Source organism: Lampris incognitus, chromosome 8 (genome assembly GCF_029633865.1).
Source record: "Lampris incognitus isolate fLamInc1 chromosome 8, fLamInc1.hap2, whole genome shotgun sequence".
Classification (NCBI taxonomy): Eukaryota; Metazoa; Chordata; class Actinopteri; order Lampriformes; family Lampridae; genus Lampris; species Lampris incognitus.
This window is the reverse complement of record NC_079218.1, coordinates 23,973,585-24,116,945: the sequence shown is the minus strand read 5'-3', so window position 1 is coordinate 24,116,945 and position 143,361 is coordinate 23,973,585. Positions and strand designations below refer to the sequence as shown.

General features: G+C 42.0%; 3 protein-coding genes across 6 annotated transcripts; 2 read left to right on the top strand and 1 right to left on the bottom strand.

The window, feature by feature from the left end:
* Positions 1 to 268: 268 nt before the first annotated feature.
* On the top strand, positions 269 to 67,308 carry arhgef12b (Rho guanine nucleotide exchange factor (GEF) 12b). Of its 2 annotated transcripts, none has more exons than XM_056285004.1 (36): positions 269 to 1,064; positions 16,903 to 16,997; positions 21,231 to 21,329; positions 22,252 to 22,301; positions 23,962 to 24,019; positions 24,302 to 24,522; positions 24,799 to 24,912; positions 26,881 to 27,006; positions 27,977 to 28,060; positions 30,672 to 30,782; positions 31,176 to 31,274; positions 31,853 to 31,895; positions 45,573 to 45,678; positions 45,856 to 45,993; positions 46,126 to 46,158; positions 48,292 to 48,406; positions 48,670 to 48,778; positions 49,444 to 49,668; positions 51,139 to 51,289; positions 51,836 to 52,002; positions 52,385 to 52,531; positions 55,431 to 55,516; positions 55,922 to 56,047; positions 57,014 to 57,128; positions 57,252 to 57,352; positions 57,452 to 57,529; positions 58,542 to 58,617; positions 60,387 to 60,554; positions 60,913 to 61,000; positions 61,085 to 61,159; positions 61,338 to 61,432; positions 61,582 to 61,860; positions 62,507 to 62,776; positions 62,982 to 63,175; positions 64,769 to 64,841; positions 64,995 to 67,308. In XM_056285004.1, exons 1-36 carry the CDS (start codon positions 1,021 to 1,023, stop codon positions 65,006 to 65,008), a joined length of 4,173 nt encoding a protein of 1,390 aa, XP_056140979.1. In that variant the 5' UTR covers positions 269 to 1,020; the 3' UTR covers positions 65,009 to 67,308. The 2 variants fall into 2 exon arrangements, with proteins under 2 accessions (XP_056140979.1, XP_056140978.1); XM_056285003.1 differs by having other exon boundaries at positions 27,962 to 28,060.
* Positions 67,309 to 72,381: 5,073 nt separating this feature from the next.
* On the top strand, positions 72,382 to 106,549 carry emsy (EMSY transcriptional repressor, BRCA2 interacting). Its single transcript, XM_056285005.1, has 20 exons — positions 72,382 to 72,580; positions 73,866 to 73,974; positions 74,595 to 74,694; positions 75,055 to 75,129; positions 75,665 to 75,840; positions 75,943 to 76,098; positions 77,731 to 77,990; positions 87,762 to 88,002; positions 88,539 to 88,757; positions 89,077 to 89,226; positions 93,800 to 93,973; positions 94,734 to 94,870; positions 95,027 to 95,200; positions 95,891 to 96,101; positions 96,756 to 96,923; positions 97,528 to 97,683; positions 100,500 to 100,660; positions 101,441 to 102,019; positions 102,215 to 102,631; positions 104,679 to 106,549. The coding sequence occupies exons 2-20, from the start codon at positions 73,869 to 73,871 to the stop codon at positions 104,871 to 104,873; spliced, it is 3,855 nt and encodes a 1,284-aa protein (XP_056140980.1). The 5' UTR covers positions 72,382 to 72,580; positions 73,866 to 73,868; the 3' UTR covers positions 104,874 to 106,549.
* A 19,156-nt stretch (positions 106,550 to 125,705) lies between these two features.
* lrrc32 (leucine rich repeat containing 32) lies at positions 125,706 to 136,236 on the bottom strand. Of its 3 annotated transcripts, none has more exons than XM_056285008.1 (3): positions 136,032 to 136,170; positions 134,599 to 134,692; positions 125,707 to 129,046 (listed from the first exon to the last, which is right to left on the bottom strand). In XM_056285008.1, exons 2-3 carry the CDS (start codon positions 134,686 to 134,688, stop codon positions 127,121 to 127,123), a joined length of 2,016 nt encoding a protein of 671 aa, XP_056140983.1. In that variant the 5' UTR covers positions 134,689 to 134,692; positions 136,032 to 136,170; the 3' UTR covers positions 125,707 to 127,120. The 3 variants fall into 3 exon arrangements, with proteins under 3 accessions (XP_056140981.1, XP_056140983.1, XP_056140982.1); XM_056285007.1 differs by having other exon boundaries at positions 125,723 to 129,046; positions 134,599 to 134,695; positions 136,032 to 136,168; XM_056285006.1 differs by lacking the exon at positions 134,599 to 134,692 and having other exon boundaries at positions 125,706 to 129,046; positions 136,032 to 136,236.
* Between the last annotated feature and the right edge of the window lie 7,125 nt (positions 136,237 to 143,361).

Genomic DNA, 143,361 nt, shown 5'->3' with positions numbered 1-143,361 from the left:
GTGTCAGGATGATTCATGTCAGCCTAAAAAAGCAAGATTAAATCTATTCAAGAAATGAAGAAATTGGTTCTGTGCAATAAGTACAGTAAGTTCCCTATCTAAAGTAGAAATGGAAGCAAGCTCTCAAGTTTGGTAATAACAGATGAACGAGAGCCCCAGTGCGTCAATAAGAGGGGATGGGGGGGGGGTCTTTTTTCGACCTTTCTGGGGTGGGGGGGGGGTAAAGCATTTCCTCTTTCCACTGGCTGGCATCACATTGTGGGGAGAAACGGGCCAGGCCAGTGTAAAGCAGCCTATCTGGGGGAGTGAGCGGACGAGGTGCAGCAGCGGCGATGTTTCGAAATCACATTTGGAACTTGTGAGATTCGGAAAAAGTTCGACGCGCGAAGTGGCCGCGGATGACGTCATCCTTCCGGACAACAAGGATAGGCGACAGCAGGCAGCGCTGCGGTCGAGATACTTGCAGAGAACGTTGAACGTTCCGCGTCGACGTCTATATCAAGTTGTGAAAACTTGGAGAAACCCCGAAGAAAGCGTGATCGGTCGCTGGCGAGGCTAAAAACTCCACCAACGCGACTTCTTTCGGCAGGATATATTATTTGGGGGTGAAAAAAAACAACAACGATAAGTGGTCTGGTATGCTAATTGTTTGCCATTTGTCCACTGACTGATGCTGACAGCGGTTGGCGAAGTCCCGATTTTGGGATGTGATGTTTGCCCTTGAAACATTCGGATTACCTCGTTTTATTATCTGTTTACGTGATATACCGTGTTTTTATCCTACCACAGTGGTCTGTGGAGTGTTTACGTTCACAGCTGGCCCCTCTCACAAGGCATTTCCCTCACCCAACTGCATTAAGGTTCTTTAACTGAATTCTGAACCGTGTTGTCTCGGATATACATCGCAGTTTGGTAGTTGCGGGTCGTCTTTGATGGACTTGACTCTGGGCCGAGTCATTTTAAACGGGAGAACTGTTGCGTGGTGTTAAGATGTTATTCGGATAAAGTCCGTGGAAACATATGAGAAGCCCAATGAGTGGCACGCAGTCAACACTCGCTGACAGGTAAAATCTCCTTCTTTTTTTTACCCCAAGTTCGTCTCTTCAAAACATGCATCCTTGAGATCCTTCTGTGTACCTGAAAATGCATTGAGTCTGCCCTTAGTTTCCCCCACATTTGTTTGCGAAAAGTGTAACTGTTAAACTGTAGTCCACAACACTGTTTTTTAATCATAAAGTTGATTTTAACACTATTAAGATTTCCTGACACATTGTATCATTTTGTTTTAATGTACCTTCAGCCAGAAACAGTAGGGGGACAAGTCCACCCCCCCCCGACCCCCTGACCCCCTGAGCCAGTAATAGGGATGTCTGTTAAACATTAACTGTTGGTATGGAAGTACTATATCATACACTATATTCAAATGAAAATGCAATCCCAGGTGCTACATTTGAGTTTTCAATTTAAAATAGTCTTGCAGGCAGGACTACTACTCGTCATAATATTGTCAGCAAATGTAAATTCTATACATGGAAACTGAGATGAAATTGGGGTCATTGCCATTGAATTGACATTTTGCGACAGAGAATGCATGTGTAAATTAAAAATTACAATGTAATAATGTTACCATTTTAATATTGTCTCCCAAATACTCCCTCTACAATAATCCATATATATGCCTTGACAGTAGTACCCCAGAAGTCACTTTTGTGTGTGTGTGTGTGTGTGTGTGTGTGTGTGTGTGTGTGTGTGTGTGTGTGTGTGTTCCTATGTCTGTATGTGAACTTAGACTAGATTCAAAGAGGTAGGAAAATAAGAAAAAAATGGTTTAAATATGCATATATACTGAAATTGATCTGTGGATTGCACAATGGCTATGGAAGAGGACACTAACAGGTGCAGTGAAAGGAACCTGACATTTCGCCATGGTGATATTTAATCTAAGTGGATTCAGTGTCATGTAGTCAAGTTTACAGAGAGAACTGTATGCATTATGGAGCACAAGATGATCTAGTGGCTGAATGGATGGTCATGAGAAAGGAAAGATTTGACTTACTACAAATGGCATCAAAATGATTGTGAATTTCCTCCTCTGGGTCAAACTGAAATGCACAACAAAAAAACAAAACAAACAGAAACCTAGGCCAGCATCTTAGTGAAAATGTTTGCTTTTCAACTGTTCATAGCAGAACACAATCCATAATGACTTGAAATTGATATCTTGCACCGTTTGTAGTTTGTCCAAGTTGCCCGTTGGTGCCAACATCAAAAGCTTCCTTTCATTTAAACAAAAGGCCTTCCTCCATTTATGCAAGACTACAATTTTGCCAAATATTGAAGAAATGGTAAAAGGTTTAATGCCTTCGACTATTCAGATTCCTGTGCATGCAAGTCAACTATGGATTTTTAAGCTCAGCATTTAGTGGGTCTTCTGAGAAAACGCCAAAATAAAGACGCACGCAGCTGCCTCATAAAGTCATTTGATTCTGTGACCTTCAGTATGTAGTAAGATAACAGTACAATGCCATTATTTTTCAGTACAGTTGTATGACAAGCCATTTCGAATCTTAGTTTTTAACTGGAATCCTGTGTTTTCACTTAATATTTTTGTGGGCTGCTCATTTAGTCGTATGTTTTCAGCACTATAGCAGACTACAAACTACATAGCTATTAAAATAAGTTGCTGTAAAAATGCAATAAACTTCACATTAAACATCAGAACACTTGATGATGAGTTTGGAATAATAAAAACACATTGTAAACCAAAGACAAATAAATACTGTACAAGAGTAATGTGTGATTGGTTTCTTCAATTAAGCCCCACAGCACTTAAAGCTCCCTGAACTTCCAGCGCTGCATTACTACATGATAGTAAAAGATAGTAGAGCAATAAACAGGCAGACAGCAGCCTACTATGTTCCTGCCTACTCTGTTCTTGTCTTATTTATGGAAACTCCACATTCAGTGGCCATTGCCACTCTGTGTCAAAAATAATTTGTCTCAGTGAAAATACAGGAGGCTATCCAGATTTGCCCAGATTCATATTGGAATTAATGCAAGAAGAAGAAGAAGAAGAAAAAAAGAAAAAGAATCGATGTTGGCTGCCCTGCCTAGTCTGAAACTTGAATTTATGGAGAGAGACTGACTCCTTAACCCCTGCCACACTACATGATAAGCTACAATTGCAGTTAATGCCAATTGATATAGACTGCTCAATCTTGAGGTCTATTTGGGATGTAGAAATTGGGCAAAAAGTAGTGTAGTGAGATCCCCACATTAAGCACTGCCGCTATGTACTGTGGATTTTATTACTGCTTTCTTGGTGAGATCTTGTTAAATCAATGCTCAAGTAATACTCATACTTTGTTAATACCTCTATAACCTTAGGTTTGACCTCACAGAAATGCTTTTATGTGCACCCCAGGTATTCACTGATCAACTTTTACTGTGAAAATCACCTCTATTTATAACAATAAGCTATAATCTAACAATAGTAACAACATAGTAATATAATATACTAAGAGATACCCATTACCTGCAGTGGTTGATGGCCAGTGGGGACCAGATTTTTGCCTAGCCTAAAACTTGTGTCAAATCTTTTGTTGTTTGTCTCCATTTGAGTAAATTCAACACCCATGGTCAGTGACATGTCATTTTATAGCATTTTATGGCATATTTATATTATCACATGTTAAAATGTTGACATTTCAGAATCAGAATCATGTTTTTTGGCCATGTAGGTTTACACTACATGGACTTTGACTCCGATTTTGTGGCTCTGTCAGTGTACTTACAATGTTACAATGTTACAATTTCATTTAGCGGACACTTTTATCCAAAGCAACGTACATCTGAGAGTTAATACAACACAAGGATCTAGTCAGGAGGCAACAACGCCAAAAAACTAGGTTCAAGTCTGATAGGACATAGGTGTCAACAGGCAGTGCACAAAGGCAAAGCATAGGGTGCATAGAAGCATTTTTTTATTTATTTTTTATTGATACCATCAGGTGTGGAGGTGTTTGTGAAAGAGCCGGGTCTTTAGCTTCTTCTTAAAGATGGAGAGGGACTCAGCAGATTGAATGGTGTTTGGTAACTCGTTCCACCACCAGGGAACTACAGAGAAGAGTCTAGCTCGTGACTTAGGTCCGCGTTGTGGTGGAGGTGCCAGGTGCCTTTCATTGGCAGAGCGTAGTGAGCAGGACCGAGTGTAGACCTGAATGAGGGAGTTCAGGTAGGCAGGAGCCGTTTTAGTTGCTGTTTTGTAAGTGAGCATCAAGGTTTTGAATTTGATGTGGGCAGCAACTTGGAGCCAGTGGAAGGATATGAACAGTGGCGTAACGAGCTGGTTGAAGACCAGATGCGCCACTGCATTCTGGATCATTTGCAGTAGTCAATGTGTGATACTACAAGAGACTGTACCAGGAGTTGTGCTGCATGCTCAGACAGGTAGGGTCTAACTTTCCTGATGTTGTACAGGGCAAATCAGCATGACTGAGCAACCGAGGCCATATGAACCCTAAAGGTTAGCTGGTCATCAGTCATGACACCCAGGTTTCTGGGAGACTTTGTGGGCATGAGTTGGGTTGATCCGAGCTGGATATTTATCTGTTGTTGTAAGGATGGACTGGCTGGGATGACAGGGAGCTCAGTCTTAGATACGTAGGTTAAGTCGAAGGTGGCATTCTTTCATCCATGAGAGATATCAGCAAGGCATGGTGATATCTGTGCCGAGACTGTGTGGTCATCTGGTGGGAATGATAGGAAGAGCTGGGTATCATCAGCATAGCAATGGTATGAGAAACCATGCACCAAGTGAGGTGGTGTATATTGAGAAGAGAAGGGGACCGAGCACTGACCCTTGAGGCACCCCTGTGGATAAGCCGTGTGGTTTGGATACTTTTCCCCTCCAAGATACTCTAAAAGATCTCCCAGAGAGGTAGGACATGAACCAGCAGAGGGCAGATCCTGAGATACCAAGCTTAGTGAGTGTGAAGAGGTGAATTTGGTGGTTAACCATGTCAAAGGCAGCTGACAGATCTAGCAGCAATAAAGCTGAGGACTGACCAGCAGCTCTTGCCAAATGCAGTGGTTCTATTACTTTATACATTTATTTCTGATTTTTCCCTTTTTTCTCCCAATTTAGTGGCCAATCGATCCCTATTGTAATTCAAACACCCACCCTCGTACTGCATGCATTCGCCAACTGCATCTCTCTGGCCGGCAGTCTCGAAGGAGACCGCCTCCCCTCTTTCGTGACAAGGCGACTCCAGGCCGAACCACTGTTTTTTCCGACACACACAGAGACGCATTCACATGACAAACACAAGCCGACTCCGCCCCCCTCCCAAAGACAGCGTTGCCAGATATTGCTGCTTCATCGAGTTCGGCCATAGTCGGATCTGACGAGACTGGGGCGCGAACCCCAGTCCCCAGTGGGCAACTGCATCGACACAAAGCCGATGCTTAGACCGCTACACCACCGTGGACCCCAGTGGTTCTATTACTGACAGGAGTGCAGCCAGACTGATTCGGATCATGCAGATTCTTCTCAGGAAGGAGTTCAGAGACATGGTTAAATACCATGTGCTCAAGTATTTTTGATAGAAAGGGTAGGAGTGAAACCGGTCTGTAGTTTTCAACTTGGCCTGGGTTAAGCGTAAGTTTTTTTGAACAGCTTGCTTAAATATAGTGGGGAACACACCCATTGTAAGTGAGGAGTTGATGATGTGTGTGACTACAGGGTTAAGTTCGGGAGAAATTGTCTGTAAGAGGTTGGATGGTATTGGGTCCAGTCGACAGGTAGTGAGATGAGAGTCCAGCAGAAGCTTAGAGACTTCCTCCTCAGTCGGGAGAATGAGGTGAGTGAGGCACTGTTAGCTGGCAGCAGCAGACAGGGTTGGTCAAGCTCAAAGAACTGGTTACTGATGGCAGGAATCTTATCAGTAAAGTATGAGGCGAACATGTCAGGAGTGAGCAAAGTGGATGTTGGAGGAGGAGGTGGATTGAGGAGTGAGTTAAAAGCAAAAAACATTTTTCAAGCATCAGTGGTGGCACAGATCTTGTTCTGATAGTAAGTGATCTTAGCTGTTTTTAAGCTGGAGGAGAATGATGCTAGGAGACACTGATAGTCACTGAGGTTAGTGGACTTTCTGGTTTTACGCCATTTTCTCTGCCACTCTGAGCCCCACCCTTTGCTCTCTGATGACCTCAGTGAGCCATGGACGGGGGGGGGGGGGGTTGTTATGAGCAGGTTTGGATGCTAGAGGGCAGAGATTGTTAAGAGAGGAGGCTAGTGAGGAACAAAATTTGTCTGTAGCCTCATTGACAGGAAGTGAAGAGAATTCATTATGAGGAGGCATGGAAACCAAGACCTCATTGGAAAGCTGGGTCAGTGTAAGGGACCAGAACATACTTAACATAGAATAACAACACTACAGCACAATAATCTTCAGCTATATACACAAGGATTGACTATATACAGGCGAAATAAGAGATGATAAAGTACAATGGTGCAGAGAATATATCGGAATATATTTGCCTGGGCGGCATGGTGGCGCAGTGGTTAGCATGGTCACCTCACAGCAAGAAGGTCCTGGGTTCGTGCCCCGGGGTAGTCCAACCTCAGGGAGGTTGTCCTCTGTGTGGAGTTTGCATGTTCTCCCTGTGTCTGCGTGGGTTTCCTCCGGGGGCTCCGGTTTCCTCCCACAGTCCAAAGACATGTAAGTCAAGTGAATTGGCCATACTAAATTGTCCCTAGGTGTGTGTGTGTGTCCGGGCAGCCTGTCCAGGGTGTCTCCCCGCCTGCCGCCCAATGACTGCTGGAATAGGCTCCAGCATCCCCGCGACCCTGAGTGCAGGATAAGCAGTTCACATAATGGATGGATATATTTGCCTCTTACAGAGAGATTTTTGAAATAGTGATATAGTGTCATAGGCGAGGAGGGGGTACATTTTGCAAAAAAATTGATTTCAAATGTCTATGGTAAGAACAACAAATGGAAAAATGAGAGGATACAGAAGAAGGCTGGAGGTTTGTGTTATTCCTGTACTTAAAGAAAATGTGTTATGAAAACTAACCATTTGAAAATGATCTTGGCCATGGTACAGATCAAATTCCTTGCTCCAAATGTATCTTGCACTCTAGTTTGACCTATGGCCAATATAAGAAACACACTAATACGGATTTTAAATGGATTCCCTGCATTACAATTTACACCAGTTTACAAATAAAGGTAAGAAGGTATATTTGAGGGACCTTGTGTGATGCAGTGGGTGTATTGGACTAACACAATAGTGTCTCAATGCTGTTGTTACCTGTGGCACAGTTGGGTGTTGTAGGTAATATTATTGGCAATGCTCCATGGTGGGGAGCCAGTAGGAGTAATGTGTCCCACCATTGCAATTAGTACAACTGCCAGGTGGATCTGGGGTGAAATAGCATGAGTCTCTGCATGCATTATGTTTGCCTGGAGAAAACCTGGCAGATGAAAAGAAGTGGTTTGCTGGGTGGGGTCTTGGGAGAGCAGGAAGTTGGAGATGCCAAATTGCTCGATGGTGTTTTAAGCCCCCAACGTACTCTTCCAGGCAGCGCTGCATGGAAGGCACTCTCCGCCCCCAACTTTTTCATCCAATCAAAATGTTGTTTAAAAAAATGACATATGCTTTGAAATATAGCCAACACTAGCTGCTAGGGATTTTCTTTGCTGAACGGACACCTCAGCTAGCTAGCTAACTGTAAACAGATTGCAATGGTAGATTTTAGCTAACTATTTTAAGCCAAGGTTAGCTCAAATGCAGTCAATCTGTTCAAATAGCTGGCAGTGGTGAGCATTCAGTTTATGTTGGCATGTACTACTTTTAAACTTATCCGTGCAGGACAGAGTTTACTTAGTAATGGGCTAGCAGTTAGCGCTAGCTAAGTTCCAGGCGGCCAATTCATTTTTTGGGTGGTTATGAGAGCGACTGAGTAGTGCTATTGCTATGTAGTTAGGCATTAGCCTATGTCTCCCAGTCTGCTTATTTAAACAACTACGACAACCTAGTTTTAAGTGAGCTGCACAAAGGCATGGTTGAGTGGGTGTCTTTCCAAAACTCCTTTAGGCATCCAGTTGTTGCTAGATAAGTTGTACGACATCTGGACATAGCAGCTAAGTAAGTTAAAGCAAAACTGTCGCCAAAATGCAATCTAGGGTCTTTTTGTGAATGTACATGAGTCAAACTTTCATTTAAAAGGATATTTACGTCAAACGCTGCTCTTTTAAGATTGACATTTGTTTGAGTCGAACTCCTTCACTGCAGAAGGAGGGAAAAAGTTGAAATCTAGCGCCAGTGCTGTGATTGGCTGAAACTGCAGGGGGCGGGCAGTGCCTTCCATGCAGCGCTGCCTTGAAGAGTACATTGGGGGCTTAAAACACCATCGAGCTGCCAAATTGGGATGTCCACCCTTGAGTAATGCATAAACCCTGGCCTGGGTCTATCTATCACTTGGTGTTAGAACGTCACCAATGTGGTGCGCTGTGGGTCATCTACTTAGCCAAATACAGCTCCACAGCAGTCAGATAAAGTAGACATCAAGCTCACTGTGCTTTGGCTTATCAGAGAAGCGGGGCATACGTGTATGCTTACTTCTGAACACCCATACCAAGTGCCCAAGTATTCAAGTGTGGCTCAAGTGTGATGGGCCCATACTCCCTGTTTTACCACCAAGAACTATTCCGTGGCCTCACAAACCACGTTCTCTCTATAAGGAGGAAAGTGATAGAGTCGTCCTCTGGTGGTAGGGTTCCTACCTCAGAATGAAATGGCTTGAATTCGTGACAGGTCGTTTTTAAAGAGATTTTCAACTACTTGGCAATGTTAAGGCAGCGATGCCACTTGGATATGATTTGAGTCAGCCTTGATCCAGATTATCTTTGTGCAGTTAGAGACAAAAAAACAACAACCCCAAAACAACACTTTTTATAATGATGTTTGATGTGTATTTTCTGATATCTCGTAGTTCATACCCCCAAACATATCCCCAAAGCCTGCGATTTAACTATGCTGGTATGGTTTTGCAATCATTTTTCAAAAAAATTGGGTCAATGGAAAAATGAATGGAGACTCCGCGTCAGTAGGAACGTAACCACTAGTGGGCGTAGATCTTCATTTTTTTTCTGTTCTTTTTCTCTAACACAATAAATACAATCCCATAAATGCCAACTATTGGCATTACTTTGTTCTTCTCTCCACGTGTTGCTCTTTTCAAAGTCTCCGCCCCTATTAACAGCAACAACAAGCACTTGAGATAGCTAAATTATTATAATGGAAAATTTTTAGCAAAGATTTAGATTGCACAATAAGGCAGGTCTGCTTGGTTCATTCAGTAGATTCTCTTAAAGATATTAAAAAAATATGGTTTAGAAAATATATTATCTAAAAGGGAACCACGTGCTTGTTTGCTGACCAGTAATGGCTAATGAATTGTTTGTTCTTTTAACCAGTCAAGTGAGTTTCTGCAGAGCTAATGTGCTATCAGGCTTTATCTTACCTCTTGGATAACAATTTTCAATTATTTTTATATATTTTTATATGTAGAACTCTTAAAGCATAATCAACTTCACACCATCAATTATTTTGGATGGAGTTCTCTCATGTCACATTGATCCATATGCAAGGGCTCGCCTCCCATATTAAAAATTTCCCTTGGTATTATTTTGTTAGGCCCATGATCAACGATTCTTATTGGTTAAAGAAATTCAAACAACCCAGAATGTTTTTTTTTCCACCTAATCCAAAATGATAATGGGTTCTGCTATACTTCTCTGCTGCACTGGCACAGTGATGCTACAATGGAATGTGGAGATAGGTCTGGCTATGAGATTACCTCCACAGAGCCATAAGGATGCTTGTTAAGAAAGTACTACTCGTCTGTGCATTTGCAGTACACAGGCTGGGCATTATTATTTGCATTAGCGTACCTACATAGAGTTTGTTTTGGGCCTAATTCGGAGATGTTTGATAATTGTGGGCCCAGATCAGAATTGTTTTGTACTATCATTCACATTCATCTTTGGAGAGGGTTGTAACCCTAAATGGTAGTTTGTGAGGGAGTGAGTTTGAAGCCAGATTCATGTGGTGCTTCACATCTAGAAGGAGGGAGGGGAAGATTAGTAGCAATTCCAGGCCCCTCCGTAGTCCCCTAATGAGCTCTAATAAATTCACAAGACTGAGACTGAGCGCTTGTAGGTGGTAAAAAGACTCAACTACATGGTGAATTTGGGAAAGTTTTCATAGCAGCATTGTACAAAGCTAATGTATATCACTCATACATTCTGGGGCATGTTTGGCTCAGGCCATTGCTGGTTCTCATCTTGGGTTGCTGTTATTCTGGACTTCCCACAACAGAAGCGCATGTTGTGCGCCATGCAGTTTGCTTCTGGTTTAGAGAGACAGGTGAAAGATGTGACTTATGGGGTGCCTCTGTAGCTGAATGGATTCAGTGCATACCACATGGTCGCAACCGTTGCTGGTTCCATTCCAGCCGGTGGCCTTTGTTGCATGTCATTCCCCTCTCTCGCCCCCATTTCCTGTCTGCCTCTTCACTGTCGCTGTCTAATAAAGGTAAAAATGGCAACAACAAAAAAAGGTGACAAGCAACTGAATGTCTTAAAATGAAATGTTTTTTTTTCTTCTTTTAGCTCTGGAGATCTTCCTAAATGATTTGACTGAACAATTCCTGAAGACTAACAATTTGATAACTATAGCGAAAGGGCACTGTAAATGTGATTTGACGCATTTTTATGTAGACCACAAGCAAGACTAAAGTGAACTTTTGGCTGTAATCAGTTTTACAGATAGGCTTAATCGACAGTAAAACCACCCAAGAGTGAAATCTATGCCCAGAGCCAGAAAATGGGATTAAGATGAATGACTAGAGAACATGGGGTGGCTCTTTTGCTCTTTGTCCCACCGTTTCGCTGATCTGGGTGTTTTTTTTCTCCACCCCTTAACCCCCTCCCCGAGGCCCTCATGGGAAGCGGTGACATCACTGATTAACAATGTCTGTCAGGCCCACCAGGCCACTGGCCTTTCCTGACGGAGCTGCTGACCATAGACATGCACGATGGGTACAAACCACAGCTTATTGTCATTCTACTCCCAGCACAAATGCAGCAATTAGGGCCATACAAACTACATTTTCTAGGAAGGATTTGGATTTAACACTGTCTTTTTTTTTTAGTATTATTTTTATATTTTGCTACAAGCTCTTGTGCAGAGACAATGTAGATAGTATGTAAAAATGTCAACACAAACTCCCTGCCAAATTTTGGCAATAACAGAGCTTCCCCTGATAGCAATAACCCTCTTTGATGACACACCCCGGTAATGTAGGGCAAAATCTGTTCAGTTTTTATGATTATTCTTGTTGAATTCCTTGTATCTTTTTTTGTCAGGGAGTGCATTCATTGTCCAGATTTTGATATGAAGTGCTAAAAATGACATATCAGCCACTTGAACAATGTACTGGTCAGACCTTGACCTTTGAAAACAAAATTTTTTTTTTGATTAATTCATCTTCAAATGTGGCCCTGGTAAGCACAAGGGGATAGGTTTAATTTGGATTTGTCAGAGGACTTTACATAATGTGATTTCAATACTGGGGGACAGGTTTAAAACCCCCATCCCCTTCTTATCTGTTTTAATAATAACCCCCTGCCCTCCAAAAGAAAAAAAAACAAAAACCAATTTCATACAACTTGCCCAATGAACTGGTCATTGATTATGGATTGTTATATGATTAAATTATCAACATTTATTGTTGAAAATCCTATGCATGCTAAAGTCGCCTTTCCTCTCAATTGTAGTTTTTTACTATGCCACCTCTTCTCTGTATAACGTCAGTTATCCTCTTAGTTTAAAATGAGCACAAATAAAAATTTCAACCTTATATTTTACTACTTTGAGTGTATTGAATGATACGTTGGTTATATATTTGCACCAGGACTCACAGAAAACGTATAGGTGGTCCTTAGCCAGTGAAGCCTCAAGATGTTACTGCATCTTGAGTCTGACTGTGGACAACGCCAAACTTTTTGACCACTTACCATGCAGGAAGAAGCTGCAGCTCAGAAATGGCATAACAAAATAAAGTCAAAAAGTTTGATTTCATTGTGAAAATCAACTTACGATATCAGGAACGGGCCATTCCTGTACTGGATCTCAGGAATGTTGTACTGCCTCTGAGTAGAGAATAAACCTTGTCAGAAAGCCAAACAAGCAATGAAATGCTGTTCAGGCACAGTGTTCAGGCCTAAATCCGTCTAAAACGCAATATAACCTGCAGCTTTAAGTAATCCCACTCCAAAGTAAGTGAAACAAAGACTAAAGTTTTAGCTTTATCTGAGTGTGTCTTATCAGGCCTCTAGTGCTGATTTCTTTGCTGTGAACATCCCCAGGGAATTGTCTGGTATTTTTTGGCTTCTAAGTGGACTGTTGCTCAGGTTTTTTTTTTTTCACGTCTTGTTAACTTTGTTACAAGAAACTGGAGAAGTCTTGTAAAAGCTATCTAACTCGCACACAACCCAACAGACACATTTTAGCTGTCACGTTAATCACTTAAATAATGATGTCCTCTTGTGGCACCGTCATTCTTTTCTAATAGTCGGTGATTTTTCATTTGTAATCATGAGTTCATGACTTTTGAAAACTTCAAAACTGCTGCTTCAAATGTAACTGAATATCACAATGGAGAGTTGGCTATACAGTAAATGCAATGTTTTTACTATTACACAAGATTTTACCCGTATTGTACGTTATACATGTGATATAGATTGGTACACTGAAGAGCCAAAACATTATGACCACTCACAGGTGAACCAAATAACATGGATCATCTCCAAACAAGGGCACGCGTCAAGGTCTGGGTAGATTAGATGCCAAGTGAACAATCAGTTCTCATAGTCAACATGTTGGATGCAGGAGAACTGGGCAGGAGTAAAGACCTGAGTGACTTTGACAATGGCCAAATTGTTATGGCCAGACGACGGTCAGAGCATCTCTGAAATGGCAAGGCTTGTGGGCTGCTGCCGGTCAGCAGTGGTGATTACCTACTGACAGTGGTCTGAGGAGGGACAAACCATAAACTGGTGACAGGGTGTTGGGCACCCAAGACTATCCCATCTGGTCTGAACCAACAGGTAGGTCTATTGTGGCACAAGTCACAGAAAATTTCAACGATGATTGCTGGAGGAATGTGTTGCAACACACAGTGCATTGCATCCTGCTGCATATTGGGCTGTGTAGTTGCAGACCGGTCAGCATATCCATGATAACCCCTGTCCACCGTTGAAAACGCCTACAATGGGCACGCGAGCGTTGGACCTGGACCATGGAGCAGTGGAAGAAGGTTGCTTGGTCTGGTGAGTCCTATTTTCTTTTAGATCACGTGGATGGCTGGGTAGTACTTTTGAGCCATTTACCTGGGGAAGTGATGGCACCAGGATGCAGTGGGAAGATGACAAGCCGGTGGAGGGAGTGTGATGCTTTGGCCAGTGTTCTCCCGAGAAACCCTTGGGTCCATTCATGTAGACATCAATTTGACACGTGCCACCTACCTAAAAATCGTTGCAGACCAGGTACACCCCTTCAACTGGATAATGCACCCTGCCACACTGCACACATTGTTCAGCAATGGTTTGAGGAAAATAATGGAAGTGTTCAAGGTGTTGCCCTGGCCTCTAAATTCTCCAGGTCTCAATCCAATTGCGGGTCTGTGGGATGTACTGGACCAACAAGATCCATGGTGGCTCCACCTCGCAACTTACAGGACTTGAAGGATCTGCTGCTTATGTTTTGGTGCCAGATACCACAGGACACCTTCAGGGGTCTTGTAGAGTCCATGCCTCGGCGGGTTGGCGCTGTTTTGGCAGCACACAGAGAACCAACAGCATATTAGCCAGGCGGTCATAATGTTTTGGCTCATCAGTGTAGGCATTGCCTGATAACATGGCTCTGTACTTAATACCTTTCATGTTGATTTACAACGTGTTCAAAGTGAAAACTGCCAGATTTAATTTGAGGGTATTTTAAAGTTAATTTCAGGGAAGTGTAATGCAGTCCAGGACTACGAACCAGGAGACAGTCTGTATCGGTGAACAACCACCAGTAGTAGTTGATATGGTGGACAGTGAAGAAACTGACTGGCGACACTACTAAGACATTAGAATTGATAAGGTTGATGTTGTGATTACAAAGACTGGCAAGTGATTTTTATTATCTATTTGTGTTCCACTGCAGCTGTAATTTGACTAAAACACATTCCTTTTATTTTCTAATTTATTTGCTATCAGCAAACTATCAACCCAGTAATTCCTCATGATTTTACTCATTACTCATTAGGTCTGTAAATTCAAGTCACATTTATGCCTCAGCTACTTAGCCAAATCCAGCTGTGTAGAATATGTCTGCCCTCAGTCAAAGCAGTCTGGCCTTTCCATATCACTTCCTAATCTGGTCACACCATAGCACTACAGAGGCCTTTATTTTAGACTGCCCCTCCCAGTTAAATTGTCACCATGATCACCAAATCCTTCCTCTCGCTGTTAGCATCACCCCCATTCCTAATCATAACATTATTGTTTTGTCTGGGGGAATAAAGCTTGTTCCAGCTGCTATGACTTGTTCAGGGAAATAGCTTTTGCATCATATAGGAGCTCAACGCAGTGTTATTTTAAAAGGAAAATAGTCACATCTCTTGTCTTTTATTTGCTTTAAATTAGATGGTTTTTGTTTTCTTTGTTGTTGTTTTTTTAGTTTGTACTATTTGGACATTTAAAATTGCAATCCCCCAAATTTTCCCAAATCCTGTCACCCCTGCCTTCTCTGTAAGACATGTATGCCTCCCTACCAGTCTCCCTCCTACTTGTTCCCAGCCTTCTACCACAGTCAGGAAATGGGAGGGAAGCCAGAAGCCCTCTCTGTTTCCGGGAATCTGTCCCACTGAGCCACAGTGTAGTAAGTTGCCTGTGACGTGAACACCATTGTTCAAAAGTGCAGGATCCCTGTTGTCCAGGGAAGGAACAGCAATGCAAAAACACCCCCTCCTTCCTTGCACGGAAGGAGGAGAGGGGTTTAAAAGGGGAAAGAAGAGAAGGAGATGTAATCTGTACTATTTTTACATCAAGTCGGCCTCCCACTTGAGATTTGGGGCGAATGCTTGTTTGATCTGTCAGAGAGTGACACAAACACTGAGCATGGCTAAAGTGTGCTGGAGCCATTATCCAGCAGGCCCCTTTTTGTCATGAAATAAATTGACACCGTCAGTGTGTGGTTTGCGCTAACCCATTTGGAAGTGTTAATCCTAAACAGATTGGCACTGATGTTCCTTTGATCGTGTTTTTAGTAAATTGTGGGACTGAAAGTGTGTGTGTTTGGGGGGGGGGGTAAGCTGATGTCACAGTGCTGCAGAAAATAAAATGTTTTATGATCTTTGTGACCACCTTGTAAGGTGGTCATCACATCTCCAGCCGTTTTCCACTTCAGTGCTGTTTAAGGAAAATGGTTGTTCTTGTGGCCAAATGGAAATAGAAGATATTTTGGCTCTTTGTTTGTGTTTGCATATTTTTCTAAAGATGATTATGCTGTTAATAGAATTGTACATTAAAAGTTAATTAGGCAAAATGTGTTTGTGCTTAGAGGAATAAGCACGCAAAAAATAACTCCGCTAATGCATTTTTTGCCATTTGTCAATTTAAATGCTGCTCCTGCCCAGGGTGGATTGCACAACTTTTCTAATCATATCAAACTCTGAAAAGAAAAGGCACCACATCTTTAATAATTGAAATTTGCAGATTGCCTGTCTTTTCAATCTAGAGACGTACAATGTTTTTTTTTGTGCTCACACTACACGAGCATGTCCAATCATAACAGTCAAACATATTTGATAAAATTGTGACATCTGGACTGGTTGAAGGCTTGATTAGGAGGTGAGAGATTTGAACTTTTTTTAGGGGGGGGGGGATTCCCCCCCCTTTCCCCCCCAATTGTACCGGTCCAATTACTCCACTCTTCTGAGCCGCCCCAGTCTCTGCTCCACCCCCTCTGCCAATCCAGGGAGGGCTGCAGGCTACCACATGCCTCCTCTGATACATGTGGAGTTGCCAGCTGCTTCTTTTCACCTGACAGTGAGGAATTTCACCAGAGTGACATAGTGCGTGGGAGGATCACGCTATTCCCCCAGTTCCCCCTCCCCCCGAACAGGCACCCCAACTGACCAGAGGAGATGCTAGTGCAGCAACTAGATCTGGCTTCCTACCTGCAGTGATGGCCAATTGTGTCTTTAGAAACACCTGACCAAGCCGGAGGTAACACAGGGATTCGAACCGGTGATCCCTGTGTTGGTAGGCAACGGATTAGACCGCTACGCTACCCGGACGCCTTCGAGAGATTTGAATCTTAACATGTGCTGACTGTCCATGGTGACCTCCCCTCTTTTGTGCAGACCAGTGCAGACTCTTCAGGATCTTAAAAATCTGTCAAATCAGGGTTATAATCGTCCTTTAGACTACATCATCTCATGTTTTCCCAGCATTACCTGGGCTAGGATGGTTTCAACAGAGCTAGCAGAGCAGCCTAAGATACCCGCTTCATTAACCAACTTCCTTCACCTCCTACTGGGGCACCCACAGCTGTTTCCAGCTGGAAGATAGAATCCCTCCATTTCTAATGCAGATTGTTAAAGAATCCTGACTCTTAACTTGGATACTATGTATTGATAACATTGTTATTTACAGTAATGCCGAGTTTTTATATAGGACATTGTGTTTACTCGATGAAAAAATTCTCTTACTGAGATACTAAATTAAGCCAGAATGAGGTTTGTTTTTGTGTGTTTTTTGACTGTGCTAACTTTGTCCATAGGACCCCAAACATTCTCAACAAGGACCACCCGCTAGACAAGAAACATAAGAATGACAAGTCCCACGTTTCCCTCAAACATGAGTTTGACCCAACAGGTAAGAAATGCATACTGTATTCTCATCATTTCCTGGAATCTATAAATTGTGAGTGAATATTAACTAGTACATTACCATTCAGTGTGCTTGATAGAGCCCATTGTCAAACATGGTGTTCTGTTTTGTGAAGCTGCCTGCCATCAATACATTTGTGGAAAATCAGTGCCTTCCTTCTTATGTTGCTACTCAAATGTTTTGATTCAATAAAATGTTTTATTATGATGAATTTAGAACATTTATTTCCTGTAGAACACATTTGAAATTGAAAGGGTGTCCAGGTAGTGTAGTGGTTTATTCCATTGCCTACCAACACGGGGATTGCCGGTTCGAATCCCTGTGTTACTTCCAGCTTGGTCGGGAGTCCCTACAGACACAATTGACCTTTTGCAAAGTACCACCCCAGGATGGTGCTTGTCCAATCCATTAGCAACGGTCCGTCAAGCTTTCAAACACACAACAAAATGCTGAAACGGTGTGCCTATGGGATCTGCAAATCGGATAGTAGATATCTGAAAAGTTTCCCAAAACCCAGAACGCAAGAAGCGCAATGTCGGCAATAGATTTCGCAGTATAGCAGACCCCATGGCCAGCTTAATCCATCCAGAATCAACAAAAATACCTGTCTGTTCCAAGCTAAGCTTGCTACTAGCTATTATTGATAGCTAATACAGCTAACGTATTATTAGTTACTTTTACCCACACAACGCGCTGATTTCTTCCTTCATGTTTTGGTGTTTTCCGGCTACTTCCTGGATAGTTCTGAAATGCTTGACGGGCATATCAACAGTAACTAAGGGGGGCGGGACTTTGCGAAAGGTCAATTGGCCGTGTGCGCGGGTGGGAAGCCAGATGTGGATATGCGTTCTGGTCGCTGCACTAGTGCCTCCTCTGGTCGGTCAGGGTGCCTGAACTGGGGGGAATAGCGTGATCCTCCCATGCGCTACGTCCCCCTGGTAAAACTCCTCACTGTCAGGTGAAAAGAAGCAGCTGGTGATGCCACATGTATCGGAGGAGGCATGTGGTAGTCTGCAGCCCTCCCTGGATCAACAGAGGGGGTGGAGCAGCGACGGGGGCGGCTCGGAAAATAGGGTAATTGGCCAAGCACAATTGGGAGAGAAAGGGGGGGAAAAATCTAAAAAATATATATATTTTTAAAAGAAATTGTTTCACCATCATCATATAGTGTAACTAATCCATAAAACATTGTGGCCAATTGTAGACTATTAGTTTGTCCCCTTGTGTGTCATGCACTAAATTGTTACAGCTTTTAGCTTTCTCATAAAATCTTATCAACAACGAGCTTCAAATTTGAAGCCTGCTGCCATGTTTGTCATCTCTGGCTACAGTAAATTGACTGTAATTTGTTTTGATAACAGAGGTTGGGTTATAGGTGCATGCTGACATCTTGCGTAATGACATAAGTATATTCTGACACGGTGAGACATCAAATCACAAGACGGACATCACATTCAGTGCATGAAAATGGTGTAAAACATATTACAAACCATAGGTTATAAATAATTATATCTACTTAATATATATTCAGCATCCTATCACTATTTGCATTAAGGCAGAATTATTTAAATTTGCTAAGATTTATGGAGAGAGATGGTGAGAGACCAGTACATCATGAATTATATGTGCTTAGTTGGAAGGAAATACATGGCATACGTTATGGATGGACTTTGTATACTGTCTTGTGCAGAAATTACAAGAAATGCAGATTTGTTCAAATATCTCTTGGTTGTGATAAGAATCACCAAGTAACAGTGGTGGCATTAGAATTATTTCCATATTCGGTGATGAGGGGGAGAACAAAGATACTGTGGATGTGTGAGGGTTGTGTCCTAGAAAGGCAGGTTGCGTAGTGCAAGAGCTATTAAAAGACATTTTTGAGGTGATGAGTGGTCCTGTTTGCAATGGGCAGCTACCCAGAATAAGGTATTTGGAATGTATTTTTTTCTTTTTTTGTGTTTGGTCGTTTGTTTCCCGGTTGATGTTATTCAACTGTTTTCTGGAAGGCAACTGGATGCCTGTCATCTACCATCAGTGCTGACAATATTCTCATTTAATAATCTTCCAGCAGAAGTGAGACCAGGATTGTTTGTCATCCACTGACCTTTTCTTATTGTCCACCAGGAAAACATCCTTTTCTCTGGATTGGCCAGAGGTTTTATGGATTTTATTGGTGGTGGACACCTTTTGTGCTCCTGTTTTTTTTTCCTGCATGATATTTAGTCATAGATATTCATACTGAATTCATAATTTTTGTGCGACAGGGTCTCTAACACATGGTGGATGAATGAATGAATGGATGAATGAATGAATGATTTATTTCAGTCATACATTTGTGTTCATATGCGACAGACAGGGGAAAAAAAGAAAACATCATCGTATACATTTACCTCAGTCCATTTCACACAACAAAACTCAATCAATCAAAGACCAAAAAAGGAATAGGCTGAAGCCCAAGGCTTATTGTTGCCTATCCTATACAGTCCTTAAGTTAACCTAGGATATCAGAGTTACAAAAGGAAGAAAAAAAGAAAAATGTATACTAATTGGTAATCCTTCATTATTTTACATTTTAAAGATTTTCTGAAACTCAACAGCGAGCTACACAATTTCAACTCATTAAGACCATTCCATAGCTTGACTCCCAAAAATGAAACACATCTGTATTTTACATTGGTTCTCACTTTACATATATCAAAAATACACAACCCTCTTAAATTATAGTTTCCTTCTCTTAATTTAAAAAGTTGTTTGATACAAACAGGAAGGCATTTACTTCCAGCTCGAAAAAGTATTTACAATGTTTTTAATAATATCTAAGAATTTTAAGTTGCAGGACCGTATAAATAATGGATTAGTAGATTCATGGTAATAAGCTTTATTTATTATTCTAATAGCTCTTTTCTGATGTTTAATTATAGGATCTATATTTGTTTTATAAACATTTCCCCAAACCTCAGCACAGTATGACAGATATGGCATTATCAGTGAACAATACAATATACACAAACATTTCCTATTCAGTAGATCCCTTGTTTTGTAAAGAATAGCAATAGATTTAGATCATTTCCGTTTAATATATTCTATATGTGGTTTCCAAAAGAGTTTATGATCTATAATCAATCCCAAGAATTTTGTTTCAAATACTCTTTCAATTTCAACTCTATTTAACTTCAGTTTTATTTCACAATTAACCCTAAAACCACCGAACACCATACATTTTGTTTTATTTTCATTTGGTGATAACTTATTGAAATCAAGCCATTTTTTAACATTCTTAATTCCCTTTCAACTGTTTTCAACAATTCTTTCATATCTTCCCCAGATCAAAATAAATTTGTATCATCAGCAAACTTAACAAATTTCAGCATATTAGATACCATAGAAATATTATTTAAATAAAGTATAAACAACTTAGGTCCCAATACTGAACCTTGTGGAACACCACAAGTTACTCTTCTTAGATGTGATTCAGTGTTTTCAATATTCACATATTGAAACCTATTATTTAAATAACTTCTTAACCAGCATTGTGTGACACCTCTTATACCATAGCGGTTCAATTTCTGCAAGAGTAAGGAATGATCGATTGTGTCAAATGCTTTACGTAAATCAATAAAAACACCTTATCTACTGCTTATCCTCTTATCTACTTCTGTTGCTATATTTTCTGTGTATTTGTGTCAAAAGTGAGCCTTTTGACAGAGTCTCTCAAAAGTGTGACAAGGTTACTGACATTACAAACTAGGCGGCACCATGAGATTGAGGTTTGTTTTGAAGGGGCATAATAGTGAGCTAGTTCAACCTCCTAGCAAATGGACATGGATGAGTTTTTTCCTATGATGGCAAATGAAGATGCATACAAACACACATGCAACCACCATTACCCTGTAGTGCCACCAAACTGCATCACTTTGGGCCGATACATAACCCCCTGATATATTCTCTGCACCATTGCACTTAATCACCTATTATTTCACCTGTATAAGTCAATCCTTGTGTATATATCTGAAGATTGTTGTGTTTCAGTGTTGTTATTCTATGTTAAGTACACTGAGAGAACCATGAAACCGGAGTCAAATTCCATGTATGTGCAAACCTACATGGCCAATAAACATGATTCTGATTCTTTTTACATTTTCTTTTGAAGGGAATTAGTATAAGATGACAATAAATGTTGTGTGTGTTTGCATGTGCGTATGATTGTGTGCACTGCAGGTCTTGTTCAGCGTTGTGTGATTATCCAGAGAGATGAGAATGGCTTTGGGCTGACAGTAAGTGGAGACAATCCTGTATTTGTGCAGCTGGTCAAAGAAGGTAAGGGTCCACACACGAGCATATTGCAAAGTAGGCTTAGAAACAGGCTTGGCTTACTAAGCTATAATTAAAATATAACTATAATATAATTACTTATAAACTAGTAAACACATTTGAACATGTAAATGTTTTGTACAATTTTTGTAATTTGTACAATTTTATACACTTATATAATTATATATATGTAATTTGTAAATTTGTAAATTTTATGAATATAAATATATATTTATATATATAATTTTATAAAATTATATATATATAATTATATATAATATAATTTTATATATTTTTATGAGTTCTTAGTAAAATGTATGGCAGAAAAGCAAATTCACAGTAGGAATGTGTTTATGTGTTGCTGTAAAGCCCACTGAGGCAAATTTGTAATTTGTGATATTGGGCTATACAAATAAAATTGACTTGACTTGACTTGAATGTTACTTATTTAATGCTCATTAAGGGTAGACCCTACCCACTCCTGTGCTAGTTTTTTAAGTCTAATGGATGACAGGTAGGAGAGAGAGGAAAAAGCCTTGTTGGGAGTACGCTTGCATTCAGCGCCAGAAGACTTCACTGTACAGATTTTTAAGAAATTAATGAATAAATATAGAGATAAAAGTCAGTGTATTTTCTCCCATTGTATTTTTTTGTTTTGTTGTCATTTATTGTCAGAGAATTAGCGTAGATACAATTATTCTTGTCATGATAAAGAATTTATATTCTGTTGATTCATTGTCAGCAGACATGCACTACATAGTAGTGTGAATAATTTCAGTGCTCAAGGAACATGTAAAGCAACTACATCCATATCTGTACTACATCTGTACATCTGTACTACAGAGCTGTCCTTAACACGTATGCACACCTCAAACCTGCAGAAACAGCATCTCTAACTCTCATGTGTCGAATGTCTTTGGTATTGCAGATGGAGCTGCAATGCGAGCTGGTGTACAGACGGGTGATAGGATCATTAAAGTAAGCATTGGGCATCTTCTATATCCTATCATACATCTATGATTAGAATAAGTTATTTTGGTCTGAAACTGTCTGATCTGAGGTGGCACGGTGGCGTAGTGGTTAGCGTGGTCGCCTCACAGCAAGAAGGTCCTGGGTTCAAGCGTCGGGGTAGTCCAACCTTGGGTGTCGTCCTCTGTGTGGAGTTAACATGTTCTCCCCGTGTCTGCGTGAGTTTCCTCCGGGTGCTCCAGTTTCCTCCCACAGTCCAAAAACATGTAGGTCAGGTGAATCGGCCGTACTAAATTGTCCCTAGGTGTGAATGTGTGTGTGTCAGCCCTGTGATGGCCTGGTGGCCTGTCCAGGGTGTCTCCCTGCCTGCTGCCCAATGACTGCTGGGATAGGCTCCAGCATCCCCGCAATCCTGAGAGCAGGATAAGTGGTTTGGATAATGGAATGGACAATCTGAGCTAAAACTTTCCGAAAATGAACTTCAATAAAACATGAAGTAGGCTGGTAAACAACATCTCTGAATTCAACCCTGCCCCGCTTTTTTTTTATATACCAGAATTGGTAAAAAAAAAAAAAAACTTTTAAAATTGGATATTTTTCAGAGTTTTGGTAAAACAAGTTGGTTGTGCATACGAGGGAATGAAAGATAGGGAGCGCTAGCCAGGCCGATCACAATAGAACAAATGCAGAGTGTATGCGTCTGCTTTTTATGGTTTTAGAAGGGGAAAGCCCAGAGAGAAGTGACAGTTGTGAAAGTACTTTCTTATCTGTACTGAGTCTGGTGGTAATATGGAAGTTCCTTTTTATTGGACCTTGCAGACAAGGTGTGTCTGAAAGGGGTTTTTGATGAGTAGATCATCTTGTTTGTCATTCTCAAAACCTACTCATGATACAGACTTGATCCTATCGAAGCAGCAGACCATAATTTACTACTGCTCTTCAATTTTTTTTTGCCAGGCCGGGTGAGTCCCTATTTACTGGCATGATAATAGAGTTCGTCTGGCTGATGGCGTTGACAATAAGCTTTATACCAGTAGTGCAACAAGTGGCTACATACCATGCTGTGGTCACCATAGGCTACTACAGCCACAGTCTGTAGCTGCAAGAACACTGAAGTATAGGGATAATTATTAGCTTCAAGTTATTCTCGAGGAACAAACAAATATTTAAACATTCAAACCATGTGTTTTAGGATTATTAAAGCACCAGTTCTAAAATATAGCATATGCACAGCTACCTTAAGAAGGAGGCACTGACTGTACCCTGATCCATCAGATCTAATTAGTTATGCCTTAAATGTATAGAGCATGAGTTTCCTCCATAGGGTGTCTGGGCTCAGTCTTAGAGATAGGGTGAGGAACTCAGACATCCGGAGGGAGCTCGGAGTAGAGCCACTGCTCCTTCACCTCAAAAGGAGCCAGTTGAGGTGGTTCGGGCATCTGATTAGGATGCCTCCTGGGTGCCTTCCTTGGGAGGTTTTCCGGGCATGTCCAACTGGGAGGAGACCCCGGGGTAGACCCAGAACTCGCTGGAGGGACTACATGTCCAATATGGACTGGGAACGCCTTGGGATCCCCCAGGAGGTGTTGGAGGGCATTGCTGGGGAGAGGGACGTCTGATGTAAGTTTTAGAGCTGAATGTAATTTGAATGCTCTTTGTTCCCCGGCAGGTTAATGGGACCTTAGTTACACATTCAAACCACATAGAAGTTGTCAAGCTGATAAAATGTAAGTAAATATTTGTAGGTAAGTGAATGGCTAAGTAAATATCAAAAGGACATTTGCAATTGTCAGACATTCCGGGAAGTCATTACATTTTCTAGCAAATTGGACTTTGAACATCAATCTAGTTTGCAAAAAGTGCCCGAGTTGTTTAAGCATTACACCATCATCTGTAACTGCAAATGAATGCTGTTCAATTTGTTTTACAAGCCCAATGTATGTGCAACATCCCTTCTCCCTGTCTGCACCCCTTCAGCCCTAAATTCTCTTCTATTTTACCTCCACTAGCGGGTTCCTATGTTGCCCTGACAGTACTAGGGAGGCCACCAGGGCTTCCCCAAATACCCCTGGAAGTTGAGGAAGCGGAGGTGGAAGGGGGAGAGGTTGGCTTGTCATCCTCTCTCTCTGCTCCCCAATCCCCTGCACTTCTAAGCAGGGAGCAGTGCAGCCCCTTCAGCGCCAGCACCTCAAGTCCCCAAGACCACATGACCTACCCTCTGCCTCCTGGGGTAAGAAAGGAGAGGGGGTGGGGCTTGGAATGGCTGGTGTGTGTGTGTGTGTGTGTGTGTGTGTGTGTGTGTGTGTGTGTGTATGCATGTGTGTGTGTGCACTTGTGTTAAGGTCTTCATAAATTCAGGTCGTTTGTAAAGAACACACTTGAAGGGGTCTGTGAAATAATTTGTTTTTCCTGACAACAAATTTTTTTCTAAACTTGGAAAGTTTTAAAATTAATTTTTAGAAAAGTCTTTACGTTTCACTGTATACCTCATGGGGGTGTGTTTTAGGATGGTGCATCATGGCCCAGGGACGGCAAAATGGATGAGCGGGAAGGCGAACTGTCTCAAAGCGAACAACCTCGCTCCTCACAGTCCGATGGGCCGTGTGCCAACAACAACTCTGTGAGTATAATAGTTATAATTGTAAACCACCACACATAATAAACACCCAGAACCATGACTTAACCATCCATCCCATGTCGTGCCAATTATTTGGGCTAGGGTTGTGGAGGGAACAGGGCAAGCAGGGCAGCCCAGACATTAAGAACACCCTTTCTCATACACTTGTTCCAGCCCACAGAGCATCCATTGCGTTAGTAAACACTGTTCATAAACTCAGAACAACCATCGAATCTAGTATTTCAAGTAGTAGGAATACAGATCTAATCAACAGAAAATTCGTTTTATGCATAATTTGTGTTAATCTGAGTTTCTTCTACATTCTGCAGTTCTGTAGAAAATTCTCTTTAATTTGTGTAAATCTGTGTTTCTTTTCTGCAGAACTTCAGAATGTAGTTCTGAATTCAACAGTAATGAATACCGATATTCAGCAATTAGTTTCAAACTGCAATATGTTTTGACAAATACATGTAACGATTGTGTTAAAAACCATGTCTTAGCTGTGAGTAGCTGGGCTTCATAGGTTGCTATTCTAAATCCTGTAGAAAGTAGGGAGGTAGCTGGCAATTTTTCTTGCTATCTTTTTTTTTTCTTCTTTCTAATTCTTGTGTATACTACTTTGAAGAAAACACCAGACTGTACATGTTTCATAATAGTCCAAATTCCCGTCAAAATCATATTTACTGTTACAGGCTCTGCCTCATGGTTAGCAGTATTCCCAATAGGGTCCATAATTTTAGTAAAGAATGCCCTCTCATATGCAATTGCTGTGAGGACAGAGACACTTTATCAAAATGATCCGCCATTGCTACCTTAACAATTCATGACTAAATGAAGACCCTTGACCATGCTGAATTGAAAAATTTGAATTTAGAAAATGTTACTTTTTTCAGGATAGTCATGAAAAGGCAGCAGATAATAGTACTGTACAATGATCAACTCTGCAGGTTCACACAACCGAGCACCAAGACCTGATGTTTGCAGCACGTTCAAGTCAAGTCAAGTCAAGTCAAGTCAATTTTATTCGTATAGCTCAATTAAATTGCCACTGATAAGCATTCAGGAAGTGAAAAGTTGTTTGTGTGTGTGTGTGTGTGGGCGGGTGGTGGGGGTATGGGTGTGTGTGCAGATCTGGTTCTAGTTGGTTTTGGTAGCACACTAACTTGCAAGCTCTTATTCTAAAAGCAGGAAAAAAGGCGAGACAGCGCTGCATGCTAGATTTGATGATACCAGATTTGATGGTACCAGAAAAGTAAGGATGTGGATTAGCTTCTTGCTAACCTTGAATGGATATACTTTATGTATCTAGTATCTAGGATTATTTATACTCCTTATTTGTTGAGCACTTTCCCTACCACTGAGTGCTTCTTTTAAGAAAGTTTTATATATGTGTGTGTGTGTGTGTGTGTCACACAAACTTTTTTTTGGTCATATATTTTGTTGTTATATAAATATGTTTTTTTCTTTTCCTTTTGTAATGTATAGTAGCCGAATTAACTCAAGAGTAGGTGAGAAAGGGTAGGAAAAAATAAGTGTGTGCTTCCTCCTACTGCTTGTCCAACATGTAACAAATAATCTGATGTATGTGGAGATTTGTTTGCTGAGTTTGATGTGTGGATTTGTTTATCACTTCAGATTATTGGCAATGGATTATCTGTACGTTATATCCTGCTTATTTACATGTTCGAAATAAATCATCATTCATTCTGGTGGTAATCAACGAAGTCCATCTTCTGACGTTAATGAATCTCTACCGACACTTAGAGTGTGAGGCTGAATGCTACAAAAGTCAGGCTCATGTGGAATCCACTGTAATAATGAGAGTCCATTTTATCAGCATTTCTATAAATAGGGTTGATAAGGTCCAAGGCATAGACCTCTGGGGATTTCCAGTATTCAGCACCAGACTAAACAGTTCATTAGGCCTAAGTGTTTTGCATGTGTGTTTGTTTGTGTATGTGTGTCTGTCAGGTGCCTGGTTGCCCTGTTCCAGAGAGTCCAAGCCAGAGAGAGACTCCGTGCCATAGCACAAATATCAACCCCCAAGACGCCGTCAAGTTTTGCCCCTCGACAGACACAGAGGACACGCCCGACATGGTGAGATTAGGCAAAGGCGGTTGCACACAGACAAACACAGCTTGTAGCATTAGGATGATTTTGAGTTTTGTTCTTTCAGCCATGAGCTCATTTTTATTGCAGTGTTTAACAGATTAATGTGCAATCTACAATATTTGTCTCAAAAAGCTCTCATTTGGGTATCTGGGTAGCGTAGCGGTCTATTCCGTTGCCTACCAATACGGGGGTCGCCGGTTCGAATCCCGGTGTTGCCTCCGGCTTGGTCGGATGTCCTGACAGACACAATTGGCCGTGTCTGTGGGTGGGAAGCTGGATGTGGGTATGTTCCTTGTTGCTGCACTAGTGCCTCCTCTGGTAGGTCAGCGCACCTGTTCGGGGGTAGGGGGAACTGGGGGGAATAGTGTGATCCTCCCATGTGCTACGTCCCCCTGGCGAAACTCCTCGCTGTCAGGTGAAAATAAGCGGCTGGCGACTCCACATGTATCGGTAGAGGCATGTGATAGTCGCCAGCCCTCCCTGGATTGGCAGAGGGGGTGGAGCAGCGACCGGGACAGCTCAGAAGAGTGGGGTAAATGGACAGGTACAGTTGGGGAGAAAAAGAGGGGAAAAAAAAAAAGAAAGCTCTCATTATTTCCTTTTTCCACCACACAACGCCAGTGAACGGTTGCTGATATTTTCTTTGCATTAAAGGGGAAAATCTGCAAAATCTTTTGCAATAATATTCTTGAACAATCATGGTCACATTGCCAGCTAAAATTGATTTTTTTTTTGCCTGTCAACATGTGTGTACTATTAAATAAAATAGAATTTGATAAATGTCAAAACCTGTTTCTTTAGATTTGTTCACTTTTGTTGTAAATCCAGGAATCCAGTGGTCTCTGTTTTCATCTGATCGTGGTATTTTCTTTAATCTACCCCCTTATCCCCCCCATTCCACACACACACACACACACACACACACACACACTGTATGAAGGACTCCATCACTCAGAGTGGGATTGGTAATTCGCCCGCCTACCTTAAACCTCAGATTATTGGAGCAGAGGATGACTACTTTGACACTCAACAAGTGCAGGTACGGAATAAATGACTGAGCTACTGAACAACCGTTGTGAGTATCACATCTGTTTAACTTCAGCATGTGTGTAGAGATGTTTTTAGAGTTTATTCAGATGGATTAGGAAAGAAACTGACCTCGTCGGCTTTTATAAGAAAGGAATGGTTTAGCCATTCTTGCTGTTAATTCTTGGTTGATTACAGAGATGTATTTTCCAACTGAATAACTTCTGCCAGGCAGCATGGTGGCGCAGTGGTTAGCGCGGTCACTTCACAGCAAGAAGGTCCTGGGTTCGAGCCCCGGGACATCCTCTGTGTGGAGTTTGCATGTTCTCCCCATGTCTACGTGGCTTTCCTCCGGGGGCTCCGGTTTCCTCCCACAGTCCAAAAACATGTAGGTTAGGTAAATTGGCTGTACTAAATTGTCCCTAGGTGTGTGTGTGTGTGTGTGTGTGTGTGTGTGTGTGTGTGTGTGTGTGTGTGTGTGTGTGTGTGTGTGTGTGTGTGTGTGTATGTGTGTGTGTGTGTGTGTGGGCCCAGCAGCATGTCCAGGTTGTCTCCCCACCTGCCACCCAATGAATCCTGGGATAGGCTCCAGCATCCCAGTGACCCTGAGAGTAGGATAAGCGGTTCGGATAATGGATGGATGGATAACTTCTGCCATGTTTAAGCCTTTGTGCAATTTGCTTAATTGCTGTTGATGATTGCCATCTTGGCAGCATGGTGGCGCAGTGATTAGCATGGTCACCTCACAGCAAGAAAGTCCTGGGTTCGAGCCCCGGGGTGGTCCAACCTTGGGGGTCCTCCCAGGTCGTCCTCTGTGTGGAGTTTGCATGTTCTCCATGTGTCTGCGTGGGTTTCCTCTGTGTGCTCCGGTTTCCTCCCACAGTCCAAAGACATGTAAGTCAGGTGAATTGACTGTACTAAATTGTCCCTAGGTGTGAATGTGTGTATGTGTGTGTTTCGGCCCTGTGATGGACTGGTGGCCTGTCCAGTGTGTCTCCCCGCCTGCTGCCCAATGACTGCTGGGATAGGCTCCAGCATCCCCGTGACCCTGAGAGCAGGATAAGTGGTTTGGATAATGAATGGATTGCCATCTTCTGTCAATGGAAAGTTGCTCTGCTTATTGTTAATACATCATGATTTACTAGAGAAATTGCTGCACAAATGCTCGAATTCAAGATATACAAGGCTCCATACTGGGTCATATGGGGGATTTTGTAGTGGAGATCTTATTTGTTGATAAGGATACAGGGAACCAACATGAGGACACAGCTTTTAGCTTTGATAGATGCTAAATCAAAGAAAGTTGAACCAGTTCATCTGGATACAGTGTTTATTGACAGATCCAATTCAATTCAATTCAAAACTTTATTGTAGACTCAGGGTCCGTAACAGACAAAGACAAATAGGTAAAAGACAAACCCCAGACAATACAAAGAGTAAACACAATAAATAACATAAATGGAACAAATCGTTGTCTTATAAGAAGGCAGCTATACCAGTGGTCCCACTGCCGGGATCCGTAGTGTGTGGCACTGAATCTTATATTAGTTAAACTCTTGATGATTGCATTATCAGAGTCATTGAGCCGGCAAATAAATGTATACATGAGATTTCTTAGAAGAGCCTGAAAGGTACTGACTCCTGCAGCCACAAACATTTCACTTGCGCTATACCATCTAGGTCTTTTTAGTAATATTCTCATAGCATCATTATAAGCTACTTGAAGCCTCTGTAAGCTTGCTTTTTTTATAGTTTGACCATCTAAGTGACCTCTTCAGTCTGAGACTGAAGAGTCTTCAGACTGAAGAGGTCACTTAGATGAGTGAAGAAACGTATCTGTCAATAAACATATCCAGATGAAGTGATTCAATCTTTTTGTTGATTTTCTTACCTGGATTATTAAGCATGGGCGGCACGGTGGCATAGTGGTTAGCACGGTTGCCTCACAGCAGGAAGGTCCTGGGTTCGAGCCCTGGGGTAATATAACCTTGGGGGTCATCCTGGGTCGTCATCTGTGTGGAATTTGCATGTTCTCCCTGTGTCTGCGTGGGTTTCCTCCAGGTGCTGCGGTTTCCTCCCACAGTCCAAAGAAATGTAGGTCAGGTGAATCGGCCGTACTAAATTGTCCCTGTGTGTGTGCGTGTGTGTGTGGTGTGTGTGTGTGTGGTGTGTGTATGTATGTATGTCGGCCCTGTGATGCCCTGGTGGCCTGTCCAAGGTGTCTCCCTGCCTGCCGCCCAATGACTGCTGGGATAGGCTCCAGCATCCCCGCGACCCTGAGAGCAGGATAAGGAGTTTGGATAATGGATGGATGGATGGCTTATTGAGCATGCATAAAAATGATAGAGGCTAATTAAACAAAACTACAGCAAATTAATTTGCCTTCTTCTAGTACTTTATGTTAAATACATAGCTCGTGCACTTTCATTGCTTTTCTAATGTCATCTTTAAAATTTTATTAATGTTCACATTGTTATATGATGTTCAAGTCTTTGTAAACTATTAGCTTGATGATTCGAGATAGGCTGTACTTAAAGGGAAATTAATATTTCCATGATGTCTCACATATCTAAATGTCCACATTTGTATGTCTCTCTCCCTTTCTCTCACTTCCTCTTGCACAGCTCAATGGTCAGTGTAGTTCTTTCCAGAATATAGAGTTGATGAAAACTCGACCGGCGCACCTGGCTGCCTTCCTCCATCATGTAGTGTCACAGTTTGACCCTTCACCTCTGGTAAACACACACACACACATAAATGTTCACTTGTACACTATACACCTCAACCACGATAATAGTTGTTAGCAAAATGTTTTTTCATCTTTTAATATTGGCCAAGGCTGTTTATTTGTTCCGACCTTACCTTAGTCAGTGCACTAGTATCGTGTTGCTCATGGGCTAACCAAACTTGTTTCGCAACCTCCAATTAAACTGAAAGTATTTCCATTTTTAAATCTCCTTAAAGATTGTTGTGTTCAACAAAAAAAAAAAGTGTTGGATTTCTTTGATGCCTCCTTTGACAGCATTTAGCCACTCTGGTCTAAATTTAGGACAAGCTAAAAATTATTTCAGATATCACTCATGTCAGCAGTATGATCTTTTAAGCTGCTTTTTGGTCCCTTGTGTTAGCTTTGCTACCTCTATGCTGACCTGCACAAGCAGGCCAACTCCAAAGAGAGCCGACGCCTGTTCATGGACTTCTACTCACTCTTCATTGATCGAGGAGCAGTAAGTTATTCTGGCCCCTCTTCCTCTTTGTCATTTCTACTCCCTTCTTCCCCTTTTGTGGACCATTTCCTACTTGAAACTGCATTAAATAGATCCTACACATGGTAACCACAGATATTTTAAAAAAAAAATATTTTTTTTAGATTGCCCTCATTGTCTTTGTCTATCAAAGAATGTTGAATCATTTCATCAGTTTAGACTCACTTAGATGAGTGCTGAAATGCTTATGTCAATAAACGTTGTGTCCAGGTGAACTAATTCAGCTTTCTTTGATTTTTTTTTAATCTGGATTATTGAGCATGCATAAAAACATGTCTTTGTCTATGTACACTTGTTACATGAGCCCACATAGTTTTAGTGTTGCATTTGCCCTAGCCAATGTTACAATAAAAAACAAAAACAGCTTTTTGCTATTAGTTGTGATGACAAGCATGCCAAATGCTCCTTAAGGGTTCTACGTAGCTAAAATAATCTGTTCAACAAATTTAAAAATGTTTTCCTCACAAATTTGTTTGTATATTTATTTATATGACTCCCACCGCCTGTATTTCACATTTATTTTTTGTTTTTTTCCCCAGAATCTTAAAGTGCCTGTGCCAGAACTCATTTCCACTGAATTGGGTAAGGGTGGAGAGATGCTACAATATTTCTTTAATATTTCTTGGATCAATAAACCATATTAAAGCTAGAGTGTGGGACTCGTACCTATAAATGATTGTCCGTGACATTCAAGCCCTTGCCAAACTGAACTATCACAATTGGAACTTATCTATAGAGCTTCCGCCAGCCCTTCCACTTTACAAAATATTCTTAAACACACCATCCTATCTGGTCAGGTGTGTGACCAACTGTTTAAGTTCAGACAGAAACATTTTGAAATTATTGGCCCAACAGCTAAGAGGTTTACAAGCTAGTAGAGCCATACACATAATCAGATCAAAATCTGGGGAAATGGATATTGATCCTAAAGGTATAAATGGTCACTTTAAGGAATATTATGAACAGTTATACATGTCAAAAGCTAAAAGAGACATTTCTGATTGGCTGGGGCATCTGAATCTCCCCAAGCTGAGCGATGCTGCTTGAGAGGCTTTAAATTCTAATATCACCACTCAAGAGATTTTGGGTGCTATAAAATCTTTCCCCTGTGGCAAGGCCGCTGGCCGAGATGGTTTTGGCATGGAACTGTATAAAAAATATTCTGGGAAGGTGGCTCCCCTTCTTTTGAGGATGTTCATCCCTTCATTTGAAATTTGGAAATTCCCCTGCACACTATATGAAGCCAATATTTCCTTATCACTAAAAGAGGGTAAGGATGAGACCGAGCCTTCGTCTTTTCGTCCTATTGCATTACTGAACTCAGTCATGAACATTTTTACAAAGTTATTAGCAAACAGGTTAAATAAATATATTCCATCCATTATCCATGCTGGTCAAACTGGCTTTGTCCCCAATAGATTTTCATTTTTTAATATCAGAAGACTAATGAACATAATGTACCATAGGTATAGGAAGGGTTCTTAGGTGGCTGTCCTTTGCCTAGATGTGGAGAAGGCATTTGATCAGGTGAAATGGACCTATATGGTAAAGGTATTGGAGGAATTTGGGTTTGGTAACCAATTTGGCTTTTGTATTACAACATTGTATGCTCACCTATCTTCCTCCATCCTCACAAACCAAGAAAGATCAGCGCTGCTCTTATTACATCGTAGGACCTGCCAGGGCTGTCCCATCAACGCGTTGCTCTTTGCAGTCACTATTGAGCCCCTCACCATTAGTATTAGGAATCACCCTTCTATTGGACCCATCCGGTTGGGGAATGTGGATCATCACATTTTCCTATACGTGGATGATGTTGTCCTCTTCCTATCACAACCTGAGAAATCTGTTCCCATTTTGCTAGATCTTGTAAAGTCATTTAGTGAAGTTTCAGGATATACAATTAATTGGCAGAAGAGTGACTTTATGTTACTGGGTGCTGATCTTAACACTGAATTTCTGCATAATCTCCCTTTCAGAATTACAGATAAACTGAAGTATCTTGGAGTAGTTCTGCCAAAAGACCCTAAACTAATTTTTAAGATGAATTTTCTTGAGAAAGTGGAAAAACTGAGGGGGGACATTGAAAAATGGAGGACCCTTCCTCTTTCAATGGTGGGCTGTATAAATGCCATCAAAATGGTCTCTGCCAAGATTCTTGTATCTCTTTAAAAATCTACCCATTTTTTTGACAAGATCCGTTTTCAAACCATTAGCCTCAATAGTTATGCCCTTTGTCCAGGACTTTAAAGCTCACAGAATGTAAAAAACTTGTTTACATAAACCAAGAGAGATGGGTGAACTAGGACTACCATACTTCCTGCATTATTACTGGGCAGTGAATGCGAGGGCCCTTGTCTAATGCCAGGATGGTTACAGAATGAAAGTATCCACCGAGACTCCCTCTTGGGTTGCCATTGAAAAGAGTGATGTCAAAAACAGCTCTCTTCAAGCATTCCTTTTCTCAGTACCCAGATCCCCTGCAAATACTAAGCTGAATAACTTAGTCATTTTGAATTGCTTGAACATATGGCAACAAATTAAGAGTGGCTGCAAATTACCAGACACTTCTATTCATACCCAAGTATATCACAATCATGCATTCCCCCCATCCCTCTCAGATGCATCTTTTGACAGTTGGAGGCTAAAAGGTATAGTCGCTTTGAAAGATTTGTATATTAACAAGCAATTTGCCTCATTTACTCAACTAAAAAAAAAAGTTCTCTCTTCCCATAACACATTTGTTCCAATACTTACAGATTAGGAATTAGGTTCATCAGTGTGTGACCAACTTTGAGTCTCTCCCTGAAGGAAGAATGATTTAAAAGCTTTTGTTGGGCCCACCTGAGTCCAAAAAATTGGTCTCAGACTTTGTAAATATATTTTCTGAACGAGTGAATTATGCTACACACTCTCTGAAAAATGCCCTGGAGAAGGAACAGGGTATACAGATTGGGGATGATGTTTGGGAAGAGGGCCTTAACAGGACCTGATCTTGTTCTATTGATGCTAGGCATCAATTAATCCAATTCAAGGTGATATACAGGCTTCATTATTCAAAAACTAAATTGCATATTCCTACCATTTCCTCTCTATGTGATTGATTGTAAACCTGCAGAAGGCTCTCTGACCCACCTGATCCAGATATTGTACTATTTGGGTTTTTTCTTTCCCTACTAAACCACAGTGTCTTTGTGAAAAACACTACCATGTATGGAATGGTAAACGTAAAGAAAGTTTTTTTTTGTGGCTTTTTTTCCCCCTTTTTCTCCCCAGTTGTTCTTGGCCAATTACCCTATTTTTCGAGCCGCCCTGGTCACTGCTTCACCCCCTATGTTGATCCAGGGGGGGCTGCAGACTACCACATGCTTCCTCCGATACATGTGGAGTCACCAGCTGCTTCTTTTCATCTGACAGTAAGGAGTGACCTGGTTACATACCCACATCCGGCTCCCTACCCACAGACATGGCCAATTGTGTCTGTAGGGACACCTGACCAAGCTGGAGGTAACACTGGGATTCGAACCGGTGATCCCAGTGTCGGTAGGTAACGAAATAGACCGCTACACTACCCAGATGCCCAAAGAAAATAATTTTAAGGCTCTGGAAGTCAGATACTGTGCCTCAGTTTAAGACCTGGTTAACTGAGCTCACTGGTATATTACATAGGGAGAAAGTTTGATATGGCATGATGGCCAGTCTTAATAAATTTTCTGATAAATGGCAGCCATTTCTGGATCACCTTGCTCAGTATGATGCGGAACCTGACCAGCAACAAAATATTATAGTGTGCTGTCCACCTCTCTCACTGAGTGCTAAAATGTGTTGTGCTAGTGATGAAGCAGTGCAATTCATTATTTTCCTTAAGTATGCCCTGTTTCTTTTTTGTTCTTTGTTACTATGGAAAAGAAAAGGAAAACGTTTAAAAAAAATTCTATTTTTGGCTAAAAAGTGTATCTTGCTGTGGTGGTCCGCACTGCAAGTTCCTGCAGTCAACATGTGGCTATCACAGATATCGGCCCTTCTCCCTCTGGAGAAACTGACTCATGACCTCAGCCATGAATCAGACAAATTCTAGAGACGCCGGAGGCCTTTGCACTCCTTCCTGCAGGGACTCTGACCTACTTGTCTGTCCTTGGACGGTGGTGGCTGATTGCTCTACCTGTTTTGTGGTCTTTGCTTGCTCCCTGTCGTGTTCTTGTGAAGTCTATTAATACTCTTTATCGTGGCTATTTTTCATTTATTAATTTTTTATTTTACTTGTTTTTCCTTTCAATATAAGTTTTACATTTTGCAGCGTCTGTTGTTGATTTTAGAGTGGTATTTGTCTGTTTTGTGCGTTTTTCTGTTGCTGTTTGTGAGATGTTTGTGTTTATTAATTTTGAAAATCATAAAAAAAAGCAAAAAAGAAAGCGATCGGCAGCGATGACAAACACGGATATCCATTAGCTTTTCCTCGTTGGAGAGCGCTGAAAGAAGAGAAGTTACTCTCACTGCCAGAAGGGGGAGACAAAACTTCAGCACTGCAAGTTTAAAATCTAAAATATCATATTTGATACCAGTATTGCCAAATCATATTGCGGATTGACAAGACCGCCATTGGGGCTGTGCCCTCACAGGGTACCGAGGGAAACTATCAAATCCATTGTGGCGACCCCTGGGAAACAGGGAACAAGCCGAAAGAAGAATATACCAGTATCGTCTACACAACACTAAAACAACTTATTTTCACTGATTACAAATGTACTTGGACACATCCAAGTCAGAGACATCGACCCTGGTGCTTATCATGACATTTTAGCACGATCTATATGCAAAGCAGTGAATTTCAGTAACTTTCTGCTTCTGTGGTTATAACTGCGTTATTACAACCATGGATTGTCATAGGGTTGGCTATATGATGTGATACGAGTCACAACCTCCCAGCTATGCCCTTCCACCTTCTACTGTAAATAAAAAATATTCAAATTGTAATGATCATGAGTGAGTTGACTCGTTTTTGCCGGTTGGCTAACGGGTCGGACCCTTTAGCTGACTGGTTAGCGCAGGTGCAGGCGACCTGAGTTCGCGTTCCGGCTGCAGCGGTTCGCGGCTGCCACCTAAATTTGCTACACTGGTGTCAGAAGTGGGATGGTGAGACCGTGAGGCCATCGCAAGCGCGTGCGCCCAGAGGCATGAGGGAGCTGATAGGCTGAAGTGCGGGGACGCGCTTCTCGAATTAGGGGGGTAGTGTAATGACCACGGATGACTAGACTCTCTAGCCCTTGGCTAACGGGTTGGACCTTTTAGTTTACTTTTTTTTTTAAGCAATATATTTATTGAATTTTGTTTGCAAATTACATCAAAACAAGTAATAGCACAGTGCAGCAAACATTTTCATCCCCCCCCCCCCAATAACCCTGTCCCTATAACAAGTAATACAATTCAAAGCAGGGTTAAAGAAGATAATAAAGATAAAAAATCAATTAATAAAAATAATAAAATAAAATAATAATAACAATAATTTCTTTCACAGACTGATTAGAGGGTGTGTTTTTTTTTCAGTTGCTTTTACGCATATAAACAGTCAGATAGAGTTGTTCTACTCCCCCAGAGCTTGTTCTTGATTAAGCAAGTTACCAACATTAGTATTACGTCTTAGGAAGTACAGAAACAATCCCCAGATTTTATCAAAAACACTTTGTTTACGTCTAACAATATACATTATCTTTTCCATTGACATGTTTGAGGCCATTTCTTTAACCCACATACCAATTCTTGGTCCATCAACACTTTTCCAATTAAGAGCAATTACACGTTTTGCTTGTAATATACACATATCTATAAATCTGAACTCATTGCTATGTAAATGTGGGGTGGTAGGATATAAACCAAGAATAAAAAGCTTTGGACTCAATGGTAATTTCTTTGACAAAATTTGATCAATCATATCAACAACATCTTGCCAGAAGGTTTTCACTTCCACACATTCCCATATACAGTGAAACAGCGTCCCCCTTGCCTCACTACACTTAATACAGGTATCAGGAATATTGTCATTAAACTTGTGCAATTTAACAGGAGTTATATATGTACGCATCAGCCATTTATACTGTAGAAGCTTTAGGTTGCTGCTAACTGTCTGTCTCTGGGCCTCTTTACATGCCTCACTCCATTCTTCTAAAGATATTTCCTCCTCTATATCTCCCTCCCATAATCTCAGTTTTGTCTCTGATGATTCATCAGATCCAGATACAAATAAGTCATACATAGTTGAAATTAAACCTTTATCATAACAGTGTTTTGTTACTGCAACTTCTAATATAGAAATAGTAGGAATGTCTAATGAATGGCTTTGACAGGATGATATAAAACTCCTTAGCTGAAGATATTTGAAAAAATGATTCCTTGGAATGTCATACTTGGTAGATATTTCCTCAAAGGACATGAATACTTCATCCTCCTCCCTGTACATGTCTTGCACTTTCCTTAACCCCTTTTCAGCCCATAATTTAAATCCCCTATCATTTTGCCCTGGTTTGAAATTAGCATTACCCCAAATAGGACTGAAGCGTGACCGGGACATATTTATATTCAAATACTTACAAGCATCGAACCAAACATCAATCATATTCAATATTATAGGGTTGTCTGTATTTTTCTTCAGATATTTACGGTCTGCTGAATACAAATACAGGTGCAATGGTAAGCCTGGTTTAACAGAGCAGGCTTCCAGATCAATCCAAGCTGGGGGACTTCCAGATGAGAAGTAAAACATAATCAACCTTAATTGTGCTGCCCAGTAATACCATTGGATATTTGGACATTTCAGGCCTCCTCGATCATATGGTAGATAAAGTAAAGATAGACGTAATCTAGGACGTTTATTTTGCCAAATAAAGTTGGTAAACAGTTTCTTGATTTTCGTGAACAAAGATGAAGGAGGGGGTAGGGGGATATTCTGGAACAAATAAAGAAATTTGGGAAGTATATTCATCTTTAGGATATTAATCCTGCCGATCATTGAAATAGGTAAGGATGTCCAACGCTCTATCGAAGCAATACTAGCGTCCAGGATGGGCTCATAATTTGACTGAGCAATCTTATTCACCTCAGGGACAATTTTTATTCCCAGATATGTAAATGTGTCTGTTGGGTTGAAGGTAGAAGCATAAACAAGACCATTCTTCCTCTCTGTTTCATTCAGTAACATTATAGATGATTTGGAGTAATTAACTTTATAACCAGATATTTTCCCAAATGATTCAATAAGGCTTAGGAGCGCTGGGATAGATCTATGCAGATTTTTAAGCATTAATATCACATCATCGGCAAAGAGTGCTACCCTGTGCTCCAGATGTCCCTCTCGAATTCCATAGCAAATGGTTCTATCGCTAGGATAAAAAGTAAAGGCGATAAAGGGCTCCCTTGAGGGCAACTTCTACAAATGTTAAAAGGTTTAGAAACCTTACTATTCGTCAAAACTTCTGCAGTAAGCCCTGTACAAAGCAATCTTACCCATTTGATAAATGTATCCCCAAGGCCAAATCGTGTTAACACTTCAAACAGATAAGGCCATTCAACACGGTCGAAGGCCTTCTCTGCATCAAGTGAAAGTAAGGCCGTGTCAGGCGCCTCCCTCTGACTGTATAAAATATTGAGCACTCGTCTAACGTTATGAAAACCCTGTCTCCCTTGAATGAATCCGTTCTGGTCTTCTCCCACTACTCTAGGTAGAAGATCCTCCAATCTTCTTGCAAGAATTTTACAGAGTATTTTTGTATCAGAATTTAGGAGACTAATTGGACGCATATTTTCACATTTTGTATTTGGTTTCCCCGGTTTTGGGAGTAAAGTGATTAGGGCGCCCCTCATAGATGTAGGGAGAAGACCATTCTCAAAGGATTCCTGAAACATCTCCAAGAGGGGTGGTATTAATTTGGTTTGAAATTTTTTATAAATGTCTATAGGGATGCCATCTGGACCCGCTGATTTTCCAGCCTGCATACACCCAATTGCTTCTGCAATTTCCAATGCAGTTACATCTTGATCTAATACTCTACTTTCCTCTTCCGAAATTTTAGGAATATTAAGATTGTCTAGGAATTGTGTTTGCGTGTCCAGATTAGGAGAGCACTCAGAGCTGTATAATTTCCTGTAGAAGTCTCTAAAGGCTTCATTAATCTCTGTCGGGTCCACTATAGTTCTACCACTTGGGACTTCAATACAATTAATAGACCTTTCTGTTTGTTGTTGTTTAATGCGCCATGCTAGAAGTTTTCCGGGCTTTTCCCCCTGATCATAGTAGGACTGTTTGAGTCTCATTAAATCAGCAGCCGCTTTATTAGCTGCCAGTTCATTGTACTGTGCTCTAAGCAGTAGCAGTCTTGTATGAACATCTGTAGGTATATTTCTATTATTATATATTTCTGTTTCCAGTTTTTTAATTTCCTCATCTAATGTCTTCATTTCAAGTCGTGTAGCCTTTTTCTTGGAACTAGTGAAGGAAATGATTTGGCCCCTGATAAAGGCTTTGAAAGCCTCCCACCTTGTGCTAGCAGAAGTCTGGGACTTGTTACATTCAAAATACAGGTCAATCTGCTTATCTAAGAAATCTATGAATGTAGGATCCGCAAGCCACCCGGGTTGAAAACGCCATCTCGGGGGGTCGCACACTAAGTTATTATCTTCATAGGTCAAGGATACTGCAGCGTGGTCAGACAGACCTATACTACTATAATGACATTCATCTATTTTGGAGACAAGTAGCGCTGAAACCAAAAATTAGTCTATGCGTGAGTGAGTTCTATGAGTACCGGAATAGCAGGAATATTCTACTGCGTTCGGTTTACCATGCCTCCAAACATCAAACAAATTTAATTCCTTCATAAACTGGTGTATCGTCTTTCTGGACTTACTGTGGGTATCATCTAAACCAGTTGACCTGTCTTTTGAAGGATCTAACGTACAGTTAAAGTCGCCAGCTATTATGTATTTCCCAGGATGATTTGAAGCAGTCAAAAACAGACTATTATAGAATTTAGAGTCATCTTCATTGGGGCCGTAAACATTTATCAAAGTTAAGGTTTCAGATAATAACCTACCCTGGACTATAATATACCTCCCTGCAGGGTCCTTAACTACATGCTGTACCCGTAATGGAACCGATTTATGAATTAGTATCATAACCCCTCTAGCATGAGTGGTGTAAGGAGCAGACAACACTTGACCCTGCCATCGTCTTGCTATTTTGGGAACGTCCTCATCCACCATGTGTGTTCCTTGTAAAAAAACGATTTTTGATTTCAAGGATTTTATCCTGCTCATTACCTGCTTCACTTTTGTGAGTTTGATCAAACCCCTACAATTCCACGAAGTAAATTTTACCTTGCAACTCTCTGACATTGATTCCGGTATGTTATATTAGGAACCGTAGTGAAGAAGTACTTTGACAAACCACACCCACTGATGAAAGAATAAATAATAAAATGAAACCACAACAACCCACCCTCAACCCCATACGAACCTAAAGTCCATGAACTCTGGACATCCCCTCCCATCCCACGTTTAACTACCGCTAAAACGAGTTTCTCTAACTTTTCTTTTCTTCTCGCTCTAGCTCGCTATCTTACTTTTTCTAAATACTAATCACACATAACATCATTAATGAACTGTTCAACGCCAACAGCATGTAGGCATATATAAAATTAACCATCCGAGCACATACACAAACCTGGAACCCGTGCATGCAGACTGGAAGACGAGGAGAGGGAAAAGTCTGTAACCTGGTCACAAGAGTCCGCGATGCATTGGGCCTTCCTTCCTCCGACAGGCGCATAAACCGATGATGACTCTCTCTGTCCCTTAGGCCTAGGCCTACTGGGATGTGCCCATGTCATTTCGGCTGGTGCTTGGACATTGTCTCTCATTCAGGGTTAAGTGCATTCCACAAAAGCTGAATAGTCTAGCTATAAACCAGACTCCGTCCTGTCCAGGTAGAAAAATAAAGCCTAAACAAAAACAAAATGGCAACACGTAGCTACATCTTTCGTGTAAATGGAAATAAAATAAAATAAAGTGAGCTTAATAGCCTACTGCATCAGTCCTTATCCGAGGGATTGAATAAACCGCTCCACTTCTGCCGGGGTTTGAAAGGTGTGGGGTCTCTCGTCGTGTGTTACCAGGAGCCGGGCTGGAAAGATGATTCTGTGCTTGTGGATCCCCTGGTCTCTCAGCTTCTTCCGGACCTGGTCATAGTCGCGCTGCATCTTGTGCACCCCAGCAGAGAGGTCGATGTGAAAACGGACCGGCGTGTTCTTGTAAAGGACCTGTCCCTTGGTTTTGGCTGCCTTTAGGACTCGCTCCCTGTCCTTAAAGTTCAGGAACCTCATGATCAATGTCCTTGGACGACCCGTGCGAGAGTCTACCGGAGCGCCGATTCTATGAGCCCGCTCCACCACCAAGCCCTCCCGCGGATCCATGTTCAGAGCCTCCGGCAACCACTTCTCCAGAAATGCAGGTGCATCCTGGCCCTCTTCTTTCTCCGGTAGGCCCACCAACCTTACGTTATTTCGCCGACTCCTGCATTCCAAGTCCTCCACTTTGTCAGTAAGGCTTTTGACGGTGTTTTCCAGCGTGCTAACTCGGGGTGTTAGCTTCTTAACGTCGTCCTCCACGTCAGAAATCCGTTGCTCGGCCTGTTCCATGCGGCCCGTGCATTCCTGTATTTGTTTCTTTACATCCGCAATTGTCGCTTGCACTCCATCAATTTTCTTGTAAAGTCCACTTTTCAAAGACTGTATGGCTTTCATGATATCTAGGTTGCTATTCTTATCTGTGTCTAACATTTCGTCATCTTCCTCGTGGTCGTCTTCTTCGTTAGCCATATTTTCAACCTGCATGGCGTCGCTAACCTTCTCGGCCTCTTCCTCGTGTCGCGATTTCCTTTTCTCCTTCTCTTTTTCTCTCTTTGCCTTTTCTTTCGGGTTTTTCCCTGACATTTTAGTTCTGGGTACTCTTATACACGTATTGCGTGACTTTAGACAAGATTCGGATTAGTATTGTAGGATTAATTTACACGGTAGCTGCAAAGCTTGAGATGTGCGACCCCCTAATCCCTCGCCATAACCGGAAGTCCCCTTTTAGTTTACTTGTTAGTGTAGTAGGCGCCCGTAGTGCAGTTGATCTGGGTTCGCTTCCAGGCTTCAGCAGCGGTTCTCCGCTGCCCCCCAAATTCGCTACATTGGTGTCAGAAGTCGGATAGTGACACCGTGAGGCCATCGGAAGCACATGCGCCCAGAGGCGTGTGGAAGCTGATATGCTGAAGTGTAGGGACGTGCTTCCCGAAGGTGGGGGGGTAGTGCGGGCGACCCGGGTTCGTGTCCCGGCTGCAGCAGTTCCTGGCTACCCCCCGAATTCGCTACATTGGTGTCAGAAGTGGGATGTGAGACCGTGAGGCCAATGGAAGCGTATGCGCCCAGAGGCGTGACGGAGCTGATATGCTGAAGCGCGGGGACGCGCTTCCCGAAGGAGGGGGTAGTGTAACGACCATGGATGACTAGACTCGCTAGCCATTGGCTAACGGGTCGGACCCTTTAGTCGGCTGGTTAACTTAGTCACCCGTGGTGCGGGAGGCCTGGGTTCGCGTCCCGGCTGCGGCGCTTCGCGGCTGCCCCTGAACTCACTACATTGGTGTCAGAAGTGGGATGGTGAGACCACGAGGCCATGGGAAGTGCGTGCGCCCAGAGGCGTGAGGGAGTTAGTTATGCTGAAGTGCAGGGACGCGCTTCCGGAAGGAAGGGGCTAGTGTATCATGAATGAGTAGACTCACTATTCGATTGGCTAACGGGTCAGACCCTTTAGTTGACTAATTAGCGCAGTCGCCCATGGTGACCCAGGTTTGCGTCCCGGCTGCGGCGGTTCCCGGCTGCCCCCTGAATTTGCTACAATATTCTTCCATTGAGGAGAGGAGTATTTGAGCGAGTGACTTATCGAAAGAGAGAGAAAGAGCGAGAGCGACAGAGAGTGAATACCGTTATTGAGAGAGACAGACCACAGTTACATATTTTCATATTTTTCAGTAGTTCTAATTTGACTGTGGTATTTACAGTTTTTGATTGATTTTCTATAGTTTTATTTATATACACTACCGTTCAAAAGTTTGGGATCACCCAAACAATTTTGTGTTTTCCATGAAAAGTCACACTTATTCACCACCATATGTTGTGAAATGAATAGAAAATAGAGTCAAGACATTGACAAGGTTAGAAATAATGATTTGTATTTGAAATAAGATTTTTTTTACATCAAACTTTGCTTTCGTCAAAGAATCCTCCATTTGCAGCAATTACAGCATTGCAGACCTTTGGCATTCTAGCTGTTAATTTGTTGAGGTAATCTGGAGAAATTGCACCCCACGCTTCCAGAAGCAGCTCCCACAAGTTGGATTGGTTGGATGGGCACTTCTTGCGTACCATACGGTCAAGCTGCTCCCACAACAGCTCAATGGGGTTCAGATCTGGTGACTGCGCTGGCCACTCCATTACCGATAGAATACCAGCTGCCTGCTTCTGCTCTAAATAGTTCTTGCACAATTTGGAGGTGTGTTTAGGGTCATTGTCCTGTTGTAGGATGAAATTGGCTCCAATCAAGCGCTGTCCACTGGGTATGGCATGGCGTTGCAAAATGGAGTGATAGCCTTCCTTATTCAGAATCCCTTTTACCCTGTACAAATCTCCCACCTTACCAGCACCAAAGCAACCCCAGACCATCACATTACCTCCACCATGCTTAACAGATGGCGTCAGGCATTCTTCCAGCATCTTTTCATTTGTTCTGCGTCTCACAAACGTTCTTCTTTGTGATCCAAACACCTCAAACTTGGATTCATCCGTCCACAACACTTTTTTCCAGTCTTCCTCTGTCCAATGTCTGTGTTCTTTTGCCCATCTTAATCTTTTTCTTTTATTGGTCAGTCTCAGATATGGCTTTTTCTTTGCCACTCTGCCCTGAAGCCCAGAATCCCGCAGCCGCCTCTTCACTGTAGATGTTGACACTGGTGTTTTGCGGGTACTATTTAATGAAGATGCCAGTTGGGGACCTGTGAGGCGTCTGTTTCTCAAACTAGAGACTCTAATGTACTTATCTTCTTGCTCAGTTGTGCAACGCGGCCTCCCACTTCTTTTTCTACTCTGGTTAGAGCCTGTTTGTGCTGTCCTCTGAAGGGAGTAGTACACACCGGTGTAGGAAATCTTCAATTTCTTAGCAATTTCTCGCATGGAATAGCCTTCATTTCTAAGAACAAGAATAGACTGTCGAGTTTCAGATGAAAGTTCTCTTCTTCTGGCCATTTTGAGCGTTTAATTGACCCCACAAATGTGATGCTCCAGAAACTCAATCTGCTCAAAGGAAGGTCAGTTTTGTAGCTTCTGTAACGAGCTAAACTGTTTTCAGATGTGTGAACATGATTGCACAAGGGTTTTCTAATCATCAATTAGCCTTCTGAGCCAATGAGCAAACACATTGTACCATTAGAACACTGGAGTGATAGTTGCTTGAAATGGGCCTCTATACACCTATGTAGATATTGCACCAAAAACCAGACATTTGCAGCTAGAATAGTCATTTACCACATTAGCAATGTATAGAGTGTATTTCTTTAAAGTTAAGACTAGTTTAAAGTTATCTTCAGTGAACAGTACAGTGCTTTTCCTTCAAAAATATGGACATTTCAATGTGATCCCAAACTTTTGAACGGTAGTGTATATATATATATATATATATATATATATATATAGTTACCCTGAGAGCAGGATAAGCGGTTTGGATAATGGATAGCTGGATGGATAATTCATATAGTTTTATAGTTAGTTTATAGAATTAGTGCTCTTGCTCCCCTCCGTGGTTGCTGTTGATGCGAGTGTTATCCAGAGTAGACTGAGCAATTCCAAAAGTAAAACAAAAAACAAAAACAAAACAAAACTGCGGGGTGTGGTTTGATACCTGTAACCCATCCCAACAGATGCTGACATTTGTTAAATCTCAGATGGAGCCATGGTCTAGCTAAACTGTTTTTTTTTTACCTTTAACATTCAAACAGAATGTTTTTATGTAGACTTTTATTCCAGGATTTGATTATTAATCCCGTAGCATACAGTATGTCTGCAACGAGCTTGCAAGAAGATTTGAATTAAAAATGCTCTCGCATCATCTGTCTTACATCTGTGTTACTCATATCTGTGTGTGTGTGTGTGTGTGTGTGTGTGCGTGTATTGCATGTAGAGCGGCGGAGGCTGGAATTAATCCCAGAGGAACTCTGTAAACAGTATACACAACTGTTACAGGATACACTCCTACCAGAGCTCAACAAAAACCTGGAGGACTTCAGGTAATACACACCCGTAGACACTCATACCCGCAAGGACACACACACACGCACACATACACATACCAGACCCTGTACTTTCTCACATCATATGCTTTGGGTTTATAGACAGAAAGTAATGTCTTTGTTAGTTGCGTCATTAGTGATGTGAATACCGTGTGTGTGTGTGTGTGTTTGTAGACAGAAGCGCAGCATGGGTCTGACTCTAGCAGATGATGAGCTGTCCAAGCTTGACTCAGAGAGGGGAAATGACCACCTGGCACTTGAGAAGGAATGCTCCTGTGCTGAACACATTGTTTCTAAGATCGAGGATATTCTGTGAGTATCTAGGCCCCCCACCCCAGCCCCCCCATGCACATATTCTTTCTGTCCCTCCCGCCATATTCTGCCCCTCTCTCTGTGACATGATGTTATTATGTGTGTGTGATTCCTGTTTCTTTTTCTTTGCAGGTTAACATCACAGCCTACAGAAGAGGAAAAAAGGTGAGGAGGGATTAATTTCTTTAACATTTCTGCTGTTGGTAGCCTGCAATTCAGATAAACTGCTCTCAGCTTTTAGAATTTTTCAAGTGATTGTACACCGTACACACGCATGCACGCACAAAACAAAAAACACACACGCACACATGCGCGCGCGCACACACACACAAACATTTTTTATTAATGTTGCTATCTTGAATTGATACCTCAAATTTATTATTTGAAATGGATGTTTTTAAATTGGTAGGTCAGTGTCAATAAAAAATGTTCATTTAATTTGCTGCAAGCTTCAAGCCGTACTTAGGGCAGTAACTGAATGGTAAGTGTCTGACGTTGGTCAGTGAGATATATGGAAGGAGGAGTGAATGGGCAAGCATGAAGCACAAATACTTTGAATTTAATGCAAATATTTCTGAACGGGACCTTTGACGTCCATTAAAACATGGATCGATGTATGCACATCCACCAAGAGTCCATTAAAGTTTATCAAATTCAAATCCACCAAGAGTGCCAAGCACATAGATGAGTATCCAAAGGAGTTGAATCAAGTGCAACTGGACTTGGTATATATCCGTGAAGACGTTTCGCCTCTCATCCAAGAGGCTTCCTCAGTTCGTGCCTTTCTGACTAGACCAAGCTAGTCTAACTGGTTGGTGATGAGACTCAGAATTTATCCTCTTGGAGTCGTTGTCAGAGTTATTGATATGCGTGGCTCTTTGTTATCTGATGTTTACCAACGCCCGTCGCTAACAGAGCCATAGATATGAGTGGCTCTTTTTGTGTACCAATGTTTGGCCGCGCCCGTCATTATCGGAGCTATTAATTTGCAGTTGTTTAGCAGCGACAGTCGTTGGGGGTGTTAGTTTCGACTTCATTGTTCAGTGGTCATGAGAGTCATTGGAGCTGTTAGTGACCGACTGTTGTTTTTGGAGGCCAGGCTTCTTGAGTCTCCTGGGTAGAGATGAAAGGACGGCATTGTAAGTGGGAGATAGGTGGTGTCGCAGACCTCCTCCTCTGTTGAGGGATGGTTTTTCCAGTTTTGCATAGATGGCTTCCTTCACCCCTCTTTCAAACCATCTATCTTCTCTGTCCAAAATGTGTTCGTTGCTGTCCTCGAAGGACAGCGAGGACAGCACCTATCTCCCACCTATCACTAACGGCTCCAATGACTCTCATGACCACTGAACAATGAAGTCGAAACTAACACCCCCAACGACCGTCGCTGCTAAACAACTGCAAATTAATAGCTCCGATAATGACGGGCGCGGCCAAACATCGGTACACAAAAAGAGCCACTCATATCTATGGCTCTGTTAGCGACGGGCGTTGGTAAACATCGGATCACAAAGAGCCATGGACATCTGACAACGACTCCTAGAGGATAAATTCTGAGTCTCATCACCAGCCAGTCAGACTAGCTTGGTCTAGTCAGAAAGGCACGAACTGAGGAAGCCTCTTGGATGAGAGGCGAAACATCTTCATGGATATATACCAAGTCCAGTTGCACTTGATTCAACTCCTTTGGATAACCATGACCTGGATGAATGAGACCATTCACAGACACATAGATGAGTGTAATACAAACAAATAATTATGCGCCATAGCTGTCCTAGTGTTATTGAATGTGTGTTATAATTTTGTTCAGAAATGTGCAATACACATATATTTGGCATTATAAGTGGGTGGCACGGTGGCCCAGTGGTTAGTGTTGTCGCCTCACAGCAAGGAGGTCTTGGGTTCAAACCCCCTGGTCGTCCAACCTTGGGGGTCATCCCAGGTTGTCCCCTGAGTGGAGTTTGCATGTTCTGCCCGTGTCAGTGGTGGGTTTTCTCTGGGTGCTCCAGTTCCCCCCCCCCCCATCAAAAGAAACATGCATGTTAGGGTTAATACTCCTGTCTGTGCCCCTGACGAAGGCAGTGGGAAAAGAACTGGAGTTGGTCCCCGGGCGCAGCATGAAGGCAGCAGCCCACTGCTTCTAACTCCACAGATCACAGCTAGGATGGGTTAATTTGCAGTAAATGAATTTCCCCAAGGGGGTTAATAAAGTAAACTTAATATTAGTGGAAAGTTGAAAAATTGAGACCTGAGCATTTGTTTATAATTGTAGAAAAACCACTGTGTCCTTTTGTATCGCAGCTCAACGATACAGTATGTGATCCTTACCTATATGAAGCACCTCGGAGTAAAAGTGAAGGAGCCACGCAGCCTTGAACCGAAACGACTGCGAATCAACTTTCTGCCAAAAATCAAGGTCTGATTCTTCTTTAGAATAACACACACACACACACACACACACAAGCTACAGTAGCTAGCCTAACGACATCCATTAATAAACAGACGTACTAAGAGATGAACAAACATATGGAACTATAACATATGGTATATACTATATGTGAGAAAAATGACACCATCGTTTTCATTCCCTGAGAAACTTCTATATTTTGAAGTTGGCTTGTAGCTTTTTAACAAGAGTGACATCATCCTATGAAATGAAACATGTTTCTCGTCAACAAGGTGAAGAGCATCAAGCCTGAGAAGGAGGGAGAAGAAAAGGTGAGGAAGCCTCGCTTTCCCAACATCCTTGGGCAGCCGAGGCGACCTAGTAGAGTGGATTCAACTTCAGGTGGGTCAAAAACTACTGAACCCTGTTCTGGTTTGCAATTCGACAATGAGTTTCCCATAGGAGCTAGTAGTGTTTTAGCATGAGTAGCGCAGTGACTTAGTGTTTAGCACTGTTGCATCACATCAAGAGAGTTCTGGGTTCTAGGGCATCCGGGTAGCGTAGCGGTCTATTCCGTTGCCTACCAACATGGGGATCGCCGGTTCAAATCCCCGTGTTACCTCCGGCTGAGTCAGGTGTCCCTACAGACACAATTGGCCGTGTCTGTGGGTGGGAAGCCAGATGTGGGTATGTGTCCTGGTCGCTGCAGTAGCGCCTCCTCTGGTCAGTCAGGGTGCCTGTTCAGGGGGGAGGGGGAACTGAGGGGAATAGCGTGATCCTTTCATGTGCTACGTCCCCCTAGCGAAACTCCTCACTGTCAGGTGAAAAGAAGCAGCTGGTGGCTCCACATGTATCAGAGGAGGCGTATGATATTCTGCAGCCCTCCCCGGATTGGCAGAGAGGGTGGAGTAGTGACTGGGATGGCTCGGAAGAGTGGGGTAATTGGACGGATACAATTGGGGAGAAAAAGGAGGGAAAAAAGAGAGAGAGAGAGTTTTGGGTTTTGATCCCAGGCCTTTTATGTTTATCTAATTTACATAAAGTTTGTTTTTGTTTTTTTATCACAGTTGGCAGGGCCATAGAGCTGAACAAGCAGCGCTCCCCAAAGCAACTCTCCCAGCCGGCCAACAGCATCCCTGAACACCCAGACTCTTTATCTGGCGGCGTCCGAGGAAGCCAGTCAAGTGATTGTTCAGATGCAAGCACCCACACCTTACCCTACGCCACCTCAACTCCACACAGCTCCCCGACCAGCCAGGCTACAGATAACAGTGGTCAAGAGTCAGACTCCGGTAAACTGCCCCGTTCAACCACTTTCATTCACAGGTGTCTTTTTAAAGATTTTTTGCAGTTCGTTCTATTTTAAAGCTTCTATGAAGACATTTTCACTGATTTATTTATCAGTCTCTTCAATTTTGATTCAATATCATCAATATAATCAAATGAGAGTATTAGTGAGAAGATTAGATATTAATATATAATGATTCTGAAGTGGCGGCACGGTGGCGCAGTGGTTAGTGCGGTCACCTCACAGCAAGAAGGTCCTGGGTTCAAGCCCTGGGGTAGTCCAACCTTGGTGGGTCATCCCAGGTTGTCCTCTGTGTGGAGTTTGCATGTTCTCCCCGTGTCTGCATGGGTTTCCTGCGGGGGCTCCGATTTCCTCCCACAGTCCAAAGACATGTAAGTCAGATGAATTGGCCATACTAAATTGTCCCTAGGAATGTGTGTGTGTGTGTGTGTGTGTGTGTGTGTGTGTGTGTGTGTGTGTGTGTGTGTGTGTGTGTGTGTGTGTGTGTGTGTGTGTGTGTGTGTGTGTGTGTGTGTGTGTGTGTGTGTGTGTGTGTGTGTGTGTGTCTGTGTGTGCGCCCTGTGATAGCCTGGCAGCCTGTCCAGGGTGTCTCCCTGCCTGCCGCCCAATGACTGCTGGAATAGGCTCCAGCATCCCTGCGACCCTGAGAGCAGGATAAGCGGTTAAGATAATGGATGGATGGATGATTCTGAATGCCAGTCTCTGGGTCGAACGCCACGGAAAATCTGATGAAACGATTTATGGCTCACAGATGGGACACATATCACCAATTAGGGATACATTACCTCATCGCTGTATATCTTGCAAACACCACTACTACATTTCTCACTCTTCTATCCAAAACAAGTGCACAAGCTACCAGAGGATTAACATAGATTTTTTTCACCAGGGAAGTCACTCTTCTGCAAAACACTACCACTTTTGTCCACTGGGTTGCATAAAGGCAACAAAAACTGATCCTAAACTCATCGTTGCAGCTTTAAATAATCTACTCATGTAATTGAACACTTGATAAAAATCATAGGTTAGCATATGCTAATTCTGTTCTTTTTTAATCAGTTTGGTATGAAATGTATTTTAAACATCAGTGCTGATATCTGAGATATGAGGGTTTATATAGGGCTTTGACAAGTCTAGTTGACTGAATGCACTTGTAAGATTTACATGCAGGCTAAAACTACTCAAACCAACTGAGCAGTTAGACTGTTTTGACTGTTTATATTCACAAGAAAATACCCTCCACTTTGAACACTCAGGTTAATCCTAGTGTTGTGATTATTGTTCAGGTAAGGTTAGGGATATAGGACTGTCAGGCTGTTGAAAAATAGAGAAATCATCAAACAAGATAAAAAAGCTTGTTGAATTAGGGCTCTACACTTGAAATATTATCAGTTTGGTCTGTATTCTATTTTCTACAACTTATCCATTAACTATCCTCCTCTCTCATCTACAGGTTTCACTCCAACTTCCTTTCCACCCAGACAGAGTGACAGTCTGCACTCTGGAGACAGCCAGGATGCTGATGCCAACTCACCAAGCACCCACTTTGACTTCAGTCCCTGCACCTTGGACCAATTGCAAGAGGAGGAACAGGACACTTGCAGGTTCACGAACAAAAGTTTCTCTCATTTTTGTTGTCTGCTATGCTCATGCATTAAATATTGGAAAATATAAATATGGATTAGTTCAGATTGAGAAGATGTTGTTACATTTTGAAACCCTCAAGAAGCCGTAAAAGTGTTTGTGGTTGACCAAAATTGACCTGTGGACCCTTACATGTCAAATTTGAATCTCTGCTTAGCAGGAATTACTTAGCATTGAATGCCAAATTGTCACTGAGACAAACAGCCTTTCATGGTTTCATAGGTATTGTTTAGTGGGTCTTCAGAGTGGCGAGGACTAGATCATGTGGAAAAACCTTTGTTTTAAAAATAAACATCCTCATTCTGGAGATGCATTGTAAATTTATCTATAATCAAGCTGTATTTCTGCATTACTTTGTCTATCCACCCACCCACCTACCCATGCTCATGTACACAGATCGTGAAATAGTGCAGAATTCTCAGTCTCCTTTCTGTCACATCTCACTCCTTCCTCTCATTCATTGTCATTGTTTTTTATTTTGCCTCTTTTTCATTTGCTGGTTCTAGGGTGGAGGGGTTGAGTGTGGTGGGCTCACCAGAGGTCCAGAGTGAGGATGACCAGGGAACAGAGGTTGAGAGCAAAGAGGACCCACTGAACTGGCAGCGGCTGGTTAGTCGAGAGGTCCTGGCAAATCTAACGCCACAAGAAATCAAGAGGCAGGAAGTCATCAATGGTGAGACCACAGATGCCTGTTGCCCCATTAATGGTTTCTTTTTCTTTTTTTTTCTACAATCATCAGGAAGTTTTAAGTACAAAATGGAAAGCATGAAGGATGAGTATGAATATCCACAATAATCCCTCTTGATGCAAATGCCATTTTACTGTCGAGATTTGTTAAAGCATTGACAAAAATCTCCATTTATTCCAATCAGTTATAGCATTAAGATTCTTTAAAACAGAATATTTACTAAATTCATTTGAGAATTTGGACAAAGAGGATTTTATGACATTGACCAGAACATGCCAGTTGACATTGTATATGTTTGTGTATTTGTTTTTGTCTGTGTGTTTGCATACATCTACATGTTTACTTGTGATTTTGTATCTATTCTTAGAGCTGCTCTACACTGAGCGAGCCCACCTAAGGATGCTGAAGGTGCTAGACTCTGTGTTTTATCAGAGGCTAAACAGAGACAGCATCCTGCCCCCAGAAGATATCAAACACATCTTCACCAACCTAGACGAGATCATTCAGCTCCATGGTAATCTCCATGACACATACAAGTACTATGATATTCAACAGTGCTAAGATAACCCACAGGAATTTAGACTGAACAAAATAACTCTTTACTTACTTATTGGGTATTTAGATAGGTTCATAGATACCTTTTTTAAACAATGCTGGATGTTCTTAATTTGTTTCTCCTTTAAAACATTGTGTTCATGACTGTGTATTTATGTCAAGGATCTCACCCAAACAATTTGCTAGTATGAATAAACTTCTGTCACCAGATGCAGTGAACAGGATGTTGTTTCAACAACAGCAACATGGCAAAAAGTCATGTTTTTGGGGAGATTTTAAACAAGAAGCAATTTACCAATTTAGTCCATGTACCATAGCAAACTGAACATACAGTATCCATCCATCCATCCATCCATCCATCCATCCATCCATCCATCCATCCATCCATCCATTATTCAAGCCGCTTATCCTCATCAGGGTCGCGGCGATGCTAGAGCCTATCCCAGCAGTCACTGAGCGTACATACAGTACATCATAATCAATTGCATACAGAACTTATTTTTTTAAATGTTATCAAATAAAGAATAGAAAAAAACATGACTGGATACATGACATGACTCCCTTGACAGTTTTTATAGAAAGCTGATAAACTTGAAAAATGCAAGGGAGTCTTGCCAAGTCTTTTTATCAACTATTAACTAGAGGTTTCACAGAATAGCCAACTAGTCCCCTATCAAAACCACTTGCCGACACTGTGCATAGTTGTAGAGTAATCGTTCATCTGTGGTTTTAGCACTGTGTATACTTGGCACTGTGCAGTAATAAAGCAGCGGCAATGCATCTACTGCAGATATGCAGCTGGGGGGCGCTGTGGGTAGGTGGACATAACTGGTTGTTGTTCAACATAGATTTGTTTGACAATCATTTTCTACGTTATGCCATGCTAAATAAACAGAATTTAAGGTATTTAGAGAAGGAAAGACTCCTGCCATCCCTGTTTTTCGGTTTAATGAGTGGCCATGTTAACTGGTGACTTTAGTGATGGCAGCAGTTGAAAACACGAACAGAACACATAGTCTTCTTCTTCTGCTTTTGGCTGCTGCCATTAGGGGTTGCCATAGTGGATCATCCATCTCCATTTCTTCCTGTCCTCTGCATCTTTCTCTGTCATGCCAGCCACCTGCATGTCTTCCCTCACCACATCTGTAAACTTCCTCTTTGGCCTTCCTCTTTTCCTCTTCCCTGGTAGCTCCATATTCAGCATCCTCCTCCCAATATACCCAGCATCTCTCCTCCACACATGTCCAAACCATCTCAATCTTGCCTCTCTTGCTTTGTCTCCAAACCGTACAACCTGAACTGTCCCTCTATACTTGTTCCTAATCTTGTCGTTCTTCGTCACTCCCAACGGAAATCTAAGCATCTTCAACTCTGCCATCTCCAGCTCTGCCTCCTGTCTTTTCGTCAGTGCCGCTGTCTCCAAACCATACAACATAGCTGGTCTCAAAACCATCTTGTAAACCTTCCCTTTAACTCTTGCTGGTACCCTTCTGTCACAAATGACTCCTGACACTCTTCTCAACCCACTCCACCCTGCCTGCACTCTCTTCCGCACTCCCCGTTACTTTGGACAGTTGACCCCAATTATTTAGACTCATCCGCCTTCGCCACCTTTACTCCTTGCATCCTCACCATTCCACTGTCTTCTCTCTCATTCAAGCATATGTATTCTGACTTGCTTGTACTGACTTTCATTCCTCTTCTCTCTAGTGCATACCTCCACCTCTCCAGGCTCTCCTCAACCTCTCACTACAGATCACAATGTCATCCGCAAACATCATAGTCCACGGAGACTCCTGCCTGATCTTGTCCGTCAACCTCTACATTACCATTGCAAACAAGAAACAGCTTAGAGGCGATCCTTGTTGTAATCCCACCTCCACTTTGAACCCATCTGTCATTCCAACCGCACACCTCACCATTGTCACACTTCCCTCATACATATCCTGCACCACTCCTACATTCTTCTCTGCAACTTTGGTTTCAACCTAAATGTAAACATACTCACTGGTGCATTTGCACACCTTGCATACAGACTTTAAACTTATGTAATCGGGGCATCCAGGTAGCATAGCGGTCTATTCCGTTGTTTACCAACACAGCGATCGCCAGTTCGAATCCACGTGTTACCTCCGGCTTGGTCGAGTGTCTCTACAGGCACAATTGGCCCTGTCTGCAGGTGTGAAGCTGGATGTGGACATGTGTCCTAGTCGCTGCACTAGCTCCTCCTCTGGTCGAATGGGACGCCAGTTCAGGGAGGAAGGGGAACTGGGGGGAATAGCATGATCCTCCCACATGCTATGTCCCCCTGGCAAAACTCCTCACTGTCAGGTGAAAAGAAGCGGCAGGCAACTCCACATGTATCGGAGGAGGCATTTGGTAGTCTGCAGCGTGAATCAACAACTGGGACAACTCGGAAGAGTAGGGTAATTGGCTGGATACAATTGGGGAGAAAATGGGGGGGAATCCCCTCAAAAAAAACCCCCAAAAAAACCCCAAAAAACTCATGTAATCTCCTAATTTTCATGTGTTTACGTGTAAACTTCAGATTCACATCACATGTAGAAAATGCTCCAGTTTCTTACAAGCAGGCGCGCTATAAACATCATAGTTTTCAACCAGTTTAACTGTCATTTTGTACAGTATGTGTTAATCCCAATAGTTAGTGTTTATTACATTTTCTACATTGATGGATAGATGGTTGAATGAATGAGTTCTTTACCAATTCAGCGATTCAGTGAAATTTTACTGCATATGCACAATAAAAAACAAAAGGCAAAAGAATTGGCATTGAGAATAACAGCAATGAGATGTAAAAAGGATTTGTATTTCAGAGTTTTCCTTCCTTTGCCCTATAGTCTCAGTAACAGAGCACATGACAGCCATCAGGAAGAGAACAGAGACGTCCGTGATCGGCCATATTGGAGATGATCTCCTGGCATGGGTGAGAGAGGCCACAGTTGACAGCACATTAAACAGAGTAAAATGTCCTTTTACAAATAATGACAAATTGTTTAACAAAATCTAATTAACGTAAATCTTGAGAGATTACAACCTTTTGTGTTGCCAATGTTATTGTAATATAATTCTCTCAAAAATCAAACTACACAATAAGGTCTTCAACAAAAACTTCAAATCTCCTTCTCTCTCATGAAACTGCATTCTCTGTATCTTCATCTTCTATTTCTTATAATATTTGTATTATGAGTATGAAATAAAAAAAAAGTTTGCCTGCTCTGGCTGTTACCTTTACATTCCCTGCTGGTAATGTGATCTACAAATTGAACATTATTGAGGCACAAGCTAAATGCTTTTTCTTTTTTCTCCCTCCTATGTGTTTGTCTTCCAGTTCAGTGGTGAGGAAGAGGGGAAAATCAAGAAGGCAGTAGGAACCTTTTGTAGTAACCAACCCTCTGCTCTGGAACTTATCAAGTCCAAGCAGAAGAAAGACCAGCGGTTTACCTCCTTTATGCAGGTCAATCTATTTTCACCATGGTCTTTAGATTAAAGATTGTGAAATATACTGGACAAATTAGATAAAAAAATGAGGCCCTGGGGCATCTGGATAGCATAGTGGTCTATTCCATGCCTACCAACACGGGGATCACTGGTTCGAATCCCCGTGTTACCTCCGGCTTGGTTGGGTGTCCCTACAGACACAATTGGCCATGTCTGCAGGTGGGAAGCCGGATGTGGGTATGTGTCCTGGCTGCTGCACTAAGCGCCTCCTCTGGTCGGTTTGGGCGCCTGTTTGGGGGGGAGGGGGAACTGGGGGGAATAGCGTGATCCTCCCACACGCTACATCCCCCTGGCGAAACTCCTTACTGTCAGGTTAAAAGAAGCAGCTGGTGACTCCACATGTATCGGAGGAGGCATGTGGTAGTCTGCAGCCCTCCCCGGATCGGCAGAGGGGGTGCAGCAGCAACCAGAACAGCTCAGGAGAGTGGGGTAATTGGCCAAGTACAATTGGGGGGGGGGGGTGAGGCCCCATTCACCTTCATAGCCTCATGGAGAGTGTAAGAGTTGGAGCCAACATCAGTAATGCATCCAAATTTAAAAAAGCACACCTTTATGTTTTCATGTCTATACTTATCTTTCCAGGTGTGAATAAGATAAATTAAAAAGTAATGCTATTTTTTACCATCCTCAATAATGCCACAAGGTTTTTACGTTCTCATAAACTGGATAAGTTGATGTGTTGATATAGAGGTTGTGTGTTCCAAGTGTTGCAGAAGCTGATTTTTTGTATTTTTCCATCAACAAGTAATTCTTATTCTCATAATAATTTTCCATTGTCATCCTGCAATTTAGTGATTGATGATAGTCTTTTTGCACCTTACACCGAGTGAGATTGTTGCTTGGCTTAAATCCATTTCATGAACTGAACCTAATTTGGTTTGATGATATTGATGGCCCTCTCTGTCTTTATCTCTTCCCATAGGAAGCTGAGAGTAACCGTCTGTGTCGCCGGCTGCAGCTTAAAGACATCATTCCCATAGAAATGCAGAGACTGACTAAATATCCACTTCTGCTGGGAAGTATAGCCAAGTACACAGGTAGAGTTAGTTAAGTCTGCTGGATGTGGCTTTATGACTTTTGGATCATTCACTGGTGAGAACAAAAGATTGTTGGTTGATTTATATGGGGTTTATGTGTGTCTGTTTTTGATATCTCCACAGAGGACCCTGAAGAGACGGACAAGGTGAAAAGGGCAGGAGAATGTTGTAGGAAGATCCTTAACCATGTCAATCAGGCTGTCAAGGAGGCTGAGAATAAACAGGTAGGATACTTATGCCAGAGTATGCACTTGCCTGCCGTGAAGTCACACTGTCATGTCGCAAAAGCAAGTGACATCTTGGCGCACTGCTTTCTCAAACAGAGGCTGGAGGAATATCAGAGAAGGTTGGACCTTTCTTCTCTAAAGCAGAGTGAGAACCCCATGATCTTAGAGTTCAAGGTAAGGAAAACACCAGCATTTGACCCATTCTGACCTCTGACTCTTTCTGAGGGTCATATGCCTAACATAAGCATCCTCTTTGATGCATTCAATACTATGAAAAACCGAAAGCCATCTTCTTGATTTTTCTCAATTTATTTTGGATACAAGGTGGCACAGTGGTTAGCACGGTCACCTCACAGCAAGAAGGTCCTGGGTTCGAGCCCCGGGGTAGTCCAACCTTGGGGATCATCTCAAGTCATGCTCAGTGTGGCGTTTGCATGTTCTCCCCATGTCTGCGTGGGTTTCCTCCAGGTGCTCCAGTTTCCTTCCACAATCAAAACACATGTCGGTCAGGTGAATTAGCCATACTAAATTGTCCCTAGGTGTGAAAGGGTGTGTGTGTCAGCCCTGTGATGGACTGGCAGCCTGTACAGGGTGTCTCCCTGCCTGCCGCCCAGTGACTACTGGGATAGGCTCCAGCATCCCGCAACCCCGGTTAGGATAAGCAGCTTGGATAATGGATGGATGGATGGATGGATATTTGGGTTACAATACACATTAATCACTGGGCTGTGGTGGCCCAGTGGTTAGCACTGTTGCCTCACAGCAAGAAGGTCCCGGGTTAAAACCTCAGGCCGTCCCAGGTCATTTCTGTGTGGAGTTTGCATGTTCTCCCTGTGTCTGCATGGGCTTCCTCTGGGTGCTCTGGTTTCCTCCCACCATCAAAAAGACATGCATGTTAGGGTTAATACTCTTGTCTGTGCCCTGACCAAGGCAATGGAAAGAAGAACTGGAGTTGGTCCCCGGGCACTGCAGCTGCCCACTGCTCCTATAGAATAGGATGGGTTAAATACAGAAGACAAATTCATTGTAAGAATACAATGTCAAACAAAGTGACTTTTTCGTCTTTCTATCATACATTACAGGTCAAGCTTCAATCCTGAATAAGAGAGAGAGTTTTCACTGGTATTAGTAGAGACTGTCTTTACAGTATATTGACATACTCCAAGTAAAATTTGGTGTTTTACAGAATCTGGATCTGACCAAGAGGAAGATGGTACATGAAGGACCTCTCTCCTGGAAGGTCAATAAAGACAAAACCATTGGTATGTGTGAACAAAAGTAGTGTTTACATAGAAACACAGACAATATAAAACATTAATTCTTTATATAAAATAGGCATTCACTAAATAGACTTGACTAGGACTGATCAGTAAAGTGAATTTGAAAAGAACATTTAATTGCCCATTTTACAGCAATTTTGATTACTTTGAATTACTATTCCCTCCAAAATATGAAGTTAGATGCACACTGCACTTGGGTTTACTGGTTATTATGAACAATCTTATTTCTAATTTGATCCACAAATAAAAGAACAGCCAGATAATTACAGATACTACCCACAGCAAATAAATACCCATGAAAAATCCGAGGTAGTAATTTTGTCTTTATGAAATTTACAAACTATTGTATTTGAACATTCACAAATATCTTGCACCAAGGTCGAAATTTGGAGAAGAAAATGCAAAATGCGACTCCCTTAAGTGGCACGGTCAAAGCACATTCAAAACCTATTTCCCATAACCTTAAATATGATCAATCAAATATGATCTGATCTGATCTGTATGTATGTATGTATGTATGTATGTATGTATGTATGTATGTATGTATGTATGTATGTATGTATGTATGTATGTATGTATGTATGTATGTATGTATCTGTCTATCTATGTATGTATCTATTAGGGGTGGGACGATACTGGATCGAGTTCCGAATTGTACGATATGGTCTTCACGGTTCGAGATGCTCCCCATTTCGCGAGATCGTGTGTTATTAGGACTGGGATTTCACTCCTACCTAAAACGACCATGGGCAGTCAAAATTACCACCTATGGTTTTTAAACTCTATATTGTGTCAAGGTAAATACCCAGTTGATATATTAATGCATTTCATATGTTAGTATATCCGTTAGGAAACGACTGACACCAAAATTAACATTTTAACAACTTTAGTACTGTAGCGAATTCAGGAGGCAGCTGGGAATCCGCTGCAGCCGGGATGCAAACCTGGGTCTGCACTAACCAGTTGACTAAAAGGTCCGACCCGTTTGCCAGAGATTTAAAGTAAAGCAACTGTTACACAACAAGAAAAGATGGCACAAAATTTAGTTAGAACTTTTGCACTTGCATTACATTTGAATACGTGCCTTGATAATGCCAAAATGTTGGGGCTAATTCTAATTCTTAAAATAAATGAAAAATAGAGAACTGCAATGGTGTTTTGTCTCTCGCTTATCAAGGCATCCACTATTGTATTGAATCGAAATCATGAGCCCTGAATCGTGAGACGTATTGAACCATGAGATTTGTGAATCGTCCCACCCCTAGTATCTATCTGTCTGCCGTATTTCCCAGACTACAAGTCGCATGGGAGTATAAATCGCACTCAACAAAAAACGTGTTGCTGTGAGGAAACAAACATGTATAAGTTGCTTCAGTGTATAAGTCGCTTTTACATGGCGGCACTGTCTTTTCAATCGAGTCACAAGATTAAACATTGCCATTTAGTGGCCTTAGTTGAAATGCAGTGTATTCGTCTGGCAAAATTACATCGTATATGTCACTTTGGAATATAAGTCGCAGGACCAGCCAGACAAATCAAAACAGCAACTTACAGTCTGGGAAATACGGTATCTTTGTATGTATCTCTCTATTTATGTATGTATCTATCTGTCTATGTATGTACGTATGTATGTATGTACATTATGGTAGAATTAAAACATGAATGTGTGTGTGTGTGTGTGTGTTACTGCACTGTACCACAATATTGATGTCTTGCAATGACGTGCCAGTTTCATCTCCATTTTGTTTCAGAGCTATACACAATCCTATTGGAGGATATTCTAGTTCTCCTTCAGAAACAAGATGAGCGTCTAGTGCTTAAGTGCCACAGCAAGAATCTGGCAGGCACCGCTGACACCAAGCACATCTTCAGTCCCATCATCAAACTCAATACTGTCATGGTGCGCCCTGTGGCCACTGGTAAGAACTAGTCACTCAAAAATATATTAATTTCTCATCTAGTCTTGACAACTTGCAGATTTCTTAGTGCTTCTTTGCATGGGGTGTGATGTGTAGATTTACTTGTGTTTTTTAAAGCTGTCTGCAAACCATATTCCATTTATGGGAAAATTGAGAATTGATTTGAAGTTACATGCAAATTAAAGTGAATTAAAATTACATTGAAATTCAGGTATTTTCTAGGTAAAAGACTTGATTCTGTTTGGCCTGGTGAATTAATTATAGGACAGAGAAAGGTAATCTGATGTTGATTTGCACTCAGTGTAGTGGAATACTCAATGACTGAAAGGAATTTTTTTTTTAATTTTTTCATCCTCAGACAACAAGTCCTTCTTCGTGCTGTCTATGTCTGACAACGGGGCTCAGATCTATGAGCTGATGGCACAGAGTGTTTCAGAGCAGAGGACGTAAGTCTTGCATCTCAAACAGTTGATTCATCGGGTCACATTGTTCTGCTTTCTGATCCTGTTGTGTGACTTTCCTCCATCCAGGTGGCAGTGTCTGATCACGCAGTGTGCCGATGCCATGAAGTCCAAACACAACAGGATACCTCTAGATCAGTCTGAGTGAGTTCATTGATGCAGGCACTTTGGCTGTTGCTCTATCACCTTGTCCTTTTTTTGTTTTAAGTGTTCTAAATGTGAACTTTGTGTGTGTGTGTGTGTATGTGTGTGTGTGTGTGTGTGTGTGTGTGTGTGTGTGTGTGTGTGTGTGTGTGTGTGTGTGTGTGTGTGTGTGTGTCAGTGCTGAACGGGATACCATTGAGATCATCAATGCTGACATGCCGAAACCTAGCAAAGATTATAGCAGCACAGAGTCCACAATTATCCATTCTCCAGGTAACCCTGATTCGCAGATGATTTTGAGTTGAACATAATGTGGCAATTTGCTGCCACAATAAAACATCACCTTCTTGCTCAAGAAGAAATATTCTGAAGAATAAAGATATGGATTTTTGTCATGAAAATAAATCTCCTCTCTGTCCCAGATAAGGACACCAGTTCCTCTCCCGGTCTTCAAGCTCAGCCATCAGACATCAATCCTTTCGAGGACATAAAATCAGAAGACGAGCAAGAGGGGTCAGCCATGGCAGACAGAGAGGATGAAGAGGTTTACGGGGAGGAATTTGCGGCCTTCCTAGAAGACGAGCTGGCAGACAAACTACCCTTTCTCCAGGAGAGGTCACGCCAAGGCATTGCCATTGAAAACCATGAGCAAAACCTCTTTGGCATACCATCCTCCGTAGCCGAAGAAGCTCTAAATACATGTAGGTCCCATAGTTAATAGAAGTGGTCCTGCCGGTTCGAATCCCCGTGTTACCTCCGGCTTGGTCGGGCATCCCTACAGATACAATTGGCCGTGTCTGCGGGTGGGAAGCCAGATGTGGGTATGTGCCCTGGTCGCTGTACTAGCACCTCCTCTGATCAGTTGGGGCACCTGTTCGAGGGGGAGGGGGAACGGGGGGAATAGCTTGATCCTCCCACGCGCTATGTTCCCCTGCTGAAACTCCTCACCATCAGGTGAAAAGAAGTGGCTGGCGACACCGCATGTATCGGAGGAGACATGTGGTAGTCTGCAGCCCTCCCTGGATTGGCAGAGGTGGTGGAGCAGCAACCAGGATGGCTCGGAAGAATGGGGTAATTGGCCGGATACAATTGGGGTGAAAAAGGGGGGAAAAATCCACAAAATTTTTTTAAAAAAAAAGAATTAGTCCAATGTTGCCACCAGTTGTTTAGAATAACAATACATGTTAAAGGGATATTTGCTTGATATTTCAGTGACCTCTTTCCTCACTGCTAATATTAGTGCATTACCGTTACATACTCAAGGCTGAATCATGCTTGGAGGTAACAAGAAATATGTTAAAATGATGTATTAATGGGGATTTTTTTTTTTAATTCTGTGAATCCTAGTGGCAGTGCTGAAGCAGGTCCTTCTCAACCACATTGCAAGCAAGGGGGAGGAAGAAGAAGAGAGAGAGGAAACAGAGGATAGTAAGGAAAGAAGGGTGAGGACCCCTGGATGTCTACAGAGGACCGTGTCGCTTGGGAGCCCTGAGAATAGCAGCAGATCAGTAGGGCCATCTACTGTAGTTGGTGAGAGTGCTGAGAAGAATCCAGAGAAAGAGGACTCAGAGCTCCCAGCTGGACATAAAGGGCTGTATGATACAGCTGAAAGCAATGGTGAGGATTTTCTTTTTCCAAGTTAATGAAAAACAGTGATTAAATATTGTGAACTTTCTTTTTATTGAGATTTTCCTCTGCCCACTATACCAATTGGCTTCATATTTTTAAAAAAAAACTATTGATAATGCCAAGCTATAATTTACTTTTTTTTTTAATTTTTTTATGAGAAACTCATTCCATTCCATTTTGCGTGCGCCTTCAGGTAGCTACATTGTGTTTGAATGGTGTGGGGGGTCCGAGGAGAGCAACACTGATAACGGCAGAATGGCAGGAGATGTGGCGATTGACCTGAAGAAGCTACTGTCCTCCTCACAAACAGGGGGCAGCGGTCCTAACCTCAACCGGCAGCTTATGACTCACCTGCGCCTCCTACAGGCCAACTTGCAGCATCTAAAGGTATTATGGCTGGTGACTGTTGATTAAGTCGCTTGGCCTCTTTAACAAATCATCTGTACAAATGGATCTTAAAGCTGAAATCAGCTGATTTGAAATAAAAGAAAATCAAAATCGTTTTGTTCTCCATTAACAAGTTGTTGTTTTAATCATTTGAAATGAGATGATGTGGCGATTCTGTTGGACAGGCAGTCACTATTACAGTAGAACAGTGTTCTGATACAGTTCGATGTAGGGTGCACTGCATAAAAGATCTTTTGCACACTGATTTTGTCGTACTACAAACAAGGTGTAGCAGCCATTGTTGCTTGTTTGCCATCAGCTCAGTTGTACCTTTCCTACCCTTGTAAAAATGTGATCCTCGGACCAAAGCTAACACAGGCAGTCTAATGAATTAAAAACTTCATCAAACTATATTTCAGCACTGTTCTACAGCCCTATTGTCTGTCCAATGGAAGCATTGCCACATCAGCATCAGATTGAAAACTTTTTTTTCTTGCTGGAGTTGTTTCCAACACCTATTTTCTGCTGTACCAGTTCTCTTGTGAACCAGTCAAAAAATTTCAGCAGCGGTAAATGGAGACTGGATAGCATCTCCAGCCTTGACAAAGATGCCAGTTAGTAGTTTGTAACCTGATTCCATGGTCCAGATGCATGAAATAATGATTTGTTAATGGATAAAAATCATGGATTTCAGCTTAAATTATACTTTAAGAAGATTGTCATTTTAAGAACTTTTAAGAACAAATTTAAAAATATGTTTTATCAGTCATCTGTCTTGATCAATCAAAGTCTCAGTTTGTTATGGTGTGAACAAAATTGATAGTTTGAAATATTATGGTTTCTGATGCTCAAAGCAAAATGGAAAACAACAGCTATAGTTAAAGATATATAAAAGTTGCAGATGTCATCCATATAGCATGGATATTAACATCTGTCTAGGTCCAGTTAACTACGTAATAGTATGTAGAGCCCTATGTCAATGGTGTATGTAATTTAACAACATTAATCAGGAGTCTGGAAATTTACATTTTGTGCATGTCACATTTGTTGCTGCTTTTGGATTTCTTTCTTACAAAAATTGTAAGTACTTGGTTGGGCGTCCCTACAATTGGCTGTGTTTGCGGGTGGGAAGCTAGATGTGGGTGGGTGTCCTGGTCGCTGCACTAGTGCCTCCTCTGGTCGGTCAGGGTGCCTGTTCGAGGGGGAGGGGGAACTGGAGGGAATAGTGTGATCCTCCCACGCACTACGTCCCCCTGGCGAAACTCCTCACTGTCAGGTGAAAAGAAGCGGCTGGCGAGTCCACGTGTATCGGAGGAGGCATGCAGTAGTCTGTAGCCCTCCCCGGCTTGGCAGAGGGGATGGAGCAGTTACCGGGATGGCTTGAAGAGTGGGGTAATTGGCCAGATACAGTTGGGGCGAAAGGAGGGAAAATCCTAAACAAAACAAAAAACAAAAAAACAGTGTATTTCGTATTTGTGACAGAAGCTGTGTATCTTTGAAAAAAATAAGAGTATTGCCTTAACAGCACATAAAACATACATTTCCATTTACTTTATCTGTCGAACTAAGTTTTTCATAATTATCTGATTTCAGGAAGTAGAGGTTAAGTATAACCAATTGTGCCAAATACCAGGTGAAATGGCTGTTGATTCAGAAGAGACCAATGGTATGCTTCTTTCTCTGTTTCTTTAATTGCTTTGTGATTTGTTAATAGTATAGCAGTAACAGATAGACATTTTGTCAACTCTCAGAGATCCATTATTTTATTTGGTTGACACTAATTTTCTTGACTTTTTTTTCTCTCACTCTCTCTCTACAGATAGGACTCAGTAATGACAAGGGGTACCTTCTCTCTAGGACCTAGCCCATGCAAGCCAAGTGTCGGGGGAATGGGAATACATAGTTGCTCCTTGCTAACCTTTTCCCAGAGGCCTTCTTGTATTGCTGTAGCCCATCCACTTGTATTGCTGTAGCCCAACAATGGAGGCTCAAAGTGGCAGAAAGAAGTGCAGTGCCACCCCTGGCATGCTTCGCCATCAGTGGAATACCTTATCAACTTTATCAGGACCATGCCACTGTAACACATAACTACTCCAATCAACAAATGGGACAAAAAGCAAACAAATTATGTTGTTTTCTTGAAAGGAGAACCCTACAAAGTTTCATCTTTTGTATACTTGTACATACTGTGGCTCATACTTGTCCAAGGATGGATCAGCTAATATTAGTGACATGTCAACATTGATAACAATGGAAATAACATCATAAACTTGGATCAACTGTATAAAAAACTAAAACAAAACGTAATGAAACAGAAAATGGATAGACAAGTAAATCAAGTCATCTAGAGCCAGGAAAAAGAGAGGTATCCCTTCTCCCTCATAGTTTGTCATACACAAGAGAATGAATCCAATATGAGAAAGAAAAGGGAGCAACTATTGCAGTACCCAGAATGACTAGGGATCAGGGTACAGCTTCCCTTTTAGGACTCAGAGTACTGGTGTATTATAGGCTCATGTGCAAGTAAAAGTTTCTAATAAGAAATCTTTAGCAATTGAATATTCAGCCCAAAATATTATACTCAACAAAGACTGCACGAGCTCAAATAGTGAGTGTATAGCAGGATGGAAGTAAAACATTTTCTGCCCTTAAGGGTCAGCGCATACAAGATGATGAAGGAAACTCCTCACAATCTTACCATCCTCAAAGCTTCATAAGGCCGAGTCTACACAGCACATGGAATGGCTGTTAAACAGCCACAATTCCATGCAGAGTAAAGTACAGTTTTGGTGTCTAGTCTATTTTCTCTGTGCACCACATGCAGCATTCACAAAAATATATTGGGGAAATACACTTTATAAGCATACATGAATCATATCTTACAACCATGTATACCAGGCTTCATACTCTAACATCTAGCAGCCTGTACTTGTGTCTTTGTATGGTTATTGTCTGTTTACCTATATGAACATCACTGTATATCAGTACTTACCATAGAGATGATAAATGTCCAATCTCCTATAAAATAACCCTTTTCAAATAAAAATAGCTTTATCACTGAATTATCTAAATGAAAATAGATGTTAAATCACTTCAAGTTGTTACACTTAGAGGGCCATGCCTAGATCCCTGCGCCTGCTCAGCATGTGGTATAAACAATAAGCTGCAAGTCTCCACGTAAAATCTGTTCCACGGCTGTTCTGTGTGCTGTGTAAACCCGGTGTAGCCCTCAAAGGTCATCTCACGGTTGTCTTAATCTTCTTTAAATGAACTAGATCTATAGTACAGGCTCTCCATTTAGTCGGGAAAAAAAGCTCAACCTTTAATTTTATTGAACACTTTTAAATGAAAAATAATTTCAAAAGGGAAACATTGGACGTCATCTAACCAAAAAAGCTAAATATGTTGAGGAAGCTGTTACTGTCGTAATCACTGAAGAAGTGAGGGTGCTATTTTTAGGACCCATCTACCCCAGCATCTTCACTGATTAAATGGTTGAGATGATAAAGATAATAACACAGGCACAGTACTGTAAAATGAACATTGCAGTGTGTTTTTCCAGTTCTGAGAAAATAGCCCTTTAAGGTAATTTCCCCTCACACACGATATCAGACAGATTCTAAACATACTATATGCTTGCACTTATTAAAAATCTAAAATTTAAGCAGTTTTTTCAACCAGTGAAATATTTTATTACCTTCTGCCTTAATTTGCTACTCATATTAAACTTAGATTTAAGACTTAAGCACTTATGTAAACAATTTTGCCACTTGGCATAATGGACTGATGTCTAGACACTGCAAAATGAAAGACTACTTGCAGCAAAACACACAGAAACATTCCACTTCAGTAAATTTATACAATGCCTTAAGCACCCAGCTTTAGGGAAAGCCCTCATAAGCACCAAAACTCACATCATATGCAATGTGCTCTACAATAAATGACAGTTAGTGGGATCTAGCACACCATCTTCTATATAAATGGTTGGAGCTGTATGCTAAAACTGCTGGGCACACAATGTAATACAATGGAGGACTGATTTTTGAGTGATTGTAAGATTCTCCAATTACTTACTTCTCTAGCATATCAAGCGAAGCCTGGCTTCCCTTATTTTTCTAATAAATAATTATTGGCCCATCAATTTTGTGGATTTTACTTTGACATGTTCTCACATTCCAAGACTGTTCTAAGCATTCTCACACCATGTAGAAAAAGTGTAATTAAACCCTAAACACAATTTTTTGAGCTGTAGACATGTCTACATGCCTTTTACCTGATGAACTGTCAACATAATTTCAACATTAACAAAAATAACTTCACCCAACTTGCATTGGAAAACTAAATCTAGCTGTAGTGCCCGCTTTCAGTTGAAATTTTCCCCACTGCTGCACTAGTGGTCCTTCCAAGACTGACAGTGTTGTACCTTGAAGATTACGATGTAGTCTGACATCAGTGGGACCCCAAAATATATCACAAATTGTGAGTGTTTGAAGTACATGTTCAAACCCCAAGGATGACCTTGTCTGGCTGCATACTCAACACAGAAACATGAAGATAACCCTGTACTGATGAACTCCAACAGTGGAGGTCTGCAAAAAATCCAGCCAAGGTAAAAAAGCTTGTATTGCGGGAACACTATAATGACCAAGTTTTTCAGAGGACTCACTGCAGCTGCCATAATACACCTTTACATCAAGCACGATGCCAGGATAGTTTCTTGTAGAAGGCATTTACTTCATGAGAATGATCACAGAAACAAAGTCTGCCTTACAAGTTTCACCCCACATGAACACCATTATCCCCTCAGCGCTACTTAAGAAGGAACTGTCTGTTCCAGCACCCACTTTTATTCTAAAAAATCTTAAGATAATAAGCGAAGGACTCACAACCAGACTTGGACTCATCATGCAACAATTAATTAATCTGGATCAGTCTGGTTTCATTAAAGACCAGCAATAATTCATCAACACATGCCACCTTTTAAACAATTCATTAACAAAATATGGAACATCATTCTGTCTCTTGATGCCAATTAAGCTTTTGACAAAGTCAGCTCATCTTTCCTGTTCTCAGCAATACAAAACTTTTGGTTTTGGAAAGCTGTTAATTCAGTGGATAAAGGCTCTTTACAATTCACCATGGGCTGCAGTCATCTCTAATGGCAAAACAGCAGTTTCGTTCTACAATGAGGAAATAGGAAAGGATGTACACTGTCCTCTTCCAATTTTTACACTTTTCATGAACTGTTAGCAGTTACTATTTGATAAAACCAACCAACTGGAATCTAAACCTCTAAACTCACTCAAAAAATCGACCAATATGAAAGAAAGAAAGCTACTTTATTTTGTCATTGCATTCTTACAACGAATTGTATTGTTAGAACGAATTTGTTCTCTGCATTTAACCCATCCTATTATATAACAGCAGTGGGCAGTTGCAGCGCCCCGGGACCAACTCCAGTTCTTCTTTCCATTCATTGCCTTGGTTGGGGGCATAGGCAGGAGTATTAACCCTAACATGCATGTCTTTTTGATATGCAGATGATTTATAGCTCTACCCCACTACTGAAAACTATTGGTGATTTACATTACACCGTTGGTCAAACTTTACACTCACACTTACATGACTTATTACCACCATAACAATTAATAGTCTTCCCAAACCCAATTCATTATTTTCAATGATTCCAATCAAACCAACTCTTCACTGCTTTCCAACACTAGCCACACCAGTCAATAAATTTTAATGGATATGCTAATAAAGCCAAACAAATTGTCCACTTCCCAAAAAAATAAATCTTGCCATCTTGCAAATCAATACCAATATATCGCCAGCAATAGCCCTAAGAAGAACCCATAGCTAAAATTAGAACAATCTAACTCAATAGTCAATTGTTAATTTTATTTGTATAGCCCAATATCACAAATTACACATTTGCCTCAGGGGGCTTTATAACAACACAACATCCTAGACCCTTGTATTGGATAGGGAACAACCCCCCCCCCCCCAAAAAAAAAAACTGTAACGGGGAAAAAATAGGAGGAAACATCAGGGAGAGCAACAGAGGAGGGATATCTCTCCCAAGATGGACAACATACAATAAATGTTGTGTGCACCATATAAAACACAATTTACAGAATACAACATTGAAAGAGGATAACAGAATTATAATGGAATTATAAAATATATGAAGAATATGATGAGGAGGATGTCAAGCAGTGTCCAGACACCACCGGAAAGCCTAGGACCTGAACCACATGACCACCATCACCTTGTAGACAGAAACATACAAACAAATAAACAAACAAACAAAAAACACACATTAGTCACACATCTGAGTGAGAGAAGGATATAGGATGGGGCGAAGTTCACCACTTTGTGAACAGCTGCGTGAGCAAATAGTCCAACAGTTTAAGAACGTCTCTCAACGTACAATTGCAAGGAATTTAGGGATTTCATCATCTACAGTCCATAATATCAAAACATTCAGAGAATCCTGAGAAATCTCTGCACGTAAGCGGCAAGGTCGAAAACCAACATTGAATGCCCCTGACCTTCGATCCCTCAGGCGGCACTGCATTAAAAACCGACATCACTCTGTAAAGGATATGAACACGTGGGCTCAGGAACACTTGGGAAAACCCCTGTCAGTTAACACAGTTCGTCGCTACATCTAAGGTGCAAGTTAAAACTCTACCATGCAAAGTGAAAGCCATATATCAACAACACCCAGAAATGCTGCCGGCTTCTCTGGCCCGAGCTCATCTGAGATAGACTGACGCAAAGTGGAAAAGTGTGCTGTGGTCTGACGAGTCCAGATTTCAAATTCTTTTTGGAAATCATGGACCTCGTGTCCTCCGGGCTAAAGAGGAAAAGGACCATCCAGATTGTTATCAGCGCAAAATTCAAAAGCCAGCATCTGTGATGGTATGGGGGTGTGTTAGTGCCCATGGCACGGGTAGCTTGCACATCTGTGAAGGCACCATTAATGCTGAAAGGTACTTACAGGTTTTGGAGCAACATATGCTGCCATCCATGGCAAGTGATAGGCACAGACTTATTCACATGGAACTCACAGGACAACGTTATTATAGGGGTGTATTATAGCAGCGATTGTTCTTAGCAGACATAGCACCTTATGGAGAAGTCAAGTGTGTCCGTTCAGATAACAGCACCGAGTTTACAAGCTGAGACTTCCAGGCACTGTTAACCAAGAATAGGATTAGACACGAGACGTCTGCACCCTATTCACCCCACCAAAATGGCACAGCAGAGAGAGGTTGGCGAACTCTCTATGATATAAGCAGATGCTTACTGATAGAAAGCGAGTTACAAGATAAGCTATGGAACTACGCTATGCAGACAGCAGCTTATGTGAGGAACAGGTGCTAGAGCAGGCGCACAATGAAAACGCCATACGAGCTGTTCACAGGCAAGAAACCAAACTGCAGAAATGTGGATCAATCTGTTTTGCTTACAAGCAAGAGAAAGGGAAGCTAGACTCTAGGTGCGAGCAAGGTGTTTTCATTGGCTACGATAAAAACAGCCCAGCTTATCTAGTGTACTATCCAGACACAGAGAGGGTTCAAAAGCACAGGTTGGTGAAGTTTACAACCAAGACAGCCAAAGAAAAGGAAATACAAACACCTGAATCATACATAGAATATGGTGATAGGAATGTACATCCCAGGGTCAATGACAGTGAATAAAATGTTGTTGATGAAAATGTGGAAAATGTACCAGGTCAGGGTGTTCAGAGTGGAGTTTCTGGGACTTTACCTGAACAGACTGAACGCACACAGCCGGGCAAAGTCACGGAGACTGTAATCAGAAGGAACCCACTGCGAACCAAGAGGAGACTAGCTTACCTACAGGAATTCGAGACTGAGGATACAGAGGACAAACTGCAAACATGCGTGGACTCTTGTTATAGAGCAGTATGCAACATTCCTCAAACCTACCAGGACGCCATGGCATCAACCAAATCAAAGCAATGGAAAAATACCATGAACGAGGAGATGCGATCACTGGAGGAGAACGAGACCTTCAGCCTCACCCAGTTGCCACCAGGTAAACAGGCAGTGGGGGGTAGATGGGTCTACACACTCAAATGTGACATTGATGGATCAGATAAATACAAGGCGAGATTCGTAGCAAAAGGCTACAGTCAGAAACCAGGAACTGACTACGAGGAGACATTCTCACCCACAGCTGATGTAATGACAAAGCCAGCCACCAAGCTAAAGGTAGAGAGGTTTGCTCAAGACATGTTTGGCACTTAGAAGTGCAAAGAGTGTGTTCTCATTGTCAAGGTAAAGAAGAAGGCTTATTTTTGTTGTTTTGTTTTCTAGGTAATCCAATGAGCTAAGAGCGAGTAGGGGTGTTAAGTGCTATTATTTGATGGCGCCCTTACTCATTGTATTACGGTCCATTCGGATGTAACGTCGCCACGTTCTGTGTGCGACAGTGTGTGTTGTAAGACTCGGTAGTAGAAAGCTAAGACCTGCTGTATTTGCCTAAATAAATATGCCTAACGGTAACGGCTAAAGAGAAAACAGTCAAGCTTTGCTTATCCTCCATACGCAAGATGAAGATTGCGCACCCCAGCTCAACAAGAGCTAACTGCTAAGCTAGGCAAAGCTAGTAGCAAACTAGGAACGAGAGGCTTCCTACTAAACACAAGTCGTTTGAGAAAGAAAACTATATAATCTAGCGATAAGTGAACTAAGCACAGAAAATAGCTAAATCAGTAGAACTAATGAAGAGGTTAGGGCAGAATATAGGTAGTAAGGAACAGAATAAACAGCAGTTATCGATCTCACGAAAGCAGAAGCCGGAAACAGCTGGCAGTGACATAGGTGACCTATCCAAAACCTTCAAATATTCAATCTACTATTCCTTAGTCTAGCCCCAGATCACAATTCTGTCCTGGAGACTTTTCAATCACATTACATTGTCAAACAGTTAAAAATGGAAGAAAAAAAATGTATGACACCCCCATCCCTAGACTCTCGATTCGGACGAAGAAAAACTTCACAGAAATCACGATGTAAGACCAGAGCTGAAGTGTTTACTTTTCATCCAAAAAAATGGCTCGCAGGGTCAAGGTTGGCGCGTTTGACCCCGTTCATTTCCTGTAGGGGGCAGCACTTCGATTTATTTGCGTCTGAACTGTCGCTTACCTCACAGGAAAAAGAAGTCCCAAACAGAGGAAGAAGATGGCTAATTTGAAGCGTAAACACAAATATCTCTGACGAAAGTCTTTATTGTATCGTATCGATTACTGTTCAAACTCCGTTGTTGTTGTGCATAGTCGGTTGATTTGATAAATGTATTGTGGTCAATGATATATGTCTGGACTATGGCGTTATCATCCAGGCCTTGAAGTTGTCCTTCTGACGGACGGTAAGACATTGATTTGGCACCTGAAATGCTAACACAACGTATGCGATGGATATTATTTGAATTTGGCGTTACTAAACATAGAATTACTTTTGCCGGAACATAACTAGTTAACAACACAAAGAGCTTTGCATTGCACTGAAATGTTTTGTATGTGAATTATGGGGTAAGGAGTATGTAGTTAAGCAATAATGAAAGCTGGAGAAGCTAGCCACTAGCCAAAGCTCACGAAAACCTGTCTATTTGCCGAAATACTATTTGCTTATTTTGTTAACCAGAGCCTTTTATTTTACTGCGCCACGGCTCTCCTTGGTGAACTGTGTCTTGGCTCTGTTGTAGTTCATCTCTGTCGTAGGTTTTAACTGTCTTATGCTTTGCATCTTCGATAAGCTAGTCTACATAGGCCTAACTACTCACCTATCCCAACATCGCCATCTTTACTTACAGTAGTAAAATGCATCACAGAGGATGTTTAATGTCATCCATAACATATATCAGTGAATTCAGGGAGTGGTATACTTAAGCTCTAGCGTGCAACGTGCTACTTTGAATTTGTCGGGCCCAATCTCGGGGGGAAAACGAACGCAGCGTTTGTCAACTACATCGCTATTCCTGTCAATAGTATTATGCGATACTTTTCACGACAGGAAGACAGCAACATGTCGGTGGTAGTAAGTTCACGCATGCACCAATTGGTGTATCATTCTCCCAGGTTAGCTGCGTGCAAACTTTTGAGAAAAGACCTGACTTCTTTAAAGGGGATGTCAAACATATCAGTTATAGTTTATTAAATGAAACATTGCAGGGATTCCAAAACTGTATGAAATAAAATTCCGTTTTTGGTTTGTAACTGTAGGCTGCAAAGAGCAAATTTGATTGAAAAGCATCCACTGAAATATATTCCTTTGCATATTGTATTGTATAACCTGCTCTATTGATATATAATGTTTCAAATAAAGCTCTTGCACTTAATTATTCAAGGTCACTTATTGAATGGGAATTTCCTGAATGGATTTGATATGTTGATATTCATTCCTCTATCATTTGATTTGAAACCAAAACATATTGGCATGCATTTCACTCTTCTTCTCCCTCTCCTGTAAGCCCTGTTTGTCATTGCATAGAGGAAGTTAAGTGAGATTTGATATGTACAGGGTATCAAGTCGGCACCCTTGGCAGAGATAGTTACATTGAATGGGCCAGAACATAACCTCAAACAGCTATTTGCTTTCTTTAACTACTATTAAAACAAATAAACATAATAATGTGCATTATTCTCTGCATATAGTCCATGATTCAACTGGAGAAACCATTGCTGACTGGGATCATGCCTGTGGTATGGCCCACCATACTTGACCTAGGCAGGGATGAGTGCAAAAGAATTCTCCGTAAACTGGGTAAGAGTAAACACCATTCACACTTATTGATATATAAATGGCATGAAGGATCTGGGAGTATACATGGAGAGACAGATTGCTTAAATTAATATCCAAGTTTTTATTCCAACCAAATTTATAAGATTAGGGTAGGATTGTCCAGCATTTCACTTTAATCACTTGAACTCTTGTAAGGCAGCATGTATGGGGACAAAATCTCATTCACAAGATACTTGCTTAACTGACTTTGAATCTTCTAAACCCTAACCTGTGATTTTAGTACAACACCTTCAGCTGTCCAGCAGCTGGCTGGGTTTAGATGAATCACAGAGTTTAAGATTTTATCTCCCTCAGGAATGTATAGTCTTACCTTTTGTGTGCCAAGGCTGAAGAATTTGACAGCAAAACAGGAGTCTTGTCTCACATGTTATTAAGGTTGCATTATCTTAGTTTACATTTGTAAATATTGCAAAGTTATATATTGTATCTATAAATGGAGTTATGAGTTGCGAAAGCTTAAAAATCCTTGACCAAGTAAGATATGATAATGAATAATGAAATATGTAGATTTCAACTGTGCTTTAATCATTTAATTACTCCAGTGCTGTGTGATCTTTCATGTATGTCTTTATAATTACTAGAACTGGAGGCATATGCTGGGGTTATCAGTGCCTTGCGAGCTCAAGGAGATCTTTCAAAGGACAAGAAGGATCTCCTAGGAGAGCTCACTAAAATTCTTGGGTAAGTGTCATCTGCATTGGGTAACTAGATTGACTAATTAGTGATACAGTCTGAGAAAATTACTATATAGGGAACATATATATTGTTTTTTTATTGTTTTATTAGCTTCATCTCACTGGGTTTCTTCCACTCTTCAAATGTTGACATCAAAATGGAGCGATGGTTATTAATTCCAATTCTGAGACACATTTTACACATCAATTGTGTGCTCATGCTATTACTACCAGTCAACCAGTTGTTCAAGCTTGAGAGAGTTTGGCTTGTTTAAAAACAATCTTTCAATCAAGTATGCACAGAGTACACTTGGACATCTCTAAAAATGTGCTATACTCCCCTACACACAACCCACCCTCCACATAGGATCTCAACAGAGCGTCATCGAGCAGAGGTCCGTAGGGCAGTCAATGATGAACGCCTCACAACGATTGCTTATCAGTAAGTACACAACCGTCCAGATGTCCGCCATGTTAGTGTGTCACCTATATGGTCACAGTACCTTAGTTGGACCTAAATAGCAGGCACACCCCTGCAGAATTTTTCACAAAAAATGAATCCACACTTTGGGTATTGAGAAGATATTACTGACGATTTGACCTCATTCATGCATTGACGTTATAGTACTTGATCAAAATTTAGTGAATTTTTCCTGAAGTGAAGTTTGTTTTGATGACTATCCATGAGTTTCCCAGATTTAAAAAGTTCAGTTTTTTTTTAATTTCCTATACATCAGTTTTATAAATGATTAACAAAATAGATCAATAAATAGAAAATAAATCAGCTTGCAGGAAAGATAATTCCAAATTGTGTGATTTTAATGGGTTACTACAAACAATAAACACTTTTTGGAAATAATGGATTTTTGTAGGGTTAGAGTTAGGAAATATTTTAGTCTGTAAAATGTTAGTCTGCACTTAATGTAACACTTCAGCCTTGATCAGATGCTGAGAAGGTACTTGCCCTCTTTTTCTAGCATGTCAGGTCCTAATAGCGCCTCTGAATGGTCCATTGAAGGACGCCGGCTTGTCCCATTGATGCCAAGACTAGTCCCTCAAACAGCATTTACTGTGACTGCTAATGCGGTAGCCAATGCCACAGCCACTCAAAATGCCTCCCTCCTGCTGCCAGCAGAAACAGGAAACAAAGAAGGTAGGTCTGCATTAATGTTTGCCAGCAGAGTAACGTTTTAAAATGGATAGAATATAATCAATATCCTCATGTGATTGGTGTAATTTTTTCTCTCCCCTACAGTGGTTGTGTGTTACTCCTATACGAGCACCACATGTACTTCTACCAGTGCCACAGCAAGCAGTGGCACTTTAGGAGCCGCAGTGAAATCTCCACGACCACCTAGTCCTGCCTCCAATGTGGTGGTGTTGCCCAGTGGGAGCACTGTTTATGTGAAAAGTAAGTTTCTAAATAATCTCACACACACAAGTAAGCCTGCAGCCAGTAGTCAAATATATTGCATATTGTTACTAAGATTGTTTCTTACTCATATTCAGACAGTTCTATCATGAACCACTGCCATTGAATTTAAACAAGTTCCTTTTGTGTTGTTCATACCAGTTGCAAAATGACATGCTGTTTCTGATTACCCTGAGTTGTTAAAATGACCCCTTAGATGAATTTTCTTTTCATAGTGCATGTGAAATATGAGATCTAACCACAACTGAAACATAATGCATCCAACATGAAAGGATACAAATACCAGGTTAAATGCAATGGTTGTTAGCGGATTGTTCACTATCCAGCATATGTATGACAATACTAGGTATAATGGCATCCATCTCAATGTTATCATAATTTGGCCAGGATTTTTGAAAGAGCATATGATTATCAAACAAGCACAATGAGATAGAGTGCTGCTTGAAAGTATGTGAATCCTTTGTGCAATTATAGATTTTTTTTTTGTTTTTATCATGAAATTTTCATTTAATCCGAACCAGTCTTTTTGATCTGACATAACAGGTTTATATTTGCCAATTCCATATCCATATGTTGGTTTAGAGGAAATCATGCATGTAGTAGAAAAACAAAATTAAAAAGAAATCAGTGCAGGTGCAAAAATAAATGAACCCCAAGTGGCATTGGTTAAATCAAGTAGGTAAGTAGAATCAAATAATTGGGTAAATAACTGGGTACCAAATGAACCAATCAAAGGAGAGATCTTTAGGAAAGAGTTTAAGTGGGACTCTGATAAATGGAGATAAAAAACAAACCTGGTCAGTTTGGTGTTACATATCCAGGCGAATACAAAGCACACCATGGCAAGAGGAATGGAGATCTCAGAGGACATCAGGAAGAGGGTTGTGATAGCACATCAGTCTGGGGATGGCTATAAAATCATCTCAAAAAGATTTGGGCTCCATCAGTCCACTGAGTAAAATAATTTACAAAAGGAGAACATGTAACATTATAGCAACTCGGCCAAGAAAAGGACGTACTATCAAAAATGTCCTCAAGAGCCACAAGACCAATAATAAACCAGGTAAAAGCCAACCCAAAAATAACATCTACAGATTACAGACCTCCCTTACTGCATCTTCGGTAACTGCATGCTTCAGCAATAAGAAGAACACTGAGTCAAAATGGAATTCATGGGGGGGTTGCTAGGAAGAAACATATTGACTGAGTTCTGAAAGGAGGAGTGTGCAAAATCCCTCAAAAGAGATGTGAGAGATTGATTAATTGCTATAGGAGACATTTACTCAAAGTTATCACTGCTAATGGAAGTGCCACAAGCTATTGACTGAAGGGGTTCACATATTTTTGCACCACTTATGTTGAATAAATAATGAAAACATAATTTTTTTGTTTCTTTCCTTTATTTGGAATATCTTTATTAAGAATTTGGGTTTGGATAAAGATTTCACAAGTTTATTTTAACATAATTTCATATGGAAAATGATGACCATCCCTGTAGGGTCCACAAACATTCAAGCAGTACTATATGTCCATTATCTACTCTTCTCTTCTTTTTTTCCCCCGCTCCTTTAAAACATTTTTTCTTCTGTTATGGGTTTGTTTTTCTTGCAGGTGTGAGCTGTTCAGATGAGGATGAAAAGCCGCGGAAGAGAAGGCGGACCAACTCTTCCAGCTCCTCGCCAGTGGTGCTGAAGGAGGTTTCCAAGGTGAACCCACCTATATCCAAGAACATCACTGTACCGGTGAGCGGCGGTCCCAAGATGAGCAACATCATGCAGAGCATTGCCAACTCCTTGCCCCCACATTTGTCCCCAGTGAAGATAACCTTCACCAAACCCACTATCCAAACCACCAACACTACAACACAAAAGGTGAGCTGTAGTAACTCCAAAATGACTCTCACAGCTCCATCCACTATTTTGTGTGTTTTTCTTTTTGTGTTTTAATTCATTTTAATAGATTTTTACAACACACCTGTCAGAATGAGAAAACAACAAAAATGAAATTTGAAAAATCACATTTGTATTTTTTTGTCTTGTAATTTGCAAGATCTGTTTGAGGGCCCTTTTCCTAAATAATAATAAAACAAGTTATTTATTAAATTCAATACAATTGACAAGCCTTTTTAAATGCAGTTGTACAGTATGTGACACATTTTAGTGAATTTGCTGTTTGTTGCCATGTTATTATTTTTATACATCTTTGGTGCGCTTGGAATGATCACTTCTAATGATCAATGAAAGATGAAGTTGTTAATGCAACATTTGAATAATGTTCTTGATCTAGGAGATTTTCTAGCCCAGACATGCTGAGGGAATGACAGAACTGGTTCGTCTAGCAGTTTCATACATTGATGTCACAAGGCTTATGTATATTGATTCATAAGATAAGTTATTATCTTAACATAAGTTTTTCGGATTTTGTTGTGCTAAATTCAGTGTACAAAAACTGTAAACTGGCCTAGAAAGCCTTTAACCTAAACTTTCAAGGGTAAATCTTGATACTTTTTCAAGTGTTTTAATGTTCCTGTTAAAAATCTGAATCCTGATTGAAATAGCAGTAGCCTTTAGAGGCAGTAGTATATATATGGGCGACATTATGGGGGGACAGTTGCCCCCCCTAATTCACAAAGAATAATTAAAATAATATATCACATAACGTTATTTAAAAATATACAAATATTATTTGCTGTAATTACACCTACAAGCAGCTGGGGGCAATGTAATGCTCTGAAGCGAACCATGTTAGCTAGCTATGGGAGGCTAATTGAAAATGTCCAAACACGTTAACACGTCATTAAGTAATTTTACAAAGACAACAAAAATCGATAGGGCTGAAGAGAACGAAAATGAAGAATCGCGTCAGGACGATGATGTGTCTCTCACAGAGACGGGCAACATTTCAGAGCAATCTCTGCGAGAAGTGGGCAATGCAGAGATGGAGCCTCCACAGCTTCAGCAGCGAGAAGCAGGCAATGCCGTGGTGTTACAACCTGCAGCTCGAGATCCTATTCTTGGTGTAGGAAACTGCTTGAATTTTGTGGAGAATGGTCCCTGCCAACTTACCCTGTTATTCCCAGCAACAGGAGGGAGAAGATTTTGAAAAGAATGGTATGTTACCTACCCGTGGCTTGAGTACAGCCCCGCCGCTGATGGGGCATTCTGTTACTCATGCCGCGCATTTAGCATTGCTGGCCACAACAAAGAAGAAACGTTTCTAACAGTAACATTTGGAAATTGGAAGAAGGCATTGGAAAAATTCGGCGACCATCAAAAAGGCATTAAACACATTTCTGCAGCTATGAAGCTGACCACTTATATAAATTCATTAAAAACCCTGTTTTCCGGTTCCGCCACTGAGAGAATGACAGCCTAATTTTCGAGCTCCCCAGCGGTTTTGAGAAATAACCCCAAAAACTTTAGTTCTGTTAACCCTAGTGAAGTTTTTGTCGAACAATGAAGAAAAGGGGTATTACTAGACGTAGGACAACGATGAACATGATGGAAAATGATCCCGAAGTGAGACGAGGCAGCTGAAGTAGCTCCCCAAACTTATCTTTGCCACATGGCGAAGACAGCCCCGAAGTTAGCCTGTGATGTATTCCCAAAGAACTCCGGGAGTTCAGAAGAGACAACAAGGCACAGTTCTCCGACATTAAACAAGAACTAAAGAGAACAAACGACAGACTGGATGAGGCAAAGGGGAGAATTAACTAAATGGAGTCCGTGCTTCCAAGGCTGATAGACCAGGAGGGCCGAGCACGGAGAGATGATTTAAGGGTAAATAAAGAGGGCACCGATATGGTTGGCTTTATGGACAATTTATTTAAAAGCACACTGGACCTTCCCCGTGACAGAGACCTCAGAATTGAGTGGGCACACCGGGCATTAGCACAGAAGCCCAATGGCCCGCAGGCAAAGCCCCGATCTGTAGTGGTCAAGTTTGGTAGTTATCGGACGAAAGAGGAGGTGCTCTGGAGAGCCTGGCAGAAAAAAGAAGTGTTCTGCAACAATGCCCACTTTTACGTCGACAATGACTTCCCCCTGGAAGTGCTTAAGAAACGTAGTGAATATGCCGAAGCCAAGAAAGTTTTGAAAGAAAAACAAAGTTTCAGACACCGTACCCTGCAGAGATGTGGGTCTTCTACGACGACGGCACCCGGCTATACAAGGATGCTACGGAGGCAACAAGGGATATCGCTTCACGAGGATTCCCAGTGTCTGTGGTGGTCCTCTGCCTCTCCGGATCAAGAAGCGATCGGGCTCCTGTCTACCTGGCAGGTGGCAGGGAGACGGTGCGACCAGGGAGTATTTCAAGAACCCAACTCAGCGGAAGGCGGCACACAGCCCAAGAAAAACCTCCACTCTCAATATAAAGAAAATCTCCAGAAATTCAGAAGGCGATGCCCCCACAACAGGAGACTGATGGTCTACAGTTTTGGCTCAAATGCAGATAAGTTTGATCTGATTTCTGAGTGCTATGCCTCACTATGGTTATTTATATAGCTACATATAAATCCTACAGTTCTATTTTTTCTAACCAATTAAAAGAGTCGGGACTTGTTAATTGGCAGACTCTTAACAATTTGTTTTGTTTTGTTTGTGTTTTTTTTATTCTCGCTCTATAATCTCACTATTATTTACAACTTTATTTGGACATTGGCTAGCATTTTGTTGCAGCGTGGGACATTCCCTTATGGGGGCTTTGACTTTACAAAGCCCCGTAAGGCTCTTACATCAGCGATGTAAGATCTAGGTTCATCGCACTTCCTTTTGATCACTCCGATCTTGTCATGTCCCTTTGTAGTCTGAAGACGGACCATTTGGGACAGTTCCAGTGCAGGCAGTGGACTGCTTGACTTGTCATAGTGCGCTTTCTGCATTCCCCGTTTCTTTGACAGCTGAGCCCAGATCGTTACAGTGTCCTTTGATGACGGCGCCAACAGCTGTTGGCTGGCAGGTAGGGTGGTGCGTGTTTTCCTAGATAGGAGACGCTGAGTGGGAGAGCCCAAGGTTGTATCTCGTAGCGTGTTCCGAATGTTCAGCAGATTCAAAAGTAGATTTGTCCCGTCTCTCTTTGAAGTTTCAAGCAGCCTCTTTGCGCTTCGTACCGCCCGTTCTGCCAGGCTGTTTGCTTGTGGGTATTCAGGACTGCTGGTGGTATGGTGGAAGTCCCAAGTTGTGGCAAACTCATGAAAAATCTGACTGGAGAACTGGGTGCCATTGTCTGAAAAGACAGTGTCAGGGACGCCATGAACTGAGAAGTGTCGCTTTAGCTTGTTGACCACACTTTGTGAAGAGAGGTTTTTAAGTGGATCGATTTCAAACCACCCTGAGTACGAGTTGACCAAGACCAGGTAGTGGTGACTGTTCCACTCGAAGATGTCTGTGGCGACGGTGGACCAGGGCAGTTCTGGGATTGGGGTGGGTTGCAGTGGCTCTTTCTGTTGATGTTCTTTTACACTGTTGCACACACTGCAGGCTTGGACCATGTTCTCAACATCCTTTGCCATGGATGGCTAGAATGCAAAATCACGTGCTCTGCATTTCGTTGCTTCGGCCCCAGGATGTCCTTTGTGTAGAATGACTCGCATGGAGGCAGTGTTAGTGTCTAGGCTTAACATTTAATATCATTGCAGGGGAACTCACGTACGGTGTACAGGCATGTAGCTGTGTGTATATTGCTGCCACCAGGCTGTATGATCGCATGACTACTCTGTAAGTATGGAATGCTGGTCAGTACAAACATAATGCTACAAGCTACTACAGACTGTAGTGTTTGGGGAACGACCACTCTTGTTCCTTTCATTACAATGTCATCGTCGATGGTGAGCTCATCCCGGAATGCAAAGAATGGTACAGTACTGCTTGCTCGGTTGGACCGTCCTTGCTTCATAGTGCGGCAGAGAGCTTGCATTGAAGAGTCTGCAGCTGTGTGTTCTCGCAGCTCCTTCAGGTGATTTGATGAGATGGGCTGGATTGCCATCACTTCAAAGTTGTTCTGTTCAGTTTGATGCTGTGCTGTGCGCTTCCTTGGTGCACAAGACAGCGTGTCGGCCAAATACATGAACTTCCCTTTCTTGTAGACGAGCGTCAAGTTGAACTTGTGCAGCTTCAACATCATGCGTTGCAGATGCGCTGGTGCGGTGTGGATTGGTTTGTTCAGGATTGTGATGAGGGGCTGATGATTGGTTTCGACTGTAATTGGCTTGCTGTAGACGTAGTCATAGAACTTGAAACATGCAAACACCACCGCCAGCAGCTCCTTTTCTATTTGCGCATATCTTGTCTCAGTCTCTGTCAAGGTGCGCGAGACATATGCTATGGGTTCGCCTCCCTGTAGGCAAGCTGCACCAAGGCCATACTGTGATGCATCACAGGTGAGTGTGATGGGCTTTCTCACGCGTAGTAATTCAGCACCGGAGGGCTTGATATGTGAGCCTTCAGTCCGTTGAATGCACCTTCATGTTCCTTTTCCCAACACCAGGCTACGTCACATTGCAGCAGCTGACGGAGTGGTGCAGACAGTTTGCTGGAGTTAGGGATGAACTTTCCAAGTTATGTTGTCATTCCTAAGAATCTCTGAAGAGCAGCCTTGTCTTCAGTTGGGGTTATCTCAGCGATTGCTTTTATCTTCGCAGGGTCAGCTTTGAGTCCCTGGTCTGTGAAGATGTGTCCCACGTAGCTCACCTGTTTGAGTCTGAACCTGCATTTCACCGGATTCAGTCTGAGCTTCAACTTTCCGAGCCCTGTCCAGGACCTTTCTGAGGTTGGCATCATGTTCCTCTACTCCGTTGTTGCCCACGATGATGTCATCGACGATGATCACACATGGATAGCCTGTGAAGACCTGCGCCATCGCTCATTTGAAGACTTCTGGTGCGGAATTGATTCCAAAGGGCGTTCTCAGGAATCTGAACCTCCCCAGGGGTGTGGCGAATGTTGTTCAGATAAAGGGTTCTGTGTCTAGTTTCATTTGCTAGAATGAACTTTTTGCATTCAGCACTGAAAGCACAGTGGCATCGGACATTTGTGCAGCCACCTCTTCGACTGCACGCATAGGCTGGTGAGAGCGCATTAAAGCTTCATTCAAGTCACGTGGATCGCTGCATATGTGAATGTTGTCAGTGTCCTTCTTGTGTGTGGCAACCATTGCAGAAACCCATTCTATGGGCTCTGTCATTGGTGTGATGACTCCCAATGTCACCATCCAATCCAGCTCTTTTTTGACTTTGTCCTTCATCGCTACAGGGATGGGCCTTGGTGGCCTCGCGACAGATGTGACATTTGGATCAACTTTCATTGAGTATGTTACTGGTAGTGAGCCAATCTCGTCACTGAACAGGGCAGCATATTCAGAGAATATTTTGTGTGAGAATGTTGAATCCTCGCTGACGTCAACTTGATGTACATCGTTGTTTAGAGTGATTAAGTCCATGTTTAGGCAGTCTGGTAGGCCAAGTAGTGATTGGACATTGTTTTTTCACCACATGGAACTGCAGTGTGTGTGTCTGCATCCTCGTTTGACAGTTTAGCAGCGCAGTGCCTTCTGTGTAGATCACGGTTCCACCGTATGCGACTAGTTTGGCTGTCTGTGTCTTGTCGATTTTCTCTGCCTGTTTCACGAAGTTGTAAGTGTCTGAGGGTATGACATTACGCTTGGACCCAGTGTCTACTTTTAGTTCCAATGGTTTGCCATTCACTGTGACGGAGCAGTAGATCTCCTTTTTGTTCTTTATCTTCTCCAGGTTGACTGTGTTGATTTCTTTAGTGTCTAGTGATAGTCCATCTACATGAAATGAGCCATTGCTGCTGTCTGAGTCCTCTTCTGTGACCAGATGATTGACAGGTTTGTATGCACGGGCTTGTCTAGCGGACCTGCAGTACCTTTTGAAATGGTTAGATTTGTTGCAGTTGTGGCACTGCTGCCCATATGCCGGACACTCCCTTGGTGGGTGATTTACACCGCGATTTCTGCAGTTGGTGATCCCTGTCATTGAAGTTTGTTCACTCTGTGGCATTGATCTGGCCCCCTTCTGCTTTTTTCTAAAGGCTTTGGGATATTTGACAGCATCCATGATGACTGGGGCATGCATTGGAGTGGTCAGAGTTTTGCTGTGTTGCTCAGCTAGTTCACTTATTTGACACATACGAATCGCCTTAGCTAGAGTTAGCTCACTTTCCTTGAGTAGTGCTTTTCTGATACTATCACTGGTAATGCCACACACTAAATGGTCTCTGATCAGCTCCGCCTGGAGAACTCCGAAATTACAGCTTTTAGATTTGATCCTGAGTGTACTCGCATATGCTTCCACTGTTTCCCCAGGTTTCTGGTTTCTGGTGTTGAAGGAATGCCTCTCCATGGTGATGTTTGTCTGAGGGTTGCAAATCTCCCTGAATTTTCTTTTCAAACATTCCAGGTCTTCTCGTGTCTCTGCCCACCTCATGACGACCCCGTCTTCTGCGAGCACCGCTGGTAAATACGTGAATGAGTGCTCACGTTCGATCGCCTCTACTCCTGCTAAATGTAGCAGTATGTATGCTTGCGTTTTGGCTGGTTTGTCACTGTGCGCTGTGGCGATGTATATGTCATATTCCTGCTCGAATATACGACAATTCTCTGCTACATTACCATCGAAGGTAAGAGCGTCCGGTCGCCGAAATCTGTCTGCCATTGTCGTCCTTCAAGCTAGCTTTTTCTTCTTTCATCTTTGTGGAGTTCCTTGCATGCAGAGAGAATGGCTACGTTAGTTAGCCAGCGCTGCTAACTAAACTCACTTTGCCGAACAAGGTGTCGGATCTAACTATGTACATTCCAAGTTTGGAAAGTATCAGGTTTCACTTCTGTCACCATGTAGAATGACTCACATGGAGGCAGTGTCAGCATCTAGGCTTAACATTTAATAATCATTGCAGGGGAACACACGTACGGTGTACAGGCATGTAACTATGTGTATGTTGCTGCAACCAGGCTGTATGATCACATGGCTACTCTGTAAGTATAGAATGCAGGTCAGTACAAACATAACGCTAAAAGGTTATCTACAAGAGGGCTCCTCCAATCGGGGGATTTTTTTAGAGCTGATGGAACAACGAGTGAGTGACTGTCCTCTCATCGAGCGTTTTTTCAAAAACCGGGAGAGGTCCTCCAATTATGAGCATTGCACACACCAGAATGACTTAATCTCCATAATGTCTAACCAGATCAAAAGTGACATCACACAACGTGTGTGAGATGCAGGCATTTTTGCCATGATGGCAGATGAAACACAGGACATCAGCCGACATGAGCAGGTGGCAGTTGTACTGAGGTATGTCGACAGTGACTTTGCAGTACATTAATCGTTTGTTGGTTTTTACCGCACAGACAGAACAGATGGTGAAACATTGGCATTGCTCTTGAAAAACACATTGGAGAGCATGGTCTTGATTTAGACAATCTGAGGGCCCAGTGCTATGATGGAGCGGCAAACATGCAAGGGGCTTACAGTGATGTTGCATCGCGTATTCCGAAGGATCACCCTCTTGCCATGTACATTCACTGTCATGCGCATATTCTAAATCTCTGCATTGTTGATGTGTGTCGCAGTGTTCCGGCAGTCAGACACATGTTGACAAATGTGTCTTCACTCCACACCTTTATCGAAGGATCAGCTAAACGTCATGCCGTTTTTGAGTCCATGCAGTGGGACAGATTTTTGGGCCAAGCTAAAACGTTGAACTCTCTCAGTGACACCAGATGGAGCTGCCGTGCCGAAGCGCTCAGAGAGATTCTAGATAATTCTGAGGCAATTATGGACATTGAATGACTTTTCGTAGAATGATGTGTGCATGGGTGGCCAAGTAAACACTGATGACAGCAATCACAAGCTTCCACTTTTTGTTCCCATGCCTGTTGATGTGACGAGTTCTCACACAATGCAATGTGCTCTCAAAAGCACTGCAGTCACCCAGCCTTAACTTTGCAACTGTTAAGGACCTGGTGTCTCCCACAATTGAAACGGTGCTGGCCATGAGAACCACCGATTTTTTTTTTCCACAGTTGTGGCAGCACACAAGCAATCTCTGTGCTCAAAACGGCTACCAAGGCCCGCAGCAGCCATGGAAGAGATCAGCCAACACAACGCCCACGGAACATGACGAAACCGGACAGGAGCATTACCAAGAAATGCACAACAAAGTCTTGGACAAGACAATAAGTGAAATCAATGACTGATTCAAGGAGAACGACATGGACGCTCTGAAAACTTAAAAATGTTTAAGATTTGTCACTTATTTGAAATACAATTTTGAAATTGGAACTGCACGTTTTGTTTATTGCACGCTAGTTGTACTTTTTACATTTTACAATTATGTGATTAAACCCCCCCCCCAATTTTGGGACCCAAATGTCGCCCAAGTATATATATATTTTTATTTATTTATTTTTTTTTGGGTTGGGGAATTGGGGTTGATATTTCAAAAGATTTCAAGCTTAACTTTCATCAGTCAGTTTGATCAAATACATCATGATAATCATCAAAACATTTTGTCAATACAATCCCTCTTTCTTTTGTGAAACCACAGCTAATCATTTACATTGTTTTTCAGAAATTATCAACTTGAGGAGACACTTAAATGAGTCTTAGTATTAGTATGACATATACATAGTGTTAGCATTATTATTTTTATTATTACTATTATTATTATTATTAGTTCCGGTGTGGGAAGATGGTGGCGCGAATTCACGTTCACGGTGGCCTCACCCAGTACCGGTGTGAGAATATGGCGGCGTGAATTCACATTTTCAGCGGCCTCACCCAGTACCGTCGATGCAGTGTCTTTGTCGACGTCTGCGTCTAAATTTTTGTCTTCGTTTGTTGGCTGGGAGAGCTAGCACTGGATCGGCTGCGAGAGCTTGGTCTGCTGCACTGTGGGCCCAGGGACCGCAGCCTTGTCTGGAGCTGCGTCCAAGGAGGTAACACCGAGGGTGTTCTGACAGGACGCAGAAGCGGTGCAGGCTAAGCTAACTGCTAGCCCATGCAGGCTGGCAGTTAAACGATAACACCGAAGGCCGTGTGGCGGCGGCTTTACTTGACGGTGACTGGTGTTTTTGATGTTGTGTGGAGTGTGGGGAGGTGTGTCAAGGGTGTCTGGCTGGAATAGCTGGTGCTGGATCGGCTGGGAGGGCTTGGTCTGCTTTGTCTGTTTGCCACAGGACCATCGCCACTGCCTGGAGCTGCGCCCGAGGAGGAAACACGGAGGGTGGTCTGATAGGACGCATAATCGGGGCAGGCTAGGCTAACCGCTAGCCCATGCAGACCGGCGACTCCGACAGCCATCCTGGCTGGCGTTTGTTCCCTTGGACAGTGATTTTTGGGGGGGTTGGATGTATGTGATGTATGTGTTAGTTTGAATGTGTGTGTTCTTGTAGTTCTTGAATGTGTTTTTGTCTGTATGTAGCACTGTTGTGGGCTGGGGGAAACAGCATTTCGTTTCACTTGTGTGCAAGTACATGAGGTGAAATGACACTTCCTGATATATTATTATGATTATTATTATTATAATTCATAGTATACATAGTATTAGCATCTTATGTTAATGATAAAAACACTGAAAATATATTTTTGTTTAATTATTTTTCTGTGTCTTTTCTTGGTTCAGGTGATCATTGTGACAACTTCCCCAAGCTCCAACTTTGTGCCCAACATCCTGTCCAAGTCTAACACCCACAACAATGCGACCATTTCCAAACTGGCCTGTACATCCATGCTGACAACAACCAGCCAGAAACAGACAGTGGTGTTTCCAGCCAGTTCCAGCTCCTCTTCTAACGCCAACACTGTGGCAGTCACCACAGTGGTCTCTTCAAGCCCTTCTGTAGTAATGTCAACAGTCGCACAGTGTAGGTTTTTCTGTTGCTTAATGATACATCAACATGTTTTTTTTTAATCAAATTATTTAGGACCATTTAACAAATAAGCAGTTTGTTGGTCCAGTGTGTTTGAAAGGTTGTTATATTGGTCATTGTAAAAGTAACTACATAGTAATTTATCTTTTAGAGAATTGAAATTGCAGCCATACAGAGCTTGTCCTGTCCAGGAGAATTTTTTTTTTCTAAACCTTTATTTACTCAGGGTAGTACGCTGAGCACATGTGCTCTTTTTCAGCAATGCCCTGCTACACATTCACACTACCACCACACATTCACACCTGGGAGCTGTCCAGTACAACCACAGTCTTCACTGGTGGCCGCTGAGCAGCTCCACTGGAGCAGTTGGCTTGTTCCGGGCACATCAGCCATGGGTATTGAGGGAGGGGACAGCGCCATTCATTCACTTCCCCCCTCCCACATTGTTTCAAAAATAACAATATACCTATTAATGGTAAGAATTTTCCTACTAGTTAATATTTTTGCTGATCGTTATTTCCTTTTTCCAGGTGTTTCCTCTGCCGGTGTGAAGGTGGCTTCAGCTAGGCTCCCATCACCCAAGACTCTGGTGGGATCTCCCACTCAGATTTTGGCCCAATTCCCAAAACAGCAGTCCCCCAAACACCTGCAGCAGGGCTCCCCTATGGGGGCTCCCTCTGTCAGCCAGACCCAGGCCTCTACTACCCCACCTGGCACCAAACCCACCATTCAGATCAAACAAGAGTCAGGTGAGAAGAAAAATACTACTTTCTGATACATTATTATTATTCTTACCTAAAAGGTAGGGTCTTGAAGTTGATCTTTTCAAACATATTTTTCCCGATAAAGGGAAAGCACTGATATTTAAAATTTTACCTGAGTTCAAGTCAAAGTTAGGAAATTCTGTAAATAGACTGGCTTAACTGTGTGGTTTTTGGAGCCAAGGTCTGAGTCAGACATTACATGAAGTGGTTCCTTTTGAAAAATCTTGTTTTGTAGGGATTGATGTGTTTGGTTGCTCTCCAGAAGTGGCATTTGCTAAGAGAATGTTTGTTTTTTCTGGCATAGGAGTGAAAATAATTACCCAGCAGGTGCAGCCCAGCAAGATCCTTCCCAAGCCTTCCTCAGTGGCCTTGTCTAGCAGCAGCTCCTCGCCAATTATGGTTGTTAGCAGCAATGGAGCCATCATGACAACGAAGTTGGTGTCCCAGCCCACAGGTGCGTGCTCTCTAAGTAAACCATTGGCAAGTTACGTGTTGGAATATGAACTCTCAAATCTAGTTAATTATGTCCTGTGAGAGTTCTGTCGGCCACTCTTAACTTTTCAGACACAGTTTGATTTCACGCTTCAACTCATGAAATTTTACTTGTGTTGATTCATAGAGGCAGCAAAAGTGCCTCATTTGACCCCCTCACAATTCCTTAAATGGCCATTGGCAGAAGCACTCGTGTATATTCCTCTACCATTCTCTATTTTTGTATGGATTGAAGACAGCAGACTCCAAGGGTGCTGGGTCCGATCCAGCTTCATAATGCTCCTGCTCTGCTTTGGTTTTCTGAGGCAACATGTAGTAACTGTAAAGTTTGGTTAGTTTGTTTAGTTAATCATTAGTTTGTTGTTTTCCATATTAAAAATTATTTTAAAAAACTCACCTGAGAATCTGTTATTTGACTCTCAGTAGTTCACTTTATTCATGCCAACCCATTATTTCGTTAGATTCTTTTGATTTCTAAAAAGCTGTTTGTCCAAGTTATTTTTCAGGATATGGAGAAAGATACACTCTGACTGTGTAACATTAAACTAGTGGGCTATTTTAAAGCAGGCACTTCATTGAAATCCTACAGAATCTTAATTAATGGGCTAGCACATTATTGTTACCCCACAAAATCTTGATCATTATTATATTTTTGTCTTGTCCTCTTCCTCTTTCTCTTTCCTTCTCCTCCATTCCTCACAGGCATTACTTGTCCCAAAGCTTTTTTGCCAGACTTGCAAATGTTTCCAAACTTGAAAACCTCTGTCCAGGCCTCCTTCTCCTACGTTCCTCACAGACACTACTTGTCCTAAAACTTTTTTGCCAGACACAAGTCTTTCAAAACTTGAAAACCTCTGTCCAGGAATATATAACTTGTATGCAGTTAGTCAGTATCTCACTTCATCCATCCATTTCATTTTTTTTTCTTTAAACCCAACAACTCAAACTGTCCCCTGATCACAATTTTCAAGCTAGAGTAACCAAACTTGCTATGATGCTTCAAGCCCTGCCCCAGAAGTGTACTCCATACTTGTACCCCAATAACTCACCTCCATCTGTTCTTTTTGTCACTCTTTTCAGCCTAATTTACTTCCATACATTTTTGTGACTCTTCTTGCTCCTCCATTTTTTTAAGTTCAAATGACCAAACTTAACCTGTCCTCCCCTTTATACCCATTTGTTTTTAATGCACCTACTCCTCCTTTCTTCCTCTTTTCCTATCCCATCACCCCTTGCCAACACTTTCAATTTTCTGTGGATATGTACTTACAAGTTGAATTTAAATTTGGAAAACTTCCTAATTTCACTCCCAGCGTAGTTGTGCATGAATAGAAATTTAAACACACACATACCATTACCTAGTTTAAAATGACAGTTCCACAATTGAGTATTTACACAAATCCCTCTTGCTATGAGTCTGCTCCCAGTTTTTTTTTGTCATGCTATTGCATCTGCTCAAAGATAGGTATTTTTTTATTTCATGATACTTAGACAATCTTAACAGATCTTTTGGAGCCAAGATTTTAAGTTTGATGAGATGACAAAGTGGTTGAATAGGTAAGCAGAGTATGAAGACCTCAGGCAAAAAAAGGACAAAACACAAGATTTTGCTTCCTGAACACTTTTGGGTGTGTTTTATGGATTTTGGGCTGCTGATCACAAAAATCACCTTAAAATTTTCCTATCACATACTGTTTTGTATATATAACACATTTTTGTGATTTCCCATCATATTTAAGTCTACTAGTATATTGGCCACAAAGCAAGCTGTTTTAGTCAGTCCAAGCATGCCTGGGCATGCACTCAGTGTAGGTGCTATGCAAATGTTGTCTTAGGCCTGCCTGGGCATGCACTCAGTGTCTTAGGCATGCCTGGGCATGCTTAGTCAGGTTAGATGCTGGCAGACGGCTATAAAAGCTGCTAACATTTACAGCTGTTTGGACACACGTTGATGCATGTGTTCTTCAGGCAATAGCATAGTGAGTAAACTTAACAATAGGATTTATTGTCTTCAGGAAGATTTAATACAGCAGAAATTTCTCGTCAATGTTGCAACAGCTGTGATACATTGTTAGTCTGTGGCGAGTATACGCTTCAGGCTCAAAGACACACTATGACTGCACTTATTAAGAAAGCCTATGAGCTTGACTTCGGATGTAAAATTGGTGACCAAGAGAAACCCTGGGCTCCTCACATTTGTTGTGCAACATGTGCAGTCAACCTGAGAGCTTGGCTCAGAGGTACTTCGAAGTCAATGCCATTTGTAGTCCCACTGATATGGTGAGAACACAAATGATCACTTGACAGACTGTTACTCCTGTCTGACCAATGTATCTGGCTTCTCTGCTAAAAATAAGAAATCGATTGAATACCCCAATCTGCCTTTAGCCATGAGACCAGTGCCACATGATGACAGTTTGCCAGTACCGAAGCCACCAGACATGGAGCCTAGATGAGGCAGATGAAGATTCCACAATGCATGAACCAGATGTGGAAAATGACACTGATCCAGATGTTGAACCCTTCATACCTGTTTATCCTCATCGGATAACACAGCCAGAATTAAATGACCTGATCAGCGACTTAGATTTGTCAAAAGCTAAAGCAGAACTATTTGGTTCAAGATTGCAAGGATGCGGACGTCCAGGTAGCATAGCTGTCTATTCCATTGCCTACCAACACGGGGATTGCCGGTTTGAATCCCCATGTTACCTTCGGCTTGGTCGAGCATCCCTACAGACACAATTGGCTGTGTCTGTGGGTGGGAAGCCGAATGAGGGTATGTGTCCTGGTCACTGTACTAGCACCTCCTTTGGTAGGTCAGGGTGCCTGTGCGGGGGGAGGGGGAACTGAGGGGAATAGCGTGATCCTCCCATGCACTATGTCCCCCTGGTGAAATGCCTCACTGTCAGGTGAAAAGAAGCGGCTGGCAACTCCACATGTATTGGAGGAAGCATGTGTTAGTCTGCAGCCCTCCCCGGATCGGCAGAGGGGGTGGAGCAGTGACCGGGACAGCTCGGAAGAATAGGGTAATTGGCCGGATACAATTGGGAGAAAAGGGGGGGGGGTTTGCAAGAATGGGGTTTGCTGTCATCAGGTTCAAAAATTTATATCTTTCGGAACCGTCAAGAACATTTGACAAGCTTCTTTACGCAGGTTGTCAACCTCTGTTTCTACACTGACATTGATGGATTGTTCATGGCTTTGGGTTCTGTGAATGACCCACAACAATGGTGTCTTTTTATAGATTCATCAAAGTTAAGCCTGAAAGCTGTCCTGTTACAGAATGGCAATGTCCACCCTTCAGTATCCATTGGCTATTTAGTACACATGAAAGAAACCTACAATAACATGGAACTGTTATTGAAACACATACAGTACAACAATTACGACTGGAACATCTGTGGTGATCTTAAAGTAGTGGCACGGCTACTAGGAATGCAGCTTGGATAAACAAAGTACTGTTGTTTCCTTTGTGAATAGGATAGCCGTGCTAAAGAGTCACATTACATTAAAAAGAACTGGCCGCTCCATAAGTATTTCATTCCAGGGCAGAAAAGTGTGGCGCATAAACCACTTGTCGACCCAACAAAGATATTTCTGCCCCCTCTGCATATAAAACTCGGATTGATGAAAAATTATGTGAAAGCAATGAAGAAAGAATGTGATGGATTTCGCTATTTGAGACAGATGTTTCCAAGAATAACTGATGCCAAGATTAAGGAAGGCATTTTTGTTGGTCCACAAATCAGACAGGTCATCAATGACAGGGAGTTGGAAGATCTGCTAGTGGGACCAGAGAAAATGGCATGGAAGGCATTTAAGGAGGTTGTTGAGAATTTTCTTGGCAACTACAGAGCACCAAAACTACATTGAGTTGCTTGACAACATGCTTAAAGCATACAAAACCATGAAGTGCAACATGTCATTGAAAATTAATTTTCTGCATTCACACTTGGACTTCTTCCCTGTTGATCTTGGTGCAGTCAGTGACGAACATGGTGAAAGGTTTCACCAGGACACTGTGACTGTGGAAAAGAGGTATCAGGGCAACTGGAATCCATCAATGTTGGCTGACTATTGTTGGACACTGACATGAGAGGCACCAGATGCTGAGTACAAACGAAAATCAGCTGCAAAACATTTTAAGCTCAGTTGAACTGACACAATGTGTCAGCATCATTATGCAATTAAACATGTTAAATTCAATAATAGTTACTTTAATATTTTGTTGAAATTCTGATGTGACACAGCAAATCTGAAATTATTTTTGTGTTCAGCTTGACATTGATTTATCAGAATCTGTCATTTTTTTTCAGGAAGCAAAACATTTGAAAAAAAATTGTTGTCCAGGGATTTATTCTTGAAATGTGAAAACAAGTATGTGAAAACAAAGACAATAATTAGGGTTTTACTTTTACTTTTAAATTTAGCGAGACAACATGGCTACCAATAAAGTAACTTAGCTCATTTTTTTAAGACTTTTATGTCAGTTTACCCCCTGAGGTTTACCACTATAATATTTTTACCTGCAGCTACTCAGGCCACCTACACGAGACCCACTGTTAGCCCTAACATTGGCGCTAGAATATCAGCAACCGCCGCTGGAACCACCTATGTCAAGACTACCAGTGGCAGTATCATCACGGTGGTGCCAAAGTCTCTAGCAACATTGGGTGGCAAGATCATCAGCAGCAACATTGTATCTGGTGAGCTACTTCAATCCTGTAGCAAGGTGATTTCAGGCAGACTGGCTCTGCAGTGGTGCCTGTATCTGTTAACTGCCCAGATCATACATAGAATACATTTTGAAGATGTTAAAGTTATTTTGGTTTCAGATATCCAGCTCAGTTAAGAAATTAGTTCCCTTCATTCAGTTCAGGCTCACTTTAGACTACTTCACTGATAAAAGGTTAAATTCTAGTTCACAGTTCTTTGATCGAAACAATACAATGTGGTCAGTAACTTTTATTTTTTTATTACTCTAGCAGTCTGAAACCAAAGTCTTGCAAGGATAGTGGTTTTATTTATCTATATGCTTGTGGGCATTTTAGACGACTCCAACCAAAGGTCTTTCTTTTCCGGATATTTGTTTCATATCAGGTTTGGTTTTCCCCCATCTAGCCTCAACACATCATGTGATTTGTGGTCATGGCCTTTGTCAAATACAGGCAACCTCAGAAGGAACTGAAAGAATTGGTTGAATAGAGAGGACACAAGTTAGGGAATCGCCAGTTCATTAGGCCATTTATGTTAAGATTCATGAACCTTACTTTGAGAACTATTCAAAGGGCTGATTTTGGTCTCAGGGTAGGTATAATTCTAATTTGGTGTATGACCGCACTGTAGATCAACACGGAGTTGTTAACTGGGGGGTTATCCTTCCTGTTGTGAAGGGAGTTAAAGCTGAGCTTCTTTGAGCCATTATGTTCCATAGTTAGATGAAATATCTTCTTCCTTCCATTGCAGGCACAACAACTAAGATTACCACTATACCCATGACATCAAAGCCAAATGTCATTGTGGTTCAGAAAACAACAGGTAAAGGAGCTACAATCCAAGGACTGCCTGGCAAGAATGTGGTCACCACACTTTTGAATGCTGGGGTCAGTTAAACAGTTTGATGCATTCAAGTTATAGCAGTGATTTAGAATCTTTTTTGTATCTTATCCTTCACATGGCATGTGTTGCTTCTAGTTTCAGAATATATTCCACACATGATAAACTATACACTCTTGTCTGCTTTTACTTTTGTTTATTAGGGTGAGAAGAGCCTTCAGACTGTTCAGGGGACCAAGCCAGCCATCATCACAGCTTCCAGACCCATTACAAAAATGATAGTCACCCAGCCCAAAGGCATGAGCTCAGGTTCCCAGTCCACTGCCACAAAGATCATACCCACTAAGATAGTCTATGGGCAGCAAGGGAAAACACAGGTAAATCCCCACACTTTCTCCGTAATCTCTCTTTCTTTAACTTTTCTCTATTGTTTTTGTTCTTTTTGTTTTATTGTCTCCAATTACAGTTTTAGGCAGTGTATTTCTCTCAATCAATATTAATAAACAATCCCAGATTTCTCTTTGACACTGTAGTAATCAAATGTTTTTAATTAATTAAAAAGCAGCCGTCTATTAGCAGATTTATGCTTTGAATCCATGATTATGAGGGTAAACACATGAAAATTTAAGTCAAAACAGTGTATGCGATCCAACTTAAAATGGCGATGGCGGCGTGGTGGTGTTCTCTCTTGGGCCGACAAACCGCCTAAAACGCAGTGTTTGAGCATTGCACAGAGTAGTTCGTCTATTCATTAGTATGAACCATTGTGTGTAACTCTTTTTTTTATTATTGTTAATAGGCTTTATGGAGGTTGGTTCATAAGTACGGGCATTCATAGTTTGGGCATTCATAACCAGGGGAATTCCTGTATTTAATGATTGGTAGCAGTTTAGCACATAATAAACAAAATCTCACATCAGTGGCCAATGAGGCATGAGATCATTGTTTAACACCAGTGATGCTGAATGATGTCTAAATTCTGTTTTAATTTGACATTGGTTTTTTTCACCTGCTTTGGTTAGTTTGAAAAAGAAAGAGACACGAGAGATGATTTCCTTTCTTTCCAGGTTCTTATTAAGCCCAAGCCAGTCTTCCAGACGGCAGTGGTGAGTGAGCAGACACGACAGCTGGTCAGTGAGACTCTGCAGCAGGTGTCCCGCGCCTCCGACATGGGACAGAGTCAGCCCTCTGGGCAGGATGTGTCGACTAAGGATGAGTCCAACAACCTCATAGAGAGCAGCACGTCGTTGGTGGAGGGCTCCCATAGTAGTGCCCAAGGTATACCTCTATTTTGTATGGCACAAAGGAAGAAAATAGCTGTTTGGTTGTAGACATTGGTAGTGCTATGTTTTTTTTCTCCATCTTATAAATGCATAAAGGGGAACACCACTAAGATGGTCCTTTTTCATTATCTCCTCTTTCAAAATTAAATAGTAATTCATGATTGGTGTGTGTATGTATGTATGTATTGACAGTTGATGATGAAATAACCAAAGGACATTTTGCTATTTCAGAATTGTCTTTGACCCATAACAATTAGCCTTTGTTAAATGAGCCACTGCGTTTATTTTGTTTCAGCTGTGATGTCATTATCTTTTTTGCAAAATTTGAGAAATTCGACACAATCCTATCCTGGTAGTCTACTTCATTATATTATCACTTGGTTAACAATCCAAGTGCGACTACTGGCAACTGTTAATCTCCCCTAATGAGATGTACATGAAGTGTATGTCTATACTTTCATAATTGATTAGCAATAAGGTTACTATTGTCTAAATAATGGCAAATGTACAGTCATTCTTTGTCTTTATTCAATTGTTTAGAATGGCTGAGCTTTTAAAATAACATTCTAGGACTGCATGGTGTGGTAACAGAGTAATATATTTGATGGCTTGTTTTGCCCCCCTCCCCCCCGCAAACACCCAAACCAAGACTCTCAAACTGTAGTGCACGTACTATCCACCAGAGAGCAGGATTGGACTGAGCAGGAGGTATCTGTGGAATCCAACCCCACTATCATCTATCAGGAAGTGTCTGCTGGGGAATCCCAGTCAGCCACTTCCACCATCAAAGCACTCCTTGAGCTTCAGCAGACAACAGGTTAGATGGGTTGCCATGTAACCTTTTCACACAGCAGATATGAGTGAATTTAGCAGACATGGAGGATGGGCCAGTAAAAAAAAATCATCAAACTAGTTACTGCAAGGGGGTTGGAAGCTGTGCATTACAATATGTTGTGAGAGCATACTACTCATAAGTGATGGTCTGATAGAGAAGCTAGACATGGGGCATGATTTTATTTTAATGATGTGATTGTTTCGGACCAAAATCTACTAGTGAACTGTCATTTGGCTGTTTATATTAACAGTTGAGTCCCCTTGTTATTTTCAATACAGAATATCACCAGTTCATTGCATGTTACCTGCTCAGTGTTATAACTGCAATCTTAACACAATCTCAGTGAATACAGTGCATATCTCCCATATATGTAATGCCTGCAAATACTCTAGTTGTATTTTCACTACTCAGCCTGTTCTTCCAGCTCTGTATGTTGAAATGCGACTTCCGATGTTTAGTATCTCTTGCATAGAGTTCAATGTGACACACCTACTTAAACTCCTCGTGGCCATCAACCATCATGAGAAAACTTGAAAATAATATGTTTTGAAGATCCTAGTGACATCAGTGTCTACCTTCCTAAAAGTGAAGGACAAAAGTGAGCTGAGACCCAGGCAACACACCATAGACCTGAGCCAGATGGCAGTGCCTATCCAGTTGGCCCAGGAAAAGAAACTGAGCCCAGAGTCACCCAGGCCCTCCACATCAGAATCTGAATCCGGCACCGAGTATGTCACAGAAGGTATGCCCCTTCAACATAAAACTTAATTATACTCTGTACAAGATTAGATAGGTATATCATTGTTCAGAATAGGGTTGGACACTTCTTTTGGGGCATTACTGCTGTAATAGTAAGTATCACAAATAAATATTGACTGTAAAAAATGATTAGGTTAAGAATCAATACATTTTCACCCTGTGCCCTTCCAAAGTCAACTATTCACTTCAGCAGTACGGAAGTTGTTTTTTTTTTCTCCCCAAGAGGACCATTTTTGAATGTAACCCACTAAGGAAAATTGATAAAAATGCAGCATAATTAGAATATATTCCACTTTGTAATGTATTTTTTTCACAATGATACAATTTCTTGTATTATGATAAGCAAACACCCCACTATCCTGTTTGGAATCTAAAAGACAAATGCCGCTGAAACTCGTCAGATATGCCTAGTGAACCCCCCAAAAATGCATTGTAATTTAGAATAAACATATGCATGTCTTTAAAATCATCATTAACATATTTTCATAATGAAACTTAAAAGGGTGTTTTCCATCTTTGTGGATCAGGTGACTTATTTGGTGAACCACATATTTGTTTTTCCACTCCTTTTGTAAATTTTGTCCACATTGTCCTGCAGTAGATCTATAAAAGAAATCAGCGAACACAGGGCCATCATGGGAAGAAAGAGACAGTTGTGTGAATGAAGCAGACCATTTCCCTTTTTTGATTGGGCCTGTTGCACTGCGTCCATTGGTGGGCTGTTTGCATGATTTACAATATGTATGTTAACAGAGCCTCTGGGGTGCCCTGGTGGCTCACCAGGTAGAGCGTGTACCACATAAGGCTCAGTCTTTACCGCAGCAGCCAGGGTTCGACTCCGGCCCAGGCCCTTTGCTGCATGTCATCCCCTCTCTCTCCCTGCCTTTCCTGTCTCTCTCTATTGCTATCAAATAAAGGCGTAAGTGCAAAAAAAAAATCTAAAAAAATAAATAACAGCACCTCTGCCACTGTGATGTATGATAATAATGTTCTCACAAAAATGACCATCAATATTTGCACAAATTTGATCAATATCCATTTGGAAGTCACTGCTGGTTGAGCTAAAGGGAAAGGCATGTTCCCCTACTTTCCATGTGCAAATTCCATTTGCTTTGCGTGTTATATCAGTATCTGTTAATCATTATTGATAATTGCTTAACTCGTGGCATTTACGTCGAGATATCTTTTACGTATCTCGAATTTGTTGCATGAAATAAAATGTCATGGTTCACAAAGTCTCCCACGATCCAGAAACCTGAAAAGCCCTTTTGCTTACCATATATTTTATAATCTTTTCATATTATATATATACATATATATGTGTATGTGTGTGTGTGTGTGTGTGTGTGTGTATATATATGCGGCACGGTGGCGCAGTGGTTAGCACAGTCGCTTCATAGCAAGAAGGTCCTGGATTCGAGCCCCGGGGTAGTCCAACCTTGGTGGGTCATCCCGGGTCTTCGTCTGCGTGGAGTTTGCATGTTCTCCCCGTGTCTGCGTGGGTTTCCTCTGGTGGCTCCGGTTTCCTCCCACAGTCCAAATACATGTAAGTCAGGTGAATTGGCCGTACTAAAAAATTGTCCCTAGGTATGATGGGTGTGTGTGTGTCGGCCCTGTGATGGTCTGGCGGCCTGTCCAGGGTGTCTCCCCGCCGCCGCCCCCCCATGACTACTGGAATAGGCTCCAGCATCCCCGCGACCCTGAGAGCAGGATAAGCGGTTCGGATAATGGATGGCTGGATGGATGGATATATATGGGTGTGTGTGTGTGCGTGCGTGCGTGCGTGCACGCGCGTGTGCACCCTATGCATTGCCTTTGTGCACTTCCAGTTGACACCTATGTCCTATTGAACTTGAACCTAGTTTTTTAGCACTTGCTTACATTGTTGTCTCCTGACTAGAGCCTTGCTTGTGTTGTATTAACTCTCAGATGTACATTGCTCTGGATGAAAGCATCTGCTAAATGAAACTGTAACATCTGCTAAATGAAATTGTAACATATTAATTTATCTTTCCATTCACAAGCTTGCATTTATTCATTGTTGGCTGAGGATTTATGTACTGTACATTTTTATTCAAAGTCCGTTTTTGTTTGTTTTAAAAAATTCTTACTGAAAATTCTAAATTGGAAAAGAAATCTTTTTCTGGAAAATGTGTTTACAACAGTTATCATTTCTAATGAAATACAGTAAATATTCTGATAGGGCTGACCCGAATGCTTCGAAGCTTTCAATTGTTGGCATGGTAATCGACACCAGACTCGGTATTCCCCCCCACCCCCCACCCACCCCCCAACTGCGCGATGGAGCTGCAGGATGGCAAAAATAAACAAAACAAAAAAAACCGAACAGGACAATGGGTTACTATGGTGAAGTCCGTTTTGCCTTTTGTCTCAATAGCATAATAATTAATTACAATAACAGCGTAATGATAGCATGTGATAAAGACATAATTAATAACAGCATAACAGCAAACATGAGCATATAAGCTTCGTGGTAGCAAAAGTTTGAATACTTTCAAATATTTGCTGTCGAATACCAAGGCCCAAAAAATGGTATCCGGGACAGCCCTGTATTGCAATAATGAAATATCTAAATTTTTATGCTACTGCTGTATTTCACACATAGTTTGTTTAATGTGCAAAAAGTTTAATTAGCAGAGCTACACGCCCATCACCTAGTGTCTGTGCGACAATATAGTATATACTCCATAATTCATAGTTGAAAACTCCATATCAGCCAGCCCTTATTATATAATTTTTTCTAAATAGAATGACCTGACAAGGTTTTTCCTTGCACAGGTAAGGCCAGCAGAGTTGGGTTGCCCCCTAATGAGGAGGATGTGGTCATGTCTTCCAGCCAGCAGCAGGGGAAGGCTTACAAAAGCAATAGCCAGGTGACCCTGGTAGCCAAAGCTATTCCCACCTCCTCAGCAGCTCTGACTTCACACCTCAGCCAGATGGTGAGACCAAACACTTAATGAGATAACTAGCAATGACAAAATATATCACCATGACAGGGTTCTTGTGATATAACGCTGAAGCCTTTCTGGACATTTTTGGACCCCAAGTGAACTACGGCACAAACACTGCACATCAAAATTTTGAAGAACCATGACAATAATAATGATGCAGCTGTGGTAATAAGCTGGGTACACCTATTGGTTTCATAAATATAATATGTTAAGATTCTTGCACATCGGGCATTCTAAAGAGGCTTTTGTATAAGTTTTAGTGTGGCTTAGAACAAACATTTTTGTTGATCTTATTTGAAAATTGTCAGTGTTTTGAGTTTACTACTTACTTTTATTAATTATTATTGTTATTGCATATAAAATATTAGAGAAAACAAAATATTACTCATCGATTGATCAGAGTAGCCCAAATGTCACTTTAAAATACAGAAAATACAAAAAGATATTTTTGTTTATTTCCATACATTCTTTGCTATTCAATTTTACTTTGCGATTTTGATTAGAAAAAGAGTGCCCTTGGGTTTAGTTATAGTCAGTGATCAGTGTTGGCTATGTTTTTTAGTTATAGTCATGTTACTCACTTGCTCTCAATTTGATTCAATTAGTCTGAAATACCATGCTAAAACAGCTGTTTAATTTACCATTGTAATGGGTTGTTTAATGGAGTCAACACAGGTTCCAAATGAAGCACACAAATATAGATATACTAGACTGAGCTTCTCAAGTCTAACTGATAATATTAAGCAGTCTTTCTTGTTCATGTATCAGCCATCTGACAGCCATGGCAAAGTGGAGACCATCTTGGAGGCAGGGGAGCTGGAAGGTGACACCTTGGACCCCCAAACAGGCTTGTTTTATCGCTCAAGTCAAACTGCCGTGGACCCCCCAAAGCAAGCAACTCACACCACAACTCCCAAACCCCAGACCCAACTGGAGCCAGAGCAAAATCGGCATGGGTCCACCTCCACCCAGCTTCCACTGCCACAACTGCAGAGCAAACCCCAGACAAGCCAGCCACCCTCCTCCCCCTCCCCCTCCCCCTCCTCTTCCTCCTTTTCCACAACCCATTCGCTGACGAAAAAGCTCCCTAAACTATTAGAGCCGTCTCAGCCCAAGCCCCAGGCCCCAAGTCAGAGCCCCAAGGAGCGACCCTCATCTGCATCAGGCCAGGTAGGGGGGAAAGTTGCCACCCCAAGTACACCAACGAAGCCCCTGTTGACACCCCAGCTCCCTAAACTCCAGCAAGCACCCACATCCCACCACAGGCCCATCCACACACCAATGTCCCAGCCACCTCCACTACAGGCTCACCACCCTATCAGCACAGAAAAGATTGCCTCAAGCCAGGTAACTATGTGTGCTGTGATGTCCTAAAAGTCTACTGCATTGCCTAAATAATTTAATTTTACTTTCATGAGTCTGTTCATGTTTGAAAGTACATGAAGCATTAATAAATTAATCACCACTGTATGGGGTGCTATGACTACCCAAGTTCTTTGAATTTCCAGTAGCCAAACCTCCACTTGAATTTCTTTAATACAGCAGCCAATCATCACACAGAGTGCCACTGTTACCAAGATCACCTTTGGCAGTGCCCACCATTCAGCCCCAGCTTTCAGCAGTGGAGAGGCCACCGCCAAGCTGATTCCTGAGTCTAGCTCAGGGCCCTCCAGCAACAAGCCTTCCGTGTCGGACATCCTCAAGATCTCCATGATGGAGGCGGAGATCGACCCCAGCACTGAGCCTATGGTGGTAGATTCCTCCAGTGACTGTGGCTCCCTGGGAAAAGCCCTGGAGGTTGGAGTCCAGGCAGTATCCGGGACACTTGGCTCTGGCCAGTTCATCAGCAGCTCCGGGACCTCTGTGCATCATTCCCACATCAAACCCCAACATGGTCAGTTCAGTCGCATGCAAGGCCTTACAGCTCAGAGAAACAAGGAAGACTTGGATGTCATAGAGGTGGGCTACTAACTGTAATTGCTTTTTATGGTGTCGTATTGTCCCCCCCCCCCCCCCATTTCTTGATCTGGCACTAACTTCAAGCAAGTGAACCATGAAAGACAACTGGTGGAGCATTTGGTGCCTTCACAAAATACCCCTACCGCTATTGACCTTTTTCGCATTTTTTCCCATTACTCCTCTGAATTATTAAATCATTTAAACATTTTTTTATTCCATCACTTACACAATAAATTTAAAACATTGCATAATCTATCTATATCTATTTTTCTATCAAATCACAAATTAATGTTTATAATGAAGAAAATAGAACTGTAGTCTTCCTCTTTTGGCTTGTTCCCCGTTTCTCAGGTCGCCATTGCGGATTTTTTTTAAAAAAAATTTATTTCTGATTTTTCCCTTTTTCTCCCAATTTACGGCCAATTGCTCCCTATTGTAATTCAAACACCCACCCTCGTACTGCATGCGTTCGCTAACTGCATCTCTCCGGCCGGCAGTCTCGAAGGAGACGTCTCGCCACTTTCGTGACAAGGCGAATCCAGGCCGAACCACTGCTTTTTCTGACACATACAGAGACGCATTCATGTGATGAACACAAGCTGACTCCGCCCCCCTCCCGAAGACAGCATTGCCAATTCTTGCTGCTTCATTGAATCCGGCCATAGTCGGATCTGACTAGACCGAGGCGCGAACCCCGGTCCCCAGTGGGCAACTGCATCGACACAAAGCCGATGCTTAGACCGCTACACCACTGCGGACCCTACCATAGCGGATTTTTGTCCTCCATAACTTTCTGTCTTGACGCACCCCTTTCCCACAGTCCAACCCTCCTCATGTCCTCATCTATCTGGTCTCTACACCTTTTCTTTCTTTTTTTTTTTTTGCCAGGTATTTCCAGGTCCAATGCCTTCTTTCCTATGTAGTCTATGCCTGCTCTCTGTACATGTCCAAACCATCTCAATATTGTCTCTCTCTACTTCTCATCCATTCCTCTGATCTTGAACGTAGCTCTCACTTCTCCATTTCTCTTCTGGTCTTTTCTAGTCACTGCCAAAAACCAATGCAGCATGTTCATCTCTGCTACCTGTAATGTAGATTCTAGCCTCTCTGTTGTTACCACTGCTTCCATGCCAAAGAGCATGGCAGGCCTAACCATTGATTTGTATACCTTGCCCTTTACCCTCAATAGCATTATTTTGTCACAAAGTACTCCAGCTACCTATCACCTTTTACCTTCCACCCAGATTGTGTCCTTTTCTTGATTTCCTTCTTACCACTGCCTTCTGTCTGTATTGTCAACCCTAAGTACTTGAATTCATTAACTTCTGGGACATCTCCTCCTAAGGTCAATCTTGGACTCTCTACTTGCTTATTTATACGCAAGTACTCAGTCTTTGTTCTGCTAATCTTTAGTCCTCTAATCTGTAGCACGTCTCTCCAATCTTCAAGATCTCTCTCCAACCTTTCCTTGTCCTCATTTGCTAGCATGATGTCATCAGAAAACATCATGCTCCATGGTGGCTGTTGCTTAAGATGTTCTGTGAGGCTGCCCATCAGTATCACAAACAGGAAAGGGCTCAACGCCAATCCTTGATGCAGTCCTACCTTTACCTCAGACTCACTTGTTGTTCCCACTGCACAGCGAACTACGGTCTTACAGTCCCTGTACATGTCCTGAATTATGCTGATTTAATTTTCTGCTACTCTCTTTGCTCTCAAGCAATACCACAATTCCTCTCTTGGTACTCAAAATATTCTATAAGCTGCAAAAATCTTTGTAATGAATGAAATAGACTGTACAGTGATATAGATCTATTTAAAAGTGTGTGTAGTTTTGATAACACTTTGCACAAAATCACACAGAAAGTGTGCTCTACATACTTTTTATAATGAGAACTGCTTGTTGTCTGCATCCAGAAAAAAAACAAAAAAAAAAACAGACGTATCTGATTAGCCTACCTGAAAGTGAAATAACTGGAATCCCTACCCTGGACAAGAGACACTCCGTACACATTCCCTCATCTAGTATCTGTATTTTTTTATGCAGGTGATCCCTCAGTACTCCATTTTGCCTGACTCAAGTCAGTCCAACGTGGTTGTGGAGCCCAGCGGCTTCCTGGAGATAACCAACTACACCAGTCAGCAGCTGGAGGAGGACAGCCCAATGGAGCAGGAGGTGGACAGCAGCAACGATGAAGCCACAGCAGCCAGCCCAGCAGAGGACAGCACAGACCGACCCTAGTACAACTCCTATCACAGTGCTGACATCACCGCCACAGTACATGTTGTACTGTTTATAATGGAATGGACTAGTGGTACTAAACATCATATTGCTTTCTCTTCATGTCAATCTGTCATATTTGATTAAAAAAACAAAAAACAAAAAAAAAGGAAAAGAAAAATGACCTCGTTAGTTTTCCCTTGCCAGATCAGGAAAGGGCCTCAGACCCACTGGACAATGACAGGTTGGCTGTTATTCAGTATAATAATAATAATAATAATAATAAATTAAACTTATATAGCGCTTTTGTAACACTCAAAGTCGCTTTACAATAAGCGGGGTGAAACAATACAACAGATAAACATAACACAAACATACAGGGGTAGGTGGGAAGGGGGGGCTACGAGAAGGAGAAGCGACAGCCACACATGACGCCAGCAGTACTCTCCTACTTAAACACATACAAAAGGGCAAGAAAAAAAAACCCACAACACTGTGGACCTTGATTTTCTGTAGGGGTTTACTCTCGTAGCCTAGTCCTCTCCTGAGGTATCCACTAGACAGTGGCACTATTTAACCCATAGCTGGGGGCTGGTTCGTGGGCATCAGGGAATATCCACACACCGGTGGGCCTGCGTACCACACGTCTAGGGGCCAGACCACCTTCGCGTCCCTTGTAGTTAAGCCAGGGTCCAAGGTGTACCCAGTTACCGTGTGTCGCCACGAGGAGGCACTACATAGGGCTTGCTGTTGGAGAGGCTATGTACTGGCAGGGAGAGACTTGCATGCGGTAAGTCTCTCCCTGCCAGTACATTTTTGTTTAAGAACAAAAATATTGTAAAATAATTTGATATGTTTTCCCAAACATCACATACAAGGTTTCTTATTGCCACTGATGAGCATAGGGCTGGATGTTAAATAGGGGAGCAAAAGGGAAAAGTTCTGTTTCAATTTTATCCCAGACAAGTTTTAGAGCAGCCTGTCAAAACATACTGGACAGAAATGTTAACAACATAGCTTGCAGGACTTTAAAAGACAATTAAACTTCCATGAAACTCATGACTTGGAAACCAGCTGAATACAGATGATATACCTAGCATTGTGCACTATGCCTAAGTGCATCTTTTGGACGATATGTTTAACCACTTCTGGCCACTGGTACAGTGTTTCCTGAGGCCTACGCTTGTTTTTAGGGTAGGGAGGCTTGAGACATTTCCCCCAGTAATTGTTTGGACAAAAAAATATCTTGTTGACCATGACTGTCCCATTGCAGAGGGGTGTGTTGTTTTAATGCTTTGGATGAAAACCCCTCTTCAATCTTTTTTTTTTTCAGTGAGCTGCGAGTTTTTAATGAAAAACACATTTGGGAATAAAGCAATGTATATATACCTTTTTAACAGTTGAATGAAGAATGTTCAAAATACATTTCTGAGAAGAATATAGAGCTGAATGGAGAGAGGGAAAATAAGGATAGAGTCTAAGATATTTGATATTATCCATTCTAACTTGTGTGTTGTAAAAAAAAAAAGATTTCAGCAGTTTACCACTTTTGTAATATATGTTCTGGAGGTCTAAATGTCAATGTGAGAAATTTCAAAGTATGTGTTTGTTTTTGCAGTTTCTTTTGTACCTTTTCAAACTAGAGAACTAGTTGAGAAGAAAAAAAAACATTTAATCTGCTTAATAAAACCAGCAAGTAGAAGACATTGGTTTGACCAGTAGCTTTATTGGGCACTGATAGGAAAAATGAATGGTGCCAATGAGCACTTTAAGTGAATAACAAGACGACAGAGTTGAGCGTTAAAATGTCCTCCACAATAATCATCCTGAAAGCAGAGGGTGGGAGTACATCTTTACATTTTGTGTGGCTAAAACAAACATATTAGGCGTCTGGGTAGCGTAGCGGTCCATTCCGTTGCCTACCAACATGGGGATCGCCAGCTCGAATCCCCGTGTTATCTCCGGCTTGGTCGGATGTCCCTACAGACACAATTTGCCATGTCTGCGGGTGGAAAGCTTCATGTGGGTATGTGTCCTGGTCACTGCCCTAGCGCTGCTGGTCAGTCAAGGTGCCTGTTCAGGAGGGGGGGGGGACTGGGGGGAATAGCATGATCCTCCCATGCGCTACGTCCCCCTGGCGAAACTCCTCACTGTCAGGTGAAAAGAAGCAGCTGGCGACTCCACATGTATTGGAGGAGGCATGTGGTAGTCTGCAGCCCTCCCTGGATCAGCGGAGTGGGTGGAGCAGTGACCAGGACAGCTCGGAAGAGTGGGATAATTGGCCAGATACAATTGGGGAGATAAAGGGAAAAATCCAATAAATAAACGTATTCTCATCAGTGAACAACAACCTAGTGAATCATCATTCAAGCAAGGGGGAGGTTACAACTTCGGCCAGCTGTGATACAAAAGTAAAAGGGTTTGATTTTCATCGAACGTAAACGTAAGCAATGGAAAGTCATCTCACATATTTGCATAGGCTTGAGAAAGTAACTATTTGTGGATTGGGTTACATCAAAAACATTTTTGGGTGAAAGATAGTAAACATATTGAACCACACCTTAGAAAAAAACCCATGATTATCTTTAAAGGCCCAGTGTCAAACAAGGGAACAATGCCAGTAAACTGTACCACACAGAATAAAAGTGCCCTTCCTAATTCTGGCAGTTTTCCCATGGTCTCATAATCATTTGGGTTGTAGATTCTGGACTGAATCGTTGAATAATTCTGTTGTATTGTAGAAATCTTGTGTTGACACTTTACACAAGAGTAGACAGGACATCCTCTTGCACCCGCTAGACCAAATTGTGATCTATAAACTCTCGGCTCTGGTTGCCCCATTGGATAATTTTGAACCACTTGCTGTATCATCATGAACGTTGTGTCCAAGTTTCACACAGACATGGTAAAAACTCCTTCTCAAATGTTGATAGAATAGAATCTTCTTTATTAGTCATGTTATACATTCATACAAATGAAATGTACTCTCTGCATTTAACCCATCCTAGCTGTGTAGCTAGGAGCAGTGGGCAGCCGCTGTGCAGTACCTGGGGACCAACTCCAGTTATTTCCTCCTATTGCCTTGGTCAGGGTCACAGACAGGAGTACCAAACCTAACATGCATGTCTTTCTGATGGTGGGAGGAAACAGGAGCACCCGGAGGAAACTCACACAGACACAGGGAGAACATGTAAACTCCACACACAACGGGCCTGGGGTTTGAACCCAGGGCCTTCTTGCAGTGAGGCAACAGCGCTAACCGCTTGGCCACCGTATTGTCATTAGCCATGCACACTCCTTAGTTCTAGTTGATTGGTGTGTGGTAGCCATATTGTTCATTTGACTGAAATGGCTTGTACATTGTAACGCTATCTCAAAACACAATTAGCTTTGAATGGTGGAAAGTACATTGTGGCAGACCGGAATGACCCAGAGGCATAAAACAGTTGCCGGTTTAACCTAATTAATGACTCAAGGATACACCGTGGAAATGTTAACTTCCTTCTATTTTACTGCTGCCTCTGACCAACTGGGATTGTATTGTACATAGTTTGCCACAAGTGTTGGTTGATAGAGAAATAATTCATGAGCACGTGGCATGTAGATATCGCTCAATGTTCAGTTTACCAAAACCTCTCAACGTGACTGAAAATCAGTACTTCACCAAATGCACCGCCGGTGTCACTCACAAACATGTTTTGTTTTTTGTTTTCAAATGTCAATCACCTGTTCTGGCATGTGTAAAGCATTCACACAGAAAAATGGGAAAGACATATTAGCACTACCCGGTGGCAGACCACATGTTTAAATGTATTATTACCATTGTGGTTTGGCAGAGAACATGAGTGCCTGATAGTTTTTTACACCTGTCTTTTATAAACAGAAACATGACAACATGAAAGCCGCATTGTTAGGAGCAGTGGGCAGCTGCAGCGCCCGGGGACCAACTCTACTTCTTCTTTCTATTGCCTTGCTTAGGGGCACAGGCAGGAGTATTGACTAACATGCATGTCTTTTTGATGGTGGAAGGAAACTGCAGCACCCGGAGGAAACCCATGCAGACATGGGGAGAACATGCATACTCCACACAGAAAAGACCTGGGACGGCCTGGGGTTCGAACCGAGGACGTTCTTGCTGTGAGGCAACAGCGCTAACCACTGGGCCACCATGCTGCCCATTGGAGCTGTTTTAAACAGCAGCAGGACCCCCCAACACATCCACATCTGTTCTGTGAAAGATATTTAACTCAGTAAATGACTGATAAATAACCAGGTAGCTATTACAGCCATGGTACAGCTGGCAATGGTCACTACTTCCTAACCAATTTTCTTCCCAAAGTCAAGTCAAGTCAATTTTATTTGTATAGCCCTAAAAAAAAAAAAAAACCTTTAACAGAGAGTAAAAATAGGAAGAAACCTCGGGGACAGTAACAGAGGAGGGATCTCTCTGCCAAGACGGACAACGTGCAATGGATGTTGTGTTTACACAACGTACAGAATACAAAATTGAAAGATGATAACAGAAATATAATGGAATTATAAGATATATGAAGAATATGATGAGGGGGATGCCAATCAGTGTCCAGATGCCACCAGAGCAGCCTAGGACCTGAGCCACGCAACCACCATCACCATGTAAACCTGGTAGGAAGACACATATACACAGGGGAGACTCACATCACACCATTCACATACATGGGAGAAGAGACAAAGAAATAACCCTAGTCACACATTGGAGTGACAGAAGGATATAACATTGAAACAGGATAAAAAAAATTAATGGATTTCTAATGTAATATCCAGATTCTACGTCTTAGCAAAAACATGTAATAACACTCTTGGGAGAGTGGTGATCTCCTCTGGAGGGCCTGTTCTGATATTCATTACATTATTATTATTATTTCTTTCACGTTTCCTGTTTTACATCCTGTAGAGCCGGGTCCAAACGATGGGCCTGAGGCACTATAGGGCAGATGTCATTGATTGACAGTACTCGTCGTAATATGTGGGCTGTTCCGAGTAGGGTGATCTTCTGGACTGCACTGATGTTGATGTTTCCTGGGATACGGTTGGTGAACTTTTCCATTCCCTTCTTCATGAGTCCTAGAGCTCCGATGACCACTGGTGTTGTTTCGGTTTTCCTTCCCCACATCCTGTTGATTTCAATCCCCAGGCCTTTGAACTTGGTCAGCTTCTCTGTGACTTTCACTGAGGTGTTTTTTTCGGATGGTATTGCCATGTCAATGAGCATGCACCGCCTTTGCTTCCTGTGCTTGATAACGATGTCGGGCTTGTTGGCTTTTATCTGTCTGTCAGTGTGGATGGACATGTCCCAGAGGATGGCGACATCATTGTTTTCAGTGACCGTTTTAGGCTGATGTTCGTACCACTTCTCAGTCGTCTTGATCTTGTAACTCCTGCAGATTATTATTATTGTTATTATTATTATTATTTTGGATTTTCCCCCCTTTTCTCCTTAATTGTACTTGGCCAATTACCATATTTTCCAAGCCGTCCTGGGCGCTGCTCCACCCCCTCTACCGATCCGGGGAGGGCTGCAGGCTACTACATAGTCTAGTCAGTTAAGGCAAAATGGCTGCAAAAAGTCATTCACATTTGAGCCTATGTTTTTCTGTTAATTTAGAGTCCAATAAAGAAAAAAATGCAAGGAGCCCAAAATTTTAGGTGGGGGAAGTCTCTGAAATGGCCACGCCCACTTCTTAGGCCTGGAAATCAGTATCTCGGCTCCTGAATGTCGCAGAGAGCTGATCATGGGCTCAAAAGAAGCAGAAGCACCACATTTATATAAGCATTATGAACAAACATATACCCCAAAACCTTTACTTTTTCAGATATTTTAAGAAAACTAATTTTTACTGGTCACGTTTCACGTATCAGCTCCTGAAGGTTGTAAAAAGCTATATTTGACATGAATCTCATTCGCTGCCTATGTTATAAAGCATGAAGCACAATACACACACGAATCATGAGTTTAGAAAATATCTTAGTTGTCTTCAGCTCCATGTCATGAGAATAGCAGTATCATACACAAGATATCTTAACCCAGGCCAGGTTGCAGTGGGTGGATCCGATCAGCCCCTTTATGCCATCAAGAAAATGATACAGTGGGCCATGGGGGAAGAGTTTTCTCATTCATACTTCGCGTTCATGGGTGGGCTGCACCTTGAGAAGGTTTCTCTTGTCTGTGTTGGGCAGTTGATAAAAGGAACTGGCCTTGATACCATCTTAACCTCAGCTAATCTGAATATCACAGGTCTGACAACTGCTGTCTGCGATGTGAATTCCATAAAAAAGGCTAGATACTGTATTCAACTCCTGGCTGTGGTGCTGGCCAAGAAGAGAGATGAAGCATTTCAGGCAAAACGTCTAGAGGACAACAGTTTGACTTGGAGTAACTGGGTGGCCAATGAAAACAGCCCCATGTTTCACTACTGGAACAATGTTGTTGACACAATCAAGAAGGTTCTTATCTTCATAAGATCCTTTCGAGAGGCAAACTTCATCATGATGATCAGTGCACTTGAGCAGCTCATTCCTCTTTTCTTTGCACTTGATCATACACACTATGCCAGATGGGCATCAGTGTTTCTTCAGGATCTCAAAGAGCTCAAATGGAGACACCCATACTTGTTCAAGGAATTTCTTTCAGGCTCTTTCACAGTAAACACCAGAGACAACCCATTCTCAAAGATTGCATGTGATCAAAAGCAGGAACATAACATAAAGGTCATCAAGTCTGACACTGGATATGTCGATATCATCAATCGGGAAGATCAAGAGTTCTTCAGGAAACTCGAACTTGCGCTACCCGAAATCCAGCGCTACCTAGATGAGGTCGAAGGTCAAGATCCATCACACGGGCACAAAGAAATGCTGGATTCCTTCAAGGAAACATTTTCAAGCCACACACTCAAGGTGTACCAGGGTATCCTTACCAACCCGTTCGATGAAGCTCAGTTCATGAGGTTGAACTCATCCATTCCCTTCCCAGATGTCATAAGTAAAGACTCCAGTTTTGTCTTTACAGTCGGCAAAACTCAGCATGACCAGTTTGTGCAGGAGCGAATTGTATTAAGTAAGAAGGATGTCAATGCAACCATCTCACGAAATGCCCTGAAACTCCCAAGTTCATGTGCAAAAGTCCAACTCGCTAGCCCTGCAATCAAGCCACCCAAAGGAACCTTTGCAAAGCTGAAGGAGGCCTGCAGATCAAGAGAAGAAGAGACAAGGAAGTTATTTGGTGGTGAATTCACAGGTGAAACTAATTGATATAAAGTCAGTTATTCAAATATTTTAGATGTTACTTAAGTCTTACCAGATTTTTAATACAGTGATATTCATTGATTCAATTTCACATTCAAGTTAATTGATTTGACAGTAAGCCCAAGAGTTACACTTAGCTTAACTATTCATTTCAATTTCAGGTTTACCCGACGCCTTGTCAACAAAGGATGGAGATATTTATCATAGCCAAAAGTCTCAAATTCTTAAGGACATCGGTGTACAAGTTCAATCTACATCCTCAGAAGGACTTGTGATAGATTTGTCTGTGCAAGTACGAATCATGGCAAAGTCTCTCACCAAAGGCATGACATTCCAAGACTTTGTAATCAAAGTGTTGAACAGCATTGCCAGGATCGGTCATGAGAAGAAAGCCAATCGTATTGACATTGTGGCTGACCTCTACCAGAATATGAGTATCAAGACTGCGACTAGGAAGAACCGGGGATCAGCAGGTAGTTCACAGATGGCTTTCAGTGAGAATGACACCATGCCAGAATCTAAGCAATTCTTTGAAGCTTTTCTGTCTAATGTAGACAACAAAGTAGCCCTGAATCTAATGTTCGCCAGGATTGCTAAGGCACAAGCGTGGAACTGGGACAAGGAGTTCAGCATCACCTACGGCAGAAAGGTGCTTGCAAACTTCGGCGAAAGCTTCGAGATCCAGCTTTATGACAGCATAGATATGCTTGAGGAGGCTGACAACCGCATTGTTTGCCATGTGATGCACATGCTAAACAAGGGGATCAAGTCAGTTACAGTTAGAACAGTCGACTCCGATGTGGTAGTCATCCTACTAGGGTTCACTACACAGTTCCTATCAGTATGTAATGACTTGCAACTTATAGTTGACTTTGCAGTTCCTGGCAAACGCCAATTCTACTCAATCACAGAAGCACACAAGAAGCTTGGTGGAGATGTGGCCGATGCCATGCCTGTGTTCCATTCTTTTAGTGGCTGTGATTCTGTGAGCGCCTTCTTTGGCCACTCAAAGACTGCTCAATACAAAGCCTGGATAAACCACAGTAAGTCCACAGAACTCACTGCTGCTTTGAGAGGACTAAGTTGCTGCCCTAGTATCGAGACAGTTAAGGAAAGCATGGAAGTTATTGAGCCCTGGGTAATGAGCTGGTACAACAAGACTGGACTGTACAACTGTGTCAGTATAGATGAGCTCAGATTCCAGCTGTTCAAGCACTCAGTTAATGATGAGCTGAGAGACCTACCCCCAAGTCAGGATGCGCTTCTACAGTATCTGTTGAGAGCTACATTCCAGGCAGGATGGCTGTGGGGAAACAGCCTGCTACAACTCCCTTGTCCCCCTGTCATTGAATGGGGTTGGACTACCGAAGGAGAGGAACTCTTCGTCAAGTGGAGCACAGTTTCCACAAGAGATACATTGTCTCAAGTAACAGGGGTGTGTAGTTGCAGATCTAATAAGTGTACCTCATGTTCTTGTGCTGGCAGAGGGATGAAATGTCTCATTTATTGCAAGTGCCTCAGCAAGTGTTTGAATCCAGTCTGATGGGATGTGTGAGGTTAAAATAAAGATTTTTTTGGACCTCACATGGTTTGCTTTGTTTCTTTGGTGGTTACTGGGTTCCTCCTCTTATAACAAAGAGTCAACTTGAATACTAGCACTCCATGAGTAGATGTAACACTTTTACTCAAACAAACTGTATAGCCTTCTTGCACAGATTTGGCTAAAGTCGATTGCATGCTGCTGATCAATTCAATGGAAAAAAGAACATGTTCATGAATAGCTCAAAACGTGAAGGTTTTAGGGCATACAGTATATTTGTTCAGAGCACTAATATAAATAGTTATTTCCACATCTTTTGAGCCCAATATCAACTCGGGGCAACCTCCGAGAGCTGAGCCTGAGATATAGTCCCAGGGCTAAAAAGTGGGCGTGGCCATGTATGTGACCAGTGAAAATTAGTTTTTTGTAAATACCTGAAAAAGTAAAGGTTTTGGGGTATATGTTTGTTCATAATGCTTATATAAATGTGGTGCTTCTGCTTCTTTTGAGCCCATGATCAGCTCTCTGCGACATTCAGGAGCCGAGATACTGATTTCCAGGCCTAAAAAGTGGGCGTGGCCATTTCAGAGACTTCCCCCACCTAAAATTTTGGGCTCCTTGCATTTTTTTCTTTATTGGACCCTAAATTAACAGAAAAACATTGGCTCAAATGTGAATGACTTTTTGCAGCCTTGACCCCATATTTGCCCTTAACTGACCAGACTAACATGCTTCCACCGATACATGTGGAGTCACCAGACGCTTCTTTTCACCTGACAGTGAGGAGTTTCGCCAGGGGGACTAGCGCGTGGGAAGATCACGCCCCCCCCCCCGAACAGGCGCCCCGACCAACCAGAGGAGGCGCTAGTGCAGCGACCAGGACAGCGCCGTGTCGCTGGACCAGGACACCAAGCAAGAGGTAACACGGGGATTCGAACCGGCAATCCCCGTAGGGGACGGAATAGACCGCTAGGCTACCCGGACGCCCCTTTGATATTCACATCCATCCATCCATCCATTATCTTAACCGCTTATCCTGCTCTCAGGGTCGCGGGGATGTTCACATTTTGAGAAAATTCCTGCCCTGGAGGAGGTGGAGGGGCACGCACGGGAGTCCTGCGCCGCTGGACCAAGCAAGAGGTAACACGGGGATTTGAACCGGCAATCCCCGTAGGCAACGGAATAGACTGCTAGGCTACCCGGACGCCCCTTTGATAGTCACATTTTGAGAAAAATCCTTCCCTGGGGGACATGCACGAGAGTCCTGGCTGCGCCGCTGATAGCCAGCATGACATGACGTTATTAGAAAGAGACGGGAATTAATAGTCTGTATGGTTTTGGGGGAATAGTGTAACGTGCATGGATAAGAAGACACGCTGGCCGCTGGCTCGCGGGTCTGACCCTTTAGTCAAGCGGTTAGCGATGTCTCCTGCGGTGCGGGCGACACGGGTTCGCCTCCCGGCCGCGGCAGTTTCTGTGGTTGCGTTGCCCCCCGAATTCGCTGCAATAGAAAGACGTACAAGAGGTTCAAGCAGGAGTCTGTGCAGACAATTGCAAGCATTGTCTTAAATCAGTCAAATGCCTGCAGCAACCTGTATTTTCAGAGGTTCTTAGCAAAGGTTAAAAAGAACAAATCAATTTATATTTAAATCGAAAGCAATGCTCAATGCAGCAGAACGAGCCAGGGGTTCGGATTTGATAATCTACTGAATGTCTTACCGCACTCATCCGCAGGGCTAAACCACTTAACAAAGTCACAGACCTCCAGCCTTTCCATTAGTATTTGGTTGTTTGATAATGTTCCCCATCCCTAGCTCTCTAAACCATACTGGCCAAATTTTGAATCCTATCAAGTACACGTGCATGCAGGCAGTTGTGGCATTTCCACTTTGGAAAGCAGGAATACTTTCACAGATGTTGTTTATTTACACTTACCGTTTAGTTTCTAATCTCTTAGATTATATGGGGCCAGTTTCTTAGTTTCTGACAGTGTTGATCCAGTTCAAGACACATTGTTAGGATAATTAACCCCAAAAAAAAGCTGAATATAAAGCTGCATCACAAGTTGAAATCACGGCCTTTGTAGGAATTTTTTTGTCTTTCATCTTCCAGCTGTATTTCGTTTCTGCAGAACTTGTATCGGGGATTCCTCAGAAGCAACCTGAAACAAGGCCACTCAGGCAGAGCTGCTGGTGGCTGCTTGGTGTACATTTGAGTTTTACTTCCACGTACGAGTGAAATACAGACGCAAAAGGTCATTGGCGTCATTTAATGGCGAGTATGAAAAGCTACTTCTTGAGGTTCTTGTTCCTGAAATGCTTTAATCTTAAAGGGGAAACAAGCGAATGCAAAAAAAGGGAGAAAAAATCCCTTCTTTAATAAAGTGTTACTGTTCTGAAGACTGAATCATCTCCGTGCAAGTGTTTGATGATAATTTATTAGTGGCATTCTTTGGGTGTGACTGGTTAGACCTGGTTGTAAAGCTCTGCTTTACATTGGCCTTATTCCTTTAACATTTTTGAAAAAGACCCTGTGCACCCCCAGGGCTGAGACTGAGCCTATAGCATAGGATTGATTGGATTTTGCCCAAAGACATGTGGCTCTGTTTAGGAACATGCTGACTTTACCATTAACCATCCTGCTCCCCTGCCAGGATGAGAGGACCAAAGTCACACTGATTCACACGGCTTCTCCTGCACTGGCTTGCTTGGCTTGCACCTACTTTCTCTAGTCTCATTCGTCTTAGGACAGATCTATCAAAACGTATGTTTGGTGAAACAGTGTTTGATTTTGTTACCACCAGATGGGTTTTATTATGGAATTTTATTATTTTGGTATTTATTATAGTATTTTATTATAGTAGCCCTGTAATCAACCACCAGCATTTGTTGGCTTTGGTATGTGCACGCATTTTTGGATGACATCACCCATAGTTTATGTGCTAAAGAAGAGGTCATTGTGGACTTCTATCTATCTATCTATCTATCTATCTATCTATCTATCTATCTATCTATCTATCTATCTATCTATCTATCTATCTATCTATCTATCTATCTATCTATCTATCTATCTATCTATCTATCTATCTATCTGTCTGTCTGTCTGTCTGTCTGTCTGTCTGTCTGTCTGTCTGTCTGTCTGTCTATCTGTCTATCTATCTATCTATCTATCTATCTATCTATCTATCTATCTATCTATCTATCTATCTATCTATCTATCTATCTATCTATCTATCTATCTATCTATCTATCTATCTATCTATCTATCTATCTATCTATCTATCTATCTATCTATCTATCTATCTGTCTATCTGTCTATCTGTATGTCTATCAGTCTGTCTGTCTAGCTTTTGTGGGTATATTAATTTGCAGTTCCCTACACTTGAGATTACTTGGCCCAAGCACAATGAGAAGGTCTTGAGTATTGAATTTGAATTCTGGTCCATTCGATCCATTTTTGTCATGGCTGTACGCAGGGATCTTCCATACACAGTCTCTCCACCTGAATCTGCTGAATGTAAATCTGCTCACCGTAGAAATGCAATGACGAGTAGCTCCTTCTGCGCAAAGTAGTGCACCCTGGCTACCATACAAGCAACTCCGGGCCTGAGAAACTGAGGTTCAGTGGCTTGCTCAATGCTCAAATAGTTATAGAGAGGGAATCGCTTCCTTTTCCTCTTTCACATCCAACTTTTCACAAGTAATCCCAGGGATTTGTGCCAGCACATTTCGATTCACCAGGTCAGTCTCTCAGCAAAGGGTTCTTTGTTTCACCACTTCTTAAATTTAGTTTGCACTAAAAGAGAGAGACAACTAGTTCTGAGAGACATTTAAACTCTGTGCAGACAAAGGTAAAGTAAGCCTGTAACTGATAATACCCCAAAGTCCATCTGGTTCAAGTCAAGAAACTGACTCAGGGTCAGGGAGTAGCTGTAAAAGTGGAGATGTATGTGCTTGTTGAGCTCTCATGCTGTCTTGGCTTGTGTGTGCATATATGCATGTATACAAAGTGTGTGTGTGCATGTGCGTGTGTGCATATGTGTGTGTGTGTTTGGGGATGGTTGTGCCTTGCGCCATAGTTTCCAAAGTCAGGAATTGGCTTCGCCTCAGAAAGGCTGGCAGACTGAGTAGACAGCATCCTATTATTCATCCAAACAAATCCCAGGACCCCTGCTCATGTCCTGATTTATCACCGAGGAGCATGGGAGAGGTCAGAGGTGAAATATGGACGTTTATTTCCTTGTTTCTGTTGAATTAGTTTGATAAAAAATGTCTGATGTCGTACAATATGCCAAACTAAACTTCTTTTTGTTTTGTTTTGTTTTTATAACTTGAGCCCTGTTACCATTCAACAGCTGTTGTCCGTTAATTTCATTTTCAAACATTCAGGAGGTCGGCAGGGAAAGCACAAACAGGATAAATACTCAGGACAAAGGAATGATACATTCTGCATCTGTTTATTTATGTGAAAATATAAAAGGAATATTTAGTCTAGTCAATTTGAATTCCTTCCAAGAACATTGTGTTAAAAAGGCTAGATTGGTCCAGTTTGTTGCTATGCTGTGTTTTATGGACCATACTACGGTTTGGGTGTAATACTGCCGAATATATATATTATTCCCAGCTCGCTCGCTCGCTCTCTCTCTCTCTCTCTCTCTCTCTCTCTCTCTCTCTCGCTCACTCGCTCTCTTGCTCACTCACTCACTCACTCACTCACTCACTCACTCACTCACTAGCTCTCACGCTCTGTCTCTCACTCACTCTCTATCTGTCTCTTTCTCTCACACACACTATCTGTCTCACTTACTCACTCTCTATCTGTCTCTCTTTTTCTCACTCACAAACTCACTCACTCTATCTGTCTCTCTCTCGCTCTCACTCACTCAATCACTCTCTCTCTTTCTCTCTGTCTCTCTCTCACTCACTCACTCACTCACTCACTCACTCACTCACTCACTGTCTCTCTCTCTCTCACTTTCACACACACTCACACACTTTCATGTAGTGACCTCATCTTTGTTATTTGATCCTATGCTCACTGAACAATTTATTCATTGATATTAGGATATAATGCTTTCCAAGCCAAGAAGGACTTGACTTAGTCCAAGACAGCTTTGGGGAAAAGTGTTTTTCACAAAATGTCATTAATTTCAGAAAACCTCATTTAGCCTCGTTTACAGGTAATCCAGGGATTTAACTGAAAATTATTGATTTCTTTCCACCACTTTACTCCTTAATCCTCAAAAATGTGAAGTTAAATGGCTTCAGACAAATGAGCTGTGATCTGAAAAGTTTTATCATCAGCCAGAAACATGTTTTTAATTCAGTTTCATGAAGAAAATTTCTAGATTTCATGAAGCACATTTTCCTTTTAAACTTTAGTAAACTACCTCTATCACCATCCCTAACCATATGCTATATACTGTAACACTGATTTTACATGTGTAAAGCATCCCGGTAATGCTCTTTATAATCCGATAATTCCTGGTATTACAAGAGGTATTGCAGGTAATCAGTCACTCGCGATATCTACTTTGATCACTGTCAACAGTAATCTATCAGTCTATCTATCAGTCTGTCTGTCTGTCTGTCTGTCTGTCTATCTATCTATCTATCTATCTATCTATCTATCTATCTATCTATCTATCTATCTATCTATCTATCTATCTATCTATCTATCTATCTATCTATCTATCTATCTATCTATCTATCTATCTATCTATCTATCTATCTATCTATCTATCTATCTATCTATCTATCTATCTATCTATCTATCTATCTATCTATCTATAGCTTAAAGTAGTCATAAGGCCTATGGATAAGTGACCATGTCTTGGGTCTATGTCTTTATTTCTCCACTTCTTTAACTTCCTTCAGCTTTTCTTTGTAGTTTATCCCCTACTTATTCAAAATATGACCGGCTGTTCTTCGTAAAACTGACCCTTGATCTAAACCAGGGGTGTCAATCCCGGATCAAGGAGGGAAAGGAACTAGTTTAATCAGGTGGTGTAGTGCATGGTTGCAACAAATACCTGCAGACACTGCGGCCCTCGAGGCCTGGAGTTTGACACCCCTGATCTAAACAGTACCATCCTGGAAGGTTGAATTTACAATAAATAAATAAATAAAGACTCAGCATGTGCTCACAGAGAAGAGGAAAAGTGACTGTGGTCTGCTTCCAATTAAGGAACCGCAAATACTTCCCATAGTTTGAGCTCATCACTGGCCATCACATAGACGAGAAGAAGAAGAAGAAAAAAAGAACAAAAACCCTGGAATTTCTCAGACAGAAAAAAAAAATGGACAGGGATTTTTTTTCAAAGGAAACATACCTTTAGACCTGGTGGCGTAGTCACATACAAAATCTTTTCAGACAAAGACTGAGCCACTGGCCTGACAAATAAAACCGTCTTTGTTTTAATTCTGAATGGTTAAGACCATCTGCATTCCTGATCACACATCAACACGTTGAGAGAGTCTGTAATGAACTGCAATGGCAGTCCCTGAGACTTGGATATGCTGACCCCATCCCTCCTCCAGGGAGAGTGGGTTCACCATTGTCTATTTTATACATAGCCCAGGGGAGGTAATGACATGGAGGAAAAATAAATCAGGCTGCTGTGTAGCGGTTTCAAGCAATTCCCTAGCAGATTCCAGGAAATCTTTCCACATACCAGTGTACAGGTCCCTCTTACAAACCTACATTCACATGCCGTGCAGGCTTGGAGAGTCTCCCACGCGTTAGACTTGTGATGGAAATCGCTGCACTTTCTTCAAGATTTAGTTAAAAGGAAAAAAAAACAAAAACGTTCCACTGCACACACTTTTGCACATGAAGACCCAACAACGCAGATCCAGACCTTGGACTTTTCATGTTAGTCCATTTATCTGCTGTTTTATAAGCCCCATGCAAACACTATGTGGTATTTTACAAGGTATAAATTCAGCCAGACACTTAATACACAGAGGTATTTCCAGTGTGCAGTGTCCAGTGTGCAGGCACCTGGAATCAGTTCAAACCCAGAGAGAAATAGATGAGAGATATTTGGATGTATTCAGTCGGTTAGTTACTCCGGCAAGAACATGTCCCCCCTTCCCCACTCAAGGACCAGACCACTTGCTTCACAGACTCATGTCGCTCTCTTTGTGGAAAAAAACGAGGCATCCTCAGCAAGTTAAATCAAGCGGCTGAGAAGGAAATCACGAACCTTTGCTGTTTACTCTGATGAGATGTTAAAAATGGCAACAAACGGAGTTGAACGTTTTCCCACATTCCCAAGTTTCAGAACTCCCAGGGTATTGGCCAGAATATACAAGATTTTCTTCTGTGTCATAGCGAAGGGGTTTAAAAAATGCAGAACCTGTCTACACCATTTATCAAAGACAGGCGTGGCACGTTTCCCAGAGAGTGTGGAAATTGCATCAGTGATTTAGGCGCATGTCCCAACAGCTAAGAGACAAGGTAGCCATGTGTATTGTATCGCCTGCCTTTAACAGTGCCTACAGCCCGCTGCTGCATAGGCTCACAGACTGAATATATATTTCTTCCTCTCGCGTGGCTATGTTTGGGGGTCACGGTAGGAATGGGGTACTCTGTCTCCCATATCATCCCAACGGCTGCTAGAAAAGCACTGGCAGATGTTTGGTCAATGCCTCGGCAGTGAAGCTACAAATCCAATGAAATACTAGCCAGACAAATCACAGTTGGTTTACACACACACACACACACACACACACACACACACACACACACACACACACACACACACACACACACACACACACACACACACACACACACACACACACACACTCCTGGAGGCGACAATATCCGTTTTAACTGTGGAACCAGGTAATATTAACCACATCTGAAGCCCAAGAGGACAACATGCAGCTGACCTTAAAAATAAAACGTTTGCAGAGGTCATTTAACATTACCTCTCAGATGACCTGGTAATGATTAAGTAGCTATTGGCGCGAGCAAACTGAAGGGAAAAGTGACAGAGGTGGTAGAGGCGAGATGACTGAGGCTGATGCCACTTCGACAGTGAACTTTTTGCAGTCAAGAACATTTTCATATCCACTGTGAACCATCTGCTGTGTTGTGTTATCTTTTAGCACAGGTTCAGCTACAGTTTACATTGCACATTTCCATTCACAGCAGGCTTCGGCTTATATAATCCCAAGTAATCATAAAAAAACATCTTGATGCATGCTCAGTAATCCAGGTAAGAAATCAAAGAAGGTTGAATCAGTTCGTCTGAATACAACATTTATTGATGGTGAAACGTATTCGTCAATAAACGTTGTATCCAGATGAACTGATTCAACCTTCTTTGACACAAAAATATATGTACTCGACTTTCTTGATTCTTTCTTTGATTTACTGTATGGTCTGAAATGTGAAAATGCCCAGCTTGTCAAGCTTGTTCATTTTTGCCATAGAGGGGGAACTGATCTTTGAGGCCCCTGGAGTTTATTATTGGGTCATCCTCTGTGTGGAGTTTGCATGTTCTCCCCGTGTCTGCGTGGGTTTCCTCCGGGTGCTCCGGTTTCCTCTCACAGTCAAAAGACATGTAGGTCAGGTGAATCGCCCATACTAAATTGTCCCTTGGTATGAATGTGTGTGTGTGTGTGTGTGTGTGTGTGTGTGTGTGTGTGTGTGTGTGTGTGTGTGTGTGGGCGCCCTGTGATGGCCTGGCAGCCTGTCCAGGGTGTCTCCCCGCCTGCCACCCAATGACTGCTGGGATAGGCTCCAGCATCCGCGTGACCCTGAGAGCAGGATAAGTGGTTTGGATAATGGATGGCTGGATGGAGTATATTAAGTTCTATATAAGGTAGACAGGCAAACAAAAAAAAAGTAGAAATCCATCAGCCACTCTTGGTGCTCCATTAATACAGTTACCCCATATTGGATGTTAGGTCATTTTGATGTAATGAATTGATGCCGTTTTAAAAGAGACAATCTCATTGAAAATGGCAACTTTAGACACTTCACTGGCCTTCGCTCACCACCAACCTCTTCTTAATACATTCAAGTGATGATTCAAATGTGTGCAGCTTTATCAAGAGTAGAGTGCATAATTTTGTTTATTTGTTTACCTTATTCTTTTTGAACTGGAACAACAAAGTGGTACTCGATGAAATCACAATGTTGCCTTATGGGACAGATGTGAACTAGACACAATCTGCAGTCTAGATGGTCAGTTATGTAACTTAAACGTGTCTCTGAGACAGGAACAAACAACAGGGCCTTTGTGGATGTTGATTAGGGTGGACAGTAAACATAACTCCCTTACGCAAACAAAGTGAAAGACAGTTGATTGTGATATCAGATTGGACAGTCGGCTGAGGACTGAAAGGATGTGAATTGCTTTTTTTGTTGCTTTCTTTGCTCTCCTAGTCTTACTTTTGGGTTGCATCGACCTTCGAATCCCCCTGGTCATGCTTTAACAGTTGGAATGAAACTCTTCAGTCTGGCAATGTCCTTCGTTGATTGAGTGAATTGTTATTCATTTTGCATGTACGAAACATAACTGGGAGAGAAACTGCCTCCTCCTTTAACCAACACAGGACTTTGACTCAGGGCGTTGTTCAAATTTGTCAAAACAAATTTGCTCTAAATGAAATCCCAACTCCATTATCCTTAGCAAGTGTTACTGTAATGGTGCAGTTGAAATTTTGTCACTGAATGGAGGATGTTTTGGATAATTGCTGCAGTTTTCCTTCCTTAACTCAACAAAGAGGGAGAGGCGTTTTCCCCTTTGACTAAGAAGCATGATTCCCATTAACACTGACTTCCTGTACCACCCTTGATGAAGAATTACGAATGGCTTGTTGTTCTCACTAGGAGAGGGGCAGTGGAGGGTATGAGTCACACAGAGAAAGGCCTTCGTCCATGTGTAAAAATAACACTCGTCTTCACACAGGAGAACATAATCTGCGTTGAACATCTAAATCCTTCATCCAAAAGCAAGCAAAGATTAATGGTGGCGTAGGACGGCATTTCACCAACGTCAAATATGACACTGGTTTAAAACAAAAGCCTGCATCTACCCTGTAAATAAAATGGGTCCTTTAAATATTGCGTCAGTTCAGTTTAGTTCAGGAATTACAGCTAGCCTTGTGGCAAAATTATGCGGCATTTAACTGCACATTCAAAAAATAAGATGACAGACCGCATAGTGGAGTGAACAAATGGCTTGTGAAATATATCACGTCTGTATTTGTTCTTCTTCATAGTATTAGAAATTGCTATACCCGCTCATTTTGAATATCATGAGATAGAGTCAATGTTTTATTTGACTGACAGCATTTCTTTCCCCTGGGTAGAGGATTTAGCTTTTACTCTTGTGGCAAACTGCAATAAAATAAGCGCGAATGGAACTAAAGGAAGAAATTTCAAGAAGTTCTCGTTGGGTTTAAAACGTGACGTTGTTTAATCAAACTGATGCTTGAATTAGTTCTTGCCGCAGTTTGTTGCTAATTGCAGGCTTTGCTGCAAGTTAGCCGGTGTTACGTCAATATGTGCTACCTGTCGAGATGCGGTACTTGGCGGTTCCGCGAATGCATGGCGGCGAAGTTAGCATCAGACTGCTATCTCGATTCGCGCTACGGTAGCATTTTTCGACAAGGCAGCATAAACTGTAAAAGCACCGGCACATATCAAACTGATGCGAAGCTCAGCAGCCTATGGTATTACTGTGAGCACGACCCAATTACTCCAGTCTTTTTACACAGAGATCGCGCAATGGCGCGACGTCCCAGTGTGTGTGTGTGTGTGTGTGTGTGTGTGTGTGTGTGTGTGTGTGTGTGTGTGTGTGTGTGTGTGTGTGTGTATCCATCCATTATCTGTGCCGCTTATCCTGCTCTCAAGGTCGCGGGGATGCTGAAGCCTATTCCAGCAATCATTGGGCGGCAGGCGGGGAGACACCCTGGACAGGCCGCCAGGCCATCACAGACATACATCATATATATATATATATATATATATATATATATATATATATATATATATATATATATATATATATATATATATATATATATATATATATATTATAATATAATATTTTACATAGCATGCTGGTGTTACGTAAACAGAGGCGGCGTGGCGTGTAACACAACAGCATCGGCTGTCCCTTTTAAAACAAAAAAAAATTCTGATTTCTCCCAATTTAGTGACCAATCGATCCCCATTTTAGTTCAAACACCCACCCTCGTACTGCACGCGTTCGCCAGCTGCAATTCTCCGGCCGGCAATCTCGAAAGTGACGCCTCGCCACTTCCATGACAAGGTGACTTCAGGCCTCGCCACTGCTTTTTCCCCCACACACCCAAAGACGCATTCATGTGACGAACACAAGCCGACTCCGCCCCCCTCCAGAAGACAGTTGCCAATTATTGCTGCTTCATGGAATCCGGCCATAGTCGGATCTGACGAGACCGGGGCGCGAACCCCTATCCCCAGTAGGCAACTGCATCGACCCAAAGCCGATGCTTAGACCGCTACACCACCGCGGACCTGCTGTCCCTTTTACACAGACGTCCATTCGGACGCTTTTAGAGAACGGCGAGGCGGTTGATGATGCAACGTCACCGCCTTGGAAGTCAAGCTGTGTAAAATGACCATGCGTTTCTCTTGACTGGCTCGCTAAATGTACATGATTATTAAGCCCCCTTTTCACCACAGCCTACAACCTGCAACACCACCTAATCCGCGGTTGCTTCAATAAATTACTTCCCTGCAGTGTGTCATTGGGTTAGGTTTGCTAATACTGACTGATTCCCTCATATGCAGTAATCTACGGCACATGTGTACAGACGCAACGAGGTATGCATACACGCAGGCGCACAACATGCTCCGGCCTTATTTCTAAGTGTGATGCATGGTTGTTATCTAACTGTCTACGTCGTAGCGCTTTGTCATAAATACAAGTGAACATCTGTCAAACATTGGACCAGTCATATCATAATGTACAGTCCTGTTATACAGTCTCTGGCTGTTTTAATGATGTGGATGGATATTTTCCAAATATTCAAACATGATTTTGCGGAAACTATAAACTGGTGTATCTAGCTTGCCATGATGGTTAAATTAGGTTAACTTTTTGATCAAAAAGTAATTAAAAAAGACTAAAACGTAATTTTTGATGAAACTATAAGACATATGACAGGATTTTGCTTGTCTCTCTAATGGCCACACCTCAGGACGGCTTATATCTCTGCATTCAGCTGGCTACCGTCTTCAAGAGAAAGAATCATAGTTTTGCAGACGAAAACAAAACAAAGCCAAACCGGGGTGGAGTAAGGCATAGTTTATGAGAAAAACAAAACAAAACAAAAAAACAAACGAGCAACAGGCATTTAGTTACCAAGCTTTAAGTCTTTATCTTGGTTTCCTTCATAGATATAAACACCCTGCTGCTAGACTGAACTCGGTGTTCGCCAAAGTCTGCAAATGGTAATTCATTTTTCCAATCTCAGTTGTATGTTGCTTTGACTAATTTGGTTGTTGAAGCAGTAGTCTAATGACAAGATTATACAGTTTATTATACATCCATGGATGCATCTACTTCCTGCCTCCCAGCGACATCAGTCCAATGAATGAAGATGTCGTCCAGTCATAGAAATAGACATGGATAGCTGCAGAAGAAGCAGTTACGACGGAATAGACTCAAAAACAACACACCAAAATGAAAAAAATCACTGTAAAATATTCATTAAATAATGAAGAGTTCTCCAAGACAGGCCAGTGGGAATACAGCTCACACGTTTGCATGTTTATGACACATATAAGCTGTAGTGGAAGCATTACATTTACATTTTCAATTTATGTTCCAACCCCATTCCCCATGTCTCCACTCCTCCACCATGCTCTTAGCTTTGCTACTGTCAATATAAAAAAATATAAAATTGGGAATGGCTCACCTACTCTCATGATAATGATAATATATATACTCATAAACTCTGCTTGGAATAGACGCACAATACATCACTTAGTGTACTTTAAAAAAAATCACAGCATGAGATATTCTTACAAACAAAAGGGAGGTAAACACAAAAGGAAATTAAAGTGCAAAGTACAATGGTCAAAAGAAAACGTGTTTTTGTTTTAAAAGCACAAACACATGGACACACATACATTCTTATGCTTTGATGCCGTGCAGTCACCTAAAATGACTCCCAACTTATATGAGGTGAATCAAAATTAAATGTCTTCAGTCTAATCTTCATTTATGATTCACAAACAAAGACTATTTCAACTTACTATCTTTGTTAGTGTTTTGTTGTTCTTGTATTTTAATACTCAGTAAAGTGAGACATTCGTTTTCCTTGGCTTGATGTAAAAAAAAAGACATTCTTACAACTGAGAGCTTAGACCACAAATCGCCACATGTCCCTCTAAATCAAAGGTTAACCATGCGCTGTTTTTGGTACAGATTTTAAGCACTGAAGCTACTGTTGTGCTTACGTCTCCTTGGGTGACATAGCTTAGACAGCAGCCCTAATACGACGATCAAAACCAGCGCGATCACTACAGTGACAATTATGGTAATGACTCTGGAGTCCAGCGTGTGACACATGTCCTGGGTCACCTTCTCTATGTTGACTGGCTCCGAGTCCTGCACATATACACAAGTCACAGTGTCAATGTCTGGAACAACCACGGCAGAGCGCTGAACCATGTGGAGAAAACGTATATTGCTGCAGCAGCTGAGAGGATTGGAGCCCATGTAGATGGTCTTGAGGGACCGCTCCAAAACCAGCACCGTGTTGTACTCCAGCGTGACGAGGTTGTTGTTCTGCAGGTTCAGTGACTCAATTGAGGACTCTTTGTTCCATATTGGGAGAGTGGTTAACTGGTTGGTGGACAGGTCTACATACTTGAGTCTGCTTAGTGCAGACAAGTCTGTGTTGAGTTGGGAGATGTTGTTCTCCTTCAATAAGAGGTGAATCAGGGAATGCTCAAGACCCGAGAGTGAATTCGGATCAATCTCTAACCCCGGGTTTAAGGATAGGTCCAGTAGCTTCAGAGGGGTGTTATGAAAGGCATTCGCAGGCAAAACCCTGAGATTGTTTTCAGAGAGATACAAGAACTGCAAGGCTGGAATGGAGTAAAAGAAAACACAACTGGGAGAATCCTGGTAAAAGTGGTCTTTTTTGGGTAGTTCAACCGGTATTTGCTGTGGGATACAGATTTTTAGATTGTTCTGCTGGAGTTGCAGGGATCTCAAACCAGGAAGTCTCTGAAATGTTTGGGGGTTAATGGTAGTGAGGGTGTTTCCTTGTAGGAAGAGCTCCTTGAGTGACTGGAGAGTTTTCTCCCCAAATGACAGGTTCTGCAGGGAGTTATAGCTGAGATCTAGGATTTTCAAATTCTGGAGAATGTCTTCGTGGTTGACAAAAAATGACTCAATACAGTTTCTACTGACATTGAGGACCTCAAGCATCACCATGCTGCAAATAAAGGTCTGTGGAATGCTTTTGATTTGGTTGTAACTCAAGTCAAGGTATATCAAGCTTGAGAAATCTTGGTATCTGGTGATTAAACGAAATGGAGTATGAGCTAAAATTGTGCCCCTGAAGTTTGCCAGTTCCTCCACAGTCCCTGTATTATTGACACTCCGGAGATGGTTTCGTGAAACATCCAGGTACTCAAGTTTGTTTCGTTTGGGGAGAACAGGAAAATAAGGCATTTTGTTTTCACTAAGATCAAGGTAGAGGAGTTCATACAGGTGCTCTGAATCTATCGTCTGGAAGGTCTCCAGGCTGTTCTTACTAAGATTGAGCCACTTTAAGTGAGAGAGATTAAAGTCTGTGATGCAAGTTATAGAGTTTTTGGACAAGTCGAGTTCAGTGAGATAGTCCAATAAGTCGAACGCACCATCTTCGATCTCCAAGATAACATTGTTGTGGAGGCTGATCTTTCTCAAGGCCAAGGATCCACAAAAAGCATTTTTGGTGATTTTGGTGATACTGTTGCCATTTAAAGAGAGGTTTGTCATAGCTGGAGAGTCACCCAGAAAATAGTCTGTCATCCCAGTGTACAAGCCATTGTTTGAAAGATCAAGTGACTCCACAGCTTTAAGAGAGCCAATCTTGGTCTTATTGAGAGCAAAGACATCAAGATTATTTCGGGACAGAATGAGGACTTTGAGATTTGTCATGTCTTTGAACAAACCAGGCTGGATGAATTGGATCTTGTTTGAATGAAGATTCAGATGATGGATGGTGGTATGGAACGCCAGCGTCTCATGAGTAAGGTTTTGAAGTTTGTTATGTGATAGGTCTAGCTTTTGTATACCAGGAGGAAGGTTAGCTGGTGTACTTTGTAGATTGAGATCATTGCAGAACACATCATTTTGGACCTGCAAAGAGGGAAAGAAAAACATACAAGTCTGATTATTTTAGTATACTCCCAAATGACTTAACCATGACGCACAAGAGACTGAATGTTTAAAGCATACACGAGGGGCAGCTTTATGAGTCACTTCACTGTATCTATTATCTTGGCAGTCAGAGGAACCTAAAAAGCTCATGGTAGGCTAGTCTGCCTGTAAAAGTATGAGGGTTGCAGTTCTTCCACTTTATGTTAAGTTACTTCAAAATGTAAATTTTCTATTAATTGGTTGATAATATTCACGATTAACTCTTTAATTATAAAGATATTAACATGACCATGTGTTATTGAAATCTCTTAATTCATCAAGACTCTGGAGTCCAAAGGCTGGTTGTTGCCCCCCCCCCCCACCCCCCCACTTTCTAATGGGATTCAAATATTTAACTTATCAGAGTAGCCTATAATTGGAACCATATGGACAGAGACCCTTTCTCAAGAAACAGCTCATAAAACTGACTCTCTCTCTCTCTCTCTCTTTTAAATGCTCTCAAGCCAATCACACTTTGGCTTTTGGCATACTTGTGGTATTTGAAGCTAAGTGGCATTCCAGAGTATCTTGGTAATGAACAACAATTCTTATCTCAGCTTTCCTTTCACTCTACACAAGCATCCCTTATTGCAGTTAAAAACACAGTTCGATATGATACCATACTACTACAATACTTTGTCTGATTTCCTAGAAATGTTTGCAATGTCTTGAGCATATATCAACATAAACATGAATTTTATCATGTACCATGTGACAGCATAACATTTTTTTGTCCATATTTTCCAATATCTACGAAAAAAATCACATATTATTGGACAAGCAATTGTCTTTAAGGGTTTAAACTTGAAGAATTAGTGTAGGTTTTCATACCTTATTGATTTCGTGCCAGTGTTAGTTTTTTTCTTCTTCTTTGTTTTTTCTCTTTTGATAAAAAAACACCCAATGGCACATAATGGCAACATTTGTCATTTAAATTGAACAAAATGTTAGATAACTGGTAAACCTCTACACAATAAACAAGACCCAAATTGGCAAAATGGAGGCAATATGAATAAGTTTACAGTTACCACTATGTAACTTGAATAAAAAAATCAGTCTATTTGCTAAGGCTATGTCAGTCTTTCACCAACTGAGTCCTAGGTTGGTGCACATGTTAATGGCATATTATGCAAAGTTTTTACCATCAGTACATCCAAATATAGGTCTGAAGACATAGTGGAGCAATGAAATCCTATTCTTTTTCAACTTGGTTTGGTGCTGTCCTGTATTCAGCTTAATTTTTTATTTATTTATTTATTTGGTATGTAAATTTACTCCTCATTTACAATTAAGAAGTCAACGGTGCTTCATGGGATGGACGGTCAAATGACTTCTTATCAACACTCACACCCAGCCACATTCCCCCAAAGGACAGCCACAAACTGCAAGATCTGGCAGTAAGGCAGAAACCAACATTTGTACTGTGGAAGAGAAATTATTTTTCATCATCTGTATGTGTCTAATTCTCCTGTAGCTGTGTGTCTACTTAACAAAGCGAATGATAAACACATAGGCCTTACGCCACAGGAGTTTTGCATACAGGTACATCCTCTGTCTAATCTCCTAGTGGCCAGGCTGTCTTGTGTCAGGAGATGAGGGTCGCCCTAAATTATATCACATTACAGAGACTTCTGTGATAGATTTTGTAGCCAGCTGCAACTTATCTAGCATATGTTATCTACTTTTGCCTATGCAGTAAGTAATCTTCTCGCCTGCACTCATTGAAGTAGTTACCGTGAGATGTTTACTGTTTTCACATATACCGCCATAGACCGCTACCACAAATCCCCTAAAAGCTAAAAGTGAATGTTTGAATTTAGTTAATCTAATTCCACAAATGTTGTACAGAATCAACTGTCATTCAAAATGTCTCAAGGCACAATTTCCATTGTATTAGGATCTATGCTATTTTGAACAATTCTATTTTCAAATCTTTTTTGATCAACTGTGGAAAATAGAAGATATCTTACAAAGACCTAAATACAAAATTTGGTATAAACAAGCCCTAAGAAGCAAGCAAACACAAACAAGTTGAATGTCATTAACTAAGGAACTTTAAAAAACAAAAACAACAACATTGGGCTAAGCAGAAGAGGGGCCATATGTCAAGACAAATGGCCAATGAACGGGGAAAAAAAATTAGATTGTCCATCCATCAAGGGAAAGATCCAGACCCCTATTTAATAATCTTACCCCCAGGTTTAACAACATGGTAGTGGGTAATAGCATGGCGGGAGGTAGGGAGATCATGGGCAGGTCTCCAGTCCATCACAGGGCCCACACGCACAATCACTGATGCAGTATTCACATTTATGGGCATTTAGGTGCTCCAATTCATTGAACAGGCATGTCTTAAAATCGTGGAAGGAAACTGGAGTACCCGAAGGAAGTGCACACAAACATGGGGAGAACATGCTAACTCCACATATAGATGAGATGGAATTTAACCCATAACCCTCGACATACCAGGTAACAGTGCTAACCAAACACATACATATATATACTTAGCCCAAATAGTAAGGAAATTTGTGTTTGGTAGATTATTTCTTTGTTGTAACAATGCTTCTTGGCAATACATCTTATACCGTTGGAAAGCCTGTTTATTAATGGTGCCACATTTGTAAGGAACATGTATTTGTGGAATGAGCAGCAGAGCTGAGTATTTGGGTTGTGCCCATGAAAAATTTGCCAAATCTTCTCTGCCAATGCCAAACAGTTTATTTTGCTGTTGCTATTGACTCTTGTTTTGAGCTTCTGGTACCTCAGGTGCTGACAATCAGGTGCCTGATATAAGCTTTATTGCCAAGAAGCATTGTTACAACAAAGAAATAATCTACCAAACACAAATTTCCTTACTTTTTGTGCTAAGTTTATGTTTCTATAGAATACACTCAGAGAACTTTTTAAGCACATGTATGCCTGATTGACCAGACACGTCTCTCCTGATTCTTCCAGCCCCCTGATCAATGCTTGCGCCACAACCCCACCACAGCAACAGAAAAAGCCATTGTGATTATTTTGCTCTTTCCTACAGTCTTTCATTCATCATCAGCCGCTTATCCGGGGTCGGGTCGCGGTGGCAGCAAGCTAAGTAGGGCACTCCAGACATCCCTCCCCCCAGCAACGCCCTTCAGCTCCTCCTGGGGAATCCCAAGGCGTTCCCAGGCCAGATTGGACATGTAGTCACTCCAGCAATTTCTGGGTCTACCCTGGGGTCTCCTCCCAGTTGGCCGTGTCCGGAAAACCTCCAAAGGAAGGCGCCCAGGAGGCATCCTAATCATATGCCCGAACCACTTCAACTGGCTCCTTTCGACACGAAAGAGCAGCGGCTCTACTCCGAGCTCCCTCCGGATGTCTGAGCTCTTCACCCTATCTCTAAGGCTGAGTGCAGTCACCCTACGGAGGAAACTCATTTCAGCCGCTTGTATCCGCGATCTCACCCTTTTAGTGTGGGTCCCACCCAAAGCTGGGATCTCACCCCAGATCCTGACCAAAGCTCATGACCATAGGTGAGGGTTGGAACTAAGATTGACTGGTAAATTGAAAGCTTTGCCTTCCGGCTCAGCTCCCTCTTCACCACAACGGTCCGGTACAACGTCCGCGTTACTGCTGATGTTGCACAAATCCGCCTGTCAATCTCCCGCTCCATCCTACCCTCACTCGTGAACAAGACCCCGAGATACTTGAACTCCTTCACTTGAGGCAACAACTCATCCCCAACCCGGAGAGAACAATCCACCATTTCTGGGAGAGAACCATGGCCTCAGACGTGGAGGTGCTGACTCTCATCCCAACCATTTCACACTCAGCTGCAAACCGCCCCAGTGCGCGCTGGCGGTCGCTTTCTGATGAAGACACATCATCTGCGTAGAGCAGAGATGCCATTCTGAGGTTCCCAAAACGAACACACTCCTCACCTTGGCTGTGCCTTGAGATCCTGTCCATGAATGTCACAAACAGAATCGGAGACAAGGGACAACCTTGGCGGAGTCCGACACCCACCGAACACGTGTTTGACTTTGTGTCGACAATGCGGACACAGCTCTCACTTTGATTATACAAGGACCGGATGGCTTGTAGCAACTGCCCCAGTACCCCATACTCCCGCAATAACCCCCACAGAGTGCCCCGGGGTACACGGTCGTAAGCCTTCTCCAAAACCTCTTTCCTACAACACACTCAAAAGACATGTGCCACGGTAACTACAGCTGTTGCACTAATAACCATTGTATCACTATTCTACAATTTTCCTACTCATTGAAATCCTGCTCAGTATGTTTGTGAGGACCCATTAAAGCTGCAGTAGGTAACAATGAACATTCCAATGCAAATCCTTCAGCCTCTTTCTCTCTGCTGCCTCGTATCACTCCGCTAAGACCCTCCCACCAAATGATCTCCGCATCGCTCTTTAACCCCTTACACTCTTGGTTGGTTGGAAGGTAGGGGACTTTGCCAATGGTTACAACACCTTACACTCGTTTACAACCAGGACATGTCAAAGCGAGACTCTAAACTTGTATCGTAGTTGATAATCTATCCATGTAAAAAAAAAGTTTTTTGTTTTTTTCAGTGAGCCTCTTAGTTACACTAATTTTGTTCATGTGAAGCAGCCATTTCGAGTTGGTCTGATTTTTACGGTTAGGGTTACAACCACAAGTGACCGGCGGGGCAGGGCGAATGCGAGGTGATCGCGTAGACGTGTTTGTAGAACAGCCAATAGGAACGCCCTCTCTCTGAACTGACCCGTGATTGGCTAAAACCTTCCGTCGGGCTAAAATTGTTTAACGACTGAACACAGAGCCAATAGGAGGCGCAGAAGTCTAGTTTTCTCTCAGACAACTGGAGTTACAATATGCTGAAAGGTTATAGAATTTTTGCCCAATGACGCCATAAATTACACTGCCTACCCCAGCTTCAGCCCTGGCTGATTGTTATTATGGTGAATGTGAGATATAAACAAATGAAAGCAAATACTTGAAAAAGCGCCACTGAACAGGCAACGTTTATTTTTGTGCACAATGATCAACTAAAGCACAACAGAAGAGCGGTCAGCAGGTATCTGTGTCTGCCTCCCCAAGAGCTTGAGTCTGTTTAGTAGATTTTCTCTTCACTATTTGGGTATCTCTATGAGAAGAGCTGTAACAATGACAGGCTTGAAACCACTCCAAGGAAGACTATATCATTCATATGACTCTATATGGATAGCACATAAATCCCAAGTTAACAGTGGCCGAAAAACACAAAAAATGTAATTCATACGTGAGTGGAAATGCAAGGAATACGTCCAGTATATTTTGTTAAACAAAAAAAATACAACTTCGAATCCCAAGGTGGCACTCATGAGCCATAATTGCCCCGTTTGATTTCAACACCACTATCTTCGGACTCTACGGCAGTTTGAGACATACACAGTGTATTTCATTACATGTCAGACAGCACATTTTCAATTGATAAACTATCAAAATCTCGCGACAGTTGTTCAGCTTACTTACAATTTGGCATGGAGGAAGCTGGCGTGGCGGTCGCAAGGCTGCTGCCACATAACTGACAAGAACTGAGAGCAGCAAATGGAAGCCTGCCATGGTGCTGCTGGACAGGAAGGGCAAAAATGAAATTAGTGAGAACCCATGAATGCACAAAGCATGTTTAAGGTGATGGGATATGCTCAAAAGGGAAGGAAGGGGAAGTAGCCCTACCTACAATGTGACACCATGACCTATTACAATTCTATTTTTGAACTGAAATACAATGGGTGTTTTGTTATTTGTCATGACATTTTCCATTACGTTACTCATATCATGGTAGTTTAAGAAGTGAAAGGACAAAAACGCAGACGTACTTAAGACAGTTCATTCAAATTTGATTATCGCGGAGAAATAAGTCAGTGTTTGAGAAGAGTTGCAGTCTGAGTATCAAGGCCTCAAGTTATCTTCGAAAAGACACACAAAAAAGTTCTCTTTATCCTTATTGACACAGAGTGAGTGCTTAGTCAACGTGCAAGTAATTAGTGTTATATAGAAAACTTGACCCTGGCAAATAACCATGAGAGACATGTCACGAGAAGAGAACGTGAGGCACTTGCAAAGGTACCTGGGACAAAGAAATTTGGTGTATTTAACAGACAGACCATAATGTTTTTAAAAAAGAAATGTGTCATTTTAATTTTTTTTTTGTTTTTTTGCTCACTGAATTCACATTGTTCCCCTGCGGTGTCCCAACTGACAACTTATTTCATGAATACACAATAATAAAAAGCTCCTTAGGGGGACTGGTATTCGTAAATATCACATGTAGCTGTAATGAAAAACTGTCATCCAGACTGTCATGTGAGAACCATGTGTGCACAGACTCGTTCTCATAGAGGCCCCATGAGATTGAATTTAAAGAAATTCTGGAATTAATTTAGTTTTTATATCTCAGGTTAGTAAGTGCACGCATGTAAATGGGCTCAAGAACGATTGTGGCTTAAGAAAACAAACGGAACAAAACCCTCACTTTGTGTGGCTTAATTTCTGAAAAACAAATTTTAAACACAAAATGCTAATGTTCATGTTTGAGTCACTGAAAAAAGTGCATAAAGCCCAATGTGGGTTATCTAGCAGTTTAACACTCGTTACTTTCCTTCAGCACTGTTATGTATGAAACGTTGGCCTTAAATTCTGTATTTTGTGATCATATGCAGATATTCAAACACCACATAGACCGTGGACCAACAAGCATTCTACTATCTTCTTCTACACTCCAGTCTGTATGTACAACATCTGAAGGCTATAAAAGTCCTAAACACACACACACACACACACACACACACACACACACACACACACACACACACACACACACACACACACACACACACACACACACACACACACACACATGCACAGCTTGAACACCCTAAGGAGAAGTGATACAGTATATTTACCTCACTTTCAGATGATACTAATACTTGAGAAAGTCCTCTTGATTTCACATCCTCATGAGCTAGACCCACCCACTCAAAGACACACACCAGCATACATACAAATAAAAATAGTCACAGCTATACTCTCACAGTTGACTCTTCCCTCCACATTGCAGAGCTGCTGCTGGTCCCAGCAATCACATCCTGTGGAATATCCTGCATGTCTTGTTTTCCCCCTCCCCGTTTTTGGGAAACTCCATATATGGGATTGGGAAGTCCAGATCTTGCTACAGTTCATGTGGGCCTCATCTCCCCCCTCCCTCAACGAGTATCCTCTATGTATCCTAATAGTCCATTATAACTAATTTCCACAAGCTGGCAGGGATTTCAACTTTGGGAGGAGCTGTGTCACGGTGAATTTCTTGTACTTTACTCTCAAAGTGTGCATATTTCGAACAAACTATGGACGGTGCTAGAGGTAAACCTGTTGTCATGGGACTTTCCTGTGGCTAGCCATATAGTAAACCGAAATGATTATCAAATGTACAGGTACTACTGCTACTACTACTGTTACAATAATGTCTCTAATAAGTTAAAGGCTGTGGTTGCACTGGACCTCTCCAAGGAGTGAAAGGAGGTAGATTCATGAATGTGAAGAAGATGGGTGTGAAAATGAGAGGGAGAGGATGCTCAGAAGAACTCCATCCCCTATCCAAACCACTTATCCTGCTTCAGGGTCACGGGGATGCTGGAGCATATCCCAGCAGGCATTAGGCAGCAGGCGGGGAGACACCCTGTACAGGCCGCCAACATTAATTGATTAATTCATTGAAATGACTGGATCACTTAAAAAAAAAAAAAGAGCCACGCTTACAAAATCTGGACTGGATGCACAACTGTTTTTACTGTGTTTATATATTTGGTATCCTTTATTTATTAGAAATTTGGGGGGGGGGGTTGAGTGCTAGATAGGCCTACACATACGCACACCAAGTTAAGTTTATTTGTATAGCCCATAATCACAAGGAAGTCCCAAAGGGCTTTACAATCAGTACAATATACAACATCCTCTATCCTTGGACCTTAGATCCGGATGAAAAAAAGCTCCACAATAAAGACCTTATCAGGAAAAAAAAATGGGAAAAACCTCAGAAAGAGCAACAGAAGAGGGATCCCTCTTTCAGGATGGACAGACATGAAATAGGTGTCAAATGCACAAAAATAACAAGATTTATAATGTAATATCATAGATTACACAGAGCAAGGTAATGTTAACGTTACATATAGTTAATGCATAAATTTTAGCAAATTTATATGTGCTGGGTAATAAAATTGTAAAGAGAGTGCAAGGCAAAATTTACTGAATCTGTGTCCATCCAGGACAACTTCAGGAACCCCACAGATACAGTCAACAACTGGCGGGATCCCGCGCCAGAAACCCAGCTCTGCTCAGTGCAGCCCTACAGAGAGAATAGACTTCACATGCACACAAGAGGCAAGGTAGACTTCCACATAGCATTCACAGAGAGAGAGAGAGAGAGAGAGAGAGAGAGAGAGAGAGAGAGAGAGAGAGAGAGAGAGAGAGAGAGAGAGAGAGAGAGAGAGAGAGAGAGAGAGAGAGAGAGAAGAAGACGAGAGAAGTGATGCCAAAGTTGTCATAGCTAAAACAAACAAGCAATTTTAAACAAGAACAGTGCAAACATTAGAATAAATCTCCAGGAGGATAGGACTGTGTCCAAGGGAAAACAGGGTGCATTACAAACAGGCTCCCAAGTCATCAGGCGGCTGAAAGAGAGAGATGATCCATGATCACCAGACGGTCCATTAAGAAGAAAATTTGTCCTGAAAAGTGAGACAAGCGAGAGACAGCGGTAGAGAAAAAGAGAGGGGGGGGGGGCAGGTGCATAACATGGGTACCCATGTGCGCAGAGATAAAAACAGAAGGTTAGAACAGTGCAATGCTTTCAGAAAGTTTGGGAACATTCTCGTCATTAGGACAACACCAAGACCTACAGCTATAAATACATTGAGACTGAGACCCTCCCAAAAGAGGATAGTTGTAACAAAGAAATAAAACAACTTGTTGAAAGTTAATGAGAACAGATAGGTTTTCAGTTTGGATTTGAAAGAGGCTACAGTCAGATTCTCTGATGGTGGCTGGGAGACACACATACACGCATGCTCGTTCGCTTGCTCACTCACACTTCTCTCTCTCTCTCTCTCTCTCTCTCTCTCTCTCTCTCTCTCTCTCTCTCTATATATATATATATATATATATATATGTGTATATATATATATATATATATATATATCAACACAGATACAGGAAAAAAAGTTTTAATACATTGCAGTACAGGCCTGTTTCGTGCATCGTGCACTCATCAGCGTGAGTTACATATATTATATATATAAGTTTTATATATATATACGTATATAACTTTGTTAAAAGAAACACTCAACGGTAAGGAAAGTGCTCAACAAATAAGGAGCAAAATAATCCAGTTAGTCAAGTGAATTCTCTATGAGACAGTACAAGCCTGTTTCATGCTATAAGTAGTACGTCCTTCCTCAAGTAGTTTGATGATTGCTTATAGCATGAAACAGGCTTGTACTGTCTCAGAGAATTTACTTGACTAACTGGATTATATGTATGTATGTATGTATGTATGTATGTATGTATGTATGTATGTATGTATGTATGTATGTATGTATGTATGTATGTATGTATGTATGTATGTATGTGTGTGTGTGTGTGTGTGTGTGTGTGTATATATGTATGTATATATAATGTCCAATCAATTCAATTTGTCACAGGTGGACTCCAATTAATCTAGACACGGCTCAAGGATAATTAAAGCAAACAGGATGCATCTGACCACAATTTGGAGAGCCGCAGCAAAGCATGTAAATAAATCGGAGATTTCAGTTTTCAATTCATAATAAATTTGCAAAAATTTCTAAAAACATGTTTTCACTTTATCATTATGGGTTACTGAGTATAGATTGATGGACAAAAAATGCAATTTTATCCATTTACAATTAAATCTACAACACAATAAAGTGTGCAATGAGTGAAGGGGTCTGAATACTTTCTGAATCCACTGTATATACATATACAACTGGTATATACAACACAGACCATGGCAGTGGAAATGAAGGGATTGCAGGCACTAATGAAAAGGGTCTCCCCAAATGAGCAATGGACGCACTGTGTCATATACAGAGAAGAGTTAGCATCAAGACAGATTAGCCCTGACCTAAATTAGGTTTTGACCAATGTTGTTAGCGTGGTCAGTTTCATCAAAACAAGACCCCTGACAGCGCGGCTGTTCTCTGCACTTTATGAGGAGATGGAAGCTGAACATTCAGCTGTTGTTTCACAGCGAGGCTTGGTGGCTCTCATGAGGTAAAGTGTTGTCTCGAGTCTTTGAGCTCAGAGAGGAAATTTGGGTGTTTCTGGGGGAGGAGTGTACGCATGAAGTTGCGAGCAAGTTTAGTGATTAACAATTTCTGATGAAACTGGCCTATCAGTGATATATTTGGAAAGCTGAATGAATTAAATCTTCAGCTTCACAGCAGACATAAGCACCTTCCTCACTTGGCAGACAAGACCAGTGCATTCACTCGAAAGCTTGAGATGTGGGGCAGGCGACTGGAGCCACCACAGTGATTTCATGTCTTAAGGAGCGCATCTCTTCCCTGAGAGGATTCTTACAAAAATACTTCCCAAACAATAGTGCTCAGTATGACTGGGTGACAGATCCATTCAATGCAGCAGCACCTGCAGATTTCAGCTCTGCTGAAGAGGACCAGTTCATCGAGATGACATCTGACTCCACCCTGAGGCTGAGTTTTACAGCTCAGACACTGAGTGAATTCTGGCTTGGTGTGGAGAGGGAGTATCCACTCATACGACAGAGGGCTGTGGGCATTCTGCTTCCCTTCGCCACATCCTATCTCTGTGAGATGGGCTTTTCTGCCGTTGCCTCACTTAAAACAAAGTACAGCTCTATGCTCAACATTGACCATAACTTGAGAGTGGCAGTATCAAGCCTGCAACCCCGTTTTGAAAAGATGTGCAGTGCAAAACAGGCTCATTGCAGCCACTAATGCAGTGATAAGACTTGAGCTCTCACAAATGGACTTGCTCATCTTTTTTCCCCAAATATCTGCATTTGTTCTTTTTTTGTTGCACAAATTGAACTTTGTTATTGTTCTAGCAAAGTGATTTTTCAATTTTATTTCGTTTTTCTCCGTTTTTGAAAAAGCACACAGGCAGATGGAGCAATCGAGTGACATGTCATAAAAAGAGATTTGATAAAGTTGAAGTGGAACTTGCGTTTGTTATTGATCTTGATGTTATTTAAATAAAGTTAAACTTGGCCCAGTTTGTCACCATTTTGTTGGGGCGGGGGCCATGAACATTTTTCTTCCTCCAAAGGGAGACATGACGGAAAAAGTTTGAGAACCACTGCCCTACAGCGAAGGGGTCCGGGGGCTCTGTTATGCTGTGGGGTGCATTTTTCTGGCATAATTTGGATCCACTTGTCCCCTAAGAGGGAAGAGTCAAATCAATACATACTAATAATAATACTAATACTAATAATAATAATACTGCAAATCAATACAACATTATTCTGAGTGATCAACTTTATCCAATGATGTAACATTTCTATCCTGATGGGAGTGATCTTTTCCAGGACGACAATGCCCCCATCCACAGGGCACGAGGGGTCACTGAATGGTTTGATGAGAATGAAAATGATGTAAATCATGTCTTTATGCATGTTCAATAATCCAGGTCAGAAAATCAAAAAGGTTGAATCAGTTTATCTGGATACGTTTATTGACAGATTCGGTCAATAAACATATCGAGATGAACTGATTCAACATTATTTGCAGTAAATCATATGCTATGGCCTTCACAGTCACCAGAGCTCAACCCAGTTGGACACCTATGGGAGATTTAGTTCCCCCGTGCTTAAGTAACTACAGACCAATCTACAAATTGTCTTTTTTTTTATTCTAAGGTCCTGGAGAGAGTAATTTCATCTCAATTGATTTCTTTTATGGACGCTAATAGTGTTTTGAAGTTTCCAGTCTGGTTTTAGAGCACTTCATAGTACCGAAACAGCTCTAACTAAGGTTAATAATGACCTACTGCTGACTGCTCCATTTTAGTTCTTTTAGACTTATGTGTTGCCTTTGACACAGTTGATCACAATATCCTCTTACATCGCTTAGAGACTTGAGTTGCTATCAAGGGCTCAGCTCTTAGCTCATTACACTCTTACCTCTCCAACAAAACTTTTTTCTGTTGGTCTGGGTAACTTTACCTCCTCAATGGCTCAGTTGAGTTGTGCTGTCCCTCAAGGCTCAGTTCTTGGCTCCCTTCTCTTTTCTATATACATGGTGCCCCTTGGTCAGGTCATTCAAAATCATGATGTGTTTTAGGATTTTTATGCTGACGACACTCAGTTGCACATGCCATTATAACTTTGGGTTCGCGAAGCGAACCCTAGTTATATGAACAACGACAAAATGGCTGAGAGGGTTATTGCATTGTGACATCATCCACAATAGCTCGCTGGAAAAAAGAAAAACGATGGAGGTGCATTCCCCGTGCCAATCCCGGACAATATGACCCCCTGTGGTCATATGTCCTCCCACCAACCCCGTATTGGCAAGCCCACCGGAAGCGCTATTCCTCTTTGTAAGTCGAACCATCTCCAACTAAATGAGCACCACACCTGTGGCCCGGGTAGGAGAACGGCTCTATTCTCAGCCATTTTGTCGTTGTTCATATAACTAGGGTTCGCTTCGCGAACCCAAAGTTACATTTCACAAACTCCAAAATGGCTGAGAGGGTTATTGCATTGAACAACGACAGGATTCGTGCCTCCATTCCCTAGCCGTCTAATGAACCCTTCAAACCCCTGGTGGGAAGGGGTACGCGTTCTGATGAGAGCATCCTAAGAGGCCTGCTCCAGAACAGCGTCGGCAACCGACCGCACCTTAACGTGCCGGTAATAATGCCGTAAGAAAGTGGTCTCACCACTCCAAACCGCCGCCTGGCGGATGACCTCTCAGTCGATACCTGACAACACAGCCATCGACGTAGCAGACCCTCGGGTAGAATGCGCCTTCAGCTTAGGAGCTGTTTTACCCGATTTGGTATACGCCTTCGTAATACCATCCACCAGCCAGTGTGCTAGCCTCTGGGTGGAAAGGGCATAACCTGGTTTGTTCACTCTGTAGGTCAACAGCAGCCTGTCAGACCTACGAATATCTGCTGTGCGCCGCATGTAAATGCGTAAAGCCCGTACAGGACACGAGAGGTGCAAGCGTTTCTCATCCCTAGTCACCGGTGACGGATGAAATGCGTGTATCACCACCGGGGCCCTACGCGTCAGGACAGACACAGTTATGGGCACGAAGCTGGGGTCTGTAAAGAGCGTGACCATCAGATCACCAGAAAACACCATCCCCTTGATGGTGAGTGCAGTGAGCTCACAACCCCTCGCTGCGGTGGTAAGTGCCAAGAGCACAGCCAGCTTAGCCGAGACATAACGCATGTCTGCCGTAGACATGGGTTCAAAGGGATCTTTCTCTAGTGCGCGCAGAACAAGGGAAGCATCCCAAGTTTCAGCTCTCGTAAGCTCCTTAGCTGAGAGCTTCTTAGCACCCAACAGGTACTGCGTCATGAGCGGGTGCGTGAAAACCGTGCTACCCTCGATCTTCCCCCGGAAGAACGTGAGAGCCGATACACAGACTTTGACCGAGGAGAAAGACCATAGTCTATCACTCCTACAGACCTCCACAAAAGTCAGTATAGGGCCAATCCCTACTGACAAAGGGTCCATGTCGCGTTCAGCGCAAAATTGGTCAAATCGATTCCAGTACCCCTGGTACCTGGAATACGTGGAGTCTTTACGCGCCGCTAAGATGACATGAATCACTTGCGCACTAAGTCCCATAGCTAAGAGCCTGGCTTTGTAAGCATCCACGCCGCTAATCGGGAGCCTCCTATCCAGGGGCCCTCCCGTGGCAGCCCTCCTGCTTGCGTGAACGCGTCCGCCCACTCCGGGACGTCGAACCGCTCGCCTACTATCCAGGGCACTATTCGTGGAAACCACGGGGTGCTCGGTTCGTACGGGGCCACGAGAACTAACCGACCCCCTGTGCGCTCGAACTTGACCACCAGGTCTAGGAGGCACCTGCGCGGGGGGAATGCGTAAAGCATCTCCTCGGGCCATGGATCTAGTCCAAGCGCGTTGACCCCCAACGGCGCTAGGTCGGACGGGAGCATCGAGTACCAACGAGGGCACTTGTAATTGAGTTTCGATGCGAA

Coding starts and splice junctions, on each gene's coding strand:
- arhgef12b (XM_056285003.1), top strand. CDS start 1,021: ATGAGAAGCCCAATGAGTGGCACGCAGTCAACACTCGCTGACAG. Junction 24,020..24,301: donor AGTTGTCAAGCTGATAAAAT/GTAAGTAAATAT, acceptor TACCTCCACTAG/CGGGTTCCTATGTTGCCCTG. Junction 46,159..48,291: donor CCTACAGAAGAGGAAAAAAG/GTGAGGAGGGAT, acceptor TTTGTATCGCAG/CTCAACGATACAGTATGTGA.
- emsy (XM_056285005.1), top strand. CDS start 73,869: ATGATTCAACTGGAGAAACCATTGCTGACTGGGATCATGCCTGTGGTA. Junction 73,975..74,594: donor AAGAATTCTCCGTAAACTGG/GTAAGAGTAAAC, acceptor TATAATTACTAG/AACTGGAGGCATATGCTGGG. Junction 88,758..89,076: donor TCAGATCAAACAAGAGTCAG/GTGAGAAGAAAA, acceptor TTTCTGGCATAG/GAGTGAAAATAATTACCCAG.
- lrrc32 (XM_056285006.1), bottom strand. CDS start 136,124: ATGCTGGTGTGTGTCTTTGAGTGGGTGGGTCTAGCTCATGAGGATGTG. Junction 129,047..136,031: donor TAGTATCATCTGAAAGTGAG/GTAAATATACTG, acceptor CCCTCTTTGCAG/GTCCAAAATGATGTGTTCTG.